The following is a 119,686-nucleotide window of genomic DNA, read 5'->3' on the forward strand; positions in this document are numbered from 1 at the left end:
AAAAGTACAAAACTAGCATACTTATTCATGAAACAATGCCATTTAAAATATAAAATAATTCAATAAACTAATAAATATGTTGTTTACCTTGTGCTACAAAATGCTTTGATCTATGCCAAAAAGAAAACGACTTCTACAAAAAATAAATAATAAATAAAACTTCTAATCCCTCTTCATTTTCTCTGTGAAATTCTGCGAAAACAGTTTTTCTATCTGATGTAGGAGTGAGGTCTATAACTCGGCGTAAATCATATTTTTTCAATAACTTATGAATTTTACTGAATATATTACGTATAATTATTTGATTTTTTTTTTAATATATGGGTAAACTTTCAAGTAGCTTTCCTTTTTCTTTTTTTTTTTCTTATAAAAAATTAAACTATACAACTATTTCCAATTATTAAAATTTACAAAGTCAGACACCAAAACGAACAAGTCTATCATTGTACTTAACACCAACAAATGGCATTATATCTTTAATTTATAGCCGGCCACTTTAATTATTCTTCCTCTTATAATATTTACTTCACTTCTCACGAATCCATCAAAATTCCTTTTTTTTTTTGCCTTCTCCAAATTCCATGATGGAAACCTGTGAACGTGATCATTTCTAATCTTGTCTAATTTTATAGAATCACGTGTTTGAAGATGGATAGGCTACTAACTCTGGAGCCATCGAACGTGGTTACAATACGACTTGAACCAGGTCAGAGGTGTTCAGGTGCGCTAACCCTGCGTAACGTCATGTACACCATGCCAGTTGCGTTCCGTCTGCAGCCAGTAAACAAGACACGTTACGCGATCCGTCCTCAATCGGGAATCATCTCTCCTCTAACAACAATCACTTTGGAGATAATTTACCGTCTCCCTCCAAACACAACTCTGCCAAGCACTTTCCCTCACTCTGATCACTCATTCCTTTTGCACAGTGTTGTGGCCCCAGGAGCAGCTATTAACAACAAGGCCACTTCCTTAGATATGGTCCCGATTGATTGGTTCACTACAAAGAAAAAACAAGTTTTCATTGATAGTGCTATAAAAGTAATGTTTATTGGTTCGCCTGTTTTGTGCTATCTTGTTAAAAAAGGCTATATGGATGAAATTAGAGAAGTTTTAGAAAAAAGTGACTATAATTGCAAGCCTGTTGACTCAGTTGACTGTGAAGGTAAAACATTATTACATTTGGCTATTTCACAAAGTAGGGCTGATTTAGTCCAATTGTTACTTGAATTTGGGCCTAACATTGAGGCCCATAGTAGATCATGTTCAAGCCCATTAGAAGCAGCAGCAGCATTAGGAGAGTCTTTAATTGTTGAGCTTTTATTAGCAAAAAAGGCTAAAACTGAAAGAACAGAGTACTCTGCTTCAGGCCCAATACATCTTGCTGCTGGAAATGGCCATTTGGAAGTACTAAAACTACTCTTACTCAATGGTGCTAATGTGAATGCACTAACGAAAGACGGTAACACAGCCTTGCATATCGCGGTGGAGGAAGGTAGACGAGATTGTGTTCGTGTTTTACTGGCTAATGGCGCGAGAGCTGATGCGCGAAACGAGGGGAATTGTGATACACCTTTGCATATTGCTGCTGCATTAGGTGATGAACATATGGTACGCGTATTAATTCAAAAAGGTGCTGAGAAAAATATACGTAACAAATATGGGAAAACTGCTTATGATGTTGCTGCTGAACATGGACATAACAAGCTTTTCGATGCTCTACGTTTAGGTACGGATTTAGTATTTGAATATTATGAGTTCGAGTTCAAAATTTTACTATATTATGTGTGTTTTTTAGTGAACTTTTTAGCATATATACAGTATAATACAGATTTTGAACCAAAATTATTGAGTTGGATGAACTTGTAACCCCTTAACTACATTATCCTCTATATAGACTTACTATTATATGTATTTTAACATATTGTAACATGTTACTTGCCTCAATTTTTTCAAGGTTACTAATCTCACTCGTTATATATTGGTAAATTTGTTAACTCTAAAACATAATATATCTAGTATAATTTCATAAGTATGATCCGGCGGAGGATAAGATCAGTGGTGGAGCTAGAATTTATAATAAGAGGGTTCAAAATTTGAAGAACTAGACATACGTACTAACTGCAAGGGGTTCAATCTACTATAATACATATTAAAAAAAATTAACCATATATGTAGTAATATTTTTTGCCGAAGGGGGTTCGGATGTACCCCGGGCTAGCTCCAACCTGGATAAGATATACATAAACTTTACCCTAATTTTGATGGGGTCGAATGGTTGTATCTGATAGATCCTCGCTTCAAAAGAATTTCTATACAGTTTAGTGTAGAAAAGTTCTACACTATTAGATCACCTGAAAAATAACCACATGTAATTCTCCTTAAAAAAATCCCTTAATAACTTGAAAAATAAGATATATTATCTGCTGATAGTGTAGAAATTCTTTATACAGTTCGATCCATGATAATAAGTCAAATGTAATCTTATTTTGCAACTCAACTTCACTTACGTTCTCCTCCACTATAGGACTAAAAGTAACCTATATGACGAGTTTTACCTAGTGATTCTAAATCTTGAATTCGATCTTTATAGGTGATAGCTTATGTGTGGCGGCTCGAAAAGGAGAGGTAAGAACCATCCAACGTCTCCTCGAAAACGGAGCCATCATCAACGGATGTGACCAACATGGTTGGACCGCGTTGCACCGGGCTAGTTTCAAAGGACGAATAGAAGTTGTAAAAACATTAATAGAAAATGGAATTGATATAAATGCAAAAGATGAAGATGGATATAGTGCATTACATTGTGCTGTTGAATCTGGACATGTTGATGTAGCTGAATTACTAGTTAAAAAAGGTGCAGACATTGATTCAAGGACAAATAAAGGTGTTAGTCCGTTACGTATCGCAGAATCGTTGAAATATTCAGGGTTGACTAGGGTGATCATGCAAGGTAATGGAGTGAAAGAACAAGTAGGGGCAAAATTGGAAATGAATATCGCGAAATCGTACGGTAAAATGACTAAAGAAGTCGAAATTATTGGGAGTGTGAAAAAAAGAAGTCATGTGAATAAAAAATCGTCAAGAGTTCGGAGGAGTAGCATTGATAGAACTACTTGATCGAATATGAAAAGACAACTTGATGTATTAAATTTTATCTTATAATTAAGTGATTCGTCGAGCCATCAACGGTAAATTGTTGTGTTAGGTTTTATATAATTGTAACTTTTCCATTCCTACAAAATTATCGTCCACTTATCTAACTTTTTTCTTGTATTGTTGTTGTACCTTTTAGGCCGTGTTTGGTGCGGAAGAAAATATTTTTATAATTTTTTTTAAAAAAAATTTTTATGTACACTTTTGAAAATAATATTTTTTTTTTGTATAAACATGTTTCTTAAGAATCAAGAAAAATGACATTTTTAGTTGAAATAGAATAAATAAATTATATTAAGTGATATTAATTTTACACGCATTCGAGGGGTGTTAAAAATTACACTCTGTAGCTAAGTAAAAATAGATGTGGGTATATATACGCCCACAACTATCATCAGACTCCGTTATTAATCGTTTCTTCTGATCCCCCTACCCAACCCAACACTGTAATATTGTGCTCTCTCATAATATTTATCTAAACTATATATAATTGCTTCTGGATAATATTTTTTCTATAAACATACGAACCACTAAAAAATTAACCATTTATCTTACATAAATTTTTATTTCATACCATATACACCCTAATTTAATGTAACCAACATTTGTTAGATAACCAAAATTTGACATTTTATTATATATATATATATATATATATATATATATATATATATATATATATATATATATATATATATATATATATATATATATATATATATTAAAATCATTAAATTGATGTGTCATATTCCACTTGCTTTGAATATAATATAAACCACGTATTTTTACCAACCAACTAATTATAATGTCCCACACTCAACCTATCCGTCAAATTGTCTCTTTTCTCAACAACCACATAAAAAAGAAATTATAGATTTTAAATATTTTTCATTTTATTCGAAATTAAAAATGAAATTAAATTCAATTACAAAAGATAGAAGATAGTATTTTACTCGAAATTTATGAATACGAAGTTACGTTGGCAAAAAGGTTTGAAACACTTTTTTAAAATTATAATTGAGAGTATATCATAATATGATATCGATTCAAAAATAAAAAAATATTAAACGAATAATTTTCGTGGTCAAACAGACTATTTAAGTTCCATTTGTAAGTAAACTCAATGTATATATACTTCACTTTCATTTGACTCTTAATCCATTTATGCTTTACTTTGTGAACATAATTTTGAATACAAAAACATATAATATATATGATTTTATCACTTTCACCAACCTCACCAAACCCCTCAAACTAAAAGGGAAAGAAAAAATTGTATATAAAAAAAAACACATAAAATGTCACTAATCTTTACCAACTTACTTTGAATTATACATGACTTAATTCAAGTTAATTATATTATATCTCAATACGTCTCTTTTATGTGTAATTATTTTTTATGGATCAAATACTCTTTGAATAATGTTGGTGAAATTTGACTATATAGTAACATAAATGATTTGCTTGCTCCAAATATAAATTTTCTATTGGTTTTGGGTCCAACGTATTATTATATGATATATGATAAGCCTTTTATTTCCATACGGCATTGTATTGTACATGTAGAAACGATAATTTTATGGAAATTTATCAGACATATTCGATTTCAATTAGGACTCTATCATATTTAAATTTAGTTATGATAGTACTGCATTCAAAACCCTGATTTATGTTTATATAATGAATAATATATTTAACAAACATCCTCATAAACTCTGAAATATATTTAAAGACATCGAAAAACATGTGTGACTCTTCTTGACAAACAAAATCAAGAATATCCATTCAAATATATTCTATGGAGGTCCTAATGTCCCCTTGAGTCAAGAAAATTTTTAGAAAAGAAAAATCAAAGAATAAATAAATTAATGTCCGTAATATTTATCAATAAATTTATATTTTTTTATATTTTATTTGTGATTATAATTTATTTTTAATCACCGTAAAATTTTATTATAAATTCATGTATCTTTTGATGGTACTATTTAAAAGAATATGTCAATCAATGTATAGATTTCAATTCTTTTTCTTTTAGGAAAAAAAAATAGAAAGAAAGAGAGAGAATTGGAGTATCATTAAAAAAAGCAATTTTTAAAAGAGACAAAAATAGCTTAAGGGCCCGTTTGGATGGGCTTAATAAAAGCAGCTTTAAAAAAGTACTTTTGAAAGTGCTGAAACTTATTTTTAAAATAAGTAGTTATGCGTTTGGATAAAAGTGCTGAAGTTGTTATGCCAAACGTGAAAGGCAAAAATAAAAGAAAGAGATGTTAGGGTGGTCAACTTAAAACAGCTTATAAGCTAAAAAAAAAAAAGCACCCCTACCCCAGCTTTTAACTTTTGGCTAAAATAAGTTTTTTTTAACTTAAAATAAGCTATTTTGAATATTGCCAAACAGTTAAATAAGTCAAAAACCAACTTTTAAGTCAGTTTGACCAGCTTTTAAGCTAAGCCAAACAGGCTCTAAAACGTTTGCTTTCTAACGTGATGAAATAAGTTATTATCTTATCTAAAAATTTAAAATTTGTAAAAATATAGTTTTAATTATTTATTATATTATCTCTTTTTTTAAAATATAATTTTAATTATTTATTATATTATCTCCTTTAATTTTTCTAAAAATTTATATATCAACATGAAATCCGATATATATGGTTTATACACTATATATTATGATAGGTGAGAAGACATATTTGAGATTTAATTAATTCAGATTTATAGCATACAATTAAAGAAGAAAACATTCCAAATTAGAATAATTTTTTTTCCATATCTAAGATTTAAATTCATGATATTTAATTTTATTTTTATTTTTTATTAAAAAAATGACTTTTTGAGACAATAAACAATCAACCAAAAAAAAAAACTATAAACACCGTTACATTTCGTTGCACCATATTATTTATCAAATATTGCAAATAAAAAATGATATTTAAAAGTACATATTACTTGAATATTCAATCACACCTTGCTTGGTACTTCTCCAAAAACAAATTAATTAAATTAATATAACTAATTAGATACATTGAAGTCTAATTTAAAATTAACATTTCATATATATATTCTAATCGTTTTTGCTAAATCCCATAGCGTTAACATGTTTAATACATCATCACTATATATATAATTTGATTTTTTTTTTGTCTTTTCCCCTTCTTTTGGAGCTTATAAAAAAACACTAAACTAATAATATTTTAATTTATAGTTGATGAATAACATGTTAATTATTTGTTACTTACCTATAAGATTCCATCTAATATTTGAATATTTAATTTTTTCTCTTTTTTGTACTCACTACTAATGCACTTAAATTTTAATATTAGTATTTTTGAAGTTTTTTTTTCTCTAGCTATCAATTATTGTTGAATAAGATATGACCACTCATATTGCATGATTTCACTAAATTATAAAGAAATAATCTATATTATTCTAGTAATAAATTAAAGTCAAGTCTTTATGGCTCGTTTAATATGAAAGATGATATAAAAAAATAGCGAGATAGATAAAAATATTTAATTTTTATCAATATTATTATTATAAATATAATTATTGATAGCCACCAAAAATATCTGACATTGATGGCCATATAGTGGCAAGCATCAACTCCAACACATCTGAGATTCCTCATATCAAAAAATAAAATAAAACAAACACAGAAGAAAATTATTTAACGGGATATAGAAACAATTTAAATAAAAACTAATAATATTACCAACTCACTTGGCTACCAACATGATGTGTTAGGTTCTAATATGATGATTCGAGATTTCTTTATTTTTAATTAAAAATTTTATATTTAATTTTGTGAGCGAATTGAAAAAATCATATTAGATGTGTTGTTATCATAAAGAGGCAATGCAATATCGAACACTGAACAGGTAAAAAAAGGTCAACTAGTGATGTTTACGTTTAAGGTGCAATTTTAAAATTTTAATATGTAATTTTTTTTAAAACGCTTTATAATACACTATAGCAGTGTGATATTGCTCGATATTTTAAAGTTTGATTTTCAATTTATACGATGAGATAAAGTTGGTAATCGCGAGTTCTTCGACTTTACAATGCGAGATTATGATTTCAATAATGGAAAATAAACGATTGTATAATTGAAATGAATGAAAGTACGGTGTCTAGTACATATTGTTGAAAATGACACACATATTTAAATAATATGTATTATATATGGTTGTACTGAATTAAATATTTTAATTTATATTTAGTAGTAAAGGAGACAAGAATATGTTAGTTGGAAGGATTTTTAGAATTTTATGGCGTTATATATATAAAAGTTGCAAAGGTTTTAAGATTTTATTGCTTATATAAACACACACTGCAATTTAGTATTTTAGAAAATTATATTTGATATCTTATTATCTTTTAATAAATATGTCAATGTTATTGAGTATTAATTTTGAAATATTATACATAATATATTTTAATTTCAATTTTTAAAAAATATATATTTTTTCTTAGATTCCTTTAAAAAATTTTATCTTTTTACTTTTTTACTGGCTCGAATTCATCGATCGAACTACAATAGGAATTTTTTTTTGTCGGCTGCAAATGCACGTTGACATGGAAACTAAATGGCTACTATTATATATATAATAATAATAATAAAATATATGTTATATATATATGTGCATGTACGAGAGGGCGGTTTGAAAAGGATTTATAAGTTTTTAAATTGTTGAGTGAATTTTAGAGTTTGAAGTTAAAAAAGTAAAAATAAATTGTTAAAAATTTCGAAAGAATCTGTCAATTTTTTTAATTAAAGGGGTATAATTATTTTTGATGAAGCGATTTTTTTCTGACAAAATGATATCGTGATCTTTTCTTTTTAATCTTTTCTTTTTAATGTCACTAAGAGTGCAACTTCTCAAAAAAAAAAAAATTAATTGAAATCGCTAAGATTTTCTTTTCCTTAAAAAAGTTAATAGAGGCAGGCAATTTGGTCTAACATTTGATCTGCCCCTGCAACATATGTTAAATTTTTAAAAAAAAATCGCTGCGCAGCGATCTAAGGAAAAATATTTTTTTTTGGATGAGTAGTGATTTTTGTGTGTTTTTTTTAAAATAACAAGTCAATTTTATCAGAATCCTTTTGGTTAAATAAATTTAATATATTCTTTTAATTTTTTGATAATTTTTTTTTGACCTTTTAATTTTGCACTAGTGAATTTCAAATTGAAACTAAAAAGGAATTAAAATTTAAAAAAAAAAGTTGTATAAGGCATAAACATGATACACACATTTTAGGAGCGTACTTTAGTTTATATTTTAAGGTGTAAGTGAACATTTAATGTTTACAAGTTTTGATGGTGAATTCAGATTTTAAGTTTATAGGTGTTTGGTTTTGAAATATAAATTTATCGTAATTGTAGAAGTGTTCAACTAAATGTTATAGTTAAAAACTCTCCATTTCTAAGAAAAAGTAAATAATGTTACAAGATTTTATAATCGTTCAAAATTTTTTTATGAAAAAAACAAAAGAAGAATACTAAACTATTATCATGAGTTATTACATAAATATAATAGAAAATTTAAACAGAACATAAAAAAATATGTATTTTTTAAAAAAAACATTAAATTGGTCATAAAAATTTGAAGCAATCAAGTTTCAAACCCACGTTCAAAAAAAGAAAAGATTAAATCCGCCATAATTCAATAATACAAAAAAATAATACGTATCATATTCTGAAATACTCGTAATCACTTGCGAAGTAAAAAAAATCATGGTAAATTTGCTTGCATGATGGCATGGGGGGTGAGATCTCAGATCTTGTATAGTAATGTGAATTCCTTAGATTATAAGGCAAGATGTATATATTAATTGTTGACTTTGTTTTACTAAAATGTTGGAAAACTTCACATCATGAACTGTCTAATTATATTAACGTAAGATGCACCGACAGGCAAAGGTCTTGAAGATAATTATGTATGGGATTAAGAGCAATGAATAATTAAATATTAATATATAGTATATAATATCAAATTAATTAGGATTAAGTTTTAATCATGTTAGTATATTTACATTTGATTGAATGTTCGTTGTATCCAAGTAAATTCATAAGTAATTTTAGTACTGTTAAATAAATTAATAGTATAAATATTAGATCAAGACGAACTTAATTATTTGGAGGGAGATGAATAAAGACGATGATATATGTAGTTAATTCCACCTTTTCTTAAGATTGAGATATAATAAATATTGTTGTTATTGTTGCTCTTTTGTAGCATCTTTCGCTTACATAGGAAAAATTATGTTGTTAAAGCAAATTTACATTATTTAATTAGTTATTTTAGCTATAGTTTGCTATAATTATCACTGACGATTAACATCAACCATTAATTACGTGGGTTGACTTCGAGTTTGTATTATTAGTCGCTTTTGTATAATTCGCAACGAACAATTTTTCGTTTGATTTGTATTTGTATACAATGATTTATATTTGTATACGACGATGATTTCCTTTAATTTTTTTTTTTGTGTTTTATCACCATATACATTCAATATTTTTGTATTTTGTATAAAATATATATTATATTTGTAACTTGTATAACATAATCTTATAACTGTATAAAGTTCATATGTTTATGTTTGTATCAATTCATATTCCGAGTTTTATCATATTTGTATAATTTTTGACTTTGTATTCATTATACAAAAACACGTGAATTGTACAAACAGACCCATGAATTATACAAATGAGATGCGAATTACAAATTATTGCCATCTCACTCTGGATTCTCTCCTCCCACTTCCAATCTTGCTCGAATATCTCCTCCCTTTTCCCAATCTCTCTCGTCATATATATACAAAATACATATGTATACCAGTTACATATATACAATTATCTAGCCGATATACATATACATTTCACCTCTCTTTCGCTCTCTGCCCTCTGTCGCTCACCACTCTCATTGCTCTCTCAACTTCGCTCGCCACTCTCCTCCCTATAACATATAGTTATGAATCGTAATTAGCAAATTATAGCTACGAAATATAATTAAGCTATTTTTGAGTGACTATATGCGAAAGTTCTCCATTTAACGTTGGACTAGACCTAAAATTAATAGGGATGAAAACGGACAAGGAAAGCAAGAGTGAAACACTCACTCTATTTCGTTTTTATTTATTCAGTATTTTCAAATAATTTTTTACTTTTATTTGTTATTTTTAAAATTCTGGAAAAGACAATTATATTTTTTATTGTAGCGAAGAATTATACATTTAGAGCAAACAAGAAGTGATTTTATTGTAGTAAAGAATTATACTTCACTTATTTCAATTATTTTATCTCTTAATTTAACGTAAGCATAAGTATATTAAGGGGATCATAACTATTTACCTAATTATTATGCACATCTGCCTAACTATTTAATTCTGTTTTACTTTAAAAATATTAAATAAGTTTGTTAAGCAATCTTTTAATTCTAATTTTTCATCTGAAATATCGAAACAAATCAATAAATTATTTCACTAACTTGTAATATTAGTTACAAGAAATTTACAAACTGAGAGGGAAATTATTACGAAGGAACATAATACATGCACTATATTATTTGTAACTTAATGTTCATTCTAAATAGAATTTTAATATATTTTAAATTTAATATTAAAAAAATATTTCTTAAATTCTATGTTAATAAAAAAGATAAAATTGATGGAATGATTTTGTGTACTAATTATTTATCTGAATCTGTGTGGAAAAAAACATACAACTTCTTCTGCCACCTTAACTCATCTTCAACACTTCGCCAAATAAAATAGTCCATTTCTTTTAATTTTTTATTCGTTATTCGTATTAATACTCGATTATATTTTAATTTATGAATTATAAAATTCATTATTTCAAAACTACACTTTTACATAAATTTTTTTGATAAATTTAAAATCTTCGATTAAAAAATAATTGCATCTCATATTTAATATTTTAATAATCCACCTCATTTTTTCAACAACTCCCGGGGTTGGTACAAGCCTTGTTTCTCGTCAGGTATAAGTCTACCACTTTCATAAATTTTACAATAAATAATTAAAATAATGCAATTTTTTTTAATTATAAAAATGAGTTATAAAATTAACAACAATATATATATATATATATATAATATAATCTATAAAAATTTACAAATAAAATTTGAAAAGAATAAAATAATATATAGATCTATCATTTAACATATAATTAATTATCACCCTTAATAAATAGCCTCAATTTCAGTGATGATGAATGCACTTTCAATAAAGAGTATTTAACTTTTTTTAAAGCAAAAAAGTATTTTCGATCTAAATTAATCAGATCTAAAATCAATACAAACAAGGAATAAAAAAAATAGAAATATATATCTCAACTTTGGAACAATATTAAAAATGAAATATATCTATCAAAAAGAGACGAACCTAATAACCCAGACATGAATTTAGTCTAGTTCAATAAATTTTGATAAGTTCAACATACAAAATAGTCTCATCTGACCTAAAATAACTGTATCATATCGGTTAATCATCTTACCTCAATTAATGTTTTCTTATATTATCTTTACAATTAGTTTTATTCGAAAGTAAATGAAAACGATTAACTAATATAAAACGAGTAAAAAGTTGAAATAAAAATTTAAAAAAAATCGATAAAGTTGAAATTTTGATTTCGCTATTGGGTAACCAAACTATAGGTTAAAAAATAAATCAAGTTGTATAGAGTAGATCTACCACAAAAAGCTACCAACTTTAACATTTTTTTCTATATAAACTCAGTCATCTTCCGCTTCAAACTCGCGTCCTTCTGTTCTCTTCTTCTTCAATTTCATCACACAAGAACCAGTCTTCACCGGTTCTATACTTTTTTTTTCTCCTAAAGGTACGGTTTGCCATTGCTAACCAATCTCATTTCTAGTATTTCAGTCACCAATTTCATCATTTGCAAATTGGGTGCTTTTACTACTTCTTTTATCACTCAAAATTCTGTGATCTTTTTTTTGTTAGTTTTACTCAGGTGTTGCTTGATTTGCATTTTTACTACTATTGGTATGAAACCCATGTCGATTTAGTGTTCATTGTTCAATCCCAATTATGGTTTAGTTTGGTTAGGGGTGTGTTGTTCATGTTTCATTGATGCTCTGTTTTTTTTTTTTTTGGTATCTGGGTATGCATTGGAATTGAGGTTTAGATCTGTGATATGGGGTTTTTGTTTCTGGGTATGCATTGGAATTGAGTTTTAGATCTGGAATATGGAGTTGCAGATCTGTAATGAGGTGTTTAGGGTTTGATTAGATCTGATTTAGCGGGGTTGTGATCCAATTTGTATGGAGTAATGTATATCAGATCTGATGCTTTTGAGCTTATATGACTGATAAATGAGTGTGTTATTCAATCAAGTGATGATTTTAGTTTGGAATTTTGTAATTTGGCTCTGTTTAAGTTCTGATTCACTGTTTGTTTGTTGTACTGAGAAACGACAAGCTATGTTTTTTTGTAATTGTGTACTTTTTAAGTGTATGTTTAGTACAATGTGTCAAAATGCTCAACTACCTACTATAAATTAAAAAGAATCAATCTTGTTGAAGGTTTTTAAGTATCTACATCAACCACCTTGATCTTGAACCTATATTGCTCGGACTCTTTAAAAATGTTGTCGGTGTTTGGATCGTTCAAAAATGCGTTATCTTTTGGTGGATGTGATGAGTTATCATTGATGATTGTAAGAGTCGGAGCAACATAGTTTCAAACCTTAGATATTACTAGTAATCAGTGATAATTTGAAGAGGCGGAACAACATAGTTTGGGGTTAGCTGTATGAATCTTTTAGATCTTACGAGTAATCAAGGATATCTTTAGGAGTTGGAACAACGTAGTTTCGAGCTGATTGGGGTCAGGGGTATGAATCCTTTATATCTATTGTGTTCTATTTATGTCTATTTGGTGGAATGTCTGTTCAAAGTGTTTGGATCAAGATAAGTTTGGTTTATAATTAGTGATGGATTTTGTGCCTGATTGTGTGTTTTGTATGAATCAGAAAAATGGCATCTCATGTTGTTGGATATCCCCGTATGGGCCCAAAGAGAGAGCTGAAATTCGCTCTTGAGTCTTTCTGGGATGGAAAGAGCAGTGCTGAGGATTTGAAGAAGGTCTCTGCAGACCTCAGGTCATCCATCTGGAAGCAGATGTGTGATACTGGCATTAAGTACATCCCCAGCAACACATTCTCTTACTATGATCAGGTGCTCGACACAACCGCAATGCTTGGTGCTGTCCCATCTAGGTACAACTGGACCGGTGGTGAGATTGAGTTCGCTACTTACTTCTCCATGGCCAGAGGAAATGCCTCCGTCCCTGCTATGGAGATGACCAAGTGGTTCGACACCAACTAGTAAGTGACACATCAATTACGTCTACCAACCTTTTTACTAGGCGTGATTATCTTGTTTGTGTACTAATTTTATGTGAATTCTTTGTTTGATCCAGCCACTTCATCGTCCCTGAGTTGGGACCTGATGTTAACTTTTCATATGCTTCCCACAAGGCAGTAAATGAGTACAAAGAGGCCAAGGCGGTATGTGTCTTTTGCTATATATTCTTTTCAGTTTTATTATACATGAATGGTATTTGGACTATTTGAATGAAATGTAATGATTGTGATCTTTCATCATCATGACATAGATCTTATTGGTAGATCATTGCACCAATTGCACTATATAGTTAAATCTTGTTGGTCTTATGCATGAATTAGAATGTTAGATAATTGATTATTGATCTTGATATTCTTACTCATGCAGCAAGGAGTAGACACTGTTCCAGTTCTTGTTGGTCCAGTTTCATACTTGTTGCTATCCAAGCCTGCTAAGGGTGTTGACAAATCTTTCCCACTTTTGTCACTTCTGGACAAAATCCTTCCAATTTACAAGTAAGTATCCCCCCCTCAGTATGCTATATCCGAATGGGCAAACTCTAACATAAAATTGTGAATACAGGGAAGTTATCGCTGAGTTGAAGGCAGCTGGTGCTTCTTGGATCCAGTTAGATGAGCCCACACTTGTGTTGGATCTAGAGTCTCACAAATTGGAAGCATTCACCAAGGCCTATGCTGATCTCGAGTCATCTCTATCTGGCCTTAATGTTCTCGTTGAGACCTACTTTGCTGATGTTCCCGCCGAGGCATTCAAAACCCTCACTGCTTTGAAGGGAGTTACTGCCTTTGGCTTTGACTTGGTCCGTGGAACTCAGACCCTTGAGTTAATCAAGAGTAGCTTCCCTTCAGGCAAGTACTTGTTTGCAGGAGTGGTTGACGGAAGGAACATCTGGGCAAATGATCTTGCTGCATCTCTTGCTCTCCTGCAAACTCTTGAGGGAGTTGTAGGAAAAGGTAATGCATTTTCCTACCTCATCACTTGATAGTTGGTAGTGATCCTGTTGGTGATTTATCACCGAAGATGATTCCTTATCATATTCAATTTTGCAGACAAGCTTGTTGCCTCTACATCTTGCTCCCTACTCCACACTGCTGTTGATCTGATCAACGAGACAAAACTTGACGATGAAATCAAGTCATGGTTGGCATTTGCTGCCCAGAAGGTTGTTGAAGTGAATGCTTTGGCCAAGGCATTGTCTGGTGCCAAGGATGAGGTATATAGTTTGTTCTTAACTATAAGTCTTTGAAAAATGATTTTTTTTTAACTATAACGGTTGACAGAGTTTTTGTATATCGTCTAAATGTGTTTGTTGTCTTTCAGGCATTTTTCTCTGCTAATGCTGCTGCTCAAGCTTCCAGGAAGTCCTCCCCAAGAGTGACCAATGAAGCTGTTCAAAAGGCTGTAAGTGTTGAACTGAATGACGTTGTCTTTTAATTAATGACTTGTAATTATATTGTACTTACTACCTTTTGCTCTTCTCGATGTCTCAGTCTGCTGCTCTTCAAGGATCTGACCACCGCCGTGCTACAAATGTTAGTGCTAGACTTGATGCCCAACAAAAGAAGCTTAACCTACCAATCCTGCCCACAACCACCATTGGATCCTTCCCCCAGACAGTGGAGCTCAGGAGAGTTCGTCGTGAATACAAGGCCAAGAAGTAAGTGTTATCCTTGTTTTCTGCTTGTTATTGTTGGTGTTGTTGAATATCTTTTCTCATAATTCATTTTTTAACAGGATCTCTGAGGAGGAGTATGTTAAGGCCATCACCGAGGAAATCAAGAAGGTTGTTGATCTCCAGGAGGAACTTGACATTGATGTCTTGGTTCACGGAGAGCCTGAGGTAGGGCAGTTACCTGCTTACCTCTACTTCCATACATGTTTGCGTTTTTTGTATCCTTATGCACACACTTGCATGCAAAATTATGGTTTAGTAAGTCTCAATGCTTTTGATGTATGCAGAGGAACGATATGGTTGAGTACTTCGGAGAGCAGCTCTCTGGTTTTGCTTTCACTGCCAATGGATGGGTTCAATCTTATGGATCTCGATGTGTGAAGCCACCAATCATCTATGGTGATGTGAGCCGCCCTAAGCCAATGACTGTCTTCTGGTCCTCAAAAGCTCAAGAGATGACCAAGAGGCCAATGAAGGGAATGCTTACTGGCCCTGTCACCATTCTCAACTGGTCTTTTGTCAGAAATGACCAACCTAGGTATCTTTTGCACCCTACTCCTAATTTGATGTTTAAACGGTCTCTGTTCATGTGTAATGAACTCGACGCTAACTCGACACTAACCACCATTATTGCTTTTTCCAGGTTTGAGACCTGCTACCAGATTGCTTTGGCCATTAAGGATGAAGTGGAGGATTTGGAGAAGGCCGGTATCACTGTCATCCAAATTGACGAAGCTGCATTGAGAGAGGGATTGCCTCTTAGGAAGGCTGAGCACGCTTTCTACTTGAACTGGGCCGTTCACTCTTTCAGAATCACCAATGTCGGTATCCAGGACACCACACAGATCCACACTCACATGTGCTACTCCAACTTCAACGACATTATCCACTCCATCATCGACATGGATGCTGATGTGATCACCATTGAGAACTCACGTTCTGATGAGAAGCTTCTCTCAGTTTTCAGGGAGGGAGTTAAATACGGAGCTGGTATCGGCCCTGGTGTGTACGACATCCACTCTCCAAGAATACCATCAACCGAAGAGATTGCCGACAGAGTTAACAAGATGCTTGCAGTCCTTGACACCAACATCTTGTGGGTGAACCCCGACTGTGGTCTCAAGACTCGCAAGTACACCGAGGTGAAGCCAGCCCTACAAAACATGGTGTCTGCAGCCAAGACCATCCGCACTCAGCTCGCCAGCGCCAAGTGAGTCTAATATGTCACTGGAGGATTCTTGAATCATATATGGTGGTCATTGAAATGAGATACTTTTTCTGTTGATTTTAATAATTTGTATTGCTGATGAAATATTATTGTGTAGATTAGTCTGCCCTCTGGGCCATTTCCTGATTTTTTTTCTTTTATGTTTTGGAGCTTTTTTCTTTTGATTGTTTTCGGATTTTTCCTTGTTACTATACCAGCAAGCGGATACATGTATTTTGGAGATGAAATCAAAGAAATATTAGTCCGTTTATGCTCACACACTCTTTTGCATTTTTTCTATCTTTTTACTCGTCGTCTTAAATTATCTATCGTGTTTCTTTCGTATACGTCTCTTAAAGTGAAATAATGAATGGGTGAGCTGAAACTTATAGAATTATACATTAATCTTACATTGATACATATTAAGCAGGTGAATGTGTATTTTATCAAGATCGAAGCTTCTGGTTAAGACGAAAGGATTCCTAACTTTACGTAAATCAAATACATAGTTATTATCATCTTTGAAATTTACGAGAATATTAATGGAATATTTCGACTTTGTTAAATTTAGTGGGGTTCACGTACTTAGAATTCAATGAAATCAATTTGTCATTCTCAATAAATTTTGTTGCTATAAATAGCCACACCAAATTTTTCTTATTTCTTCAACACATCCAAAAAGTTTTTATTTAAAGAAAATATTTTTTCCATGGCTTCAAAAATTATTTTTTGTTTTATGATTGGGTTTTTAGGATTTTTGCCAGAAATTACAAAGGCAACTGAGTATTGGGTAGGTGGTGAAAAGGGCTGGACCCTTGATGTTGATTATCAAGCTTGGGCCAAGGACAAAACTTTCAAAGTTGGAGACACATTAGGTATAATAAATTGCACACATAGCCACTTTCAACCCTCCCACCTAGATAATTGAAAAATAGTTATCGTCATGAAATTTAAAACTCCGGGATATTATTAACCATTAGAATATCAAATTCCACGATAATGACTATTTTTCGGTTACAATGATGAAAAGTGGCTAGCCTACGCAATTACTCTTGATATATAATGAATTTAAGTTACTGTAGTTTCTTATATTATCAGCTATTATTTTGAGTGACGATTATTATAGGCCTTAAAACTATTTTTGAATCTTTTTTTTTATTCTTTGTAATTGTAGTTTTCAAGTACAACAAAGATAATCACAATGTGTTCAAAGTGAACCAAACATCTTTTCAAAATTGCATAGTTCCTCCACCAAGTCAAGGTTTAACTTCTGGCCATGATGTTATTACATTGGCTAGCCCTGGTAAACATTGGTACATTTGTGGTTTTCCAACACATTGTTCTGATCATAGCCAAAAACTTGTCATCACCGTCGAAGCCGGAGCTCCGGCACCGGCACCGCTACCGGCAACGGAGTATTGGGTTGGAGGTGATAAAGGATGGACCATTGATGTTGATTATCAAGCTTGGGCCAAGGGCAAAAATTTCAAGGTTGGAGACACATTAGGTATGTATTATAATATAGAAAAAGTAAACAATTAATTTGATAGACTATTTATATAAAAATCCCCCCTCTTTAATAACCATTTGGTGTTTGAAAATCATTAGCCGATTAATCTGAATTTATATCGTGTATGACCTTTAAAGAAAAGAAGCAACTCGAATTTGTTGGTTCTTACTCCCTCTGTCCCACGTTAGATGGACACTTTCTATTTTACATAGTAATATTATGGAAAACTTACATAAATATTACTATAATAAAAAAATATTTACCATTTAAAGCAATAACATATTTTTTTTCACTTGATCACTTTTAATTCATTTATAATATAAGTTTAATACATATTACAAAGAACAATTTATTATTCACGTATAATATAAGTTTTAACGATGGATAATACATTTATCACACATTTAATACACTTATAATACAATATGACAATCTTTTTACCAAACAAACATAATATATTTAAAAAACAATTATAATTCAAATATATTGCATACATGATTCACTTTTAACACATATTACAGATTTATCACAATATTGCTGTAAATGATAATAAACAAAAGGTATCTCTAAAATCAGTAATTATTTTTTAAAATGTATTAATTCATGTAATTTTTCCTAATATTTTGCTCCCTCTATCCCATATCAAATAATATGATTTTTTAATAACCGTGTAAAATAGAAAATGCCTTTTCTCAATTAGTTTACTTATAATAAGGAATTATTACTTGAAAACTATTTTTTCTATCTTCTCTTGTAGTTTTTAAATATACCAAAGGGCATCACAATGTGTTCAAAGTGAACCAAACATCTTTCAAAGACTGCATAATCCCTTCAAGTGGAGGATTAACTTCTGGTCATGATGTGATCACATTAGCCACTCCTGGTAAAAAATGGTACATTTGTGGTTTTCCATCACATTGCTCTGACCATAACCAAAAGCTGGTCATCACCGTCGAAGGTGAAGCTCCGGCACCGGCAACTCCCATCCCTGCACCGGCAACTCCTGTTCCGACACCGGGACCGGCTACTAAGGATGATTCAAACAGTTCATACAGGGTTACTATATCTGCATACAAGATCTTTGTTGGAGGTGTGATTTTGATTTGGACAATTCTAACATTAGTTTGATCCAAATAGAGTTTTACATTTGTGTTAAGAACATAGAGCTTTGCCTACTTCAAGAGAATAAATGAATAATTGGTTTATATTGGGGAAAGAATTTATGCAAGTGTAATTGGAATAATAACAACTCTTGATTTCATCTCTTTTTCTTCATTTGGTTTTCTATATGTATTTATACTTAATTGGTACATGGAAAGAGCAGAAAAGGAAAGATTCAAAATATTGCTATCTATAATTATAGACAAGGTTCAAATAAAGCACACAACACAAAAAGATTCTTACTAAGAAAGTGGGAAAAGGACGAATCGAAGGGATAGTCAAGAGTTGGCAAAAACATACCTAGTATAATCTCAAAAGTGAGATCTGGAGAGGGTCGTATAGTGTCAATAGTCTTGAGTTGCACTAAACAAAGAAATAGATCATCTCGAAAGGACATATCAACACCAACATGAAGTCTAGTGATTCTACTTGACAAGTTCAAGCTCAATGAGTTACCAAACAATGAAATCAGGCATTCAGGTATATTATGATAGCAGCGAACTCAATAAATAGCGATACATTGATACACATCAATCCAAGTATCGTTCCAGATAACAATTATACCAACATACATTGACTTATTAGGAAAAGTTGCAAACGAACTGGGTAATATCCGTGTACAACTGTAACCATTGTCCTATGACTTAGGGAAGACATAGGAGATATGGCTAGTTCCACAGAGAATGGCCTCACAATTACTGCAACCCCCCTCCTACAGGGGTAGGGTCTGGCCTTCTTAACCAAAAAACTCAATAGTTATCAACAAATGGTCGTGAAAATCAAATTTACAGACAAGTATGGAGAGCACATGATCTCAAATATGGCTAAATTACTAAAATATGAAAACAACGCTGTCATGGACTCTGGTTTTTTGGTTCTGAGAGACACATTCAGAAATCCACATTAGGTTCCTTATCTCCTGCTCTCTCAGCCTTATATATGAGAAAAATACACCATAGTGGAACTGCAGTCAAAAGAAAAGAGTATCAATAAGGAAGCAGACGGATTGAAAGGTTTTTCTGCTGCATATCTCTGGGGGACTCTTTTTATGAGGTTTTTGGAGTGGGAAAATTTTGAAGATTAACACTAAAGATTGCTCAAATGAACAAACCTGTTGTTCAAAAGATAAGCAAAGGCGTTTCACTTCCTCTTCATAGAAAGCCTTGTCGAGCATCTGGCTCTCCCCATATGACAACTTAGAAAATATGGATTGATAAGGGGGGTACTTTTCCATGACACCGCGGACCTACAGCAAGAAGAGAAGGACAATTAGAAGACAACAGTCCATGTAAGGAGGATAGAAAACAAAAGAATTTTAATTTTAATTTGTCATTAACTCATCATAAATTTAAGTGGTCATAACAAAAGTATTGATTTGCTTGTATCCTTTAATCTACAAACAAATTGTCTTATCTTCCTCTTATTCATCCTCTCCCTTCAAATAGTATTAAACCCACCAGGCACTATATGATGCTTCACCACTTTTTTTAAAGGGCGAGAACTGCATGCAATGTAGTACCTAACCACAATAAGAATCTCCCTATCTAGCTAACTATTTATTTAACTAGGGAAAGAATATTCCATGTGCGTAAAAGCTGCAACAAGAAAAATAAACAAGAGTTGGTCATACAATACCTGATCTATATCTTCACATATGGCAAGTTCCTCATGACCGTATGGGTAACTATTTAGCATAGATAGTGTCAGAAAGAGAGGTAATGTAACATATGAAGAACATGAATGATTGAGCTACATGAACTTACAGTAATCCAAAATTAGAGTACAACTTCCTGCGGTCATCACGTGTTAGCTCAGTGCCAATGCTGCAAATGAAAATATTTGAGTTAATAATAGAAGCATTATTACAAGGTAAATAATAAACTTTATCCAGCAGGATTACGGGAAATCCCAAAAGAGTGGCATGCCTGTTTATAGTAATATTAACAGCTCTTCTGTCGGCCTCAAAAGAAAGCAAATCAGACATGATTTCTGCAGTTGCACCGCCTAATTTCTGTAAATAATCATATTAGACAAGTGAAATGAGTGCTAAACTTCATTAAAATGTAGAGCAGGAAAAATATGATAGATAATTTTAAAACAAATAGTACCTGGCAAAATCTGTAGAAATCTTCAAGGTATGCCTTGTACAGTGTGTTTCTCATAATCTCAATGTTCATGTCATCCAAGTCCTGCTCAAAAGTAAGAACATAAATAAAACAAAAACATTGATAAATGGAAGAAACAGACTGATAAAGCAACTGATGCATGGATTAAGATATTCCCTTATCAACAACCAGACCTACTTGGAGTATACAAAAGTAAGATAAGTATCATCCTCAAACTGCAAGAAATCTTGAAAGAATACTAGGCTTTGGTAAAAGGTGGGAAAGAGGATCCTGGTTAATTACTTATGAAGTGCAAGAGCCTACAATCATTTACTTATTAATTTCTTCAGAGGGACAGCAAACATGGAAAAGGTCGATGCTCAAGAAAATACAGGAATAAGGTAACATTTTTGGGGGAAACAGAACATGTAGTTACTGATTATCTATCAAAGTTTTGAAGTAAAGGGTGAAGCATTTGATACCTCCGAAGTAATGCACTCAGAAAAGTATGGAGCCAAGGGTGTGTCAACAAGCACCAGCCTGTATAATTCCCTCATATTCTGGGCAACTGCCAAAGAAGCAATGCTGCAGAATAAATTAGAATAGTCAATACATGCTTTCATTTAGCTCTCATAATCCAATGCAAGCATTTGGAATAATACCTGTCAAACATGCCCAAAGGATGGCATTTCTCCAACAGTTCTTGGACATCTCTCTCATGCAAAGTTCCGGTGACAATTAGGACAACATTGTCAATCATGTGGCCATACCTAAACCATATGATTAAACACCAAAACTCAGATTTGATTATGCAGCAGAAGTGGGTAATAGTGTAATACACTAAGCTAGTTGCACATAATGCCATTTAAGGATCTATACTGACCAGTTATTATGCAAATTTTCTTACAATACTAAATGCTTAGCATCAGAATAATAAGGATAATATGACCACCCTACATTTGGCCATGCATACACTCATTCAGGAGGTGAAAAATCCTTTTCTTTGTTTTTACACTATTGCAAGTACATGTTGCCAAAAGAGAAAGCTCAGAATGTTACATTTGATTAAGACTTTAATTTATTACTCCCTCTGTCCCAATTTATGTGATTCACTTTGACTGGCACAATGTTTAAGAAAGAAAAAGAAGACTTTTGAAACTTCTGGTCTAAAACAAGTCATAGTTATAATCATCTCATTAAAGGTAAAATGGAAAGTGTAAAGAAATCATTTTATTTCTTAATAAAGAAAGGTATCATTCTTTTGGAATAGACTAAAAAGGAAAGCATAACACAAAAATTGGAACAGAGGGAGTATAAATGGATACATTGTTGTTGTTGTTTTTGATGAAGTAAAGGATTTCATTAAAGAGCACCAGGGTGAGGCGAAAGAAAAAAGTGTAAAAGAAAGAGAGTTAGTTTCTTTACATGAGTACTAAGCTATTATCAATCAAAGAGCTTACAAAATCCAAAAAGCTGTCAATGCTATTACAAGGAGACAAAATGTTCCAACTAAACAGATTGACTAGGGATCTAGCTTTTAGAGTATGGACACATTGTTATTCAGATATGAGGTTTCGTAGAGGTGAAACTTCCGAATCTAGAACAGGATGATTTTTTTCGGGGACAAGTGTAGAAAAAAATGTACATTTACATGAATGACTCTCAAGTTCCTCTCTTCCAATGAGCAAATATCTAAAGAACATTTAAACTCAGCGAGGACACTAAGGATTATGTTCCCTTTTGTTGTATGGGGCCATCATGGGTGATGCTAAGAATGGCGAGACTGTTCAACTATCTACAGAGGTTAGCTAGTGGTGTAGATGTTAAGAAACTTAAAGACACAAATCCTTTTCGTATCTTGTGTTAGCTGGAATATTTACCTGATGTATTCCAGAAAGGTTGACAAGGGCTCTGTGGCTTGGCAGAGCATGTGGTTGAACTCATCTACAAGTTTGACAGTACATTTCTCCACAATCGTAGTAGTGTGTAAAGGGGAAGGCTCTGCAAAAGTATAATAAGGAAAAAAAAACTAGAATAAGGAAGAATCTGACAGTGATCTGTATTAAGCATTGCAGAAGAAAGATGTATTTTCAAGAATTGCAAAAACATTGTTTAAGCAGCATTTTAATATATGCTGCCAGCAAATTCGGGAATCCAGACATTCTGAAAACAGAACCACCTTGAGGAATGATATTAGGATATTGGCTACCATTACAACAACAACATACCAGTGTAATTCCCACAAGTGGGGTCTGGGGAGGGTAGACTGGTAGAGTGTACTCAGACCTTACCCCTACCCTGGAGGTAGAGAGGCTGCTTCCGATAGACCCTCGGCTCAAGGAAAAAAAAAGGGTCTAATAAAGATTTAACATGAGTGAACAAGTCATGGCAAAATCTGTTAGAGAGCATGTCAAAGCATGCTGAAAACAGAAACACTACAACAACAAAACAATACGAAAATTGAAGTGCAAGAACAAACTACCTCACTACCATTCACTTACAAATCTGAGTCAACTTTAAATAATCAATTTGATACAAATACAAGAAAATGCCTAATCTATCACGATGCTTCAATTGATTTATAATCATAGGCAACAAAATTTGAAATAAGGACTATTACATAAGAGTTAAACATATCTCAAGCTAATCCTGAACCCAAAAAAACAAACTACCTCAGTAACTTGTACTTACAAATCAGAGTAAACTTCAACATAATCCAATCAATATAAAATACGACAAAAATGCATAATCTATCAGGAGGTTTCAATATTCATGATCATAAGCAACGAAATCACGAAATAAGGATGAGAAACTTGCAATTTTGAAAATACGGACTGTACTTAGTTGCAGGGAGCAGCATCTTAACATGTTATCGCTTTCCATTAAACTAGCTATAATACACAACGAATACTACATAAAACTTAAAAGAGTTAAACTGATCCCAAGCTAATCCTGAACCTACATAAACATCACTCAGCGCGGGACCTCCTGTGTGAGGTCAGGTGATGGTCAACAACTCAGACCGGAAATGTTGAAACTACCTCACTACCTTTTTTACTTACAAATCTGAGTCAAACTTCAAAATAATCCAATCGATACGAAATACAATAAAATGCCCAATATAAACAAACTACCTCACTACCTTTTCACTAACAAATCCAAGTCAAACCTCAAAACAATCCAATCCATACAAATACAGCAAAAAAAAAGTGCCTAATCTATAATGAGCCTTTAATTGATTTAATTTTTTTTGAGAAAGTTAACATATCCTTTAATTGATTTATGATCCTAACTGATCTCAAGCTAATGACGAATCTACAGAAACAAACTACCTCTACACTAATACATCTGAGTCAAACTTCAAAATAATCCAATCAATACAACAAAAATGCCTAATCTATCAGGGATTTCCGATCAGAGGTAACGAAACTTACCATTTTGGAGATAAGGACCGTATTCAGTAGCGGACAGATGCATCTTGATGTCATCTAGAGTTTCGCACTGGCATAGATTGTTGTAGTCTGCAGCGGTGAGAAGACCAGATCGGTGACCTCTAACGATGGCTTCCAAATAGCCACTGTGAATGTTGAAGGTAAGCGCTTCGAATCCGTACATGGTTGATATAGAATCCTCCACAGATACAGATCTGAAGCGGAATTTGGAGAAATTTTTTTTTTCTAATCTTAGAGAGAAGAAGGTGAATTGAATTTTGTGGGTATAGTGAGTTGGGGTAAACGAACAAATGAACAAAGGCAGATCAATCAAGTTCTAGAGAGAAATTGACAAGAATGGTCCTTTATCTTTGGTAGTAGTTACAATCTACTTCTTTAATTATTAACTAAGCAACTTTGGTCCCTTAAGTTTACGAAGTGGGCACTTTTTAATATCTTCGAGTATTTAGTGGATTCTGATTGATAAATTCAATCGGAACTAGAGAATTTTTCAATCAAAAATTTGAATCTCAAAAGTTATTGTATACTTTTGAAATAAACCAAAAATAGTATAAAATACGAAATACATACTTCCAAATGTGAGTTCCCATTGAATAGTATTTTTTTGGGAAAAAAGTCAAAAATATATTCGAATTTTGATCGAAATTGTACAAACTTTGGGAAGGACCTTTCATCCCGTGTACTATTTAATAGTGTATTTTAAAGGTAAATATGTGTTCACATGAGCATAAAAAATACTGCATAATGATAAATAGTGACGTGTACACGTGGGCACATATATACCTTTAACACTATTAAATAGCTTAGGGGTAAAAGATCTTCCATAAAGTTTAGTATCGTAACAACAATTTTGACCAATGTTAAAGTATTTTTCAGACTTATTTTCGTATTTTTTTATTTTCACAGTTCGGATTGAATTTTAATTTTATAATCAAAGATCGGTAAATATCTAATGAAAACTAAAATTGCTCACTTTTTGTCAAACTTAAAGGACCAAAACTACTCAAGTGATACTTAAGGGACTATATTAAACTTATTGCTAAAGATAAGGGACCATTTGTGTCCTTTTCTACAATTTCTAGCTTATTTTAACGTGTTCCGTTGACAAAATGACATGTAATGTTTTTCTTTTTGTGTGATTTTTTTTTTCAAATTTAATCATCTGGTATTGTAAATGGTAAAAGAAAGTCTCGTACTCAAATCATTACAACAAAACTATACTACAATTTCATGTTTATGTCATAAATTGAGGTGAAAAAATGTATTAGTTAACTACATAATTCAATGATAAGGTGTATATATAAAAGAAGACATATATGTCTATCACAAACTCGAATAAAATTCTTACGTCCTTAACCATGGGAGGGCATAACAAGGAGGGAAAATCAAACTCTTACCAATAGTGTGGAAATTTTGATAGTCAACAAACTCAGCTACTAAGATTTTCCGTTTCGATATCTCAATGAATGAAAAAAGTAGTTTTAAATTGAGAAGTTCATGACAATTTGAGTAAATGCAAAAAAAAAAAACACTCACCAAACTACCAATACAAAGATGGAGCTGTTCATCTATTAAATATATGACTACCAAAACAAAAGAATGTGGAAGAAAATATCCCAAAATTGTCAAAAAGAAATTTATAGGTAGTAAGATCATCAAAACTATATATACACATAATGACTGAAGAAACAAAATAGCCATTTGAGACCAAAAGGCATAAATAGCTGCTGATGTTACAAATCTTTTAGAGTGGCTTTGTATGTCTGCTGCATCTTCCACAAATTCATCTTAATGTGTATAGTGGTTCCAATTGCTAACTTTTTTGTACAGTTTCATTCTTGTATCCTGATGCCCTCCCACTTTTACCAATCAAAAACGGCTCGGAGAAATTGTTTTCAGGATGAATGTCAAGGCCATGATATGACCTAGTCGCGAAGTACTCTGCACCAGATTTAGCTGTTCCGGGCATTAGAGTTTGTGAGTCTTTGTCACGAACACGCAAAGCCTTCTCTGTGATGTTCACTAAAGCAGAAACTCCATCTTCAACTTCTTCAACCTCTGAAGAAGAGAAGACATATTTAAAACTTTAATAAGAAGAATGCCTTCAAGTAATGATTTTCTTCTTAAAAAAAAGGCACCATACAGTCAGAAGTAATCACGGGCACACGACAAGATCAATAGAAATCAAAAAACGAAATAGATCTTTGCTTTTTCTGAAAGCCCTCACCCGAATACAAGTATTGGAAACACAGCTATGGAATAAGCAAGAATTGAATTTGCAGGATCAAAAAGACTCTACTTACTCGGGTGAATAGACAAAGAGAGAATGTCCAAGACCCTAAAATATCATGAAAACTACAGTATCTTAAAACTAACCTAATTTATGAACTTTAAAGGACCATCAATAAACTTATGTTGTAATTAATTACTTATCTCATAACATTCATAATCAAAATCACACTTATCAAAAGCAAATGAAAAATGGACAGAACTCATTGAAGAAGTGATAGTTGACAGTTTTCATATCTGGACAGAAGCTATGCATGCACAGTTCTAAGGTAGATTTATATTCATCTTGAACCCCAAAAAATAAATGAAAACAAAACAATGCACCTTGCTGTTCAACATCTTCCACGTATCCGCCCTGAATGAAAGAAAACCGAGCTTCTGACTGGTTTTTCGCTTCCATGGGGGAAGAAGTAATCAAATCCCGAAATTCTGTCACATAAGCCCCAGTCCATTCGCTTCCTCTGTTAAAAATTGATTAAACAGTTTTAAAAGGTTGCTTGCTTTGTTAATCGCCAGCTTGTCTGAATAAATGTGACTATTAATGATATATTTCATGATTTTTCCAATTTATTGAAGCACGTTATTTAACCAGATGCATTTTTCCAAATGTAACCACAATAGAGGCTGGCATGCACTTGTAAAGAAGAAACTTCAATTCTTTCCTCATTACTCTGCATTGACTATCTTTAATAATATCACTTGGATGGCTTTTGGAAATCATTATATGACAGAATTACGAATTGAAAGTAGTAACAATTCAAAGGATCCTAATGAATAAATATTAAAGGTGAAAATGTCATATTAGTTTAGGCTGAAGTTCCTTTTTTACATTCCCCTCCCCCTCCGGCTTACTCAAAACTCCCAGCCACTTAGTTAGAAGTCAAGAGCTATCAGCACTAAGAGCAACCCTATCTTGTCAGCTTATACTAAAGAGCTTATAAAACCTTCATATCTTAGAAGGATATGGCCGCATGAACTGTCACTGCCTATTCAATTCCTACTTTTGTCCAATATCAAGAAGCTACATAACCCAGCTACTCCATCAAACGTAATGGAATGAGCTTCCAGAAGTGGTGGAAGAAAGCTAACAAGATAATTATCTTTTATATGCGTAGGACTAACAGAAGACTAAATCATTACAAAAATGTGAGTGGGCCAAACATTAAAAAGGAGTTCGAAATACTACCTGCCGAAAGCAATCATTGCTTCAAAAGGAGTAATAACTGGAGCTAAGAACTCTTTACTATCCAATAGAGCAGTTTGTGCACAAGAAACATAAACGAAGATATCGCACTGCAAAAATACAAAAGAGTTTCAGCAAACCCATAAATGACGAGACTACCACTGAACATCATGCAACTTTGGTGATTTACCTCAGGGAAGTTGGCAAGCTTTGCAGGGTTAGGTCTCCCCATAACAAAAGTATAGGCTTTCTTGCCAGCTCGTGTAATCAAGTCTTTCATTTGATGAATCATGTGGAGGTAACCAGCTGCACCAGCAATAGAAAAATAAAAGCCTTAATCTACCTATTGCAAAGGAGTAAAACATATGAATCATGCAACTTCCAAATTGCACCAGATCAGAACCTACAAAGTCCAAATATTTATACTAGAAAGTACCTACTCCAAGTGTTCCTACCAAGATCCCTATGATGCTAGCATCCTTTGCTTTCTCAATAAGGAAATACCTGCAGAGACATCATTAGTTCGGGAACCACGAAATAATGTTAAAAGCATGCATACCTAGAAAGAGAGAGCTAACCTAATCTGTCAGTTGTAACAAAGGGAATGATACAAAAAAGTTGCACATAATACCTACGCTTAAGAATCCTTTTCTGCTGAGAAAACTCGTTCACCAACTTATCTTCAGTAGCATCATATCTGACTGGGAATAACTCAGAAAACATAGACACAACAATCAGTAACATCGAAAAGACAGAACTAGAATAAAATTTATCAGCAAAAGATAGAACTGTCTACATAGAAATCCTACTGAAAAAACGAATTTTCTTATAGAAGAGACAATAATTCCTTTATTCCATTTCTTTTAGAAGAATTGAAAGAGAGAACTTTTAGCAACATAAAAAGTTAGTAATTTCATCTTCAAACATTATTAATGACTAGGAGAACCATTTGGATTAAGAATATGAACAGAGAGAACTGACAAAAAGTTTAAAACACCTCTTAACAGACCAGCAAAGGAAAAAAAATGATAATCTTATCTTGATGAGATTGGGATGTAGAAAGAGATATGAAAATAGATAGTAATAGATGGAGGATTTTTGCAGTCTTAGAACACTAAGTGAGAAGATTTCCAGCAAGGAGAAACAGAGGCAAGTCTAATACATCTGAAACATGGCCTTCAAAGCCAAACAATTAAGAGGCAAAGACTGACAACTTTACATACAAGAAAGTAAAACCCACACCTATTTCACAAGCATTGTATGTCATTAGTATATTTGCAAAGGCTGGGTCATCTGAACCAACATAGAAAATCAAGTAGTCCTCAATCCTGTGTCCCACTGGTAACGACCACGTCAACCCTCCAACACAATATATTGCATCATTCACCTCAATAGAACAGCCATTTGCACATTGACCATCACTTAGTTCTGGTTGCTCATTCATCGAGCTAAAAGTCTCTGGTGGAGTTATGATTGGAGAAATAATATCAGCATAATGAACTTCCAGCTCGGAGCATACTTGAGCGCCCACTGATGCTTTAATTTCTGTGATTGTATGTGTATATTCAAGTCCATAAAGAACCTGCAGTCATTAGCAGAAACACTTTTAAGACAATTTTATTGTAGAATTTAGATACCAATTTTTTTGGTGTCCTTAACATGTCTGATAGAGAATTTGAAAATTCTGACAGCTCTTATTGCTGTATGATTAATCAAAAATCCTGATGGTAAAAAACCCCAAGCTTTATGAATCATATATCGAAGTAAAACACAAGTAATGCAACATGATGAATTCTACCTTTAAAATAGACCTAAACATTGATAAAATTAGCATCATTGCAGCATCCTATTAAAAATCAAGAAAATTATCAAGGATATTGCATAGAACATTCTTTATGATTATGCTATTGACAAGAAAATCATTAAGAGTATGCTACAGATCATTCTTAAAGATTATGTAATAAATATAATCAGAATTCCAAGAATTAGGAACTTTTCAGGTAAGTTTTCAAGGGTTAGTTCAATTTGTCTTGATAAAGGTAAGTATTTTTTTCACAAAAACAATACAAATGAGTACTCATATCTGTACAAGTACATTGTATTTGCATCTGTTTCCTTTTACTGTACGGAGTCTAAAAAGTCCAAAAGATTATCAAGGTGATCTTCAGATTGCACCAAAATTCAAAAGATTGTAAACATCTAAATTTTATAGAGTGGATTCAAAAGCCATTTTCCCAAAATATCCTCAAAATATCTGGAGTTCCTCTTCTTCCAAATTGTCCATAATATGCAATGGGGAAAAGTTCTCCGCAATGCCTAGAGCTTTATCCTCTTATTTTTCCAGCCACTACTGGCCTATCCAGGATACAAGGTATAGCCCAATTGACCCCCAAAGAAGTTACTGGATAAAATCCACAACTACCAGAATACTTGATAATGCAGTAATAGATGCCCAGAATCTTCCACTGCTATTTCACATAGGTAACATCTGCTGCAAATACTGATTCCCATTTTCTCGAGATATGTCTGTGGCTGTACTAAACATGTCAGGTGAAGCATACAACCTTTAAAGGTGCTTAACTGCTCCACATTGCTTTGCGTGGTCACTGGTCACCCCTAAAGATGAATGAGCTCCATTGATCACTGTTGTAACAGGATTTAACCGTAAAGATCCAGTATTTTCTTGCTTTCCTGCATAACCTATCACTCAGGGGTGGACCTACTCCTTCAAACTTGCCAATCAGTTGCACTATACTGTCGATTTCCCAATTACGGCATCCTAAAAACTCAAATTAACCACTTAACTAAACCAAATTGATATAAAACCAACAATCACTGACCAAACACTAATAGCTCATTACAAGCTTTTAGTTTGAGTCCAAAAAGTGTACCAATTTTTACCAAAACAACAAAAGACAGAAAAAAAATTCAAGCTAGTATTGCACTAGACAAGATAAGCTTATTTCAACTTCCCAATGATAAACTTATGCAGAACAGCAGAAGCAAACAATAGAATAGGAAGTAGCAGTTAATCATAATTCATACCAAAATAGGTTTGCCAGTTTTTATGGTATACTTGCATAGTGTTTGAGCACATAGTGGCACATTTAGAGAAGCTTTTCCAAGGACAAGAAATGCGGGAAGAGTTGATGTCCTACAGCAGAAATAGTCAGATCCAAACACTAACATTGTCAACTGTTCCGAAAGAATCCCAAAAGAAGTTATAAAGTGGGATAAAAATCATAAACATGCGATACTCACGGACTGAAGCAAGTATGACCATAATGGATAACGCAGTCCGCATTGGCATGAGATGCTCCAACTTCATCGACACAGCAATTTCCATACATGGTATCCGCCATTACATACAGCTTAACATCCTTTGCATCTCCATTCCTTCCAGCATGTAACTGACTGAACGAGCGAAGTTTTTCATGTAGAGCAGCAACTATCCTCGTGGAATCTTTCAACAAATTATCTGGGAACTAACAGTTTAAACAAAGCATATCATGTTACATTCAAACACCGGTGATCATCCATAACTAGCACCTTTACCAAGCAACTCTACTACACCTCGAACGATATGGAAAAGAAAAAGAAACAGAAAGAAAAAGAAAAAACTTTTGTTCTCTACAGTCATATTTTGTTCTTTTTGAAGACATTATATATGAAAAGAACTTTGAATCTATGAACAAGTTGATATAAACAAGTAAAATTTGAGCTGTGTATCAAATATCTCCGCAAAGAAGTCATGATTAAACTAGCAATGATACGGAGAATCCCTCACATTGTAGAAGCAGGTCTGAATAATTATTAGAAAAGATGATTTCACCCCTTCTTCTTTCATATCACTGAGTGGTTAAATATGCGGACAGTAATCTCATTTTTATTTGGTCACATCTGAAATTGACCCCTGTTACATAAAGAGTTTTTTGTCTCAACTCCTATTCGTGCTACATGCTTTGATTGCAAACATACATGAACCATACATAGCCTCTCACCAACATTACAGTCAAAAATGGTACCATCTTAAATTCTTTCACTAAAACGTCGTATGCTAGAGAACCAACAGCAACAACTACACCTCAATCCAAAACAAGTTAGGGTCCGTTATATAAATCCTCACTTCATTTAAGCTCATTTATAACCTCATAATACGAAATAAAAATAAAAACAAATATATATCTATATGCTATAAAACCACTGGTGCCAAAACATCCACACACCAAATCACTACTACGGTTTGTGTTTTTTCAAGCTTTTTTTCTCCCACAACAGTCCAAGCTTATAACCAAACAATTTGCTAAATAACATATCTTTTTGCAAAATGTGAAGCTAAGAACACTAAAATAATGCACAAACTAAAAGACAAATATTATGAAATTGATCGAGTACTAACAACATCAACTTTATGTTATTCGGCTTAACTGGAAATAATACATAATAGTATTAGTAGGGTTTTGTATGGGTTTATGGAGACAAATTCAATTTTTTTTATTTCTAACAAACAAAAAACAATAAAATTGAAGAAACAAAATGTTTACCTGAAGAGCAACTCGTCGGAAACCTCTCGCCGATATGAATCCGGCGACACGATCAATCTCATAAGTCGACTCCAAATCCATTGAGAAGCTAAAAACTGGAGAGGAAAAAATAAATTTCAGTAATTAACAGTCAAAATCCTAAATTTGCAGTACCAAATTCCACACAGAAAAGAATTTAAAGCTCGAGCTATCAACAGAGGTGAAAAGAGCTCGAAGAAGCCATTGAAGGGTTATGAAGAAAAATAACAAAAATGGTCCATTTTGTTTGAGGGTAAGTTCAAAATAATCCTTTAAGTATTACATTTAACAGTTTAGATACATTAACTTTGTCCAAATTAACATTTTTAGTCATCATCGAGTACTTACTAAAATACATTAGGTTAGATTTGACGGAAATAATAACAATAATGATAATAGTGATAAATCAAATAAAAAAATGTATCATCAAAAATTAGATACAAAAATATACTTGACACTTAAAAATAATGTAAAAACAACGCTTTATTACTTATACCGAACTCAAAAATATTGAATCAATACATACTTCAAATAATAATTGAAATTTGTCATCAAACATAGGCCTTTTTTATAATTTTTATATACATTTTCTTGTAAATGTCGTATCTAAAATTTTGTATAAAATTTTTATAATTTATTACTCAATATTACTTATCAAAATCGTACTGTAAATATCAAATAATTTCTTGTTTCAAAAATTAAAAGAAATTGTGAATTATTTTTTACAAGTATATAATTCTTTTCGATGTTAGTTACTCAATTACTTTGATCGATCATTTTTGAGATAACAAACCATACACTATTTCTACTATTAATTCATTAATTATGTAATGAATTAATCAATGAAAATTGTAGGGATGTTCATTGGTTGCTTTGGTGTGTTTCAAAAGATTTTGAATCGATAATTTTAAATTTAATTTTTTCTAAATACTATAACAAATCCAAACGGGCACTTAGTGGTTACTGGTTAGCGCTATGAAACTAGGGAAACTTTCACATATATCCACTTAAAAATAATTAATTACTCTTCATAGCTATAGTTTAATAATTACAATTTGTAGCTACATGTTATACCGAGGAGAGAGGCGAGCAAGACTAGGAGAGAGGTGAGAGAGAGGGGAAAAGAGTGGGAGAAAGGTTGAATTGTATATGTAAATTGGTTAAATAATTGTATATTATATATATGTATTTGCTATATTGCAAGAGAGTTTGGGAGAGGGAGGAGAGAGGCGAGCGAGATTGGGAGAGGGAGGAGAGAGGCGAGCGATATTAGGAGAGGGAGGAAAGAGGTGAGCAACAGAGAGCAGAGAGTGGGAGAGAGGTGAATTGTATACGTATATAACTGTACATTATACATATACATTTGTATATAGGGCAAGCGAGATTGGGAGAGGGAGGAGAGAGGCGAGCGAGATTAGGAGAGGGAGGGTAGAGAGTGTGAGAGAGGTGAATTGTATATGTATATAGGTTAAATAATTGTATATTATACATATATATTTGTATATTATGGCGAATTATACATATGTAAACATGACTAATTATACAAATTCGAAGTCAGCCCACATAATTAATGTATAATATTAGTCGCGAGTGATAATCATAGCAAACTATAGCTATGATGAGTAATTTAATAGTATAAGTTCGTTTTGTTGCGTAATTTTCCCATTAAACTATAGATGAAGGAATTGGGCCAAAAATGAGAAGTGAATGTGAGTTTTTATGTAAACGGCTTTTGTTGAGTTTTCATTTGTATAAGCTAGGCCCATTGTGCAACTTTTATTAGTTGGAATTTGGACCATTTAATTGCACGATTTATCGTTCAAATAGGGTAACAATATAAAGGGCTGATCAAACTCATCCGTAGCCCTTAAAGTTGACAGTAATTTTCACTTAGACACTTTAAATAGGCTTTATCCATTTTAGACACCTCATGTGAGACTTTATTGTGTCATTTTGACACTTTTTTCACTAGCACATGTTGACTTCAAATGCGTGTTAAACAAGCGTGTCTACATGAATTAGATGCTTAATTTATGTAATGTCAACTCACTAAAATTGTTTTACCTACCCTCTCCTCTTAGTCTTATTTGGATTCATACCCAATTCATTCATTTTCTTTACTATGTTCAAAAATAGCATCGAACAAGATTATCACGATATATAATATATATATATCCTTTTCATATACGATAAAAATATTTGTTCATAGCAATTCTTTCGACAAATATATGGGTCCACAACATAACCAATCGAGTATATATTGGCCTGTTTATTTATGAAACAATCATGGAATAATGATCACAACTTGTGTAATTTAGCGTTTGTCAATGAGGAACATAACATAGATTTGTTTGGTAGTTTTGCCATCTTGATAATATATATTACTAAAATAATTGATAGCTAGTATAAATAATTAAAAAAATCAATAGTTATAGGCAGAAAATAATAATTCATAGTACAAATTATTTCAAGACATGATTGAGAACAAAACTGAATTTTCTTTGATCCGATTTTCGAGTTTTAATCAAATATATTATATTTTGACTTCTGTAAAAATAACAATAATAACAATCATAATTGGCAGTGCAATCGGTGCTCCTCTCCTTACCGTTCAGTGGCTTTCAACTTCTCTGCAACTACTATTCGTCCAACATGATCATGAACGAAAATAAAGAATTATGTAGATAGGAAGATGAAACGAACCAACCCACTTGTCCTGATTGGAAGAAGAAAGAAGAAAAATGGTAACTTCTTTCTTTATAATCAATTGGCTTTCTAATCCTTTTGCACAGAGAACATCATCGAAGAATAATATCGAAACAGGGTGAGAGACTACTATTGGCTATGCCCTTTTAGGTGTAAGTTCGAATTCCATATTATATAAATCAAAAACTAATTTTATAAAGACCTATAAAACCAAATTTGGATAGAAAAAAAGGAATACTAAAGAGATAATTTAATCACATAAAATGTTTAAAACACACACTATATATTAGTACAATAATTACTTTAAACATTAGCCCTAAAGTTCGAAAAAAGTGGCTCTTAGATTTCGTATTGCATTTGCCAAAAGATCCAGCTGGAATTTGTTTTGCCAAAACTTAAAAAACAGTGAATATCGACCTAGTAATAAATAGATAAATAAATCGATCTTCGTAGGTCGATTTTTTTTTACACTAAAGTTCATAAAGCATAGAATTCAAACGTGGGGTGATTACAACTTCCACAGGTTTTGCTTTAGGCATAGTAATCCCTTGACCTTCAGTCATATCCACAGGCAAATTTGATGGTGTACCAAAGCTAAATCCTTGAATTAATCGACCAATCGTGAGGTGCGCCACTTGCGTCGCGAAATTAATTCCGGGACAAGATCGTCTTCCAGAGCCAAACGGGATGAACTCAAAATGTTGACCACGAGCATCTACATTTGAATGTTCGTTCAAGAATCTCTCTGGGATGAACTTATCAGGCTCTGAATAAACTCGAGGGTCTCGTTGTATTTTCCATGCGTTCGCGAACAAACGAGTACCCTTTGGGATGTTGTACCCCGCCACGGTACAATCTTCCACAGCTTCGTGTGGAACTAACAAAGGCGCTGGTGGATATAAACGTAACGCTTCTTTAACAATAGCCTGGAGATAGACAAGATCTTTGATGTCCGATTCTTCAATCCATCTATCTTTACCGACTTTACTATCGATTTCTTTTTGAGCATTATTCATGACGCGAGGATTGTTCAATAATAAGGACATGAGCCATGTTAGGTGAACTGCAGTTGTGTCTGAACCATCTAATATCATACTCTACATAAATATTCGTAGTAGTACAAATAGTTAGACATCTAAATTAAAAAAGGCAAAAAATAATATTTGAAACATAATAATTAAGGATTCAAACATATACTATATCAAAATATGTATTAAAAATTGTATTTAACTTTTGCTTGATATTGGTATAGTATCTGTAATTATATACACTGTATCAAGATAATCTAAAATAACATGTATAATGGTAAAAATTAGTTTATACATATTAACAGTATAATTAAAAAAAATTGATATTACCAATGTTTTATTTATTTTTACATCATTTCGCATATAGAAGTTAAACTCTAGTAAAGCAAATAAGTTAATAATTCCTCCCTTCTAGCTAGTTTGCGTGAATATATACAATTTTCTCTTTTTAGTAATGTGTCTCAAAAAGAATTTAATTTTTTAAATTAAAAGGCTTCATAAATGTTATTGAAAAGTTTTTATAACCGCGTAATATTAGTTTTTTTAAAAAAAAATTGAGAATAAGGAAAGGAAAAATGGAAAGAGAATTATATTACAATGAGATGAATCGGGCATTCACCAATAAAGTGGCCTTTAGGTGAGAGTTTAGATATAGCGAATCAATTGAGCTATTAAACTTTCTCCGCCGCGTAAATATTAAATTACAAATTTCATAAGTTTTTGTTAACTATGAATAAATGTTACTATAATATATTCATATTAATCATTGTTTCGTAAAGAATATTAAAGTGGACAAGTAAAAGTAAATCGATAAAATATAATTTTAGAGTGTAAGAAACATACCAATACTATAGCCTTAATAACTGTATCTCTTGTATAACCATAGGCTTTGAAATCCTCAAGTTTTGTCACTGAAAGCATTGAATCTATACAATCTTGTTCATTATTATTATCACCTTCAATTTTCTTTTTCTCCATATGTTCATTAACCCAACTTTGAAGAATATCATCCAAGTCCTTGTAAATTTGCTTCATGGTCTTAATATGCCCTTGGAAATCCACATATTTGAAAATCTTGAATGGAATCGCGTCGTATAAAATAAATTCCCCAGCAAGATACATAATCTTAGCAAAAGCCCTTCTAAAACATTGTGCCTCTTGGTCTTTTTCTAAAGATATGTATCTCTTACCAGCGATCATCTTCACGATTATATTCAGAGTTAATTTTTCGAACCATTTACTAATATTAATCGTGTTTGAATTTTCACCCTTACCCCAGATATTATACAACTCTTTGATGCTAATTTCCACCTCGGAAATTCGGACGTTTTTTACTTTTTCGAGTCTAGTACTAGAAAGAACATTTTGTAGCACGAGTTTTCGTACTTGACAATAATATGGACCATAATTAGCGAAAGAGAATCTCGCGTAATTATAACCATAATGTTCGGCTGCTAGACTAATTGGTCTAGCAGCGAGTTCTTTATCATTAATTGTGAAGCAATCTTTCGCTGCTTCCCAATTATTAATAACACAATATCGATACATACCTAACTTGATAGTGAAAATCGGACCATACTGATTAGACAATTTTCCAAATGTTCGCGCTAGAGGGACGTTTTCGCCATCGCCAAAGCCACGAAGATGGCCTATGATTGGCCATGATCCCGGAATTTTTGGGGGTAGTTTTGTACTTTTCCAATTTCTTGTCCATAGAATGATTGATAGAGAAAAAACTAGAAGGGTTGCAAGTGTAATTTGTAGATCATTGAAATAAAAATTATCAAACATTATTCCCAATGGAAGAAGGATTATATATTTGAGCTTTTCCTTTCTCAAGCCAATATGCTTATATGTTAGTGTATAATATCATGTCAAGTTTATTTATAGGGAACTTACTACTAAAATAATTTTTTTTATCAGGTTTTATTTGGTTCGAAGATAAGTTATGCATAAAGTAATATGGTATGAATCGTACTTTAAAGATCAATAATGAGTGATAATATTTGTCTTATCGAGATTCAAAAATATTTGCTTTTCTTTTTTTGGAAAAAATATCGTTTAATTCATGAAGGTAATTATATTAGTCAATATATTGTATTCTACTTTCCGTGTTCATAAAATAATATATAAGTTATCCCTTATATCATTTATCAGAAATATTGAGAAAATGATCGAAATTACACCTTTAAGTTTTATTATTATTATTATCCCTTATTAGTTTTACAAATTCCCAAAATTCCTCATTTTCACACATTAGAGTAATGTATCAGCACATCATATTAACGTATCTCGTATATCAGATTAATGTATCTCGCACATCAGATTAATGTATCTCGCGCATCAGATTAGTGTATCGTGTATAAATGTACATTAGATTAGTATATCATTTATAAAATGTAATGTATCTTACTTAGGGCCCGTTTGGATGGGCTTAATAAAAGCAGCTTTAAAAAAGTACTTTTAAAAGTGCTGAAACTTATTTTTAAAATAAGCAGTTATGCGTTTGGATAAAAGTGCTGAAGTTGTTATTTCAAACGTGAAAAGGGAAAATGGGAGAAAGAAATGTTAGGGTTATATGGGTAATTTGGAGATTGTATAAAAATATTAAGCACAAAAAGATAAAAATGTGGTCAACTTAAAACAGCTTATAAGCTAAAAAAAAAAAGCACCCCTACCCCAGCTTTTAACTTTTGGCTTAAAATAAGTTTTTTTTAACTTAAAATAAGCTGTTTTGAGTATTGCCAAACAGCTAAATAAGTCAAAAACCAGCTTTTAAGTCAGTTTGACCAGCTTTTAAGCTGAGCCAAACAGGCTCTTAACAATTAATGTATCCGCACTTGTATTATTGTATCAGTTTAAGAATTTTCTGATATAAACTTATAAGGAACAAATGGTAATTTTACATTAAAAGTATATAATTTCTATGCTTCGCCATAAATTATTACAATGGGGAAGTTGGATTTTTATGCAAGTAATAACAAAATGTTGATAAAATATTTTATTGTTAATGCTAGATTTTGTGCAGATATTATAATAAAGTAGTACCTGCAATAAAAGAGCACTTTTATTTTTTAAATTTAGTATAATAGGTCAATAATTTTAAACAAAATGATTGCAAATGTCCATTGAATTTGCGCACTTTTCTATATATTGCATATTGGTCTAATATCTATTCTCTGTGCATTTGGAAGAGGTAGGGTTTGGCTGTTTTCGTTTTTCGATTTTTAATTTATTGTTCGATATCTATATTAAATTTTTTATCAGTTTAGTTAAATTCACGAAGTGTAAGATGCATTCAAGGAAGGGAAAATTTTATCAAATAAATTCTTTTCATATTCAATACTCGAAATCGATAGCTCTAATTAAGATTTCACCGAACATCTCATCATAAGTACTGATATATACATAGAATTATTAAACTTAAGTATAAATTTAGAATTATCTACATAATATTTAGATTACATTGAGTATATATATTATTGTTTTTGCATGGCACATAATATAAATTAATTCATTTCTCGAGCCATTTTGCTCTGTACACAAAGATTATAATGCATAGTATCAATTGATATTGACCTATTTGGAGTGTTATATTAGCCATTGCCACCCTTCAATTTATTACCCTTAATTTTAATAGTATTTTATATCTTAAACATTTTGTCGTTTTTTTCATGACAAAACCTCCAAAACAATTATTATTAATAAAAAGAAAAATAAAAGAAACAGACCAGCACCCAAAAATTAATTGACATGTAAAGATATAAATAATTAAATAAATTCTTAAAAGTTACTAGTAATATGCTTAATCGGTGTTAGTTTAATATTTTATTTTTTTTAACTCCAGGATAATCCGTAGTCGCTATAACTTTTGTTAATATTGGATAAAACCTCCACTGTGTAATAGCCTACAAACCACACACGACACTAGACAAGCCCTATGCGACAGACTCGACTCAGAAGACATTAAAGGGGGGTCGATCCGGATCATCCGAATAACCACCCTCCAAACCAACTGAGTCATCCCGAAAAATATTTTAATATTATTATTTGTCTCAATACTTTATTTTATTTGTTCGGAATGGAATATCGTTTTTTCAATTTATATATTATATTTGAAATGTTTAAAATTATAAGATATAAAAATATTTGATACATTAAATATTTTTTCATGAGTTTTAAGACTATCAAATTTAAATGTTTCTATTATTTACTTAAGGATGGTCATATTCGTGAAATAAAAAGATAATAACCCTATGATAAAATGTGAAATTACATTATTTCGCATTTGGTTGATTTTTTTATTATGATATTAGTTTTAATTTTTATACCATCTTCAAAAAGAGATAATAATTTTGGAATAAATATTATGATGACAAAATTACCCTTTAGAGGCTCTTCTCGCGAAGTCCTTTGGTCAGCAAAGTTTCAATTATCAAATTTGCGGTTCAACCTTACTAAATAATGAAGATAAATAATTCTATATCCGTCTAGAGTATAGTCAAAATTGAAGATAAAAGTCATACGACCATATATGTGTTATATATTATTTCTTATATATTTCATTTTTGATCTGGTAAATCAAATATCTACCAAAATAAATATATCGACTGAATAATCTCGTAATTTTCATATTATAATCCATCTATAATTCGTTCATCCAGCAAATGACCCCTTTAATTATTCAAAGATTTGTCGTTATTCTTGCTTTTTCATATTTTATGATTTCATTTTTTATTCTTATTTTTTCATGTCCCAAGAAAGATACAATACATACCTCCTCTCCGTTCAAAATTATTTTCAAAATTATTTATCATGTTGCGTTTTTTAAAAATTAATTTGACTAATTTTTAAAATTAAATTAGATTATATTAATTTAATATTTTAAATAAAATAAATAAATATTCTAAGATTATATGAAAAATACTATAAATTATAATTTTTTACACATAAATATGATGAAAACATTTGAGTGAATTAGAATTGGATAGATAAAGGTACGTAAGTCGATATTTTTCTATTAAATGAACGGCAAATACAATGTTAAAAACCTTAAGGGATAAAAAAGGGCAATTTTCACACATAGCAAATAAAAAATTCATATATATATGCTATAGCAAAGTTTGCATAATTGCGCTCCTTAACAAACATATAACTGTATAATTCGCTATACATATACAACTGTATAATTCGCTGCCCTAAATTATATAATTCGTTGGCCTCGCTGTACATATACAATTGTATGATTCGCTGACATAAATTGTATAATTCGCTGACCTATTTCATTGCAATTGTATAATGCGCAATTGTATAATTTGCTGGCCTATTTAGCTGCAATATGTGTATAAAATTTGCTTTACATACAATTGAATCGAAGTAAAATGTTTGTATATTATATAATTATAAGTATATATGAAGAAGATTCATGTTTTCCTATCGCTTTATACAAAAACAGAAACACAATTTATAAACTTCTGTTGAAACGAGAGAAAATTGTATTACACTTCTGTTGTATAAAGCGAGAGAAAATTGTATTTCACTGCAATTGTATAATTCGTAATTGTATAATTCGCTGCAATATTTATATAAAATTTGTATTTGTATACAATTGAATCGAAGTAAAATATTTGTAAATTGTATAATTAAGTGTATAACACGAAGATATATGTTTTCGCATGTGTATATATAATTTTCTCCTGCTTTATACAAAACATAAACACAATTTATACACTTCTGTTGTATAAAGCGAGAGCGGCGAGCAGAGGGAGATTGGCGAGCGAGAGTTTTGGGAGAGAGGCGACTGACAAACTTTGACAAACGTTTGCTATGAAACACAATTAAATCAAACTGTAGCTACTCCATTTATTTTAGGTTATTAGTTTGTTATTATTCAATTGTCCCATAAAAAAAATACCAACCAATTTTAACAACGTGTATTGCTCCGGATGAAATGGGCCGACTCATGGGCTTCACAACTTAAATCTACAAGCAAAATAACAATTGGCCCAGTTAAGGTCTGGACTGGGCTTAGGGCAAATGATACAGTGTATCAGATCATACTCCTGTATCACAATTATGTTATATCGTTTATATAATAGTTAACTACAACTGTCTATGAATATAAAATACTGATTAATTTTAATTATAATCACATCTAGGTCGATCCACTTATAATTAGTGGAAAATACTTTATGAGTTGTGCTGATATCTTTGCTTTTTAACACCAAAATGGACATAACGTGTAAGTATATTTAAGTAATATCACTCCTCAAATAGGCTAATTAATAATTTAATCTTCAAAATTAATTTGGGAGGGACCAAATATATTCTGCTCTGTCATATATATTCTCATGTATTTTTTTTTAATCAATATTTTTTTTTTCCTGGATGCTATTGCTGTTAGTATTTTTTATTTTCGAATATCATTAATATTTGGAAAAAATGACTTGATATATTTTTGATTTTGTCTTTCTTAATATATCCTTTTAATAAAATTAGCTCATATATATCTATTTATTATACAAATGATCTGAATATATCTATCAAAGTAAGAGTTTTAATCTTAAGTTAGTTTATTCTTTAAAAATTATGTATGGATATATTTAATTATTCTCATGCACAACTTTTTCAAAGTCTTTCTAAACTTCTTTTATTCAATAAATAATTTAATTATTGTTAAAAAATAATAAAAGTATCATATCGATCGTTAATAAAATAGATAGATTCCTTAAAAGATTTAGACAATTTTCCTTCCTTTTAGCATGCTTTCGGGGTATGGGTTAGATTCAAAATCTAATTTAACATGGTATCAGCCAAAATCAAAATAATTCACACAGAAAATGTCAACACTGAGCGTGTAGTGAAGTATTAAAAAACAACAAAAATCCTAAATCGATGATTAATGAGATGACTGAACTTGTTATAAGAGTAATCCTTCCCCGTTAAGCTAGAAAATAAATATCAATTGCTTTTAACCTTATTTATAAAATTACACCGAATAAATTATAATTGCGATTCTTTTTTCCATAGCTTTATTTGCTTTGTTTTCAGTGCTTGAATTAATTAATTTTATTTTTATTCTTTTGGTAAATAGGCAGTAAATAGTAGCTGTTGTGATAGGTACTGTCTCTATCTTAATTCAATAAAAAAGTTAAAAAAATTCAGAAGAAGACAATTCAATGACTCCAAAATCAGTCAGCTTTTTCTTTATTTTAAAAATCTTTTCACCATGACCTGTCTTTCATGTGCTCTTCCACATGCATTCTCTACCCATAAATATTATCTTTTTATAACTTAAAAAGTACAATATACACTGTCATACACCAACAAATTATCATAAATATTTGTATATAGGGAATGTTTTTTCTTCAATTTACCATAGGGAAAAAGCGTAAATGTTACTGTGATCCAGAGTCGATATAATATTTTAATCTATATTAAGTATTATATAGCTATAATTTAACAAAATTGGAAAATTATGCAAAATAAGAAGTATCTACCCTAATAGATAAAGAGTTGATATTTTTTAAATATTTTTTTGATTAAATTGATATTTTTTTGAAAAATATGGTTGGATTTGAGTATGTGGAAGATGAATGGAGTAAGTTTTTTTTAAATGTAGTGACATTTTTTGAATTTAAAAGTTGATTTTAAGAATATTATAAACCTAAAGGAATTATCAAAAATATCATATTAAGGGAATGACTTTTCTTCAATTTACACAAACAGGAAGAGGTTTTTGATAAGTTTTCAATAACTGTAGCTATTAAACATAAAAAAATAAATTAAATTTTACATAAATTTATAGTGTTAAGAGTATTCTTTTTTAAATTATAAATTTATTAAATTTGGTGGAATATGATATATCTCAAAATGTTTCAATACATCGCGACTTAGTTTAAGATATATGTATCTAATCGATACATTGCGTTAAATGATGTACCCGTCCAATACATTGTGTAAATTGTTTTAGTGTTGTATCCGACTGATCCATCACGTAAAGTACCGTCTTGCTACATCATAGTGATGTATCCAATTGATATATTGTGTAAAGTCATGATCTGACAAATACATTGCCTAACATATATATTTAGTAATTTTTTCAAATGATATATAATTTTAGAAAATATAATAAATTAAGTCATGTATTTAGTTAATTTTTTTCTTAAAAAAAAAGGATTTATCCAAAAAAATATTTTGCTTCGAACCAAACAACCTCCTTATCATAGACGGAATCAGGTTAGAAATTTGGAGGTTCTAAATCAATTTATTTGAGGTTCACAAGTTAATATACATATATCTATTTAATTCTCAAATATAAATATAAAATTTACGAAAAGAATAAAAAATTTATCCGTACCCATAAACCCTACCTAGATCTTTATTTGCCCTAATTCTCCACTTTTTCAACTACTATATGATGGTGAGCTCATAGAAGCTTTTGATCATTGAGAAATCGAGTGTCTCTGCAGCTTTTTTTAATTTAATTTATATACTTCCTCTTCATTGCTAAATCATATCAAAAAAAGAGAATTAAATTAAATTCAAATGAAAATGAAGTGTTTGGAATGAAGACTGATCCAAGATCCTTCCATTTTATTTATTTTTCTTCTCTTTATTCATATTTACAATATTTTTTTCCATCTTCTTTGATATATATATTTTTTGAATCGAACGTTTATCAGATATCATCTCTCTATCTCTAATGATAGAACTAAAGTCTACGTACATTTTACGTTTTCTAAACTCTTATTTTTGAGATTATATTGAATGGAGTATATTGTTATTATTATCGTATTTATTTTTACAATATCCTTCTATTTTTTGTGTTTGGTTCTTGATTTTATTTTTTTGTTTTTCAATATTGTCCATCTTATATTTTTACTATATACATTTTTTTTCTCTTTTTTAATTTTGTGAGACAAATATATAATTAAGGTAGTGATCTCGGACCAGGCTTCATTCCTCACACTCATTTTCTATCACCTCAAACAAACAGCTCCATGTAAATCAAGATAAGTACTTTAATTAATATCTTTTTATGTTAATTACTAGCACTAATTATTATCGTTGTTTTTATTTTACACGTCTCTTAATTTTTTACTCTATGAGGTTAGGGTTTTATATTTTTAACGTTGTATCTTTGATTACTTTCTACTTTCTACTTACATAAGACAGGGTAAGATTGCGTACAAACGTCCTTCTTCATATTCTATTTGTAGAATTTTATCGAATATGTTATCGTTATAGAACACTACTTTTCATGTGCTACCATAGAACTTCTATTATAATTGTTTATTTGTTGAGATATAAATATTTTCAATTAGGTCAAATTTGGTTTAGGGTTTTCTTTAATAGAGGACCAGAACTATATATATACATGTATTCATAAGTTTATGTTGTTATAATTGCTACCTCTTTTAGATTTACGAAGGAGAAAGAGATTAAAATCTAAAACTATTAAAGGTTAGTATCATAAAAAATAATCTCTCTTTCTTTTACTATACTAAACTGATTGGCGATTATTATTCAAGTCGTAGAAATAGTCTCTTGCAAAAATGTAAGATAAGACTGTGTATCATGAACAATAGAATATAGAATAGTATAATGTTTTAGGTTAGTGAATATCCTCTAATTCATAGGTATTAGTAAGAAAATCTTATAAGTATGTCTCACACACATAATTAATGAAATTATTGTCCTTTTTCATATTTTCTTGCATGGTTGTGTGATGGATTTGTATATACTGATATACTCTATGAGTCAAAAGGATTTATGAACAAAAAAAAAAAGAGTTGCATATGCTTAATTAACACCTTGTTTGAATGGCTGTTAGTATTGTATTGTCAATTTTAATTTAATGTTTGTATCGATTGTTACTTAAATTTTATTTTATTGTATCATATTGTTTAAATTCATCGTTAGGTAATGATAAAAAATTCGTTTTATGTAACAATTGATTTGGTGTGATTATGTAGTTATCTTAAAATTTTCTTCTAATTTATCTTTATTTGTCGTTTTAAAATCATATTTTATCTTTTATTCTACCATTTCATGATAACTCTATTCCTTATCCAACTTTTCTCGTAGATTTATCGCTTAAATTATGAATCTGTGACATTATGTAATGACGAAGAATAATTCATTGTATCCAAATACTATATTCAATAAGACCCTGTAAAATTAGAGTCCGAAACTTAAAAGGTACAAAATATTAACAAAAATTTTAAAACGGTATATAAAATTTTATATTAACCAAAACGGTAAAATCGCTGCAGGTGCAGCGACTTACCTCACCTGAAAAAGTAAAATCGTTGCTGAGGCAGCGATTTTGCAAAAAAAAAAAATTTAATAAAAAATTAAAATCGCTGCCTAATGCAGCGATTTCAAAATTTTGCTTCTTACAAATCGCTGCCTTGGCAGGGATTTCATATTATTTTTAAATTATATATTTTTTTTAAAAAAATAAGGTATATCGCTGCGATTTATAAATTTTTTTTTTTTTTTATAAATCGCTACCCTGATGGCGATTTATTTTATAATTTTTTTTTTATAAATCGCTGCCTTGGCAGCGATTTATTTTTTTTAAAAAATTATTAAATCGCTGCAGGAAGCTATTTTTTTTTAAAAAAAAATTAAAAATGTTAAAACAACGATTTTATATAAAAAAAATTATAATATTTTTTAAAATTTAAATATATAACTTATAAGAAAATATACATTATTTTAAAAAAATTAAAAATAAGTAAAGTAATAAATATATTTTCTTTCTAAAAAAAGATATTATATTGAATTTAAATTCAAATAATATTTGAATTCAAATAATTAATTTTTTAAAATAAAAAATTAAAGGCAGAAAAATTATTGAATTTTTTTTTAAAACAAAATGATATATATATATATATATATATATATATATATATATATATATATATATATATAAAGTTAAAGATGATCACATGGGAATAGTAGAAAATTTGTTTTTATTGTAAATAGTTGAACAAAGTGTTCACATGTAAATAGTACTAATATACTTTTAATGCTATAAATTGGACTTATCCTTCATATTCATATTATTTTCAATCTTCCAGTCTACCAACAATCTTAGGTAAATAAAGTCATTTGAATATTATGGGAGAGTCTAGCAAAAATTTCAGTCATTTGAATTTGATCATACCTATAAAAATAATAATATAAATATAATATAAGAAAAATAATTTTTAAGAAATAAGAAAACATTACTTTATTTACCTATTAGTTGAATCCGATGAGAAAAAATTCAAATGACTGAAATTTTGGCTAGACTCTCCCATAATATTCAAATGACTTTATTTACCTAAGATTGTTGATAGATTGGAAGATTGAAAGTAATATGAATGTGAAGGATAAGTCCAATTTATAGCATTGAAAGTATATTAGTACTATTTACATATGAACACTTTGTTCAACTATTTACAATAAAAAACAAATTTTCTACTATTCTCATGTGATCATGTTTAACTTTGTATATATATATATCATTTTGTTTTTAAAAAAATCAATAATTTTTCTGCCTTTAATTTTTTATTTAAAAAAATTAATTATTTGAATTCAAATATTATTTAAATTTAAATTCAATATAATATCTTTTTTTAGAAAGAAAATATATTTATTACTTTACTTATTTTTAATTTTTTTAAAATAATGTATATTTTCTTATAAGTTATATATTTAAATTTTAAAAAATATTATAATATTTTTTTATATAAAATCGTTGTTTTAACATTTTTGATTTTTTTTTAAATAGCTTCCTGCAGCGATTTAATAAAAAGAAAATTTTATTTTATAAATCGCTGCATTAGCAACGATATACCTTAATTTTTTTAAAAAAAATATAATATGAAATCGCCAAGGCAGCGATTTGTAAGAAGCAAAATTTTGAAATTGCTGCCTTTTTTTTGCAAAATCGCTGTCTCAGCAACGATTTTATTTTTTCAGGTGAGGTAAGTCGCTGCACTTGCAGCGATTTTACCATTTTGGTTGATATAAAATTTTATATACCGTTTTAAAATTTTTGTTAATATTTTGTACCCTTTAAGTTTTGAACTCTATAAAATTATATAATACACGATGAAATAATACGTACAATCATCCATACAAAGCGTAAAGCATGAGTCAAACACACAAGTTGAATTGCCCCAAAAGCAAATCAATTTCACTCCAAGCTATTATATTGCTTTTAAAACAATTGCAAGTAAATTTTATCAAAAAGGCAAAATTTATTTGTACTTCTAGCACTCGTACAAAATAGCTTATATTTGAAGCACTTTCACTTCAAGTAACATTAATGATCCATCCTTTTTATTAAACCAAAATTTTTTTTAAAAAAAACAACACGTGTTAGTAAGATAATTTGAATGAAATCTTATAAAACTTGTGATGTTAAAAATATCAAAATAATTGTACAGCTATAAACATATATTAATAAGACAATTTTCTCTAAAAAGGGAAAATAAGCGTATCAAAATATATACTAGTTAATTATCTAATATAATCATAGCTTATTTTAATTACAATTTGCAATCTACTTTTAGCTATAATTACGTGGCTCAATTTTTTAGTTTTGTATAATTCGCACGTTTGTATAATATGGAATTTGTATCATATATTTTGTATAATATAGTTTTGCATAATATAATTTGTATAATTATTTACACTTCATATATTTGTAATTGTATCGATTCGTTATTTTAAATTTATATAAAAATAATTAAATTATACAAAATGTACCCGTAAATTATACTAATCCACGTATTATAGAAACGAGGCTACAACCCATAAATATGCAAACTTTATCTATGAAATATAATTAAATTTATTATAATAGTAAACTATGTCTTTTTCCTAATATTCATATGAAAACAGGACAAATTCAATTTTTTTTCAAAAAAAAATTATTTATTAAGAATTTTATCGAAATTTAGAATTGCTTCTTCAATGAGTTGGAGTTGAATTTAGAATTTTGTCCTTGGCCCAAGCACAAGCCAAAGTCATCGTTATTTGACTTATGGCTCCTATAAAAATAAAAAAAAAAGGAAGTTTTTGGGAATTTATAGTATTATTTTTTAAATATTTGATATTTATAATAAACTTTATTAGTTTAAATTTATAGTACGTATGGTTCCCTTGTTGTTGCGATTAGAATTTTGAGACATAAACCCTTTTTTATTATTGTAATTTTTTCACATATTATTTAAGATTTGATTGAAAAGTCGTGGATAATTGGAATTGATGTAATTACTCGAATAGTAATTTTCGAATAGTAATTACTATTGTTTGTTTGTTACATTGTAGTTACACTGTAATTAGACATTCATAAGATTATATTAAATTTTAAAAATAAAGTTAATTATTTAAACTTTATACTAGACAAATAAAAAACTTTATAGATGATATTAAATTAAATATTTAAGATACATGTTATTTTTTGAAAATATATTAAATAATAAACATGTGCTTTAGCTTAATATTATATAAAAATAATTGATTTTTAATTTTTTTTCAGATTAATATATTTCAATTGAATATGTTACCCTCTACAAATTTTAAAATTGCATTTTAAATGTGCCCACATGTATATATTTAAAATGATGCAATATTTATTATGTTCACGTAATCACATATATACCTTTGAAATACACTATTAAATTATACTAATAATATATACTCAATAAAATTTCAATAAATAGACTGTGAAAAGATAGAAAATACACAAATCATTTTTAAATATTTGGGGTCACTTTGTTAGATGTATATTATATATATCATATAATTAGAAGAGAAAATAAAATCAGACTATAAAATTATGATTTGCTCAACCTATTTCGATTTGTACAAGTTATTTAGTCGATTAGACTCTAGCATAAGCATATGAAATAAATATGTTATATAAACTTTAATGATATTGAGAATTTATATTTTCTTAATTCACAAAAGTTAAAAGCATTATTGCCTTCTTTTTTTCCCCAACATGAGCCTTACAATATACATTTTAACGTCGTTTCTTTCTCCATTTAAATATTGTCCTTTTGATTTCATGCTCAGTTTTTTATCTATAATAATCTATATAATCCTTCTTCGTGGTTGTGAATAAAAGAATAATTTGTTATTTGACATTATTCACATGTACATGAGATAACAACTAATACAAGAGTGGCAAGTGAGATTTGTCTATATATCTCATATACATGCTAATCACACTAGATATCTGTATGTAAATGACGTGATTCATATGTACTTGGGATACAATATACATATGAAAGTGATGTGCGAGATGGGAGGGAGGCGAGTGAAAAATTAGTCTATGTACCCCAGATAGATGTAAATCCACTTGGAATATCTAAACACAAAATACAATTATTTTTACCCCTGTGTATCACGAAATACGTGTATGTGAACGTACTAAAATCTGATAACATTCATAATATAAAAAAATTAGCGTGTATCTAAACAATTACCTCGTAAACTTACGAAATTTCGATAAGTTACCCAAATAACAAACACATGAAAATGGAAGTGTGTAGTTGAAGAACACAAGCACATGGACATAGAAATTGTTTAAAGAATATTGGGCCGATGATAGGCCCAATAGATTACAAAGCCCAAAGTTAAAACCCACCATTAGCTGTAAATCCACCATCGGCCCATATAATTTGGCCCGTAATATAAGAAGCAGCTGGGAAGCAAAGAAAAGCTACTACTGCTGAGACTTCTTCGGGCTTTCCGGCCCGGCCCAAAGGAGTCTTGACAACAAAACTATCAATTTCTTCTTTTTGTTGAGGATTTTTCTGCAATAAAAAATAATAATATTAAAATAAATAAATAAATAAATTGTTTTCTCGACATGTTTATGTTATGAATAGATATATGAACACATAATTTTTTTATTTTTGGTACGATATAATAACTAATTCGCTTCACTCGTATTTGACTTTGGAGTCGATTATATAATTTTTTATTTTAATTTGGATAATAACCTTTTTCTGCTTTTAATCATAAGATCGTGAGTTTGAGACCGTAAGAAGGAAAAAAGGGTAGGAACTATTAAGAAGAGATTAAAAGACATTTTATGATGGTAAATATATTTAATATATCGTCCGCTTAAGAAATGTCAAAATTCTGACTTTAGATCAATTCTCACGTTATATCTCACTTTAAAAGGAATGAACTCGTTTCGTATTGCGATTCAATTCTCATGAATAAGTACACTTATTTATGAAGTGAGAAGATAAATTCTTTTTTTACTTTTGAGATATTCAACAAAACTTTTTCAAAAGGTAAATAAATAGCATTATTGGTAGAAAATTGATAGATTAAAAAACCTAAAATGTCATAAAAAATAATTACTATTATATATACCTTAATTGCTGTTTCAATAAGTGGGGTTAAAATGACTGCTGGAGCAACTGAATTGACCCTAATATTGTCCTTGGCCCATTCACATGCCAAGTTCTTTGTCATTTGATTTATTGCACCTATATAATTATTTTTAATAATATAAGATTAAAAAAAAATGGTTGCCACCAAATATGAAAAAATAAATAAAAACAGGACGGCAAATTCAACAATAACATATTTAGTGTATGAGATTTGAAAAAAATAAAATATAAAATCATAAAATAACATAAAATAAAGAGGTCGTTTTTTTATAGATCCTCACTCAAGAAAAAAAAATCCAGAATAGTGTAGAGAAAGAAGTAACATAAAATAAAAAAATCATGATATAATATCATAGACAACTTATCATCTTAAACAATATTCTTAATAAGATAAAACATATTCAAATTACAAAAAAATAAATAAAAAATTCATTCACGTTAAATAATGAATTTTTATAGGTCTAAATCATAATAACACATGTACATAAAAAGTTTAACGTTAACTAAAATAATATAAAACAAAATAACGTTTGATTCACCAACATGAAAGTTAATTTTAAAATTCTGAATTTATCGCGTAAAGATTTACCTTTAGAAGCGGAATAAAGAGAAAGAGAGGTAATGCTGAAAATCCAGCAATAGAAGAAACAAAAATAATATTTCCATTTTGAGAAGCCTTCAATAATGGATAAGCAATTTGAGATAAATGATAACCAGCTTCAAAATTAGTTCCCATAATTATATTATAATCTTCTTTTGTGAAATCTTTAGCTTCTTTATATATCACCACCCCTGCATTATTCACCTAAAATAAAATTAAAAAAAAAGTTATACATCATATATATATATATATTACGTATTAATAACATAATTTATACTATCAGGTTATTTTAAAATCGCGAAAATAATTAGTCTAACCAAAATATTAAGCTTTCCATCAAATACATCTTCGATATTCTTCATAAGTTTTTCACGTTCAATATGAGACAATAAGTCACAAACAGAACCTTCAACTTTAAGTGCATTTTTGAAGTTCATTTTCATTACGTGAACATGTATATACTCTTGCTCCAAAATTTGCCAATTCTTCCACTATAGCATACCTAAAAACAATTAAAAAAGTGATGATAAATCAAATAACAAAAGAAAAATTAAAAAAATATATTATGTTTTAGTGTGATTTAGTCTATGGTGAACAATAACAAACATATTTAGTGAAATTTCATTAAGTAGGGTCTGGAGAGGATACTAGAATAGACACATGAAATAGTCGAAGAGGGGTTTTCGGCATCTACTATATATATACATATATAATTATTTTGATCATGTATAAATAATATAATTTTCCCCACCGAAATGAGTTCGGATGAACCCCCTTCTTACAAGGTAGCTCCGCCCCTGAAATAGAGTGTACGCATATCATACCATTACCCACTGAAGCTAAAAAAAAATGGTTTTTAAAAAATTCTAGGCTCAAGTGTATCGAGCGCAAGTAAAAACATAAGAAAATAATGAAGAAAGTATAGCCATTGATAAGAAATAAACAACAATAAAAATAAAACAGTGGGATAATCGAAACATAATAAACAACATATGACAAAAAGTACTACAACAAACACTAACAAGCCTAAACCTTTGCCAGATATCTTCTACCCTAATACACAATCTACATATGAAAAAATAATGTAAAATAATTAGCGACAGACAAAACTGCATAGCTAAACAACATTATATTCATATTAATCCCAATTTAGCTATGATTGCCAACAAATTATATGAAAAATTCAATTAATTTGAAGGTTTTTTTAGCAACAAATTAGTTAGAAATCATCAATAAACTTCAAGGGAAATATTAAAACTCACCCTATGCCTTTGGAGCCACCAGTAACAAGTGCAGTGGTGCCTTTAAGACTCCATTTTTCTCTCAATTCTGCCATTTTTGGTTTATTTATATTTATTATATTTATTATTTTGTGAAAAAGCTTTAAAAAAAGGTATATATAGGAAGAGAAAATGGTTTCACAGTGTGTGAACGGTTCACATTGATTCATATCTTTACATTAATTCAATAAATATATATAGTAAATCTTGTAGATTTTTTCCAAGAATTTAAGGTGTTATATGTTGCAATTTGACCTATTATTTTTATTTAAAAGCTACTTTTTAAAATCAATTAAACGTGCTCTTTAGTTTTATAAGATACATTTTATAATTTTCATAAAGACCCCCAATCGCCACCCCACTTCGATTTTGATAGATAACTAACCCTCAATCGCTATCCCACTTCGATTTTGATAGATAACAAACCGTGAGTACCCACCCCAACCTTACCCACTTCAATTTTGATTGCCCTGAAATTTAAGAAAGTAACTTCATTATGAAGAAGTATTGAACAAACCAAGTCATTATATAAAGCAATTCACAAAAATAATATTTTTTTAAAAATTTTACAAAATTAGTATAAACGTATTTCACAGTAACATTTTAAAGTATATTTTATTTTTTAAAAGCTGACAACGTTAAATTGATATACGTTACTCATAGTAACGTTTTACTCCTAAATGTTACTCACAGTAACGTTTTAGGATTAAAACGTTACTCAAAAAAAGGTTTTAGGAGTAAAACGTTATTCACAGTAACGTATATCAATCTAACACTGTTAGTATTTAAAAAATAAAATATACCCTAAAACGTTACTGTAAAATATGTTTATACTAATTTTATAATTTTTTTGAAAAATAATAGGATCAAAAATAATTTTTTGAGACTTCATGGTACAGTGAAACTATAGATCCATATCTATCAAACAATGTCAAAATATGGATCTGAGTAAATTGACCAAATTACTATGGTTTCGATTCGATTAATCTTATAGGATACTTGTCATTTTTCATAAACAATAATATCAATTGTCCATCAAAATTAAAATAGATAGGAAACACGTACTCCCTCTATCCAACCCTATTTTTGGGTGTCCAACAACATTTGTTCACTTTATGAAATCAGTAGATAATTTCACTTAATTCCTAATTTATTTTATTATTAATTATAAATCATTTTTACATTTTTCAAGACATTGTATTTATTACTATCTCCGTTAAAGAATGACAAAAGTCTCACATCGATGATTAATGAGATGGGTGGACTCCTTATAAGGCTTGGGCAATCCTCCTCCCTTTGAGCTAGCTTTTAGGGTGTGAGTTACGCCTAAGACCTAATTTCACATGGTATCAGAGCAGGGCCCGTCTCACCCGATGTTGGGGTCCCCAAAAATTAAAATTGCCCACGCACCAGATGCTAAGCACTGGGCGTGAAGTAGAGTGTTAAAGAATGACAAAAGTCCCATATCGGTGATTAATGAGATGGGTAGACTCCTTATAAGACTTGGGCAATCCTCCTCCCTTTGAGCTAGCTTTTAGGGTGTGAGTTAGGCCTAAGACCTAATTTCACACCGTCCACTTTTAATTATCATGTTGCGTTATTCGACTAAATTTCAAAGTTCTAAAATTATATTAAATCAAACATTTTAAACAAAAATAATAGTTAGATATTCAAAAACCATACGAAAAGTACTATAAATTGCAATTTTTACATATCAATATGTTGAAAAATACACCGCAAAATATTAATCAAAATTCTTATAGTTTAATTCTAAAATAAAAACCACAACAATGAAAAGTGAACAAAGAGAGTATTTAAAAAGTGATATAGTAAACTTACCCTTCTATTTATGATTTCTTTATTAAATGTGTGAACTCAAAAGCGGACAAGAATTATTGGACTAAAGATGTAATAGTTTTTGTCTTTATTGGAAATATTTTAACCTAAAACGTCAAGATTCTCAACTCACTTTATTGACCAATGGGAACACCCTTAGTTGCCAACATTCAATACATTTCAATTGGAAATGAGACAGAGACTCATCAATACTTTACTTGCTTAGTTTGTAGATGCAATGGCCTAGACCAACGACCATAAAACAAGATAGAAGGATGATGACAACGAAAACAACGACAGCAAAAACAACAACATATTCAATATAATCTTACAAATAGAACATATAAAGGGTGGTGTGTGCAACCTTGCCTTGTAAAGGTAGAGCAAGACAGGAAGAGGAAGTGAAAATTTGCTAAGATGAATTGCAAAATGTCAAAATATAGAACTTGATACAGATATAATCTATATTTTTTAACTTATTTAAGACAGGTACAATTCTACATGACAGTGGAAGAGAAAGGATACACAAACACTGTATTAGTATACATAACAGTATTGTGAAAATATACTACTCACTTTCAGCGACTACTAGTCGTGTGCCTTCGATTCAGCATCTTTGGGACTCTCAACCACTGCTAAGTTCTTATCTTCTGTTTCTTTTATTGTCTTCAGGATGTCTGCTTTTTTCAGCTGAAGAGCTTCCAGTTTGGCATTGATCTTATCCAACTTGGATTTCAACTTACTCAGATCTTTGCTTTTATACTTGTCCTCGAGTTTTCTCTTCTTCTCAGCTTTATCCTTTTTTGAATCCTTTTGTTTTTCATCCTTACTTTCCTTCCCCTTCTTCTTGCTTTTACTTTTCTCTTCTGATTCATCGTCGGATACTTTCTTGTCTTCCTCAACTTCTAGCTCTCTTGTGGCGACTTCAGCTGCATTCGCCTTGACTTTCTTTTCTTTATCCTTCTTCTTGCCTACTTTATCATTCTTCTCTTCATTATCTTCTTCTTCCGACAACTCTTTGTTCTTGTCTTTCTTCTCTTTATCCTTCTTCTTCCCTTTTACATCATCCTTCTCTTCTTCCTCCGACTCCTCTTTGCTCTTATCTTTCTTTCCTTTATCCTTTTTCTCTTTCTTTTCCTTATTGGGTTTCTTCTCCTTATCCTTCTTCACACCTTTTTCATCATTCTCTTCTTCGCGCTCGTTCTCTTCGTCTGATGCCCCTTTTTTCTTGTCTTTCTTCTCTTTATCCTTCTTCTTCCCTTTCTCAATATCCTTCTCTTCTTCTGACTCCTCTTTGATCTTGTCTTTCTCTCCTTTGTTCTTTTTCTCTTTCTTCTCCCCTTTTTCGTCATTCGTTTCTTCCTCCGACTCCTCCTTGCTCTTGTCTTTCTTCTCTTTTTCATTTTTCTCAATCTTAACTATCTTGAGTTTCTTCTCCACCTCTTCTTCTCCCTCCGATTCCTCCTTGCTCTTGTCTTTCTTCTCCTTTTCCTTTTTCTCAATCTTAACTATTTTGAGTTTCTTCTCCACCTTTTCATTTTCATCATCCTTTTCTTCCTCCAACTCCTCGCTCTTCACTTTTTCCTTTTTCTCTTTCTTAACCTTCTTAAGTTTCTTCTCTTTATCCTTCTTCTCCCCTTCTTGATCATCCTTCTCTTCCTCGGTTTCTTCCTCCGACTTCTCTTTGCTCTTGTCCTTCTTTTCTTTATCCTTTTTCTCTTTTTTCTCCTTCTTGTCTTTCTTCTCTTTTACATTTTTTGTTTCATCCTCCGACTCCTCCTCACTCTCCTTGTTCTTTTCTTTATCCTTCTTGTCTTTCTTTTGCTCCTTCATATCATCAGACTTTTCTATCTCTTTCTCGACTTTGAGATGTTGTTCTTCCTTTTCCATCTTTTCTTCTTCTTTCCCGGGCAATAACAGTTGTTTCCGCTTCCTATCCAAAATTGTCCGCGTGTCAATGCGTCTTCAATTTCTCCGAGATATCTGAGATGGAGATGCAAAATTAAGAAAACGGTAAGTCTTATCATTTTCACGTTTAATAATAAAAGCATTAAGTAGAAAGACAATATCGCCAGCACGGAAGATTTTTCTCAAAATGATAAAGAACGAACAATGTTTTCGACGGCAAAATAAGGTATCGGGGAAGTTGGGTGACATAGACAAATAAATACATATATAATTAACTTCCATACATCAAGAGAAGAAAAGAACCACAGTGGAGGACAAGGAGTCCATAAATTGACTCGAAAAAAGAACTCGATGAAACTTGTCCTATATTCTTACTGCACTTCTATATTCCATGCCACTTCATACTTCCAGCTTCTAACTATTCTTCAGCATATCTTCTCCATAAACCCCACTTAAACTATAGTTTTTTTTCTTTTTCGTTCTTCCCGTATCATACTAAGATATAATCAGTGAACTCCATTACCTGTAGGCTGTAAAGAAACTATGATTTGATTCACTACATAAGCCAGGTTTTCCCCCAACTCGAATTAAGATGCAGTTTAAACCTAATGAAACACAAACTAGTCTCCAGCAAGGATGTTCACGCTTCAATGAAAGTTTAGTGTAGTGACACACTATCTATGAGTTACACATGGGAAGGCAACTGAACTATTGAAGTTTGGAAAATCGTATTAGATCAAAGCCAAATATCAAAGGTAAGTCGACGAAATGGAAAAATGGGCAGTACTTCATGTTCTCCCTAAGCTGAACCTAACGGTAGTTTATCTACATGTTCATTCTTTCTGTAGCATACTAGAGATAATCAGTGAACTGCCTTACATATAAAAAGACTATGATTTGATACACCACTACATAGCATTCCCCCCCCTTCCCCCCCCCCCCCCCCTAATGTCAAATTCAGATTTAGAGAAGCCATAACAGCAACTGTAAGATTCTACAATAAATCATAGTCCTGGCAATTGAAGATAACTCAGAGATGTCACTGATTATTTGGTAACCCCATTCCACTTTAATACTGTTAATAGACACACGGTAGACACAATATAGATTGCCATTATTCGACATGCGAGCTTGCTAACATAACCGGTATAAAGCCCGTCAAAGGAAGAGGGTTGTGATAAGTTGATAGTCAAGTGTAAAACTAGCACATTTATGATGAATCCATGCAATACAGAATACAACCACAACTATACCAATTAATCACAATTCACAAGGCAGACACGAGAAAGAAGTAGGCTTCTTGTTTCCAAATTTCTTTTTCCTTTCCTAGTGCTCTTCATGAGCATACAGAAACTTACTGGATGATAGTAACAACAACGTACCCTGTGTAATCCCATAAGTGAAGTCTGGAGAGAGTGTTCTATACGCAAACCTTACCCCTACCTTATGCAGGAAGAGAGGTTGTTTCAGATCCACCACTCGACTCAAATTTGCAAATCAAAGCAGGTTAGAGAAGGGAGGAAGGGAATACAGTAATGAAGAGAAGAGAACAATAGAACAACAAATAATAAGATAATTGAAACAAAGGAAGCAACAGGTAATGATACAATCGAAGAATAAGATAATAGTTAGTAAACTTACTGGACAATCACAATCAATCAAAATGGCAATTCTTCAGTAGAAAAAGGAAAGTGATACTGACATAAAAAGTATACATCCAATACATATTTCATTTAGTAATTTCCAAGGGGTAGTGGGAATGGATCCTAGTAAAGATTATTAACCCCAAATTAAAATCACATCAACTACAACAACATATCCATACACAGAGCTTAATCCTACCTTTACAGGTTAGGGAGACTGTTTCCCATAGACCTCGGCCCAAAAGAAGTGTAATCAAAGCATGATTGAAAGGAAAATAACGACAACAAAACAACAAGATAAACATGCAACATGTAGTAGGAGTATGTCAAAAAGAAGAACAAGATACTAAGTGAACACTAAATAAGGAGATTATGAGAAAGAGGAGACTAGCCCCCAAATTAACATCAGATAAGCTATAAAATGAATCCATAAAGACCCTCAACCTCCCACTCACCCACCAAATACATTAGCATACAACAATCTCAAATTCTTCAATACAACAAAACTATCACTTACACATTAAATTAATAAACAAGAAACCCAATAAAAGATGATACAATCTCAGCAAAAGGAATCAACTTTTACCCAATATTTACAACACCCATTTGAGATCATCAAAAATAAAAATTTACCCTTTTCACTAAACAGCAAAAAAACCCAATAAAGAACCAATTTTTACACAATATCAACAATACCCATTTGAGATAATCAAGAATAAAACACACCCTACACACCCTTTTCAATAATCAGCAAAAAGAACCAACTTTTACACAATATAAACAACACCCAATTAAGATAATCAAAAAATAAAACTTACCCTTTTCACTAAACACCAAGAAACTCAGTACCCTATATGAACAATGAAGAAATAGATATGTTCTGAATATTACAACAACTCCAAAAACTTGATAATCTATTTATATAAAAAAAAAAGATCTATATAATCTATAAGCCGCGTATTAAACGCAACACGGAGAAATTGAATATAGACTTTAAAGAGTCGGTAGATATGAGATATCAATTGACTTTTTGAAAAGTTTAAAACTTTAAATTTGGGGAAAAACAGAGTTTTTTTTTTGGTTAAAGAATCAAAAGTAGAAGAACGTGCCAGAAGTGTCATCAATGTTGTTTATGTGTATGACACGTGGCGACTGTATGTTGATTTGAATTGAGAAAATTGCGATTCACCAAGAAATGAAAATAAACTATAGATTATAGAGTTGGTTTAGCTTTTTGGGTTATGAATTTTATTATTTACTTTTTAATGTAAGGAGTGTTATATTTGGAATTTAATTGACGTGAATTTAGATTAATTAGTAAAAAATAAGAAAAATAATTGTTATATTATTAGATTATTACCTATAATTATGACGCAATTAATAATAGATGTAAATATTTTCTTTTTTAATGTCTAAATTTTAAATTTACAATTTTTTTCCATAGAAAGAGTTATCTTCGAATTTAGTAATAAAGTCGAAGATTTTCTCTATTAAAGATCAAAATATGAAAAATACACAAAGAAATTTTTGATACAAATGATTTGTATCGAGGAATAAAATATTTTTGACACGACTATATTCATTGATACAAATCAGTTGTATAATTATCGAGAAATTATATAAATCAACTGTATTATTCTTATTTTTCTTGGATCAAGCTTTGACTTTTTCAATCTCGTTTATTACTCTCCTATTTCGCCAACAACCACATTATACCACTAACTCAAAGCCTAACATCATCCCAAGTTATAAGAGCCACGTTCGTATAAGGGATTTAACTCTTGGAATAGCTTTAATATTACAAATATAAATTACTCTCCTTTCAATTCGATCATGCTTTATAGCTTTTCATTAAAATACGATGTGATTTATTTCATTCCAAAGTGCATAGACTGCCTCAACATAGATCATTTTGAAGACTTATGCCTACGTAGATTTTTTATTTCGAATTCTTGAGGATGTTCGTTCCGATTAATATTTTGAGGACATAGTAAATCATACTGCACTATTAAATGATCCCGTGTCTCAATTACAAATATTAGTAATAATTTTTTTGTATACATACTAATAATATATTAATTATGTTAATTGTTCTGACTTTTTACAAAATATATTATTATAAAATAATAATTATAAATATTCTTAATAATTTTTAAAACTTACAAATATAAACTATATATCTTACTAAATACAATATTTTTTCACTAAATTCATATTCTAAACACCCAATAAAACTTTATCTAAAACGTCACTCAAAAATAATTTGTTCAAAATATTTATTTATTTAGATATAAAATAACTTGCTAAAAGTATTTGGAATATACTTCCAAATATTAATTAGCCTAAAAGAAGGTTTGAATTAAAAGTTTGCAAAAAAAAAAAAAAAAACCTCCCTTCACGCTGTGTCACTGAATTGTCTCTCTCTCAGACACGCTGTTGCAACATTCTTTCATATTGCTGTCTGTTTCTCTCTCTTCCTTTCTGCCTCCCTCTTTCTCTCTCTAAAAATTGTTCAAAGGGGTCGAAGCAGAAACTAACAGACAAAGAAAACGACTGGGGGGGAGAGAGAGAGTGCCAAGAATTCAGTAGATCTCTCATTCTTCTCCCAAAATGAATGATCTTTTAAATGTAAGTTTGTTTCCTTTTTTTTTTTTTTGTGTATATCTACATTTTTTTGATCTGGTTGGTAGCTGGGAAATACAAAGAAATAGGGAAAAAGGAGCAAAATTTGTTGACCCCTTTTGGGTTTTTTCATGTTTTAGTGCTTTTATTGCTCAAAGACTCAATTTTTAGTTATCATGATGGTATCATGATGGCTGCTGCCTGCTTTACCATTTTTTTGATCTGGCTGGTAGCTGAGAAATACAAAGAAATAGGGAAAAAGGAGCAAAATTTGTTGACCCCTTTTGGGTTTTTTCATGTTTTAGTGCTTTTATTGCTCAAAGACTCAATTTTTAGTTATCATGATGGCTGCTGCCTGCTTTACCATTTTTTTGATCTGGCTGGTAGCTGAGAAATACAAAGGATTGAGAAGAAGGGATAAAACTTGCTGACCCCTTTTGGATTTTTCCATGTTTTAGTGCTTTTATTGCTTAAAGACTCAATTTTTTAGTTGTCATGGTGGCTGCTTTGCCAATTTTTTTGATCTGGCTGGCAGCTGAGAAATTCAAAAAAATGGGAAAAAGGATAATCTTGCTGACCCCTTTTGGATTTTTCATGTTTTACTGATTGAGTCAATTTTTAGTTGTGATGATGTCCACTTTACCATTTTTTGATCTGGATTGCAGCTGAGAAATTCAAAGAAATGGGAAAAAGAATAGAACTTGCTGACTCCCTTAGGATTTTTCCATGTTTCATTGCTTAAAGAGTTGATTTTTAAATATCATGATGGCTGCGTTACCATTTTTTTTGATCTGGATGGTAGCTGAGAAATACAAAGGGATGGGGAAAAGGATAAAATTTGTTGACCCCTTTTGGATTTTTTCATGTTTCACTGCTAAAAGGGTCAAACTTGAGTTGTTAGGATAGCCACTTAATCATTTAAAAATCTGGATAGCAGCTGAGTAGTACAAAAAATGGGAAATAATAATAAAACTACTTGCTGACCTTTTTTGAAAATTTTCATGTTTCACAGCTTTCATTGCTCAAAGGGTCAAACTTTAGTTCTTATATGCCCACTTCTCTATTTTTCTGATCGGAATGCCAGCGGAGTACCCAAAATCGGAAAGAACAAACTTGTTGACTCCTTTTGATTTTTCCTATGTTTCACTACTTCCATAGCTCAATGAGCCATATTTTATTGGCTTCTATAACCAGTCTACCTTTTTGTTAATCTGTATGACAGCTGAAAGGGGGAAGAACTTAACTTGTTGACCCTTTTCTGGATTTTCCCTTGTATACCTTCTTTCTTAGCTCAAATGATCCAACTTTTATTTATCGTTGTACCCAATTAAACATTTTTTATTGAATGACAGCTGATAATCACAAAGTAATTTAAAAATACAAAAGCTTGTTGAGCCTTTTTGTGTTTTCCCTAGTTTCACTGCTTTCATAGCTCAGATGGTCAAATATTTGTATGTCATCACCCAATTTTCCATGTTTCTTTTTCATTTGATTAAGAAAATGAAGGTTTTTGCAATGTATAATTGTAATATTATTGAGTATTCTTGGCACCTTCTAGACGATGGATAAGTTAGGAATGAAAAGGAAATGCAGAAAATGACATTTGGATCATGACAAATGTTTAAAAAATCTGCATTCTTGGCCTTCTCTTGCTACTATAATAATGGTTGTTTTAAAACTACTTCTGCAAGGGCAAGAGTAAGTGAAGGAAACCAAGTTCCTGGAATTTCTATTGCTTACAAGGATTTGTATGCAGAAATTCCACATAAAATTTTTTCATAAGAAAGAGAAAAACTTTATATACATAGCTCATTTATTATATGCCATTTTTAAACAATACAACAAGGTGATAAATGATTCTTTAGGCTTCACTGTCAAAGATGATGTCTCAGTGTTGTTGTTGTCCCTGTTATGGAGTGGAAAAAGGCTCAAACTTTAGTATGATCTTCTTCTTCAGGAACCACTACTCTCAATCGTTTCCCTGTTTAGTGTACATACTTTCTCCAAGCAAATTTTTAACAGATTTTCTTGGTATGCTTACATATTAGGAGGCATAGTTGCTCGATCCTCTGTGGGCTCCTGTCCATGGCATTTTTCTACTCAAGAATTGTCACACTATTAGCTGTTTTTACACCTTTTAGCAATATTTAGCTTGCTATTGTGGTCTTTAACCAATTGGTGCTTAATGTAAAAAAGAGAAAAATGCTAATATGATGTCACTGTAACTATCTCAATCTCCATCATAATAGATGAAAGGGTGTTAATGGAACTTGTGCAGAATTTCTTAAGTTTGTATGTACAATTGGCCTTTGTCTTGACACTTATCTACTTAAATGATTATACTGGAAGTACTTTTGTTTCTTTCACTAATGATTTCAGAAGTTATTCAATGTCTGTATTGCTCGACTTCTTGAAGAGTTTAGTATATTCTTATTGCTATATTTAGTGTTACCAGATGTTAATTTCTTGACGTATATTGATGCCGGTAAAAGCCTTTAAGCATGTCGGTGCACTTGTTGAAAAGCCAAAAAAAATAAATTCATTTTTCATTTGACATTAACTTGATTTCTCTTGTAGGATGATGATAATTTTGATGCCCCAAGGCATCAAAGTAATAGAAATGGAGATGTTGAAATGGGAATACAAATACCAATGAATTCCGGGGAGCTAGGCCTTGATGATTTCTTTAAAAAGGTTTTTGGATGATCTTTTTACTGTTCTTGCATTGGAATAATAATACTATGACTGTCCCATTCATCTCCCTCTCCTTCAATTACTTTCCTGCTGCACATTTTGAAGTTGATCTCATGAAGGTTTCTCACTTCCTTCATTTCTTGTCCCTACTTTATTTGTTTGCTAGGTTCAACAAATTGAGAAACAGTATGGAAGACTGAACGAACTACTCCAGAAGCTTCAGGTATAAATATCTTTCTTTTTTTCTTCTGACAACTTTTTCTTAAGAAGGTATTTGCAATAGAATCCTGCAACAGAATTGCACCTAGTTTCCTTGAAAGTGTATAAGAGTACTTCAGAATTTTTGACTTTTTAAAATTAAATTTTCCCGATCTTTACCTTGTTAATGGATATACAAGGACGAATAGAGAGAGATTATTCACCAAGAATTTTTCCCTTTCTTTTGCCTATGCTACAGAGGTATGGGGTCTAAAAATATGGGGAAATTTTCTTATTATGATGTTGGTATTTGGTTCAGGGCCTAAATGGGGAACTGTGTTAGGTTGATTTATCATTTTCTTTAGCGTCTTAGAGACGCTACTTCTATTCTTTACAACTTGCTCATTCTTTGAGCAGCACATGCCCCTTTCTCTTTTATGAGTTCGGTTTTGATGTTGTGTTTTATATGATATATGTTTGATATCTGTGAAATGTAAGGTCGCTTATTTTATTTGTTACTTTGTGTACAATTGATATCTGTGAATTTCTATGGTAACTTATTTCATTTGTCACTTTGTGCATAAGCCTCTTGGTTTAACTGCATGTTTTTCTGCTCCAAGGTCTGACTTTCACATGCAGAGATTTCGTTTTAAAATTCGCAATCCTCGATGTGATGACCAAGTGCGCAAAGGTGTCACATTCTAACATGTTTGTGTTCTCCCTTTCAGTTAGGGGCTTTCAGAGTTACATATCTGTATCAGAATCAATGAAGTTATAATGTGTTTAATGTGTCGCTTTCTTCCTGTTGACCACCTGATTTATAAGCCTTTGCAGCTTTATATTTTAATTCAATTCCAACAAACTTCTACAATTGGAAGAATCGGTATTTTGAAGTGCATGTCTTGCATAATTTAATGCGATATTTGAGCAGATATAAGTTGTCATCTCTCGGACTCTCGCAACTTCATTTCCACCATTTTGACCTTCAGCTGTTTAGTAATATAGTAAAGTTCTGAGAGACAATTTGTATTCCTCTACATTACTAGAATGCTCTTCCATATGCCCCCTCTATTTCATATTTTTCTCTCAATGTGTACTTCAACTAACTTAGGGTTCATGTGGTTAATTAAGAATTATAGTTCAATTTGTAGGTTAATTAGCACAATATATACATAAGCCAAATGAGCTTAAAATAATCTGCATAACCATTTGTTTCTTGAAGTTCTAGGTAAAACATAAATACTTAAGATCTTTCTCCATGCTCACAGGATGCACATGAGGAATCAAAGGCTGTTACAAAAGCTTCTGCTATGAAAGGTAATCCATCTTCTTGCAGTTATAGTGCTCTAGCAAGTGATGTAGCCATTTGTTTTGCATGATTGTGACATTCTGGACTCATAGTGGATACTAGATACTCACTCTAGCTCATGTATGCAACCTAGTTTGACTTGTTTGGAGTAAGAAACTCCTAATGTGTTACCAAAGCTGAATTAGAAAATTTCTTCAGTAGGATATTTGAAATGGCAAAATGATTTTGCTTCTGGAAAAAGGCACTGCAAGAAAGTTCAGATTATTTAAGAGAGATTATTATATGTTTTTACGGTTTCCTGCAGGTAGAAATAGGTTAATTATTCTTATTATACCAAAAAATAGAAATTTGAATGAATCAAAACATTAGATAGTTAGATACTCTATACCAATGTATTTGTTCTTTCCTTCATGGATGTATCCCAAATTATGTAACCTTAGTGTAACGTTTTTTGATAACTTCTACAAATAATAATACTCTTTACAGTTCCACCCATCTTTTAAAACTTAAAATTTATTAAGTGATTTGATATTTCAATAGCAAACACATTATTCTTTGTAACGTAGCACATAAAAAGATAGGTAGTAAAAAAGGAGTTCGTTGCATTGAATAAGATTTCTCTTTCTTTAGAGAAGTACCTTTTCCTTTGTTTTTTTGTCATTCATTTTCATAATGAGTTTGTTAATGATATTATTGTAACCTGCAGCAATTAAGCAGCGGATGGAAAAAGATGTTGATGAAGTCGGAAAAATAGCTCGAGTAATCAAATCAAAAATCGAGGAGCTTGATAAAGAAGTGAGTAGTATGAAATGCTTATGTCTCTTAAATTGGTCCTGTTATTTCTTTGTTTTTGATCTATTTTTGTTCTCTTGCAGAATCTAGCCAATAGAAACAAACCAGGTTGTGGTAAAGGATCAGCTGTTGACAGATCAAGAACAGCAACAACAGTGTAATTTTGGCTAATTTTTCTCCTTAGTTCCTCTGATAGTTATATCTTTGTAATTTTGTCACACAATTGTTATTTTGAGATTGTTAAATGGGTATCCCACAATAACATATTTAAAAGAGATGCTCATACTGGTTGGCTATGGTGTATATGGGCACTATGTTGTTGCTGGAAAAGCAAAAGAATTTGGGGATAGTGTGGGTGAATCAACATTAGAGTTGGTATTATGTCTTTATAGTAAAATGAAGTTTGAATTCTCGAGATTTGTACTGATCAAGAGAGAGAAAAAATGATGGTAGGGGTTGTATTAAGATCAAATGCCTGCCTCGTATATATACCACCTTATCAAATCATGAAGGTATTAAAATTATACTAACCTTTACTTCTTAATTATTATATGCACACATATGGAGACTTAAGCTAGGAGCTTCTAATTTGTCAATGCTTAACGTATCCGAGAAGTTGATCGATTGAAGCGTTTATTGATCTCTCCTTAGTCTTGCCCTCGTGCATTATTGTGCATTCTTATTACTAATCTTGATATACCTATAGTCCTCACTTGACTTGCTATATTTTTGCAGTTCCTTGAAAAAGAAGTTCAAAGATAAAATGGCTGAGTTTCAGGTACATCAACTGCATTAAGAATGACTTTTGCTCTAGATTTTGCTTTCTCTTACGTTCAGTTGATTATTATGATTGCAGACTTTAAGAGAAAACATCCACCATGAATATCGCGAGGTTGTTGAAAGGCGAGTATTCACAGGTGCCAAAACTTTTGAGTTTGATATTTCTGTGTGGAGTGTAAATGTTTTAAAGCAGATTCTAATTGCTATTCCTTTTTTCTTATCTTTCTCTTTATGTGGTCGACAGTGACGGGTAATCGAGCTGATGAAGAGGTAAATCTTGGGTAGTTTTTGTGAATTATTGGGAACTTAAGTTTCTTTTTGCACATCTTCTTACTGTTCTCGTTTTCTTGTTTCCCTCTATTTTCACCTTCAGACAATTGATAGGTTGATAGAGACTGGGGACAGTGAACAGATATTCCAGAAAGCTATTCAGCAACAAGGGCGAGGACAAGTATGCTCAACGATTTTTAGAATTTCTTCTTTCCATTAACTTTGAATAACCTGATGTCCATGTACTAGGTTATAGCCTTTTCAAATAGCTCATATGATCAAGATCTCAATGCTTGAGTTATTTATTCTTAAATTTAAAATCCATGTTTGTAGACAGTTTAAATTTCTGTGGGCATTTGGCATTTCACCTGGCGTGTTAACATGAAATTGGTCCACTGGCCATCCGACGCCCCTTAGTGTTGGTTTATTTCAGTTCTTTAACATGCAACTCAGTATTTTGATAGGTTCGTTTTAATCACATACATTAAAGCCCATGGTGCCTTATCTTTATCTCCTTGCGACATTTTTTACCATGCCAGAAGCTGTTGCTTGCATATACTTGAGTTCTGATACAATTTGTAGATTTTCAAATTCCTAGAAATGGAAGGGAAGGTGGGAAATGACCATTCCAGATGAGTGAGACTTTTACTTCAGGCATCCAGGCACTGCCGAGGTTTCACGTGTGGCGGTGTAGGCAAAAGATAGAGCTAAATGAAGCCTCTTGCCCTATGTTAGATGACTGTAGTATCTTGTGACCATTATAACATCTTGCAAATATCTCTTTTTTAATGTTATGTTGTGTTTATTCCATTACATATTCCCTTTCTTTTAAATGCCAATGCCATATCCCTACTTCTATGAACACGGGAGAAGAAATTCTTAGCTCCTTCTCACTCGTTAGAAACCACCATAAAGTAATTGAGATTTGTCTTAATCTTTACTGTCGTTAGCTTGATGTGGCCAAGTTGACAAAGATCTCTATAATCCTCAAGCTGCTACTGGTAATGCTTGAGCAGTGGATTTCCCTTGACGTGTAGTGTAGCATACAATGACCCATCTAAGAAACGAATTATGCAACATATTGGGATCTTGTTCAGAAGAGAGCAGATAGCAAGGGAATTAGCTGAGAAGTCAGAAAAGAAATATGGAACGAAAATTATCTCCCCATCACCTGATTTTATTTCTCTTTTCTTTTCATTTTCAATGAAATGATATTACAGGCAAACTATTGTCCTTTTATGTGATAAAGCAGCTCATGTACATTTATAATATTGCTAGCATGGCACTTGAAATTTTAGTAATCGTTAATTTATTATGCTGGTTCACAATGTTGGCGTCTTGCAGATAATGGGCACACTAGCTGAAATTCAAGAGCGCCATGATGCAGTTAGAGAATTAGAGAGGAAGCTTCTTGAGTTGCAACAGGTACTATATACTTTACTTATACCTTTTAACGGGGAAAGGAAGTACTAGTAACAATTTCCTTGGAAAATCTCGATTGAAGAAGTGAAGAGAAACGACAAAAATTCATTGACAACGACATAAAGAGTTTTTTCCTTTGTTTTTATCTTCTAGTTCTGGACTAGATTTAAGTTCAGAGAACTAAACATAATCTGGTTAGTCCTTCGTATGTTGATGAGTTTGGCTTAAATCACCTCCAACCTGATGCCAACTGAATATATGACATATAAAGGGTTTTTCTCTATATATATGTGTGTGTTTGCATGCTCGTATGTGTCTCTGCACGTGCACATACAGTTCTTGAGGAGTGGTACATTTATAAGTAACGATGCCATGATTGAATGAGTTTCTCGTAGAGGAGTAATGAAACACAATGATGTCTGGTTATAAACTTTGTTCTATTCTGCTATGCAGATATTCCTGGACATAGCAGTGTTGGTTGATGCTCAAGGAGACATGCTTGATAATATAGAATCACAGGTACTAATATTCTTAAGAATGGAACTACTTAGCATTTGGGTGTGATTATGTTTACATTACCCTCATCGACAACAACCCGAATTTCAGGTTTCAACTGCTGTAGACCATGTACAATCAGGGACTACTGCTCTACAAAAGGCAAAGAAACTTCAAAAGAATTCAAGAAAATGGATGTGCTTTGCCATCATGATCCTCCTCATAATTGTCGCAATTATCGTCGTTGGTGTGCTCAAGCCATGGCAGAGTAACAAGGGTGCTTAACTTATTAATAATCCCACATGAGCAATGTATAGATACATGGTGTATACTATCATTGCACATGCTATTCATTACAACATTTTCTTGGTTTTGTACATGTTCAACCTTGGGGCTTGCCTCTCTATATATAGTTTGAAGTGTGATTGAAACATGTAACCTATTCTTTATAATCTTGATTTTTATTTGGTTGGAATTGAGAGAACACTATTTGGATCGGAAAAATACATTTATCACAAATTTTAATGTACTCCAATGTCTTTGCTTGAATGAGCTTCTTTTTTTCATTTTGAACTTAATGAAGAACTCCATTCTTTCTCTTCCTCATTATGAATGAAAAGTGAAATGAAGTTTTCACACACTTTCTCTATGATCAACTTTGATGGTGCGTTTTAAAGATTTTATATAACTTAAAAGATTGTGATTGAAGACCATTTTCCTTTGAAAAAATGATTTTTTTGAGCGTCTATCGATGTGAAGTCTAGTATGCCCGCCCTTTCGAGAATCTACTTAGGATTATGTTTATATGAAGTCTACGTATGCCTACCCTCTCGAGAATCTACTTAGGATTATGTCGAGTATGTTATTATTGTTTGGTTGTAATACGTATGCCCGCCCTCTCGAGAATCTACTTAAGATTATGTCGAGTATGTTGTTATTGTTTGGTTGTAATTGAAGTGATTAGTCTCAATAAAAATTCAAGAGGGCTTAACTGTATACAATTCATACTTCGAGGGGCTATGTGTAATTTTCAATTTCTTTGAAGTGAAAAAAGATCTCCTCGCCCGCGAATTGTCGAGGGTTTAGCAAACATTACACTTTTTACACTAAAATGGAGACAGCGAGAGACACCGTACAGCACGACGCCGTTCTGCCGGCCGGCGACGATGATACTCCGACGTTAAGCTCTCACGCTCTAGAAGCACTGAAGGAGTTCCTTGCTGAGCATAGCCGAGCAGTTGAGGAAGCTTCGTCAGCTGCGGCGGAGGATGACGTGGCGCTGGTATCGGAGGATTGGCGGCTAAGCCAGTTCTGGTATAACCGTGAAACAGCTGAAACTGTCGCTAATGAAGTCCTTAATCTCTGTCGATCGATTGATTCGCCGGCGATTGCCTGCATTGCTTGTCCCACACTTTATGCTTATCTCAAGGTAAGGTGCTTTAATCTAGCAAAAATGAGTTGTTGAAGCTTTACCTTTACCATTTCAGATTAAATTAATTGTTGAAATACAGCCACTGATATATGCTTAACTGATTGAATGATGAGTCTATGCGAGTTTAATAGAATTTTTGTATGATGGATGGTAAAAATAAGCTTGATTTTTAGTATGAGAAAAAAGATGTTAACTAAGAAAAATCTTGACGAGAAGAGATAGTTTGGTACTTGTATATTTAGCATCAGAGGTATTGAGGAAGGGAGTTTATTAATATATGTAGTACCAGAGCTAGTTCATTATCTTCGTTTGCCGATTTCTTTTCCAGAAAGGAGGCATGCTAGGTGGAGCTGTCATGTCGTATATAAATGTCCTATGTCGTGTCTTTCATTCTCTCGGTTTGGATTTGTGCATTTGTTTTTTGAGTTTAGCTGGTTCCAAAAGCAGTTGGTTTGATTTTAAAACCAAACACGGATGATAAATTATTTCACCGTTGCGGGGAGGTTGCATGCAAAAGTAATAAACACGTGAGAAACAAAAATTCTTTTCAAAAGCTTACGTTTAATTGTTCTGTGTACATTCGTCTATATTCCCTTGAGGTTCTATTTCTATCTCTATTTAATCTTCATATTTGTCTGTAAAGTATTTGCAAGTTCATTTGTGGATTGTATAAGAAATTTATATTTTGTGTCACGTTCTTTCAAGCATGATATTGTACTATTTAAAGTACTTGTGAAGCAACATTTTTCTTACATTTTCCTCTCCTCTAGGGCTACTTATAGTAACTTTTATTTGTTCTGATAAAGTATTTTTAGTACCTTAACTTGGAAAGTTGGCAAGACTAAAGCATAATACAATGCATCACTTTTCTTTAATGTAGCTTCTGTATCCAGTTATATGTTATTCTTCTTTTTCGAAGTTAGTAGGTTCATAGCCCCATTGCCAATTGTCGCTTTAGTTTGGAACTTGAGTGTAGTCAATTGTTTATCTGATCTTTAGTTATTCATGGTGAACTATATTTTTCCTACATCTTATGCTTTGTTTTATGCATGCGGTCTCAGAAAATTGACCCTAATGCACCTGCACAAATTCTCGAGTATGACAAACGGTTTGAACAGTATGGAAGTGAGTTCACATTCTACGACTACAACCTACCAGAAGATCTTCCTTCTTCAATGAAACACTCATATCCAATAATTGTTGCAGATCCTCCTTACCTGGTGAGAGCTGATATATGCTGTACACTGAAGTGGTTCTATGATAAATAAAGAGTAAACTTTTTTTTACTGTATTTCATTTTTATTTGCGACTAATTTGATTTCTGAAGTTCCCTATATACTTTAGAGATATCTAAAAATAGATTGTCCTCTTATATTCAGAATTGCCTACAGTCGAATAGCATCCATTGCTTAATTACGGGCTTCTCACCTTTGGATGGGATGGTATATGAAAAAAATGCATAGTTTGCATGAAAGTATCCCAAATCTTGACTGTTTCATAGTCTAGCATGCAAGTTTAAGTCAACCTTATTCTTTCCCTTCTCTTTCCTTCTCGCAATTTGTTCATCTTAATTTCAAATGTCTTCTATCATGAAAATTCACCTTTTAATCTCATGCTTCTTTTCAATTTCTATATTAATGAGAAAATTCTGAGCTTGCCTTGATTGTTCATTTTTCTGATTTGTTATTTTCGGTGCGATAGGGATATCTTAATGTTTAGTTGGAAAATACTCATCAAAATTGTTTATAAAAAAATGTTCATAAACATTGCTTTTATCTTTATGTCTCCTTCTTTTGTTTTCTTTGTCTGCATTGTCTTTACCTTTTATTGATCTACATTTCAAAGGTCAGCATGGATTACTTCTAAACCTCAAGGTCCCTTTCCCTCTCTCTCTTATGTGAGGATTCAGCTTAAAAAGAACCTGAAGATAGGCTTGTCTGCAATGGACCTTTAGAGCATCTTCAGCTATATTAGAAGGCTGTTTTTAACGTAGAATTGATAGATACCTCTCGTTCAGTTAACCTCTTTAATCTCTGTTAGGAAACTATCTCCTTATGCTCTGTCGTGGCAATGAAGATGATTTATTCCCATTACTTTGTCTTGTGCAAGTTTGACATTCATCTGATGATTCGTCCAATACCTTTTTTCTTTTATGATTCAGAGTGAGGAATGCTATGAAAGTGAATAGATCACATCATTGTCATTACTCATTAGTTGTCTTGTGCAATTTTGACATTTATGCAATGATTTATTTAAATATCTTCTCTTTTTCTTTTTTAAAATTTCAGAGTCAGGAATGCTTAGAGAAAGTTGCTAAAACAATTTCTTTTCTCACGAGACCAGGACAAGCCTACTTGCTTTTACTCACAGGTACATACTGAATTTTATGCAGTGTTTTACGACTTGGTCTCCCGTTGGCTGTCGTTCATCATGTTAATGGTCATTGAATCTAGTTATTGTTTTTTAAGGATCCTTAAACAATGAATCCAGTTATCTCTGCCTGTGTTCATTCTTCATGGTTGTCATCAAACTGTTCACTAATTTTATTAGTTGCAAACATTATGTTGATGAAAAAGTTGAAACTATCAAATGAGTTAGCATCAAGGTTTATCGATTTTCAGACGCCTCCTAAGCAAAAAGAGGAACTTTTTTTGAAGCAGAAATTACTGAAGAAAAGAAAGGAGAAAGAGTGGAGAAAATGAAGAAGGATATCCTGTCTTTAAAATAACCAGAGTAAATATGCCTCAAATGTTATCACTTCTCTTTCTCTTTTGGACATGCAGGTGAAGTGCAAAGTGGTAGGGCTTCCGAGCTCTTGGGTTTACGTCCATGCGCTTTTAGGCCAGATCACTCCAGCAAACTAGGCAATGAATTTCGACTGTTTACAAACTATGACCCAGGGACAAGGCTAGGTGGCTGGGAGCAGGTGTAACAAACACTTCTCCAATTGGAAATCTTCTTCTCCAAAGAAACCGTAGGTTGACATTGGTTTGCAATAGAAGTTTTTTCAAACATACTTTGAATCTACACATCCTTCCATGGAATATCATCTCTAAATCTTACCTAAACATATCTGAAAGAGTACAAAATATTACTATGATTATATAGTTGTATCTTGTATGTATTCTGGTTTCGCTTGAGTTACTTGTTTCTTTCTATAGGAACCATTTAAGGTCCTGGAAAACCTTCTGACCTCTTACTCCTTTAAATTACTCATGTATTTGCAATTGCCATGCTCAATTTGTTGCACATTTTAGTTACATTCAGGTTGGTTTCTTCTTCCTTGATTGTGAAGGTCTCTCTTTAAAGAAGAAACAAACTTGATTGTATGTACAAACTATGGTACTCTTACATAATATCAGCTTGAAGGGGCAGAGCTAGCATACTATTGGGGGATCATCTGAACCCCCTTTGACGTTAAATTCTTTTTTTATGTATATATGGTAGATGGTGGCTCCCTTCGATTAGTTCGTGTGTTTACTTTTTCAAATTTTGAACTCTTTTATTAGAAATTCTGACTCCGCCTCTATCAGATTGTATCTGTCTTTTGGTCTTTTTGCAATATCATTGGGACACAAGGGTGTGTATCTGTCTTTTGGTCTTTTTGCAATATCATTGGGACACAAGGGTGGTTGTAATAACAAGCCAAGATTGAGCTTTACCAAACACACTTATGAGTTATGAGCTGACCATTCTACCAACAGAGCGTTCATGAATATATTTTTACCAACCTTCGATAGCAAAATTTGTGCAACTTTTCAATTTTTCCAATGGGTAATATTATATTCTTTATTCGAGCTAGTATTTAATGTATTAGAGCTACATATTATATTCGGTTTATTTTATATGTACCCGACTTAGTTTTTAATATATCTGAGTTACATATTATGTATCTCAGTTAGTTTTTAATGTATTTGAAATACTCTTTAATGTATCCGAGTTACATATTATGTATTCGATTTGTGTTACTTTTTAAAAAATTAATGTAATTACAAACTAAAGAGGATAGATTATAATTTTATATTAAAATCGTGAAGTTTATGTAAGTTATATTTGTGCAAGTTTTTACGTACATATCTTACTAGTTAGGTAGAAAGCATTATGCTGGAGAATTAATCAAATTATCTATAGTTTTTTCGCAAAAAGAAAAAAGCAACTTCAAGAATATTCAATTTTTCTTGGGAAGAAATATTTTAGAAGAAAAATATGTTTGTCAATAGAGAGAGATTTAAAAAGGAAAAATTTTAAATATAAACATCTAGCTAACTAGGCAAACCCAATAATTATTAAAAGATCATTTTTTCAAAAAAAATAAATAAAAAATATTCAATTTTGTATTGGACAATAAAGGAATTCCTTCTGTGTATGTACGCCTCAAAAAAGTATAGTACTCGATTCCATTACATGCATTGGGGTAATCGAAAAAGCCAACATTTCTTGGAATAAAGACTATAATGCTATCAATAGTTGTACTAATTCAACCGCATATGTCTTTTAATTTTGGAAGTCAACTCATTTCACGGGCCTGGTGAAATGCAAAACTATGACGAGGAACTCACATGGAAAGGAAAGGCCTGCTGTATTTGTGTACAAGTTAAAGTTTTTTGAAAAATGAATATCTTTGGTCTTTTTAATTGTCAAATAGGCTTTTTTTTTGTATACCTTACTTACCTCGACCTAGCGAAGCACAACAAAAAAGGTAGACTTCTTTTTCTGTATTCAACCAAGAAAAACCCCTCCACCTGGGTAACTGGGATATTTATTACCAATTTGTCCTCCAGAATTCTATATTTTTTCGCTCAAGGTTGGAATAGAAATTAGACCTTAATTTCAATGTTGTAAATGGAGTCTTTTTTTTCCAGCTATCCTTCCAACAATTTCTTTAATGTCTCATCAAAAGCCTTTTATTTAGCCTAAAGAAGGCATTCTCTAACAATTTTTTCCATCAAAAATTGCAGAAGAAGCTTGCAAACTTAACAACACTTCACATGTAGTAACTCGAGAACTAACTGAAATAAGAGACGTATCCCTTTCCTCGAAAATCGATTTGAAAACCCCCTCACAGATCAAGAAAAAGATTACCAAAGACGAGATCGTTTTAAAAAAGGTGGTGATTTCATTTTTTAAGACGTTTGAGTACATTCTTCGATACTGGACGTTGGACACAACCAAAAGTTTGAAGGACGAGTACGGTGTGCTTGTTGACATGTGGGATGCAACTGAGGTAAATGCCTTTAAGAAGTATGCCGGTGAAAGTGTTTGCTTAAGAAAGTTGTACAATTATGACTTTTCTTTTTTTGTGTATCGAATTGTTCAACGATTGCGAATTTAGCGATGGTGATGAAATCGGGCTATATTGAGATCCTAGATCTTCATGTTTAATGTTCAAATTGCTTTCTCAGATTCTTGCTTAGCGAAAGGTAAGTCTTTCCATTATCTCATTGGAATTAGTAAAGTAAAACCTCTTCCTTGTTTGTACTTATCCCTTTTAGAATTTATTTTATTTTCAATAAAAGTATGCTATACACTTTATCCGGTGGTAAATTTGCTCAAAGATAAAATAAAAATATAGTTGTAATAGTTGAATATTTAATTATTTGCACCTATAAAGTATGATGAATTCTTCGAATTCCCAATTTAGTTTGTGTTAAAAAGAAATAATGATATATTTATTTGAAAATGAGTATTTTTGACCCATTAAATAACAATAAAAGTATTGTTGTATCAAAGTATTAATAATAAGACCATTTTTGGACCAAACTACAAGCGGAGGAGATTATTATTCCTTTCGTATAGTTTAAGAGCATTTTAAATTTAAAAATTTGACTGTAAAGACATTTTTGAGCCAAATTATAAACAAGGACATTTTTTTTCTTTCACATAATTTAAATAATAATATAATGGATTCGAATCGGACATTTTATCATAGACCCGACCCGGAAAACATGAGTATATATAATATGTACTCTTGAGTTCTATACTCTACCTGAAGAAAAATTGGAAATCTCTGAAGAAGAAGAAGAAGAAAAAACTCAGCGAAAATGAGACCAAATATTGTTTCTGAGGTATTGTTTTTCTCATTATTATCATACTTAGATCTATAAGTTGTTCATATTGTATGTACTGAAATGTCAATGTAGATGCTAGGGTTTTGATTGAAGTTAGGAATTTGGTGAGGTCTTAAATATGTAGTGAAAGTGCTTTGATTTTTGAGTTTTGAATCTCTGATCATGTTATTTATGGAGAAATAGAGTTAATTGAGGTTAATTTTTTAGCTTCATTTGGAAATTATAGTGATTTTCATGATGGGGAAGTTAGAAAAGTGGTGTGATTTTAAAGGTGTTGAGGAAATGCTTGGTTTTTGAATTCTGAAGCTCTGATCATGTTATTTTTGGAGAAAAGAGTAAATTGAGGTTAACTTTTAGCTTCATTTGGAAATTCTAGTGATTTTCATGATGGGGGAGTTAGGAAAGTAGGGTGTAGTGGAAATGCTTGATTTTTTATTCTGAATCTCTGATCATGTTATTTATGGAGAGACAGAGTAAATTGAGGTTGTTATTTTAGCTTCATACGGAAATTATAGTGATTTTCATGATGGGAGAGTTAGAAAAGTAGTGGCTTGATTTTTTATTTTGAATTTCTGATCATGCATTTATGGAGAAATAGAGTAAATAGAGATTATTTTTAGCTTCATTTGGAAATTATATGGGATTTTCATGATGGTTAAGTTAGTAAATGCACTGGGGTTTTAAAGATGTAGTGGAAATGCTTGATTTCTGAATTCTGAATCTCTGGTCATTTTTATGGAGAAATGGAGTAAATAGAGGTTATTTTCTTAGCTTCATTTGAAAGATCTTCATGACAAGGAAGTTAGTTTTCATTGTTGGTCATTTATTGAGGGACTATTTTTGGGAAATGGGGGTACTCTGTTTAGTTTATGTAACTGCAACGCATGCAACATAAAATGATGATAGTACGATCAATTTCAGACTATGTTGTTGATTTCAGCTGGCAACTATGACCTTTCAGTTTGGGTGGGCACAAGTAGACACTTAGTTTATGTATAAAATTGAACAAATAAACACATTCATCCTACATGAAAATTTTGTGTCCTACTTGATGTCCTATATGTTTATGTCAGACAGGACATGTGTGGCTTCTTATTCAATTTTATACAAGATTATATGTGCACTCCCAAAGTTGGACGGCGTAGTTGTTCGCTAAAGCCAAGTTAAGGGTCATATTTATGTATTATGCCCAAAAAAGAAGAGAACTTGTACTCTACAAATTCCTACATTAAACAACTAAAATGTCACATATTTCTTAATACTTCATAATGCCTAGCTTGGACATTGAAAGCAAGACAAGAATCTGTGGGAGAAGTAGCTTTTACGTTAACTCTAACTTGTTCCAATTTGTTTGTAGGCGGGACTACAGACAAGGATGGGACAGTGGTGGGAAGGAATTCCTATCCTTACATCTGCAATAGTGGTTGTTTGTGGGATAATATACTTGGTTTGCCTTCTGGTTGGGTATGACTCATTTGCTGAAGTATGCTTCTGGCCATCTGCTGTAATTTCTCGATTTCAAGGTAGGTTCACTTATAGTGCTGTTTTTCCTTACTTAAAAAAACAAGGTGTACATATATAGTGCTGCTGATACATTAAAATGTGCCTTTTAAAAAGAAATTCTGCCTGCACTCAAATTACTCTATTCTTAGTGGAAAGACTAATTTGATGGAATCTTGTCAACTATTTGAGGATAATTATACATTGCTATTGCTTAGTGATCATTGATGAGTTGTTTGGGGGGTGGTTTCACTTAGAGTGCTGTTTTTCCTTCCTAAAAAAACAAGGTTTGCATATATAGTGCTGCTCATACATCAAAATGTGCCTGCACTGAAATTGCTCTATTCTTAGCTGAAAGATAAATTTGATGAAACTTGTCAACGATTAGGATAATTATACATTGCTATTGCTTAGTAATCATTGATGAGTTGTTTGGGGGAGTGGGGGGAGCAATGTGGCTGAGGTGGTTATTTGAGTAGGAACTACTTTCTGCCTATCAATTGATCAATGTCTTTAGTTGTTCACTTTCTTTTGAAGACTTTGTAACCTTACTCTTTCATGTAATTTTACTCATCTCTTCTCATGCATTTGCCACGCGTGGCTTTGAATTGATCAATTTCTTTAGTGGACCTATGAATGAGCTATCTTTCTTGCTTAGTTTCGAACTCATGATACATAGCCATTTTAATAATTTTCGTATTTGTCATCCACTACTGATGAATCACGTAATTCAACTTTGATTTGCTGGCTTGGTAGTGCATGCAAATCTTTTTGTGGAGCTATAATTTTGATGTCATTTCTTCCCTTTGTCATATTTAGCACATATTTTTTGACATTGATTTTAATTTTGTGTTTCTGTTGCAGTTTACAGGATTTTCACCTCAATTCTGTTTCATGGTTCTCTACTGCATGTTCTGTTTAATATGTTAGCTTTGGTCCCTTTGGGTTCAGAGCTGGAGAGGATTATGGGATCAGTGCGCCTGTTATATATAATTGTTCTGTTGGCCGTTAGCAATGCCTTACTCCATCTTCTTATAGCATTGTTTGTTGCCCATAATCCCCTTCATCCTTATCCATACTTTATGGACGAATGTGCTATAGGTTTCTCAGGGATCTTATTTTCAATGATTGTGATGGAGACAAGTCTCAGTGGGGCCCAAACTAGAAGGTTTGTTGCTTTCCTGTTTTTGGATCAGATTCTTCTTAAATCATTAAATTATTATTTTTCCTTCTTCCCTTCCCTTTGTACAAGTTTGGAATTCCTTTTATAAATCAGTGATCTTGTATATGCATGTCATATATGAGAATAGATAGATACACAAAAAATTATTCGACATTAGATGTGAATGGTTACATTAGATCAATTATTACTTATTGGAATCATGAGTTTGCTAATGTGAGTGTGCCTTTTGTCTTTTTGCAGTGTGTTTGGGCTTTTTAATGTGCCAGCTAAATGGTAACTAGTTTACTTACCGATAATTGTAAGTTTGTTTTATTTTTTTTACTGTGTGCGTCTTATGCTATAATGTTTGATTATTTTTTCACTAGGTATGCATTGATCTTACTGGTGGTTTTTCAGCTTGTTATGACTAATGTCTCTTTACTTGGACATCTTTGTGGTATTTTGTCTGGATTTGCATGTAAGTTACTTCCATTATGCTGGACCCTCTTCAAGTTTTTCAAATTCTATTCTATGTTATTTTTGGTATCATGATAATTATATGAACAATCTTTATATATTTGTGGTCGCTTAACTTATAATTTTTTTTTCTTTTTTCCTTCTTTTTCTTGATGGTACCAGATACATATGGATTGTTCAATGTCTTAATACCTGGGACATCTTTCTTCTCGGCTATTGAATCTTCCACTTGGCTAGTAAGTTCCTAAGAAACGATATCAAGATATTCCAATATTTCTTATTGGACCACTTGCGTGTTCAACTATGCTGATTCTGCTTCTTTTAAGTCCTTATGCTGATGCTATATGTTCTCTACTATAAAATCCCAAAAACAAGTTTCTAAATAGGCCTTATTATTTCTCTTGTTCATTCTTTTCTCAATTGTTAAATGTAAAATCTGACTGGAATAACAATCAAAAGAGTGTAGAAGAGCCCAATAAGTTGATAAGCAAAGACCAGTAATTAACGAACTCCACGAGACTTATATTTTATAGCTGTAGAAAAGAATTAAAAATATAAGGCATTTACCTGTGCCCATTTTCACAAAAAAGTGAATGGGGTATCTTTTCTCCCTTTTGATTGTGAAACCAGTTATGTTCCTTTGGGTTATGTACATTTAACTTGAACAAAAGAGAAATTGTTTTCTTATATTGAAAATTTGGATTATCATATAATACATTTTTAGTGGTTGAGCATGCTTTCTCCAAGGCATATCAAAACCCTTGCCCACCTTAAAATTTCATTTGTTTGGTTTCAATAGCATAATGAAATTTGCAAAATACTTATATATTTCTCTCTTCTCGGCAGTCAACTTGTGTGAGGAGACCAAAGTTTATTATGTGCACTGGTGGTAATGGTGCAGGATACCTACCGACACATTCAAATCAAACAGTGACCTCCAGGTAGATCTTGTTCTTTACTTAAGTCGATTCTTACTGGTTAAATCTGAGCATGTCCAAAAGTAGTGACGGTTCTTCCTTTCAGAAGTGGAGTGCTTTCTGGAAATATTTGGGAGAACCTTTCTTCGTGGATGCCACAGAGAGAGAGCTCTCTCTCTGCTCAGGTATGACAGATTATTGAAACTTACTCATCCGATATGTCCCATTGACTGGTTAGAAAGAGTTGAGAGGCTTCCTTTTCTTGTCAGCAGAAATTTCTTTTCTTGTTAAGTAGAGTAGATATGCAATGGCGCTTGATCTATAATGGGTTGTGAACAAGGAGGAATTGATACCATTTTATCTGTGTATTGATGAGTCTCTCATATGTATCAATCAACCCTTCTCTTGAAGAATTTTCAACTGCACAACTGCTTAATAGACTTACCTAGTTCTCTTGTCTGTGTGGCCTAATGTATAAATAAGAACAAAAAACATGGATTATAATGAAGTAGTTAATATATTACTTTGTTCAAATTGCAGCCGGTGACAGATGATAGCAGGTTTCCTGGGAGAGGAAGAACTCTGAGTTCCCAGACCACCACCACTAATCATGATTCAACGTTACAGGCTAGGCTCCTGGATGGTAGCAGCAGCCCTGAGCGTAGTTCACCTACTGCTACAATAGGTGGAGAGCGGAGCTTAGCTGGAAGGTGCTAGAAACAGACTGTTGTTACATGCTAAATTGTTAATACTCATATATCTGTTCTGTATTTGACTATCATTGGTTGGTGCACTAAGATAGATCCGTTTTAGTTATATTTTCATGTGATGCTGAAACTGCTCTCCGATTGAACGGTTTGCTGTAAACAAGGTGTTTAAATTGGTTGATCCAGTAACCAAGTTTAAGTTATATCGCTACGGAAAGGAAAAGCTGGATTTTCTTCAATCCGTTCATAAAATACAATTCCTATGATTTTTTTTTTCTCTGTATAGTTTCTTCTGGATAATCTGATTTCTATCTTGATCAAAGTAAAGCCTCCAATTACCATAATTACCTGGCGTTCTTATTGTGGGTCGAGCTTGAATGTTTGATAGCTCAACTTTATTGTTAAAACTAAGAGCTTGGTGTCTGTGATTTGCTCTAAACACAGTTATATTTTGATTCTGTGTGACATCTCAGACTATCAGCAGTTGATACTACCACCACAGCTACAAGACCGCTAGGACAGCAGGTATATGACCTGAACTTGGACCACTTGCTAAGTGTTTATGTTTATTATCGTTAGTGCTAAAGTTATTTTTGCATATAGGCTTCCATTCCCTCAGATGAAGAAGTTCAGAAACTTGTTGCAATGGGTTTTGAGAAGGTACAGTTGTTTGAATGCATCACTTCCTTATAATTTGAGGAGCACAAATATTATCACTTATCACAGCTTTCTGAGATATATCTTGCAAATTAACTTCTAGATCGCTAATAGTCTTGATTTCTCAGACACAAGTAGAAGTTGCACTGGCTGCAGCCGAAGGGGACTTGAATGTTGCTGTGGAAATTTTAATGAGCCAACAGGTACTTCTTTTCGGGTGTTATTAATCGCAGTCATAAAGGGACTCGTCATTCTTAACGAATCTTTCAAAATGCCTCATATGCAGGGTTAATATGAAAGGATATAACATCAAGATTTGACTCAAAAAGCCGAGGCTCTGCAAAACTAGTAATCTAATTCCTCGAGCCCTCGTTGTTTTCCTCTTCTTTTTGGTTGTATATAATCTTACAGCAAATTTACACAATTCTTAGAGAGATGGAAGACCTTCTTAGTGTGTGATTTACGCCTAATCCCCATAAAACAGAGATGAATTGTATATCTACCTTCATGATTTTAGATGCTGCAATATCAATGAATCATTTTATATTTTCTTAGCCTATACCCAATGTGAGAATGAGTCCTTTTTCTCTTCTTTTAATTACAATCCCGTGCTAGTATAACTCACTGCCTATCAGTTATAATATTATAGACTAAAAACACTGCTAAATGAGCCCTCGGGGTTTTGGTTCCACGCGGCAAAAGATAGAACAACGCCCGTGGTGTATGATTGATCCTACATGACTGTGAATCTTGATAGTGAACCAAGTTTGATCATAGTTTCCATTTATGGATTATACCGAGTATGTTATTGTTATAAGATTAGATAGATCGTACATTGTAAGTTTGAATCTTGATAGTGAACCAACCACACACCAGTGCTGGTGAATCCTCTTCCTAAATCCTAACTATTTATAAACATATACAACACCATACTAGTGTATCTCGTTAGTGGCATACGGAGAGGATGGTGTTTATCCGTCTTCCCTTTACTATAGGAAGATATAAAGAAGTTGTTTCCGATAGATACGAGTAAAATGTTTGAAATTAAATGTCCCTTCCCACATCGTTTTAGTGAACTATTTTAATGCTCTTAATATGTAACTCTCAGGCATAAACAGAGCAATCAGATCACATGTTGACGTGAATGGGCTATAACCCATCCTATGGATGGGTCAGGCCCAGGAAAGTCCCTGGACCCATAACCGCAGAGATGCGGGCTCAGAAATGAGTTATGCTTCATGTGCTGGAATCCAAAACTCATAAATGGTTTTGGGCTGAGACGAGGTGGAGCCTATGATTCCGGCCCATGAAGCCCAATTGGCCAATAAAACAGTTATTCACGTGGTCTAGTTAAAAACCTAGATTAACTCAACGGGGCTTACAATCATGTGGTCATTCTTTTCTTTTTTTTTATGTTTTTTTATTTAGCATTTGAATTTATTGACAATTATTTCGACAGACTATAGAGATTTTAAACATCGAATAGGTATCATTTACTTCATTATTTTGTTTTATGATTTTGTAGATACAACATGTAAAGTTTAGTGACCATATATGTATCTCATAAAATTGATCTTTCACTTATCCCGGAGAAAAAGTAATGATGGTATCTAGGAAATAAGTATCGGCTAACTCTGTGCCAGTAGTCGCGGTAAAAAGAAAGCAAGCAACAATTCAATCTACGCATACCATACTCCCTCTGTTCTTCTCCTAATGGGCCAACTCGAAATGGATCAATTCGAGAAAAGGGTTGCACAAGGACACTTATCACGAGAAGCAGAGTTTGATAGTGAAATTCAAGATTAGGAGTACTGCAAAACATCAAACTTTGGTTGATTGTGAAATAGAGAGATGACTTCTGTTGAACTCTTTCCTTTACATGAAGGGAATGAATGCCTTAATGAAATGAAATCCGAGATCCAAGTAGATTAGGTGTTGCTGAGTATCAAAAACTCATTAATCGGAATCCTATTTTTTTAGAACGAGTTGAAGGCGTAGACATTGTAGAAATCTTCCAACTGCCCCTTCTTTGTCATTGAGTTTTTTTTAGGAGATTGACAAGTTAATATAGATATATATATATATTTATTGATTTTTTTAATAAATCCACGAACACCCACTTAGCTCTTTATCCTGGGATAGATGACCTCACTTCATATCCAGCCATGACAAATTCAAATTATGCCCATCAACCCCATTTAAGGTTAACTGCAACCCTTACTCTAAATCATAAAAACTATAGGCAAGGTAGGTCGTCAACCCAGGACCTCTGGGTAAGAATAGAAGGATCTCATACATCGTACCACATCTCAAGGCAAATCCACTTGTTATATACTTCAAGCTAACCTAAAACATACAAAATGAGAGAATGTAGTCATCGCGTTGAGTCGTCCCCAATGCAGTCCAACACCTCATAGTCATTGTTGTCTGGTCTTTTGCCTGCTTGAAAACTGTATTTGTAGAGGTTATTGTGGCCACAGTAGATTGAAAAATCAAAACAAAAATGGTTCCATGCCAAAAAAATAAATCATTCATATGCTCAACTGAAGGAGGTTTTTGTCATTTCTGCCAAACTAAACCAACAGTAAAAACAACAAAGACAGAAATGAAGCATAGAAAACATATACCAATGCTATAGAGAAAACTTATACAGATCCATTCCCCACTCCTATGACATTAAATACAACAAAAAGAGGAATGGGGAAATTCGTACAGAAGTAACAGATAGATAGTACATGCCCAGAAGGCACCCGACGACTATATCAACTATACATTCCCTTCAACCAAAATCTTATATGCAGAAGACAACATCAAAAGAACCAACCCTCAGCGGTGTAATAGCTGAAGGCGAGGGCAGAAACTGCAGCGCACATCCTAACTAAACTAAAGAGAAACAAATCTCCCTCCCCAAACGAAATCGAAGGGAAAACATAAAGCCTGCAAAATCTGACCAAATCATCAGGAGGAAACAAAGGTGGTGAAATCCCCTATATGAAAACGGTTTTCATGCCAATCCCCTCTCTGCCTTCTACTTATCATCATGTCATAGCTACAAACTCTTTTACATTTCTCCCTTCTAAGCTCGTGAGGAGTGAACGCTACAACCAAAACCCAGCTGAAATATCACAAGCCTCTTTCAGTTGTATATCTTGACTGGCTTTTCGAATGTGTGACGGTTCTGCAATATCAGAGTAATTATTAAAGCACAGTAGAGGTTTTTTCAACATATAATGACCAAGATTATCAAGTAATAAGCAGCTCAAAGTGTAGGGGGCCCAGCGGAGAAACGATGTTAAATAATTCTGCAACTATCAAAATATGTGACTAGTCAGTGATTGTCGTCGAGCGAAATGGAAACATAGATTACATCTCCATATCTGATCACACACACCCAAAAGAGAAGGTCCATAGAAATTAAACCATATGCGCAACTATTAGAGAAATTATTTTTTATTTTTAATTAACAATCTACTAACCGAATGCTTTGTGACATAGTAAGATCTAGTTTATAGTCTAGTCACTGGAACTATAGTTAAGACAAAGTAAATCTTAACTTGACCCCTGAAAGCTCCTCAAACATTAAAAAGCATGTTCCACTAGATAAAATATCATAAATTAACAGCTTTTAGGAGGAGGCAAATTAAGATACTACAATAGAACCACTGGTATGTTTTAACTAATAACTAAAAGGGTTCTAGTAAGATCTAAGAGTCTACCTGATTAATATATGGCCTCTTAGATGTATTATCTGCATGCTCCAATCCAAGGTACTGCTCCCAAGCACCATAAACATCTCTCCTCTGCAACAGGATACAAGCATCTTCAGCTTGGGCAGAATTTAGAAAAAAGAAGGCGCAACTATAGCTGACATACAAACATAAAAGGAGTTTCACGTGAACCTTCAGGGGGGGAGGCGGGGATACACTAACCTGAAAACGGTTGGATACTATATCTGAGTCCTGAAGGTATTCTGGGCGCCCCAATGATAAAAATGCAAATTTCCACTAGCCATCAAAAAATTACAGAGTCAACCCGTCCGTCAATCATAGGCCTTTAAAAAATAAACCACAATGCTAAAAGTATGCAAGAATATTCCAGTTGCTGCTTAGGCTTGTGCTAAAGCACTGTACCTTAGAGAACTCCTCATCCGAGACCTGCAATTTCTTTTGAATGCGCACTTTAATTTCCGCTAAAGTTTCACCTTCATGGATGACCAGAAAGAAAGGTTCTCCAAAATTCTGCACTTGCTGTTGAAGACCAATCCAATTACTAATTTTGAAGTCAGATGCAGCATTACATCAGTAACAATTAATCAAGACTATTTGTATTACCATTTGATTTTGTGGAGTCTCTTTTGTGAAATGGTAAACATGAATTAGACGATCGTGGGGACCAAGGTTTTTCTCCTCTTCTGGTATCTACAAAAAATTAAAATAAAACAGACAGAGTATTACAAATAGGTCGGTGGAACAACATATACCACAGATATCATTATTAATTTTTAATCAACAATCTAAAGCAGAGGGGTCAGTGGAACAGAAGACACCTTTAACAAATAAAGCTGACATAATAAAGCATAGCAATCAAATTAAAGCTCAGACCCTAGATTCTCCTTTTTAAAAGAGGGTGGGGAAGGAAGGGGATATGTATCCAAATCTCTGCTTAAACTTCAAAACCTCAGCAACATATTTTTAGAAAAGTAAAGAAGAAGAAGAAGAAGAAGAAATCAGCCATATAACACCTAGAAAACTTACTTCCTCTGCCCGCAATGTCCAATATTGGTCATTTATATTCTCAATCTTTTCACTGAGCGGAAAGATCTGCAGATTAGAAATGGTAATGAAAGGGTGGTGGATCAGATACAGACAGACAAAAAGAACACCTAAGCTAACAGAAGAAGTCTTGAAAGGTCATCTAGCAATCAAACTAAAATGTCAGCACAAATCTAATAAAGAAGAAAAGTATTTTTAGAGAAAGGTAACTATTGTATTAGTCAAGAGCACAAAGCCTGTGCTAGAAGCCATATTTATAGATTCAAGTAAAGGACAAAGTAGTAAACTTATATTAGGACTCCTCACCTTATAAATCTTGTGATAGAAGACCTCGAGTAATCTGAGCTCTGCATTTGGATGGGACAACTCTACCTATTGCAGCACACCATATGCCAGTAGTTATATTCTCATACATAAATGGAAGCCACCATTGAACCGAAAACATTAGAGACATAACATTGGTCCAGAATGTACATGACAGTCTAAATCTTACATGTCCTTGAAAAATGCATGTAAAATGGTTTCTTCATAATATATACACCAACAATAAACGTACATTAGGGTGCACATTTGTCATCCTTTATTAATGGTTTTATACAAGATAATCTCATAGGAAAGAGAGTACTCCCCTTGCTCAAAAAAAGAAGGAAGATTGCCATTATCAAAGTCAAAAAATATCACAAAAAGATTGCCAACTCCTAATGTCAACAAGTGATTTTTGTATAATCAACTAAATCAAGCATGTTTGGCTAACTTGTACTTCTCATGTCATTTCCAAATCTCTAAATTATATTTTCAAAAGACGCCCCAATGTGACACTTGAGAAGTCTTATTTAGGACAATCATCACAGAGATCTTATATGCATAGTAATTGACTAAGCTACTGGAATCGGAATCTTAGTTATAACTAGTCAATATTAAAAAAAAAAATATTATCCAAAGTAGCAGAAAAGCACACGCTGGTGTAGTGTAGGCAACAAATGTAAATACCAACTCTTCAATTATTTGGGTAAATAATACAAGTTACACTAGATTGTACCCTTTCCCTATATGCTATCCACAGAACCTGAATCCATCAAACAACATTAACAGTAATGGTGCATAAATCAACTAAAAACATATAACTATCAAGAGATCAGAAATCTACCACGAGTAAACTGCTTATTTTTTACTGAAAGGTGTGGAAATTGCTTGCATCCTTTTCAGAGACTCAGTACCACAATTATAGTTTATAAACACGTATCCATACCTTTGATTTGATTTCCTCAAGTACATCCCCCACTGTACTCTGCTTAGGCAATCTTACATTCAGAATTTCAATCTGAAAGCAATGAAAACAAATGTAATGAGGAAGGGTAATAGTTTGATGGGATAAAAATGTTTTTTTGCCAAATTTAGAGAAACCTCATCCTTCGTAGAATGATGGAAGGCAACTTTGAGCGTCTTCAGACATTGTAATTCTGGCAGAGGTATGTCCAGAACTTCATAATACAGAATATCGGAGATCTATCACCAACAAAAAAATAAAGAAAAAAGTTGAGACATGGTTGTAATATGCCATTGTTATGATGAGTAAGCATTAAAAGTCACCATGTGCTTCCAAGATGAAGTCAACTCATGTTAACAAACCTGATTGTAATGGATAAGCATGTCTACCAAATGATCCACAGACCGATATTTGATGGGGTTGGGCTTGGGTTGCTGTGAGTAGCAGTTGTGAGGAGTAAGCCTAATTTTGGAGGAATCATCCACACCAAGCCTCTGAGCCACTCTATCCACTACTTCATCATATGTATCACTTTTTGCTCTGTAGTATTAACAACAAAAAGATGGTCACAGATGTATCAGAAGCATTTGCTCTGCACTGAAGTGTAGGATAGAGGTACCAAATAAACTCACAACTCCAGACAGAAATCATCCTCCTTCGGTTTTTCCAGTGCTCTGAAGTGGACAAGCTGGAAATAATAAACTCAGATATGAGGAATGAAAAATGGGAGAAGATCATATCATCATATATCGTATCATACATCATATATCATATCATACATCATATATCATATCATTGTCATATCATCATAATATATCATATCATACATCATATCATCATCTATCTATCTATCTATCTAATATCTATAACTACCAATCTATCTATACAACCTTTAAAACATGAACTTCCTAACTTGAATGTTAAATAACTATAATACTCCCAATTAAAAACACTCATTTTAGTATATCTTCTAAAGGAGGCAACTTTCCACATTGAAGGTGTTAAGAAGTTCCACATCGGTAGAGGGATAGGAAATTGATCTCATTATATGAACATGGACAAACTTCCCCTCGTAACTAGCTTTTGGGGTTGAGTTAGGCCGGGGTGTCATATCTTTACAAAAGGGGTTGTGACTTTGCCGAAGGGTTGTGACTTTTACGATAAGCCCCAATACTCACCTGACCATACCACCCCTTGTTGGCTATAAATACAGTGGTTTTCTCTGATTTTTTAACTATTTCTATACTTTTATAAAACTTGAGCGTCATTTGTAGTCGTAAATTTAATACTATCTATCTTGAAACCTATAGATAGTAAACTTTCTATAAACCATAAATGGCTAGTAATCCAATTTAGTAAATCTTCTATGTTCTATATTTTTATTTATGTTTTACATAAACGATGACTTATTAGAAGGGTTGTGATTTTTCCATAGAGTTAGCCTTTTTCAACGGACGGTGACTTTTTCAAAGGGTTGTGACTTTTATTATGACAAAGGAACCCGCAGCCGCTACCCTTTGGGTGCGCATAGAGTAAAAACCTCACTCTATGCAATAGCTCGCAAACCACACAGGTGAGGTAACCCACACTAGGCAAGCCCGGTGCAACTCACTGTGTATTTTATTGTTTTTTACATTAATGACTTCTATTAAAATGTTCTCTTTAGCTTTCATTCTTTATTTCAATTTGTACAAATTCACTTTTATAACTTTCTAAGGTTATGTATTCTAATAAATTATAAATTAATAGAACATGTAATGTTGGATACAGATATTTATTGTATTGTCCAATAAAGTAGCTAATTTAGCATGTTGTTTGAAGATTTTAGAGTAATTTCTTTAAAAATCTTCCACATTTGAAAATTGAAAAAAAATTTGATTTTTTTAGCAATAAAAATGGTACAACCTCTATAAATGCTCTTACTTTAGACAACATCCTCTTTGTTTAAGGGCCCGTTTGGATGGGCTTAATAAAAGCAGCTTTAAAAAAGTACTTTTGAAAGTGCTGAAACTTATTTTTAAAATAAGCAGTTATGCGTTTGGATAAAAGTGTTGAAGTTGTTATGCCAAACGTGAAAAGGGAAAAATAGAAGAAAGAGATGTTAGGGTTATATGGGTAATTTGAAGATTGTACAAAAATATTAAGGGAAAAAACATAAAAATGTGGTCAACTTAAAACAGCTTATAAGCTAAAAAAAAAAAAAAGCACCTCTACCCCAGCTTTTAACTTTTGGCTTAAAATAAGTTTTTTTAAACTTAAAATAAGCTATTTTGAGTATTGCCAAACAGTTAAATAAGTCAAAAACCAGCTTTTAAGTCAGTTTGACCAGCTTTTAAGCTGAGCCAAACAGGTTCTAAGTCTATATTTTCATATCTATACTATTCTTTTTTTATGCTAAGGAAACACGCAACCGCCACCCGAGTAAAAACCCCGCTCCTATGCAATAGCTGGCAAACCATACATGAGAGGTAACCCGCACTAGGCAAGCCCGGTGTGACTAGCTCGACCCAGAAGGAAAACCACTTGTTTTTCTAATCATATTTGTAATATTCATAGTAAGAACCTTTAATGCTAAAAAAATTGAATTACCAAAATGTCAATCAAAAGTTGAACGTCCATTTCTCTTTTTAACTTATATTAAATCATTGAAAGATTATAATGCTTTTGAGTAATTACAAAATAGTAATTAGCTCTTTAAAACACAATAACGTAGTTAGAATGCTAGATAGACAAAATTGGATCGACTAAAGGTTTGTTGATGCTTAGATAGCTCCGTAAAATTTCACATAGAAAAACGTAAAGATCACTTATAATAAATACATATTTACCCTTTAAATACATACTAAAATTTGATGATACTTGAAGTTGCAAGAGTGAGTTTTTTAGATTTGTATGTCAATTTTAAGTTCAGTTTTGTTGGCTATAAAAACTATACTCCCTCCAAGTCAATGTATGATTCGAATTCAATGATAATCATGTAACAAGTTATCCGTTCCGTGTAATGACACTTTCCACTTATAAATGGAGTTTTTCTAAAGCTATTTAATACTTTATTCTTGACAGATGTTTTGAGTTACAAGGATTCAAGGGACGAAGGACACAGTAAAATAAAGGTACTACCTTATTATCAACAAGAGTTAGGTCTACATAAATTTTAAATAGTAGTAGGGCCAAACGTGCAACGCACGGTACCAAAACCAGAGGACCATAAGCCCGAAAAATAGAGGAGCAGAATGGCGTCTCCACTCTGTACCTAAGGATATAGGGGACATTACCTTATTTTTCGACAGTTTATAAGGGATATAGATGATAGATTTTGTTTTGGGTTGTTCCTTCATACTTTTGATGTAATTTGTAGGAGCACACAATTCATGTACTCCTTTTGTTTATAATACCAGTTAACCTTCTCAAAAAAAAATAGAGTAGAAAATATTTATACTACATATAGGGGCATCAACAGCCTTACAGAAACTGGAACTCATGGAGATTCACCTGGCGATTTTTGACATACTCCATATATGAAGGAACATCTGGAAATCGGACTTGTTCTTCAACTTCAGGAGAAGTTTTCTTCTGAAAGCATATAATATCCCCATCTTCAATCTGTAAGAACTAAGTCAGCAAAGCAAATCCAAATCTGAGAAGAGAAAAGCTTTCAGCAATCGAGCAGGGAAAACAGAAAGGACAAAAACCTGGCTAAATCGAAATGAAGCCTTTCTGTCTAGTCTTTCACACATGACAGAAGGTTCAAACTTTATTTCCTGTAAAGAAAAAAGACCAAATTCTCATGTTATATCAATCAATGACATCAATAAGAACGATAAGTGCATCAACAACAGAGAGAAGGAGACAAAAGCACACCTCAAAAAGTTCAATTTCTTGGTCAGGAGCAAATCCAGCCAATTCATTAAGTTTTGGAAGTATCTCAACTGGCTTACTAGTACTCTTCACGAAAAGCCTACCAACATAACTAGAAATACACAAAGGAAAAAATCTTGATGTTATCTTGCCACAAAAATATATCTCCCATGTGAGCTTTTTTAAGAGCAAACAACTTACCGGAGCTCTTCTTTCTCAGGATCATAAAGCTTAAAGAAAAGGAGTATATCATCCTTGCTTTTGTCAGGTGGAGGAACAGGAATGAAATCCTGATATATTAGACAAGTTAAAGGTAAAGTAAAGAATCAAAAAACAAATGTCAACAAAGGGGAGTAATCCATGGCAATCAATAAGAGAGTTGAGGAAGGTACCAGGCCACAGTCCACTTCCAAAAATAATTTTAACTCAGCATTGTTGTTCTTGTTAGAAACTTCCCTCAACTGACAAACCTGCACTTGCAGATGGATGTCTAAGGCAACAATGTACATCTTTCAAGAAACGTTACAAGCTAGGAAATAATTATCATAAAGAATAATAGGAGTAAATAAAGCAAAAGTGTTTTCACAGGACGGCAGAAGAAAACTATATTGCTCTGACTCTCCAAAAATGCAGTTGGTTGCGTGTCGGATCCTCCAAAAGTAGTGCAATTTTGGAGGATCCGACACGGGTGGGCCAAAATTTGGAGAGACAGCGCAACATAGGAAGAGAATGTATGAACTAGAACATCATGCGAAGTACAGAAATAACTTCCAGAAATCATCAGTTTAAAACATTAAAGAAATCAAAAATGTGATATACCAGGATAAACTTGAATGTTTAAAGGACCAGAACTGAAAATATCATTCACGTACTGGAACAAGTATACAAGATGACCAAAATATGAATGAGCCATCACTTTAATTGTAAAACACAGAGCACGATCAGATTCCTATGCAGTCAATCTATTAGATAAGTACATCTACATAAAGAATATAGTCAATACTTACGAATACTACTGTCAATCGAAACTGGTTTGGCCTACTTATAAGAAGCATCTTCAGCCATTTTACTCCATTTATACCCACTTGATTCCAACATTCTACTGATTGATGTTAATTAAAAAAAATGCAATCTCTAAATCCATAATATTTATTTTCACGGGATATATTAATCATTCTTCTGATGCCAAACCAAAAATTGATCAATTTGAGACGGGGGAAGTGATTGATTACTTCTAAACCCCTTCAGAACATAAATCATTAAACAAAACAAAAATGTATTTTTTGCATCCTGTGTGCTAAGGTTTTTATTGGTGGTGTTTGGACTTTGGCACACCTAGAATGCACCTTGACTATTTAACCAACCCCTACATCTCCCAACAATACAGCTACCAAGTACTTTTGACCATCAACGCTTAGGCAAATGGGAAGACCTCAACAACATCAACTACACATCAGTCCCAAGCAAGCTGGGTTGGGCTATATGAACCTCAGTTCCTCAGTAACCATGTTACTCCATTAAGTTCATCTTTAGGCCAATAATAATAATAACGGAAATAATAATAGGCATTAAAAGTACTACAAGTTATTTATATTTTCTACTGACGTATAAATATCTGAAAGGCCAAACACAAATTGGAAAAGCTTTTCCACCTAAAAACAGAATTCGAAGTAATCTAATGTTGCCTATTAAGACAGTCCATCATCATATATTTGATTTGGTTTTGCAGGAAGGCAATCAAATCAATAGGACAAGGATTAACCGTTTACTGGCAATCAAAACTTTGTAAAAATGATTATACATTAACAAGTGCAAACATTTTGAGAAACCAACAATTATATCACCAAGATTTATTAATTAATTTGACAGGACAACAGAGAGTTACACCACAGATGAAATGTAATTGTATAACCTAAACTAAGAATAACTTTAACTTGGGTGAGCAGAACTTTTTCATTGTTAAGTTGGATGGGTAGACTTGGGAAAACATTTTAGAAGGTTCGCTAGGAAATTTTGGAAAGACTGAATCAAAAACCATGTTGCCAAAGCACCCAAGAATATGGCCTAGTGGTCAACCTTGGAGACTATAGTTCAAATCCAAAGGCAAAAGGCTAGGTGACATCTGCCTAAAATTTGGTTGGCAAAGTTACACGGCAACTTGTGCTGGTTAATGGTAGCACACTGATGGAATAGTCAATGTGTTGGCCGGGTACCACCAGTGTAAAAAAAAAGTTGCCCTGCGAATCCTCCACCATTTTGATTTCCCTATATTGGACTGAAAATTTCTCTTTCTGTGATAACTTCTAAATATAATGAGAATGGTAGTCAAGTTCTCACTGAGAAGCACTCATGTTTTTCTTATGATGAAAGAGATATGACGGCCAGTGTTAAATCTTTGCTTATAACCGATTACAACAGGTGCAAATGGCCCCCATACAAACAGCTAGGCTATTCTCATGGAGCTAACAAAATCTGAGAACTGGAAAGAAGAATTAATAGAGAAAAGGTGTAACCAACTAACAAAAGTAAAAGACATTTGGTTTTAAGGGAATGATTAGGAGTTGGATAGCCCTCCAGAGGGCATCTTTGACACAGGACAATCTCAAGTGAAGGAAATTCCGGATGGCAAACAGATGCTATATGAGCTATCAAACTGAAGAGACAATCAGCCATCTTCTATTTGCATTTGTACAGCTGCAAATGATATTTGGATTATGTTTTACACTAATTTTGGACTCAGTGTCATGTCAAGTAATCAAAGGAAGCAGTAGGAAGCTGGAGCAGATGGAAAGTTGGTAAAGACATCAGAAAAGTCTGGAAGATGATACCAGCAAGCAATTTTCAATAGAACAAGTTTCCGAGAAGTTTGAAAGTTCAAAATCATGATAAACGTTACACCACCTAAGAAGTGATATTAGAGCATCCTCTGATTAATTATAAGTACCAATCATTTCCAAAGAACATAACACAAGACCTTGTCATATTACCACCTCCTTATGGTGCACACTGATATTGGAAAAGGAAAACCCACCTTCAACAGCAAAGAATGAATCCAACTTACTCAGAAATTAAGCAGTCAATATTAAAGCAAACAGGCGATGAAACTTTGACAAGTATAATTAGCCAAAACAGGGAAATACCATCATAACAAATACTAAAGACACAGAATGAGAATGAGAAAGATATAAGAACTCACTGTTTGTAGTTCCTCCTGCGGAGTTAATGGGCGATTGGGCCGGTAAGTGTGATTTTGCCGCTTTGCCCAAATCCAGAAACGCTGGAATTGAACTGGTATACCCAATTCTTTTGCAACCTCCTCCTGCAACAACGGAAAATATGGTCAGACACAAAGAGATAGTATCCAAAAAATTGAACAACACTTAAACATGCCAAAGATATGTGCTATAGAAATTAGTAACTCACTGATTTTATACACCACAAGGAAGGTCATCCTTGACAAAAATAACTTTGTTATTCAATTCCACAGGTCAAATTTATATCCTTGTTTTTTGAAGAAAGGTTATTAACAAGGAATTAAATGATAGAAACAAGAGGACCACACGAGATTTAATTTGCTGGGAAGTGGTGTATACCCATACTGTTAAAAAGGAAGAAAACAAAGATAAAAGGGAAGAGGTAATTCCCAAAAAGAATGGAGCAAAAGAACTCAAGGATTTCAGGATATCAGTCTAATAGGCAGTGTTTACAAGATTATCTCCAAACTTGTGGCAGAGAGATTGAAGAAGGTGCGGGCAAATAGTTGAGCAAACAACAAATGGCTTTCATTCAAGGCAGGCAGACTATGAATATAGCTCTTATTGCTAATGTGTGTGTGGATTCAACTGTATAGCAAGAAACCAGGCCTTCCTTTTTTTGAGAAAAGGTAACTGTGTATTCAGAAAGTGCTCATCATCAAGGATAATGAGGACAGTCACTTACAACCCAGAGGGCACCATTCCAGCAAAAACCCAAAACTAGACTAAGTGGCTTTACAATTTCCCTATGAAATCAACAAGAAGATATACCCCACTCTATCCTGTTTACACCAAAAATAAAGAAGACAGAGACAATTCATCTTGATCTTCTGCATGTTGTTGAATTTGTCTTCAAAACCTCTTGCATTTCTTTCCTTCCATCAGGTCCACCAAATACATGTAGGTATCATTTCCCACTAGTCCTCCTCTGATTCTCTTCTTCCAATCCCTTTCCAACTGTTAAGCATTCCTCTAGTAGTTTGTGGAATCACCCAGCGCACTCTAAGCAAACAGAAGAACATGTTCCACAGAGTTGCAGATGTTTTGCAGTGAAGAAACCAATGACTATTTACTTCTGCATCTAATGTACACACAACATCTAGAGCAAATCCATCTACCTCTTTTCTGTAGTACTTCATGAGTTATGCAATCTTTCCCACATACTAACCATACAAAACAAGAGATTTTTCAGGGGAATCTTGGTTTTCCACATAAGCTTCCAAGGCCATGTTGTGTACTGTGTATGGGTAACATTTCTGTTCCAGTAGCATAACTTCACAGCAAACATGCCCTTGTTGTGAAGCTTCCATATTGTTCATGACATCAGACAATCCAGGTAAGTTGTTTAGTGTCCAGAAGATGAGCAACTTATCAATTTCCCAGTCATATAAGGCTCTTCCGAATACTAAATTCCAGCCTTGTGGTCTCCACACCTGGGGTGTTGTGGCTCTATTCAGTTGACTGAGGATGAACAAATCAGGAAATAGAGATTTTAAACTCTCCTCCCCTATCCAAAGCTCCCCCCAGAAATCTATCTTCAAACCATTTCCTACCTTTAGTGCTATGTTTCTATGAAACAGAGGCCAAAGTCTTCTGATGATTTTCCAAACACTACAGCCATAAGTTCCCAGAAATTCTTCAGTATTCCGTATTCCAGTGGCTTTGGAGGCCATATTTTTCTGTGATGACTCTTTTCCATAAAGGTAATCCTCATAACAGAACCTCCATAGCCACTTTTGTTGTAGGCATGAATTTTGCAAGCTTAGCTTCGTGATTCCTAACCCCCCTTGCTTCTTATCGAGAGTTAGAACATCCAATTTCACTAGATTATTGCCTTTGTTTTCCTTTTTTCCATTCCATCGAAAAGTTGCTGATTTATTTTCTTCAACAACACTTCTGGGAATGGGAAATTAACTCATCATGTAGGAGAGAATGGAATCCAACACTGATCTAACAAGAGTTAGTCTGCCTCCTAAAGACGAATATTAGCTTTTCTATCTTGCCAATCTTTTGTCACACCTCTCCAAACTTCACCCCAAACCTCCGGTTCTTTGTTCCTAGCACCCAGGGGAAGACCGAGACATTTAGTAGGAAGAGTTGCGACTTGACAGCATAGGTTAGCAGCAAGTGATTCCATGTTGACTACTTTGTCGACTGGGCAGAGGAAACTATTTTGCCAATTAACATGTAGACCAGATATGCCTTCAAAAATGGTGAGAATCTCCCTGATGTGTCTGATTCGAGATATGTCAGCTTCATAAAAATGAGGGAGTCATCTGCATATAGCAAGTCGGTAGTCCTCCTTACATTATCTCTAATGCCTTGAGTCTGAGCCTGGAAACCCCTCAGCCAACCATTTGTCTTTGCCCTCCTGATTATCTCTAATGTTTGTGTTAAACTTTTTTTTAGAAAAAGAGATGAATAAAAGAGAGTTTCGGGTGATCGGAAGGATCACCGGAGGTTGGGTCAGGGTGGATCCCCCTCCTAGAAAGGAGGAGAGAGAAAAGACTCGATAACTGTCGTCGGAGCATCTTATAAGTTACTATTTTTAAGTTTGAGCAACCCGGCCGTCCTTGTAAACTAGATCTCCAAAAAGCTTTTGAGCATGTGAATTAGGAGTGGCAATTTCAGCCAATATAAGTGAAATGGATCCATTTTTTCCACATTAAATTAAATGGATTACTCATATTTTCTTGAATGGGTAAATATGCACTTCAACCTATTTAAGCTCATAGAAATATGGACAAAACGGGTAAACATGAGAATCCATATATACTCATATATCGATCGCTTATCATAGAAATTCCTAATTGCACTATTCGTTTTTTGAAAATAGAAGGGGGGGGGGTAGGATGGGTGGGTGCGGGTGGAGGTGTCCCGGGGTGGGGGTTGGGTTGGCCAAAAAAGAATTTAAAATAAAAATTAATAGTTTTAAAAAAAAATGGGGTGGGAGGGAGGGCAGTTTTTTTAAAAAAAAATAAAATTTCTTTTTGTATGAAAAAATATTTTTTAAAAAAATAATAATATAGGAGTGGGGTGGGGAGTAGGGGTTGAGGTATTAACAATTTAGCTTTGATTTAATATTTATTTGACTTTAGGAGATTAATGTGGGTTACAACCATGTTACCCAAACTATGTTTGACCAAATCCATATTTACTCGTATTTTATATGGGTGGATTGTGATCAATCCATATTCAATCCATCCAAATTCAATCGAATCCACCCATTTGCCGCCCCTAAGGTGAATTGGGATATCCTTCTTAACATCCTAAGAAACATTGGTTTTAGTACCAAAAGGATGAACTGGATTAGATCCTTTTTTGAGAAATGTCAAGTTTCCTTTCTTGAGGCAAGGTGATCCCCTATCACCTTTCTTGTTTATTATTGCTACAGAAGGAGTCAACAATATGATGGAATAGGGCTATGTTTAATGGCTGGATCAGGGGTTTCAAAGTAAAGAGCAGAAAAGAAAACAGCATGGTCGCCGCCCATTTGCTGTATGCTGATGAAATTCTATGTGAGGCCAACAAAGAAATGTGCTAAACCTCAAATAATTATGATCCTATTTGAAGGTGTATCAGCTTCATGAACTGAGAAAAAAGTATGTTGTATCCTGTGAATGTAGGGCCTGAAACCCAAGTTTTTGCTGAGTTCCTGGAATGTGAGATAGGTTCTCTACCTACAAAGTATTCGCTCTAGCTTTGAGTTCAAAGAACAGAGCATTGGAAATATGGAATGAGTTTTTAGACAAATTTGAGAACAGACTCACCACCTGGAAAGCAGTCAAGCACAATACCCCTCTCTAAGGACATCAATTCTAAATCAACTCTGTACTTGATGCTTAATGCTTTACCACGGCTACTCCTTTCACACGCAAGGACTAGTTCTTCCTGCTATTTGATGTATATCCCATTAAAAAAAAGGACCTGCTACTCTCTATCTATCTATCTCATTCTCATCTCTCATCTCTCATCTGACTCCCTCCTCCAAATGAGTCTACACAAGTCTTTTACTGATGCTAACAAGTGAGAAGATCATTTACTTTAACTACACATTTAAGTCAGGAATGACATTAGGGTTAAATTCTGATCTATCACTGGATGTGCTACTTGGATCCAAACTAAGCACAACAATGATAGAAAGTAAAAAGTACCTTGAAAAGGTTAAATGGCAGCTGTTTCTGGATTCGAAAGCTACGAACTTTGTCATGATCAACAAGATCAAAATATATCTCCTTACCAATCTGTTCTCTAAGATCCTCATCCCGTGCAACCTACATACGAATAGATTAACACAGCATATTGAGAGAAACTTAATATTGGACAACTAAACCATTTGAAAATGACCTTGATGATTGTATACAGGTGGGCCTGTGCTTTGTATCGTCTCTTGTCCTCCTTTTCTTCTTGTTCTTTCTTCAACCTTATCTAAAATGGAACAAAAACATGGTGAACTGAACGACAGGTACAGAATATCTATTTCTTGCATGGAAACTTTTGACAATCATACCCTTAAGTGTTCCGCGATGTCCTTCTCACCAACATCACAGATTATTTTATCCTTGTCACTCTCACGTATATAAACAAGCATGTAAGCATTGGAGTATTTAGTAAACTTGAAGGGAGTGTTATTGAAGCCGGGATTTGTCTGTGGCAACTGTAAAAGCAGAAGTAAGAATCAAAGCATGACACAAATTAGATGTGCTGTTAGAGCGTATACCTCCTCTTCTCCACCATATTGTTCCTCTAGAGCCCTCTTATTGTCTTCTTTTGTCACCCGTTCATCATCAAACTTATACCTAATATAGAACGAAATAATCACATTCAATCAGAGCTCAACTTACATCATCAATTAATTAATTTTAACTGTATGACAATACGATATGATGCAGAATTTTCCCTACTGCTCTGTGATACTGCAGGAAATGTACAGTAGAGACAGTGACGAAGAAAATGTTTTACAAAGAGTGCATACCATTGATCTGACAGTGTTGGCCTGATGAAAGCATAATAATGTCCACCATGCACACCGCCGCTATGAACCAACACACTGCCATTAAGAAAAGCAAGCTGATACTCATAGTAGAAAGATAAAAGACAATGCCACACACCTAGGTAAGCCAATGGCTTGAAACTATCACAACACTAAAAAACAAAAGGAAATAGTTTCGTTTATAAGGAATCTCATAATCATATGTCCCAAAATATCAAAACACAAACAAAGCCCTCAAAGGCCAAACTTATCAGATTCAATGACAGTTTATTGATTCATTGTTTTCAATATTTCCAACATAATTTGTAATCAGAACTGCTGAGCTCTACACATGCTAACCAACAGAACGCAGAAAGGTGACATTCCTAGTAAAATATTAAATAGATAAAACCTAGGAGAATGAAAGCAAGTAACTAAAATTTTGTAAGGAAAAAAAAAGGAGAGGGTAAATAAGATTTAGAACAAAAAAGAAAAATTGAATCTTAGCAACTACAAACAGATCTTCGTGGTACATGTGGTTTAGAAGAAGAAGCAGACACAAAAATAGATGTAAGTGAATTAAGCATAGTTGAGTTACACCGAAGACTTCACACCGTATTCCTAGACAACTAGATAATGGGGAAACCATAGCAAAGTCATAGTTGATATTCGAGGACTGGGAATCATTTGTAAGTCAGCTTTGCTCCATGTTACATGGGTATTTTGGGCCAGAATACAGAGTTAGGGAAAACACAGCAGCTTCATAGAGAAGTTTTCTAAATCTTGCTTATGTCAAGTAATGGATTATCTGATTTAGGTAAGTAATAAATGCTTCAAGCATGAGAAGTGAATAATCCGCAAAGAAGAAGTTGCGGATACAGCTCACTGCTCACCTATGCATTATGTGGCATATATAAACAGAAAAAAATAGTTGATATTTTGACACACACACACACACACACCAAAGGCTTTGTCTAGAGCCAAGAGCCCACCGCATTATTTGTGGGTTAGGCGCAAATCGTTGGTCTGAATCCTGCTGCAGACAAAAGTCAGGTACTAAATGGAGAAGGTAAGAGGGTGGGCGCATTATGCACCAAATTTCGAATCATACACCACTGATCCTTGGAGATCTCTCAGATATTTATAACTTAAAAAAAAAAAGAGGAGAGAGAGAGAGAGAGAGGGAGGTAAGAACAGTGTATAGCTTGAAGCATAGATGTTTGACAAAACATGTTCTATTTTCGCTTAAATTTTTGAAGGATGCAGACTAATCAGGAAGATGCAATGACTCATCCTGTGCGTCTAAGAGATGTAATTGAAAAGCTTACATAGCACCAACTTAGCTTTTGATTTAATGTGAATATAATAACTTTGCTTATCAGCGAAAAAGACAGACACTTCATACTATGCTGAATAGACAATGAAGTTCAAAGAAAGACAATGATTGGGACTGCATGCCAGTGTGTTTATCTGCACATACACATCGAGAAGAGAGATAATTTACCTATGAAGTGTATAGAGATTCCGTACACTCCTATCTGCATCAGGAGACAAATATTTTCCGTTCTCCCTATCAAGGTCAAGCTCTAGAGGAAATTCATAACGGTCATTTATCTGCAACAGAGGATCAAAGACAGCCACAAGTGAGAACCAGAACACTACACAATTTTTTTTGAAACTGAACTAGGACTCTACACATCTAACCTAAAATTCGAGATATTCACAGTATAGAATGCTTTAACAAATAAAACTACAGTTAATCATTTTCAGATGTTCAAACTTTAGATAGACAAACAAAATTGACAGCAACTGATCGTAGCAGGACAGAAGATTTGGGGGTCATGATGGTTGTTGGTTGGAAACAAAGTTAATAGTCAGTAACAAGACAATTTTTTAGGAGACAATACGACGGTATTCAAATTGATGCAGAGGAATTACAATGAAGAATAAATCATGTTCTATGATTTCTTTTTTTTGTTTGTTTTCTTGATGAAGTGAGATTTCATTAAGGCATCCAAGTACATGGAAAGATACAAAAGGGGGGATCTTTTCTTTCATGTTCCATGGTTTCTTTTCTTTCATGGAAGACAAAATTTGTGCCCACCTTCGGCAAATAAAAAATTAGAAAACCTTCCACAGAAAATATTTCAACTACCAATAACGCCTTAAAGGAAATATAATCCGGTTTCACAATTCAAGAAAATCATGAACACAATTCTCCCACTTTGGTTTTTCCCTTTATATCTAGTTCTTTTAACAGAGAAAGATGGCGGATGATCCCTGCTAGTATTTGGTGGACTATATGGAGGGAGAGAAACGAGAGATGTTTTGAGAATAGGAACAACAACCTGCAGGAAGTTAAGCTTAAGTGTATTTTGTTGTTCTGCTTTTTTGGTGTACAAAATGTCTACTCCAATGAAACTGAGTCAATCATAGATGTTTTAGGTTCCATTTAGATTTGGTTCAGTTATTGGATAGATTATACTTAACTTTCTGCTTTTGTAAATATGGTTTTTTAGTACTACCTAAGTACTCTGTGAAATACAAATGTTACAGTTTCACTTTAACAGGTTCATTTTCAAGTTCGTTTTCTTTCATTTCTTAAATTGTTTTCAACTTCCTTTGCTTTGCCTCATTATTTTGGATAATATAGTAGAATATTGAAGAATTATACTTCTTTTGTTGAACATAAATGTTTGGACCCCCAAACAGGGAACAACACTCACTCAACAAAATCCATGAAACAACCCAAAAGCTACATGAACCGGCAGTGTTAAAAGGTATCTAGTTCTTTTGTCAACGGTAAAAGCTTGAACAAAATATAGGAAATAACGCTGTTTTAAGAAGGGAATATGCAACAAACCGTAATACTAGAACCAAATCATAAAGCAAGCTGAGAAAGAAGAAACTGGTACTAACCTTTACCATAGTATCACGCATGAAATCATATTCGAACCTCTTTAACTGAAGCTGAAGAACTGGAGGGAAGTCAATAAATAGTACACCCTTTTTTGCATCCTGATATCCAAAACAGCAACTCAATATCATTTTTAATATGATGAATTCTTTTTTTTTTCCTTTTTTTTCTTTATGAGATGGTCAGCAATCACAATTCACAACCAGAGAAAGGAAAAAGGCAACAAATAGGAGGTAGTTGCTGACTTAAGGAAGTCCTTTCTGACATTTTTATTTTGAAAATGCTAATGTTGTATCCTTTGTGATATTCTCTACTCTTAAGTTTTATGAGTTCAAGTATCTTTAAATTCAACACGCTGGAAGGGCATTTCATGAATCTTTTGGTTTTCTGCATAATGGCTAGGACCAACCTAGCCCCATTCCCACAGAATACAATTCTAAGTATGATGCTTGATGCTTCCACAAATAAAACTCGTCAAACAAGATGTTTCCCTTAGTTTTAAGAACACTAACCCTTATCCTTTGAAATTTTTAAATTACATTAGTGAACTACCAACACCCTCAGCCCCCAAAAAGATGGCAACACAAACCAGAAGCAAGATTATGCTCCAAATTATATGCCTATTTAGACGAGACGATTATTTTCTTGTTGCATTTTCACAAGAACATAGATGATTTAATGTTTTAGAGAGCCACTAGTGAATAACAAAATCAACGTCTGATCTATTTGTATTCACACTAAGCTTCTAGATTCCATTGTTTTATGTGACCATATACAAATTATCATCAAAAATAGATCTTCTCAAGTTCAACAAGGACCATAAAAAAAAATTGATCTTGCTTTTTGATACTTTACTGGTAAAATTGAGGACATGCAACCACAACTAAGGCCATCAATGTATTGCTAATAGATAGAGTACTGAACCTGCAAACCATGTGCTTCAGCATGGTACTTATTATCGCCTTCTAGACGTTCGACTTCAACATATTTGTCAAAAGAAGCATAAACATCGCGGCAGCCTTTAACATCGAGCTGAAGATCTGCAGAAGTTTATACAAAAAATAAGTCCATGAACAGGCATTCAGGATACAAGGGGCAAACCAGATATACCATAAAATGACTCTTTTCTCGTTGATTTGAAGTCCACATTAATACATTCTATGTAATTCATATGGTGCCCCTCAAATAACTTCTGAATTGTCCCTTCCACAACCGTACCCTGACACAAAAGCAATCATTAGAAGAGCCAATAAGATCTTAAGAATTTGCAATAAGTCATTTTATAAACAAACCTTCATCTTGTCTTCAAGCTTTTCACACAACACTCTGTTTAGTTCCTGCACGTCATGCTGCATGAATGAATCATAAGTGTCCCATCCGAAAGATTTTGTCAATTCTTTAGTCGCCACACTGGTATCACTATATTGGAGCTTATAAAATAAACTTTGCAGAGCCAATGGAATGCTCCCTGATGGCATGTCATTCTCTGTGGTTGGCATATGATACACAGCCTGGCGGGACCAAAACAAAAAAAGATTCACATTCTAGAATCAATACAAAAGATATACAAGACCAACAACAACAAGCTTAGTGAAATCCCACCAAGTGGGGTCTGGGGACAATACAAAGATATACTTACTAAAAACTTAGAACGTGTGCTAACCTTTCTAAAGTAGGGGATATGGTACAAGGTTTGAAGGAGAGAGTTCATGTAACAAGTAGCTCCCTGATTCTTAAGCCCAACATATCCCGTCTCTTTCTTCGAGTCATATGTCCAGTAATCAATGACCTTCCTTACAGCAACATCAGCTTCAATAACAACTTTATCATTTACAAGATATCCCTTATTGGGATCATAAAGATCACTTAGAAGCATGAATGATGTGAAGCCCCAATCACTCTCTCTTTGGTTAAACTGGTGCTGCGTCTCTGCAACAAAGAAAAAAATATCAAATTCATGCCAGGATGAATCAAACTCACATCGTTCAGCACTAACCGATATCTCGGGCTCCCTGGCCATTCAGTTCACGAATCTCACAATCAAGACAATCTCCTAACAAACTTATACAAGTTCACAGGCCAAAGAAATTACTCATATAATGTCAAAAGCTCAAAAACCTTTGACTTGCAATTTTCAGTTTAAGGAATCTCATTCTTTCTTTTTAATGATTTTTTGTGGCAGGATAAGTCTCCAGACTATTAACAGCAAGCTTAATAAAGTTTATGATGCCTCGTTCAGGAATTTGGAGCAGCCTGGAGTAACAAAGTTGCAAATTTGCTTAAAGCAATAGGATGAAGTATATTTCCACATATTAAATGCAATAAATATGTTTGTCCCGGGCTGGACAGGGTCAGAGGGAAATTAGACAAGTAAAGAAATAAGATAAAACAAGGGGATAACACAAGAAATTAGACAAGGGGAAAACAGAATTTAGAAGAAAGCATGGACAACGAATCCAAGGGAAGAGAGATTGAACTCACTAATGGGTCCACCGTCCACCATAACAAGGGAAATCCAAATGGGTTCACTATAGGGATATTCCTTAATCACCACCAACGAGTAGAACACTCATTCACCAAAATCTAGACTAGACTAATAAAACTAAACCCTAGAATTACTTATTAATAAAAGAAACTTCGATTATTACATAAATGGCACCTTTTTTTTTTGAAAACGGTAATGTTATAAATGGCACCTTTTGTATCACTCCGAGGACTTGATATTTTCTTGTGTTGGTGATACGTTGTGAGTGCTAGGCCATATCATTTCAAAAAGTTTTAGAAGATGTTGGTTTTTATGACAATAAGAAAAGGAAGTCAATTCAACAGAAAATTAAAAATAGACATACAATGTCAGGAAAGGTAAGACACTGTTTTTTAATTCTTTTTCCTAAACAGAGTTCAAATAAGTGTACTTCAACTGAGGGAGAAACAGAGAATATTTCTAGACAGATGAAATGTCAACCAAGGGAAAAAAAACTGACTTCCAAATAATCATACAGACGAATTTGGGATTCAATCTTAAGCTGCACGGATACATGACAAGAAAATACCTTTTTTCACTGAATATTTGGGGTTTATCTGATTTACAACTGTTAAGCTGAACTGTGCATATCTGTTCCACCCATATGGCAATGTAGCTGAATCTGCCACATCTAAATACATTGACAAACACTCCACGTTGTTTCCTTTTGGAAATATAAGCACTCTCCTACAAACCAATGCCAGCCATAGGACAATTATAACCCAATTTTTTAAAAAAATATCAAAATTTAACCACCAGTGTAAATGACAAATGCCACTCACCATTTATAACTACCAACAACAAAAGGCTCAGAATATAGCTTCTTCACAGATAACCGAGAGAATTCATCAATTGTCCATGTAAACCGGGAAGCCTGAGGCTCGTCCACGGCTTGGTTCTCCCCAGTAGTAGCATTCTCAGAAGCTGCCACTGTTAAGTAAATTCACCATATGATCACATCAAAATGTTATAACAAAAACGAAGCCAAACATAAGCCTAATTAAACTATTCTTAAACATAAAAGAGACCAAAACAGTAACAACTAAAGAGGAACAACCTTCCATTGGCTGAGGCCCTTCGACTAAAGGCTGAGGACCTTCAACTAATTCAGAATGTGGCACAAGCATCTCCTCATCTTCCTGCTGCTGAATTGTCCCAAGAAAAAAAAAGGATTTCAGAGATTAGTGTGAGCTCATCTGTCCCAACCTTCCCAGACAAATTTACCCAACACATACGCTTGTATCCTCCATCAGGTTGCCCGTAGATCATTCATAATGCAGAAAAACTTTCAGCAACACCAATGGTTATCAAAAGAATCAAATAAAAACACCAACCTGAGCTCATCTACCCCAAATAAAGCAAGCAGCTTTACTAGGACCTAGTAAAACTGCTTGCTTTATTTGGGGTAGATGAGTTCAGATTAGGCATCTGTTTTTAATTTGATAGCATTGGTGTTGCGGCAAGTGTTTCTGCAATTTGAATGTTCTACGGCCAACCTGATGGAGGATACAAGATCAAATGTGCCTGAACAGTAATACATGCATTATAAAATCAAGTCGAAAGCATGATCTATTGACTAGTAAAACCCTAACTCCCTCACACGAATCAAAAATCCAACCTTTTTCACATCCCTGACATCGCAACTCAAAATTAAAAACAATGAACACAATTCAATCCCTAAACCCTAACTCTCCGCAAATAAAAAACCCTATCCGATCACAAATGCAAACCATATCTGTGTAACTAACACCAGAATTTCACAAAAACTAAACCTACAAAACACAAACAGATACCGATTGAAAAAATGAAAAATTCAGAGAAGAAATGTAGAGAAGACTCACATCCAGCGGTTGAGGATTCAGCATGGTCATGTTTGAGGATAAAGAGTCACCGTCCGATCAATTAATCACCGGCGATGTGGGCGAGGTGAGTAGGGGGTAGGGTGGGGTGGGTGGGGGTAGGGGGGTATATGAAGAAATGAGTTCAGATGGGGGGGTGGGGTGGGAGAGAGAAGGATGAGTTTCTGAAGTTGAGTGTTGTTTGGTTGGGTTTTCGATGGGGAAAAAGGATACATTTGGAAATAATGCAAAAGAAAAGGGCAAATTAGGAGAAGGAGAAATACTGTCTCCGTATTCAACAATAGTTGTCCACGATAACAAAAACATATTATCGTGATTTCTCTTTTTAGAATCAATCCAATAAAAATATTTACTAACATTTTACGATACATCTTTTCATCTTGATATAGAAATTTTGAATATCTAAATTAATATATATATATATAATTTAACTTCAAAAGTTAATTTTAACATAACAAAATCGTTAAAAATAAATATAAAAAATATTTTTAAAAAAAATATAGCAAGTCAATGATAAACAATTATTGTCGAGACAGTAATATTATTATGCTGTTTATAGAAACTTTACTGATTGTTGAAAAAAAAGAGTTAAAAGAAGACAGCATATGAAAAGCTGACACGTCATAGGTCTACTTGACGGCGATTTAGGGGTTACCGACAATTCACTATTTTTATGGTTTTTCGTGAAAAATAAGGTGGTATTTTGAATAAATATAAATTAATTAATTAATGTGATTAATTATTTTTTTTTTATGTTTTTGGAGTAATGTTTAGTTTCCAAAAGTTCTTTTTAAAGTAATCAAATTGTTGTCTAAAAGGCTTTATTTGTTTTTATTAAATAATTAAAAAATGTTAGATTTTGAATTTACATTGAATAATTGAGATATCATATCTCGGTCTAAAGATTGAATATATTCTTTGATTAATCAACTCTTTCGATTTTATTTTATACTTTTTTTATTATTATTTACTTGTTTATTTTTTATTTAATAGTAGATTTAGCATTCTATCACAATTAATTGGTAGAATTGAAAATTACATCAATTCTCTAAATAAATTAAGTATAAAATAGGTAAAAAATATTTTCATGTTTTGATTTGTCAAAATTGATAAATAAAAAGAGAAATAAAAAGTCAAAATTAGACAAGTAAAAAGAGACATAGGGAGTAAAAGATTGAAACTATTTTAACATACGACTATTCTGAACCTATATATATATTTTAGCTTCAATCGTTTGTTGTCCAATCATCTCAACTCCAATATGATTTTATGATTTTATGATGACTTGTATTTTTTATAAACAGACATCTAGACTTGGTCATTGCCTCAACATAATTTAAAGAGATTCAACTAACTCTAATTTTGGTGGAGAACGATAGGAGAAGAAATATGAGTGTTTTTTCGTAATTGATAGATATTCCAAGTAAAGAAATTAACAAATTGTTTTACATTTGAATTTCTGGTACATCCTATATTTCCGAAATAAATTCTATCAAATATTGTATATTTTATATGATTATCTTTATTCATATTTTAAACAACAATTTTTTAATATGCACGATTTATATATGTAAATATAATTTTTTTATATTTATTATATATTAAAATTATAATATACTAAATATTATATTAATGTGTTTGTTGTTTCTAAAACTCAAATATCATATTGACGATCATAAAATTTAAAATATATATCATAATAAGGTTACATTAATCGAGGATATACGACACATCAGGAATTGTTTTATTTTCAATCTTCACCTTTAAAAGCGTGAAATTTTTTCTCGAATTGTGTATTTTATTAAAATTACGATATCAAAATTTTGTAATAATATGACAATTCGATAATAATAATGTGGATTAATAGTTAGTGATGTCAATGATTTATTAGAAATTAACTTATTGTTTTTAATGCTTGGTTCTAATTTTTTATTGAAAAACATGAATATATTTGTATTTTTGTGGACTCTAATATAGTCATAAAAGTTCCCTTTTTTAAAAGGAAGAAAAATAATATTTTGATCTTTGTGTTTTGTTTGAGAAAAGTAGAAAATGATCCTTAAATTTAATGCGGAATAAAATGTATTCATTTAATTCTTTATCCTAAATCTAATAAATTTTATCGAAGAAACATGTTAAGTTTTCTTTTGACTATAAACCCAAGTATTAACAAAATAATTTATATTCTAAAATTAGCTTCAAAGAAATATTTTAATCACATTGAACTCCATTTTGGTTATTTTTCATAAAAAACTATTATAATTTTCTCTTTTTTTCTTAAATAATCATTAGACGCGCGATGCGCGGTGATATGAGCTTAATCTAAAAAAAAAATTAATTTATTTCGCTTTACCTCGCATAACAACTTTTTTCAACATCTATCTCTCCACCTACCCCGTAATCCGCATAGACATGCCCCATATAAATTTGCTCCGCAAAATTTTTATAATATTTTCTTGTTTAGTTAAATTAGATACTAAAATTAAAATTCATATAAATAAATTCACTTCATTAAATTTAATAGCATAGTGACTTTAAAAATTATATTTTAGAGATCAATTGAGAAACATTTATAAAATTGTATTATTAAATAAATAATGTTCTATCACTTGTATAAAATCACATATAGCTACAACTTGCTCCACCACACATTAGTTTTTAAAAACCCACTTTGACCCGCCCCTCATGATCTTAAACCCAACCGCCCCGTCCTAACCTTAAGTTCTCACAACCCCGCCCCATCAATGGGTGCTCTGTAAAAAATATGTGTTAACAATTAGATTCGAACCTTGGTACAACAACACTAAAAGAGTTTTAAGTACTCATCCTAGAACCATTGGGCCAACTATATGATTTATTCATTATGTGCTCTATGTTAATTTTATGTAAATATCTATCGATTTCTACATAGATATATATATTTTACAACGAAGTTAATGGGTGCTCGAGCACCCGGCAGACACCATGTGGGTCCGCCCCTGCGCCCCATTGTCATTCCTATCCATCACTAAATGCAGCCCGACTAAATCCATTGTTCTCATCATGGCTTCACCAGGGAAGTATTGTGGATGTGGTAATTTCAAATTCTCACATCAAATCATTCAGTTGACTACAAATTATTCTTTTTGTCATTTTGAGAATTTTTTAGGGTTAATATATATTTAAAAAAAATCGTATATAATCGCTCAAAATAACTTATTTATACTCCATATAGTTTGCTTATTACACTTTGTAGTTACATATTAGAGGAAGGAGAGAGGCGAGCGAGAAAGTTGAGAAAAGTGAATTCTAATATTGTATATACGCCATATCTATACTACCTTATAAGCATGACTCCTAACCTGAATGTTAAATTATTATAATATCCTTACTTAGGGTGTGGCTTTTCCGATAAGTTGTGATTTTTTTCAAAGGGTTGTGACTTTTTAAATAAGTTGGGACTTTTCCAAATGTAGTATCTTCTTTTATGAGTTGTGACTTTTCTAAATGTTGTAACTTTTTTTATGAGTTGTAACTTTTTCGATAATTTGTGACTTTTCCAAAGAGTTGTGACTTTTTAACTAAGTTGGACTTTTCCAAAGTGTTGTGACTTCTCGAAAAGGTCGTGACTTTTCAGATAAGACACAAAAAAAACATGTTCATTGTTGACTATAATTAGATGGACTTCCCCTCATTTTTCAACCGCAATTTTTTAAAAAATCTTCTACTATTCTTCTTCTTGCATTTTATATTTTTTTGTATTATTTATATTGTTCATTGAGTTTAATGTTTAACGGAATATAATGTACCACTATTCTGATAAAGTAAATCGTTTTATTCTAATAGGGTATATTCCATAACCTTTAGTACTTGAGGAAAATAATTTTGATGATAAATAGTTTTTTTTTACTTGATATATATATTAGTATGTAATGTTCTAATACATGAAGTTAACATGGTGCAGTCTAATTTCATTTGTTTTTGTTAACAAATTTTCTTGTTAGGTAGATATATGCTTATGAATATTTTTTCCTAAAATTTATAGTATTGTCGCGGTTTCTTTTGATGCTCAAGACAAAAGAATGAATTTGTTTGTCAATAATACTCATGTGATTTAAATTGTCAGGAAGTTTGCTTAAAAATATGTATTATTATATAAAAATTGCCCTTTTGTTTTAATTATTTACTATTACTTAATATTTTAATATTTTATACGAAGAAAAGTTCATATGACTTGTGATGACGCCAGTTTGAAGTTTGTATAGTTTAATTTTTATTATTTATTTAATATAGATAACTTTAACGAGAAAAATAGTTTCATTAATACAAATATATATATTTATACTTGGGTAGGTATTTTTATTTAAGTTGAAGTATTATATATGTCATGAATATATTATCAAGTCAACAATATTTTTTAACTTCAAGATCTTCTAAAAAAAAAAAACTCACAATATATATGTAAATACGTGTATATACATCTATAATTATTTCTATCTTCCATCTTTCCTTATACTTTTGACCAATAATTTTTCAAAAATGATTACTATATATATATATGATAACACAATGTTATTTTTTTGAAGAATCAAGCTTAGTTGAATAAATTGAAAATCGTTTATAAGTATATGGACAGTGGACTGTATCTTTGTTTGGTGTAAGATGTACAAGTGGTTATATATATGATTTTAGAGATAGAATATATTCTTAAATTTTAATTTATAGTTTTGTGGGGTAGAAAAAAAGAAAACCTTTCCCAATAATTTACGAAAGTAAGATAATTAAATTTGATATATGTACACAGTCAACTGAGAAGTCAAATAGGAGAGCCAAAAACAAGAACGTCATTTATTATGTTATATAACTTATAAAATAAAAAATTAATATACAAAGAATTGTCCGGATAGATAAAAATGTAGTTATTCTCTTTACATTTTCATATGACATCTAAACAATTTAACATGAAATATACGTGCAAAATACATCTGGTTAGATGACAACAAAATATACAACAAATATCGAGTATATGGTAATATTAGTGAGATATGACTAATAAATGATTGAACCTGATCAAATTGAAAAAAATATATACATTATTACATTCAACTAATAAGAAAGTTTCATTGACCATCTTTATTGATTCGTGTGAATAGGTTATATATATTCACAAAAAAAATAATTACAATACTATTTTGTGCAAAATTTATTATTCAAATCTCTACTTAAATTTTTTGAATTGATAATCGAGTGAAAAGTACATATCAAAAATTTAGTTAATAATTAAATTTGATTAAACTATGTAAAGTTTTTAAAAATATTTTTAATAGAATCAGGTAGACACCATCATAGATTCAGCCAAAAAAATTATAAGATATTCTTCATTTAATTTAACCAAAGCATTTAATTAATTATTAGTTCAACACTAAAATTGAAATGAAAAAAAAACACAATCCTAGAGAAAACATGGCCCTCACTAGGCAAGGATTCTGTCAAACCAAGATCTCCAAGGATATGACATACATTAGTCTTTCAATAGAATTAACATGTGTTAATGTTAGAATTGGTAGGAGTGTTTCACCCTTAATCAGAGGTCTCGAATTCGAGCTATGAATATAGAGAAAATACTATGAAAGCGTCACTTGCAAATGAATTCTGCAAAGCGTGATTCAAATTTAGTCGAGCTCTTATATGAATCAAAAAAAAAAAAACAATAAAATATCTTACATAAACACACACACACAAAAAAAGACATTAATGCAAGATAATAAAAATGCTCTTCCTTAAAATTTGAGTAGATGAAGTGTTTTAAGAACATATACTAATAATTTTTAATTACCTAATTTCTTAGATTATATCAATACGTATATATCACATCTATACATAATAAATAAATCATTCTTAAAATTCGATTAGATGGAGTATTTAAGGACGTATACTAGCAATTACTAATTGCCTAATATCTTAGATTATATCAACACGTATATATTACTTTTTTTCTAATTCTGTTAGATAATTAATTATCTAATCAAACATTAGTACGCGGTTTCCGTAAAAAACTCTCAACCAAAGTTCCCCCTTCTCTAGCTTAGCAACAATAGTGAAATTCCAAAACTCACCCCTTTTCTTTTCCTCTCTAAATTATCTCACATTTTCATATGTTAAAAGAACTAGAGAGAAAAGAAAAGGAAAAAAAAATTATCAGAAAACAGTTAACAAATTTGGGGAAACAAAAACCAAAAAAAAGAAATACACAAATTTAGGGTTTTCAATTCCCTTCTTTTCTCTCTCCCACGTTTAATTTGTTTCTTTTTTTTTTTTTTCCTCTATCCCTCTTTTAATCTCTCTCTCTATCTCTCTATTTTCATTTTTCTCCCTTGGTTTTCTCGATTTCTTCAATTCTCCGGGAAGCTAGAACGATAATTTCCATTTTTTCCGGGAGAATTTCACCTCCGTTTCTCAGCTACAGCTATACCGTATGATTTTCAGGTACCTTAATATCATGGTCGTTTTTTTTTTTAATTTTTTGTTTTTCGATCAATTTTAGATGTGTAAATATATATTTGTTCGTATTTATGTGCATCGATTTGCGTTTGTTTGATTTTTTGTGGTTTTCATATAAGGAATATTGATCATGTTTAAATGCAATGTCTGTTTTGATTGATTATAATTTTCATTTTGCGTAAGGATTGATTTGGTGTGATAATTGTATTAACGTAGGTTTAATGGTTCAGATTGTTGACGTGTGATATTATGTAACGATGGAGAAGAATATGATCTATTCAAACATTGTACTTCGTAAAATAATGCAGTACGGTATGATATGTTACTTTATGAAATAATACGTAACAGCCATACAAACAGAGTAGGGATACAACCATTTTGTTTTGGGTAGAAACCTCTGCTTAATTTATGTGAAATGTGTAGTTTCTTTGATAATGGTGGCGATGTAGAATTATTTATGTATTGAGTAAAATGTGGAAATACATATGGGCATCAACATTGATGGTATGAAGCTAATCTTGGCCTAGGCATTGCACATAGCTATTCATGTATTAATTATTGTTGGTGTCAGCTATTTTTTTTTGGAGTATAGCAATGTGAACCTAACTATAGGGTATTGTGCGGTAGGATTGGAATTGAAAAAAATGTGGTGTTTTTGCAGGAATGTGTATTCTGTATTGCAACTGAGGGAAGGAGGAATTCATCCTACGTGAAGTCGAGGGGTATACATATATACATAATCATTTTATCGAAGATGGAGGGATTGAGAGCTTGTTGTACAGGATTAATCGTCTTTTAATTTGTGGTATTTCTGTTATTTTTTCCTGGTTTTCTTTTATGATTCTATTTGAGGAATCAATTTCTGAATTGAGGCTGGACGATTGATTGGATGTGCAATAGAATATGGATTCTCAAAATTCGCCCCCGACGACCAGCCAGGTCAACTGTTGTTACTGCGGGTGCAGCAGTTGTTCTGCAATGAACAGGTCCTGTTCAGGGACTTGGCTCCGATCTGTGAAGCGAAAATTTGATGAATATAATGAGAATAAGTTTATGATCCCAGGCTTTGTCTTACCTCTGAATGCTCGTATTGAAATTGAAAATGAATGTACAGCACTTAGGGAAATGGTAAGTAAGCAACAACACACAATTCAGGATTTAGGTGCTGAGTTGGAGGAAGAACGAAATGCGTCTTCCTCGGCGGCGAATGAGGCCATGTCCATGATTTTGAGGTTGCAAGGAGAAAAGGCAGAGGTTCAGATGGAATTTAAACAATTCAAGAGGTACACTGAGGAGAAAACGGCGCATGATCAGCAGGAGATTATGGCGTTGGAGGATATATTATACAAGAGGGAGCAAACAATTCAATCGCTGACTTGTGAGGTGCAAATGTATAAGCATAGAATGATGAGTTATGGGCTAACAGAATCTGAGGCTGAGGGTGATTGTGAGACAGAAAAGGGCCGTTTTAGTCGGAACAATAGTATCTCCGAGACTATCAATGGGCAATTCGAAGTTCCTCCCTTCGATTACCCTCCATTGAAATGCACTATTAATGAAAATCAAGTATACACAGAATTTGATAATGACATTGTTGATGTTGAGAAATATGCATTTGAAGAGACCCCACGTTCGTGTGACCAATTGCGGGATTTGGAGCATAGGATCAATCAATTGGAGAGAACGCCAAGAAGCACTGATGGGGATCTTTTCAAGAACAACATACTTGAAAAAGTGATAGTTGGTCATTCCCCAAGGAGGAATAGACATCTTAGAAAGTTTTCAACTGATAGTGTAGGATCTCCCTTCATTACAAATAAAGAAATTAACTCAGATTTCATCTCAGATTCTCCAAGATTTGGTGGGAGTATTAGAAAAACAGAATATTCACAAACAGAAGAGCGTTCAAACTTGAGGAAGGTGGATAATTCATCAGAAATTGGAGATGACATGAGTGACCGAGTTTACACAATTGATTCTGTACATCAGGGGGCTGGATATAATGGTGTGTCAGAACTCAAGTCTTCAGCTGGAATGGTTGACGACTATACCCCAAGGGATTCATTAAATAACACAGATTTTGGAGATCCAGAGGTCACAAAGTTGTATTTTAGGCTCCAGGCACTTGAGGCTGACCGGGAATCAATGAGACAGGCTATGATTGCTATGCGGACTGATAAAGCACAGGTGATATTGCTCAAGGAGATTGCTCAGCAGTTATGCAAAGAGATGTCTCCAGCCGTGAGAAAACCTGCAAAGAAGACATCTGTAATTGGGAGCTTTTCATGCATGTCTATATTCAAGGTATTATTATTCTGTGTTAACTTTATGGTTTGCAATAGCTTGGTTTTCTCAGTTATGACTATACTTATGGTCTTTGTCCAAAGTGAAAGCACAAATTTTGGGCTATTGGCTCATTGCATGGACATTTAGAAGCAATTTTGTGACAGTAAAATACACTCCCTCCATTTCAATTTCCTTTTTTAATCTTAGTTTGACTTTCACTTGACATGAAGTTTAAGAAATAAAGAACACTTTTGAATTTTGTAGTTAAACTAAAAATGTGTGTAATGTACCAAAATGCCATAATGTAAGTGTTTCTGCTGTGACGTTTAAAATTTTTTGGGGTAATCTATTAATGCCAAAGTTATGTAATTATACAATGTATTAGAAAGGTTGATACATAGAACACACTTTTATCATTGTGTTACTTAATTAATGTGCTTGAGTTCTTGTTGCAATTATCTAAAAACAAAAAGGCTTGAGTTCTTTCGAGTGCTTTATTTCATGCAAGATGGTGATTTATTTGCTGCACTCTGAATATAGTGCTGTGAGAATCTGTCTTCCCATTTCTTAGCTTTCTTCTTGTTGAGACTTTGGGGGCAATCTTTGTAAGCTGCTTTGTGTATTAAGATGAACCATTTAGAATTTAGGATAAATAAAACATTTTCTGCTGAGCATGGAGCGAGAGAAACCTTCGGTCACCTAAAAAGGAAAAACTGAGAATGGATTAGGTTGTGTCTTTTCTGAAACCTCTGCCGGATCTTGAGTTAGCTTTTGTGATATTGTCTTTTTCTTTTTGGATAAACTATGAGTGAGGTTTGATGTGGCTCAGTGCTGGTGTTTGGAGCAAATTATGTTTAAAATGTTTCAATAAGTTTAATCCAAATACACTTGATCTTCAATCAAGTCACCAGATAATATCATAAGAATTAGTGTCTTGGGCTTATGTCTAATCAAGAAGTGCATTCTCAAATTGGAAGAGCTGTCCTAACCCATGTAATTCGAAAGCAGAATGACATTTCAAATGGCAAGCATACAGATTATTTTGCCAGGTCATTATGATATTACTTGGATCTTGATGCATTTTCACAGGCATCTTCCTGTATAGCCATGTTTGTCCTTTTTGGACATGGACAGTAAACACAAAGCTCTCTACTTTAGTTACTTCAGGTGGGCCACTTGGACTCTAAACAAATGGGCTAGAACTAATTGTTTATTTCCTGTGAGGAGAAGGGGTTCTAGGGTCAAAATATCATAATTACCATTTGATTTTTCTTCTATTACATTGATGACACTAAAAGTGAACAAGGTAGACCTAAAGTCATGTTGTTAAGTTGTCTCAAATGACCTACAATCTCTAGAAACAATGTGGACCTAGCTTAGGATCATAGAAAATCAATTTGTTTTATTCTGACATCAATATTTCTCTCTCATCTCCGTCAATCCGCCTTTCTTATTTTGCCTTCCTGTTTCTGTGTTGTCTTCTGATTTATACTTAAGCTGATTTATCTTATTTTCTTTTTTATTCAGTGGATCACATGCTTTGTTTTATGGAGAAGAAAAGCACGCAGATGCAAGTGAGTTGATCATTGCGATTCTGTTTCTTTTCAATAAATTGTTTCTATACTCCTTCAACTTCCTACGATTCTCTTACCTTAGAAAAGAAAGCAACAACCTATTTCCCTTTCTGTCTGCTTGAGTTTAGTTGTTTGTTTGAGCAACTTTTAACATTCGATTAAATCTTGATACTTGTTAGGTACCCATTTGGATCATCGACCAACAATCCAGGCTTGCTAATGCTTTTAGACAAGGGACCTCATGTGGAGCAGTGGAGATGTCTGATGAGCACGCAGGTGTAAAAACCAGCTCCAAGTAGTCCACATCGATCACTGAAGACTGTAACATAAACGTCAGTACGAAAGGGATTGTAGTCAGATTGATTGCTTTTTCATTTTACTTTCTTTCTCCCCCTTGTATTTCTTGCTGCTGCAAATTGTGGGTTCACTCTGCACTGTGTTCTTCCCCTTAATTCATGGAATTGTAACCTTTGGCTGAACCAGTGTCATCGAAAATATAGATGTTCCACTGCCAGTTTGGAACTTGTGAATAATTGTGATCAATATGGCTTGTTTGGTCTCTACTCAAGTTTTTATTTTTCTTTTTACCTGTATATTACAACTTGTGAATGAATTTTTTCTCTTGGTACTTTTTCTTTTTTTGTCAATCAGATGTTAATGCTTATTGCACTTTTGTATTCGTTGTCTAAAAACTTCTTTCTTAGTCGTTTACTACGACGTGTTAATGAATTGGTCTTACGTGTCACTTTAACTTGTATTTATTGTGTCACACCTTCAAAATTTATGTATTATGATAGTATTGGGACTTAGGAGTTTCTATGGGGATTTGTTGCTTTTGAATTTACGGTTTTTTTTTAAAAAATGATCTTTTTATCTTCGCGAGACAGTGAAAAAATTTGCCTACATTCTATTTTCCTCGTATCTCATTTGTGGGGTTTTATTGATTATATTGTTATTTAGTTGTCAAAAGATCAAATTAAGATGTTTTGTAGGGTATTCTCAAAGTTGAAGTTAAGTTTGAGGGTCTATCGTAAATGATATGCAGATATATTTCGTCATATTTTTTGGAATCGGTGCCCCTTTGTCCAAAAACTAAAACATATATATTTTTTATACTAACGGATATACACATGACATAATTTTATCCACAGTATCAGATCAATGGATAAAATTGCGTCACAATGTCCCCTTTTGGTCTCCGATTAGAGTGAAGGGCTAATTTTAGGATATATATGCTCTAATTCTTGAACACGGAGATATCAATGTCCAAAATTATAACATCGAATATCTACGTACCAT

The 119,686-nt window shown here is 32.4% G+C and overlaps 13 protein-coding genes across 20 annotated transcripts; 7 read left to right on the forward strand and 6 right to left on the reverse strand.

The window, feature by feature from the left end:
* The first annotated feature begins 352 nt into the window (after positions 1-352).
* Positions 353-3,263, forward strand: LOC101263773 (protein VAPYRIN-like). The gene is made up of 2 exons (XM_004249325.5): positions 353-1,729; positions 2,594-3,263. Exons 1-2 carry the CDS (start codon positions 649-651, stop codon positions 3,118-3,120), a joined length of 1,608 nt encoding a protein of 535 aa, XP_004249373.2. The 5' UTR covers positions 353-648; the 3' UTR covers positions 3,121-3,263.
* Positions 3,264-11,853: 8,590 nt separating this feature from the next.
* Positions 11,854-16,721, forward strand: ER69 (5-methyltetrahydropteroyltriglutamate--homocysteine methyltransferase). 2 transcript variants are annotated; one of them, XM_069289681.1, is made up of 12 exons: positions 11,854-12,014; positions 12,140-12,181; positions 13,170-13,523; positions 13,619-13,706; positions 13,930-14,057; positions 14,125-14,516; positions 14,613-14,776; positions 14,884-14,964; positions 15,054-15,220; positions 15,298-15,403; positions 15,523-15,773; positions 15,879-16,719. In XM_069289681.1, the coding sequence occupies exons 3-12, from the start codon at positions 13,174-13,176 to the stop codon at positions 16,447-16,449; spliced, it is 2,298 nt and encodes a 765-aa protein (XP_069145782.1). In that variant the 5' UTR covers positions 11,854-12,014; positions 12,140-12,181; positions 13,170-13,173; the 3' UTR covers positions 16,450-16,719.
* Positions 16,722-17,018: 297 nt separating this feature from the next.
* On the forward strand, positions 17,019-19,171 carry LOC101264477 (blue copper protein-like). The gene is made up of 3 exons (XM_069290391.1): positions 17,019-17,317; positions 17,617-17,949; positions 18,710-19,171. The coding sequence occupies exons 1-3, from the start codon at positions 17,152-17,154 to the stop codon at positions 19,078-19,080; spliced, it is 870 nt and encodes a 289-aa protein (XP_069146492.1). The 5' UTR covers positions 17,019-17,151; the 3' UTR covers positions 19,081-19,171.
* A 444-nt stretch (positions 19,172-19,615) lies between these two features.
* On the reverse strand, positions 19,616-25,016 carry LOC101264386 (V-type proton ATPase subunit d2). Its single transcript, XM_010313895.4, has 10 exons — positions 24,653-25,016; positions 23,099-23,219; positions 21,881-21,988; positions 21,701-21,803; positions 21,222-21,302; positions 21,039-21,124; positions 20,877-20,936; positions 20,749-20,797; positions 20,225-20,359; positions 19,616-20,077 (listed from the first exon to the last, which is right to left on the reverse strand). Exons 1-10 carry the CDS (start codon positions 24,831-24,833, stop codon positions 19,946-19,948), a joined length of 1,056 nt encoding a protein of 351 aa, XP_010312197.1. The 5' UTR covers positions 24,834-25,016; the 3' UTR covers positions 19,616-19,945.
* A 1,195-nt stretch (positions 25,017-26,211) lies between these two features.
* Positions 26,212-32,953, reverse strand: LOC101264686 (uncharacterized). Its single transcript, XM_004249328.5, has 10 exons — positions 32,687-32,953; positions 31,404-31,627; positions 31,188-31,296; positions 29,385-29,724; positions 28,774-28,843; positions 28,579-28,646; positions 28,333-28,448; positions 28,146-28,252; positions 27,284-27,420; positions 26,212-26,728 (listed from the first exon to the last, which is right to left on the reverse strand). Exons 1-10 carry the CDS (start codon positions 32,765-32,767, stop codon positions 26,484-26,486), a joined length of 1,497 nt encoding a protein of 498 aa, XP_004249376.2. The 5' UTR covers positions 32,768-32,953; the 3' UTR covers positions 26,212-26,483.
* Positions 32,954-35,674: 2,721 nt separating this feature from the next.
* On the reverse strand, positions 35,675-38,392 carry LOC101264988 (nicotine N-demethylase CYP82E4). The gene is made up of 2 exons (XM_004249329.5): positions 37,282-38,392; positions 35,675-36,507 (listed from the first exon to the last, which is right to left on the reverse strand). The coding sequence occupies exons 1-2, from the start codon at positions 38,227-38,229 to the stop codon at positions 35,881-35,883; spliced, it is 1,575 nt and encodes a 524-aa protein (XP_004249377.1). The 5' UTR covers positions 38,230-38,392; the 3' UTR covers positions 35,675-35,880.
* A 12,537-nt stretch (positions 38,393-50,929) lies between these two features.
* Positions 50,930-53,852, reverse strand: LOC101265293 (tropinone reductase 1). Its single transcript, XM_004249330.5, is given in 7 exon segments — positions 50,930-51,263; positions 51,835-51,950; positions 52,444-52,482; positions 52,485-52,659; positions 52,773-52,884; positions 52,886-52,957; positions 53,718-53,852. Coding segments are annotated over 7 exon segments (768 nt in total). The 5' UTR covers positions 53,792-53,852; the 3' UTR covers positions 50,930-51,083.
* A 2,118-nt stretch (positions 53,853-55,970) lies between these two features.
* Positions 55,971-60,378, reverse strand: LOC101265598 (uncharacterized). Of its 3 annotated transcripts, none has more exons than XM_004249331.5 (2): positions 59,941-60,378; positions 55,971-57,554 (listed from the first exon to the last, which is right to left on the reverse strand). In XM_004249331.5, the coding sequence occupies exon 2, from the start codon at positions 57,459-57,461 to the stop codon at positions 56,160-56,162; it is 1,302 nt and encodes a 433-aa protein (XP_004249379.2). In that variant the 5' UTR covers positions 57,462-57,554; positions 59,941-60,378; the 3' UTR covers positions 55,971-56,159. The 3 variants fall into 3 exon arrangements, with proteins under 3 accessions (XP_004249379.2, XP_069146493.1, XP_069146494.1); XM_069290392.1 differs by lacking the exon at positions 59,941-60,378 and adding an exon at positions 59,756-59,887; XM_069290393.1 differs by lacking the exon at positions 59,941-60,378 and adding an exon at positions 59,640-59,871.
* Positions 60,379-61,442: 1,064 nt separating this feature from the next.
* LOC101266082 (syntaxin-132) lies at positions 61,443-70,253 on the forward strand. Its single transcript, XM_004249333.5, has 13 exons — positions 61,443-61,750; positions 64,322-64,438; positions 64,605-64,661; positions 65,905-65,953; positions 66,652-66,740; positions 66,821-66,894; positions 67,473-67,515; positions 67,594-67,654; positions 67,762-67,787; positions 67,891-67,968; positions 69,132-69,212; positions 69,663-69,728; positions 69,816-70,253. The coding sequence occupies exons 1-13, from the start codon at positions 61,733-61,735 to the stop codon at positions 69,987-69,989; spliced, it is 933 nt and encodes a 310-aa protein (XP_004249381.1). The 5' UTR covers positions 61,443-61,732; the 3' UTR covers positions 69,990-70,253.
* Positions 70,254-70,720: 467 nt separating this feature from the next.
* On the forward strand, positions 70,721-74,376 carry LOC101266376 (DNA (cytosine-5)-methyltransferase). The gene is made up of 4 exons (XM_004249334.5): positions 70,721-71,133; positions 72,198-72,356; positions 73,425-73,506; positions 73,920-74,376. The coding sequence occupies exons 1-4, from the start codon at positions 70,816-70,818 to the stop codon at positions 74,066-74,068; spliced, it is 708 nt and encodes a 235-aa protein (XP_004249382.2). The 5' UTR covers positions 70,721-70,815; the 3' UTR covers positions 74,069-74,376.
* A 2,686-nt stretch (positions 74,377-77,062) lies between these two features.
* Positions 77,063-83,183, forward strand: LOC101266682 (rhomboid superfamily protein). Of its 2 annotated transcripts, none has more exons than XM_010313898.4 (13): positions 77,063-77,201; positions 78,562-78,727; positions 79,569-79,872; positions 80,128-80,160; positions 80,253-80,344; positions 80,506-80,579; positions 81,190-81,284; positions 81,370-81,445; positions 81,801-81,970; positions 82,441-82,492; positions 82,571-82,627; positions 82,753-82,827; positions 82,911-83,183. In XM_010313898.4, the coding sequence occupies exons 1-13, from the start codon at positions 77,178-77,180 to the stop codon at positions 82,914-82,916; spliced, it is 1,224 nt and encodes a 407-aa protein (XP_010312200.2). In that variant the 5' UTR covers positions 77,063-77,177; the 3' UTR covers positions 82,917-83,183.
* Positions 83,184-85,160: 1,977 nt separating this feature from the next.
* Positions 85,161-108,272, reverse strand: LOC101266987 (ubiquitin C-terminal hydrolase 12). Of its 2 annotated transcripts, none has more exons than XM_004249336.5 (32): positions 108,030-108,272; positions 107,246-107,333; positions 106,971-107,118; positions 106,718-106,875; positions 105,328-105,593; positions 104,957-105,175; positions 104,775-104,883; positions 104,589-104,704; positions 103,667-103,765; positions 102,252-102,361; positions 100,751-100,825; positions 100,496-100,574; positions 100,286-100,432; positions 100,123-100,203; positions 99,930-100,049; positions 95,718-95,840; positions 92,914-92,991; positions 92,723-92,811; positions 92,525-92,633; positions 92,356-92,424; positions 92,156-92,266; positions 89,296-89,351; positions 89,026-89,203; positions 88,801-88,902; positions 88,646-88,717; positions 87,703-87,768; positions 87,379-87,444; positions 86,956-87,042; positions 86,755-86,871; positions 86,554-86,628; positions 86,341-86,424; positions 85,161-85,802 (listed from the first exon to the last, which is right to left on the reverse strand). In XM_004249336.5, the coding sequence occupies exons 1-32, from the start codon at positions 108,057-108,059 to the stop codon at positions 85,761-85,763; spliced, it is 3,369 nt and encodes a 1,122-aa protein (XP_004249384.2). In that variant the 5' UTR covers positions 108,060-108,272; the 3' UTR covers positions 85,161-85,760. The 2 variants fall into 2 exon arrangements, with proteins under 2 accessions (XP_004249384.2, XP_010312201.2); XM_010313899.4 differs by having other exon boundaries at positions 107,246-107,330; positions 108,030-108,242.
* A 5,765-nt stretch (positions 108,273-114,037) lies between these two features.
* On the forward strand, positions 114,038-118,950 carry LOC101267280 (myosin-binding protein 7). 3 transcript variants are annotated; one of them, XM_069290395.1, is made up of 5 exons: positions 114,162-114,512; positions 114,758-114,839; positions 115,189-116,831; positions 118,341-118,387; positions 118,567-118,950. In XM_069290395.1, exons 3-5 carry the CDS (start codon positions 115,431-115,433, stop codon positions 118,667-118,669), a joined length of 1,551 nt encoding a protein of 516 aa, XP_069146496.1. In that variant the 5' UTR covers positions 114,162-114,512; positions 114,758-114,839; positions 115,189-115,430; the 3' UTR covers positions 118,670-118,950. The 3 variants fall into 3 exon arrangements, with proteins under 3 accessions (XP_004249385.2, XP_069146496.1, XP_069146495.1); XM_069290394.1 differs by having other exon boundaries at positions 114,188-114,512; positions 114,744-114,839; XM_004249337.4 differs by lacking the exon at positions 114,758-114,839 and having other exon boundaries at positions 114,038-114,512.
* Positions 118,951-119,686: the final 736 nt, after the last annotated feature.

Source organism: Solanum lycopersicum, chromosome 10, assembly GCF_036512215.1.
Source record: "Solanum lycopersicum chromosome 10, SLM_r2.1".
Lineage (NCBI taxonomy): Eukaryota > Viridiplantae > Streptophyta > Magnoliopsida > Solanales > Solanaceae > Solanum > Solanum lycopersicum.

Excerpts from the sequence above, each read along its gene's own strand:
- LOC101263773 (XM_004249325.5), top strand. The coding sequence starts at position 649 with ATGGATAGGCTACTAACTCTGGAGCCATCGAACGTGGTTACAATACGA. Across the intron at positions 1,730-2,593 it reads TTTCGATGCTCTACGTTTAG|GTGATAGCTTATGTGTGGCG; the intron begins GTACGGATTTAG and ends CGATCTTTATAG.
- LOC101266376 (XM_004249334.5), top strand. The coding sequence starts at position 70,816 with ATGGAGACAGCGAGAGACACCGTACAGCACGACGCCGTTCTGCCGGCC. Across the intron at positions 71,134-72,197 it reads CACTTTATGCTTATCTCAAG|AAAATTGACCCTAATGCACC; the intron begins GTAAGGTGCTTT and ends ATGCGGTCTCAG. Across the intron at positions 73,507-73,919 it reads CTACTTGCTTTTACTCACAG|GTGAAGTGCAAAGTGGTAGG; the intron begins GTACATACTGAA and ends TTGGACATGCAG.
- LOC101266082 (XM_004249333.5), top strand. Across the intron at positions 64,439-64,604 it reads TTGATGATTTCTTTAAAAAG|GTTCAACAAATTGAGAAACA; the intron begins GTTTTTGGATGA and ends TTTGTTTGCTAG. Across the intron at positions 64,662-65,904 it reads AACTACTCCAGAAGCTTCAG|GATGCACATGAGGAATCAAA; the intron begins GTATAAATATCT and ends CCATGCTCACAG.
- LOC101266682 (XM_010313898.4), top strand. The coding sequence starts at position 77,178 with ATGAGACCAAATATTGTTTCTGAG. Across the intron at positions 82,493-82,570 it reads CAAGACCGCTAGGACAGCAG|GCTTCCATTCCCTCAGATGA; the intron begins GTATATGACCTG and ends TTTTGCATATAG. Across the intron at positions 82,628-82,752 it reads TTGCAATGGGTTTTGAGAAG|ACACAAGTAGAAGTTGCACT; the intron begins GTACAGTTGTTT and ends TTGATTTCTCAG.
- LOC101264686 (XM_004249328.5), bottom strand. The coding sequence starts at position 32,767 with ATGGATTTGGAGTCGACTTATGAGATTGATCGTGTCGCCGGATTCATA. Across the intron at positions 28,647-28,773 it reads AAAAGGATTCTTAAGCGTAG|GTATTTCCTTATTGAGAAAG; the intron begins GTATTATGTGCA and ends ATGTCTCTGCAG. Across the intron at positions 27,421-28,145 it reads GCAATGATTGCTTTCGGCAG|AGGAAGCGAATGGACTGGGG; the intron begins GTAGTATTTCGA and ends AATTTTTAACAG.
- LOC101264988 (XM_004249329.5), bottom strand. The coding sequence starts at position 38,229 with ATGTTTGATAATTTTTATTTCAATGATCTACAAATTACACTTGCAACC. Across the intron at positions 36,508-37,281 it reads TTATTAAGGCTATAGTATTG|AGTATGATATTAGATGGTTC; the intron begins GTATGTTTCTTA and ends ATATTTATGTAG.
- LOC101264477 (XM_069290391.1), top strand. The coding sequence starts at position 17,152 with ATGGCTTCAAAAATTATTTTTTGTTTTATGATTGGGTTTTTAGGATTT. Across the intron at positions 17,318-17,616 it reads CAAAGTTGGAGACACATTAG|TTTTCAAGTACAACAAAGAT; the intron begins GTATAATAAATT and ends TTGTAATTGTAG. Across the intron at positions 17,950-18,709 it reads CAAGGTTGGAGACACATTAG|TTTTTAAATATACCAAAGGG; the intron begins GTATGTATTATA and ends CTTCTCTTGTAG.
- LOC101266987 (XM_004249336.5), bottom strand. The coding sequence starts at position 108,059 with ATGACCATGCTGAATCCTCAACCGCTGGAT. Across the intron at positions 100,575-100,750 it reads CCAACACTGTCAGATCAATG|GTATAAGTTTGATGATGAAC; the intron begins GTATGCACTCTT and ends GTTCTATATTAG. Across the intron at positions 86,872-86,955 it reads AGACTCCACAAAATCAAATG|CAAGTGCAGAATTTTGGAGA; the intron begins GTAATACAAATA and ends GGTCTTCAACAG.
- LOC101265598 (XM_004249331.5), bottom strand. The coding sequence starts at position 57,461 with ATGGAAAAGGAAGAACAACATCTCAAAGTCGAGAAAGAGATAGAAAAG.
- LOC101267280 (XM_004249337.4), top strand. The coding sequence starts at position 115,431 with ATGGATTCTCAAAATTCGCCCCCGACGACCAGCCAGGTCAACTGTTGT. Across the intron at positions 116,832-118,340 it reads CATGCATGTCTATATTCAAG|TGGATCACATGCTTTGTTTT; the intron begins GTATTATTATTC and ends TTTTTTATTCAG. Across the intron at positions 118,388-118,566 it reads AGAAAAGCACGCAGATGCAA|GTACCCATTTGGATCATCGA; the intron begins GTGAGTTGATCA and ends GATACTTGTTAG.
- LOC101264386 (XM_010313895.4), bottom strand. The coding sequence starts at position 24,833 with ATGTACGGATTCGAAGCGCTTACCTTCAACATTCACAGTGGCTATTTG. Across the intron at positions 21,303-21,700 it reads CTGAGTGCATTACTTCGGAG|GACTTGGATGACATGAACAT; the intron begins GTATCAAATGCT and ends ACTTTTGAGCAG. Across the intron at positions 20,937-21,038 it reads GTTAATATTACTATAAACAG|CATTGGCACTGAGCTAACAC; the intron begins GCATGCCACTCT and ends TTTCATTTGCAG.
- ER69 (XM_069289681.1), top strand. The coding sequence starts at position 13,174 with ATGGCATCTCATGTTGTTGGATATCCCCGTATGGGCCCAAAGAGAGAG. Across the intron at positions 14,058-14,124 it reads AAAATCCTTCCAATTTACAA|GGAAGTTATCGCTGAGTTGA; the intron begins GTAAGTATCCCC and ends TTGTGAATACAG. Across the intron at positions 15,774-15,878 it reads GTCAGAAATGACCAACCTAG|GTTTGAGACCTGCTACCAGA; the intron begins GTATCTTTTGCA and ends TGCTTTTTCCAG.